Genomic DNA, 142139 nt, shown 5'->3' on the forward strand with positions numbered 1-142139 from the left:
TATTATTTTTCATTAATTTTTCATAAGAACCCTGATAGCCAGCGCTTTCTCAGTAAGTGTTGACTCCTAGCAGTTACGGTTAAATTATACATCAAGTTGGCGGTAATTCTTCACTCAACAACAGTTGTAAGCAAATTGACAGAAATCTACGGCCGCAACTTGAATACAAGTTAACAATCAAACTTGTAGTTAAATTTCTTTTCAACTTTACTACAATTTGAAGGAAATACTTGTACAGCAAGTTTTGACGTCTATTTGCAGAGTAAGTTATAGGTAACTAATAGGTAATCGCTCGCTTTGCCAACTCTTTCCGTCAAGTTTGCTTCAAATTGCGGACGTAGATTGACAGTAAGTTATAGGTAAGGTGGCTATCAGGGAAGTGATTGACAATTAACTTGCAAAAAAATTTGTTAAATAATGGTTTTCTAATCAACTTGAAGGTCCAAATAATAAATACAACTTGAAGCAACATTGCTTTTTCTATCAATTTTACAATTAAAGTTACCGAAATTTCGATATTAAAAAATCATTCCAACTAAACAATAACTTTTTTAGAAATTAAAAGTTAGTTAAAACTTAGATTCAAATTACGGCTATAGTTTAACGTTAAGTTGCTATGCAATTTCAATACATATTGTATTTAATTGGAGTGAACTTGACGTTAACTTTGACTAAACTTTCTATACTACAAGTAGTAAGTGTGGTTATCAGGGTGCATGCAGTCACTGCCCTTATCAACGCCCAGCTGACGGAAAATGTAGGATGAGAAAAGTTTCAAAAAATAGTTAAGAGATGGCAGATACAGTTCAGGAATAGCAGAAAATAAAATTGTAAGCACAAGTGAGACAAACCGAAAGACAACATGAATTTTAACTATAGTATACAACCTAGTTATAAGTTATATTTCTTTCTCTCTTCTACTCACATGAAATATTTCATATATAGATATACCTACCGTGAGAGTGAGTAGATCATCCAATGTAACTTATAACCAGGTTGTACTGTATTAACTTTAGAAAAAAAATGAGTAATGTTATAATAAGAATAGTATATTACATACCTAGGCCAGTAAAGTAAGAAAAATTTCAGATCACATGTAATTGTTGGCCGAGGCGAAGCCGAGGTTGACAAACATGTGGTCTGAGGCTTTTCTTTTTACTGGCCAAGATGTGTATACTATTTTTCTGCTCGACGTAGCCGGAATGTGGCAACTTCGTTTAGCGCAGCGGCCAGGAAGTTGCCACTTTCCAGCCGAAGAGCAGAAAATCAATTTTCATTATTAATAATCATTATTAGAAATAATCATTATTAACGACAAAATAACTTTAAAAAAATTATTGGAAGATATAGTCAACGCAATTCTCTTTTCATCACTGAATTAAATTTATTTCTTCTATTATTTTGATTTTGAATTTTTTTTTATAGTTATTTCATCATTATGATAAAAATTACATGGACCTGTAATTAAACTCAATGAATATAATAATTAATTTAGTTGATTTTTTTTATTATTTCTTATATTTCTTTTTGTAACGTAGATGTTTCAAGCATGAAGCCATTAATTGAGTGCTACGATAAATATCAATATGTATATATTTTCCTTTAAAACACGATTTTTTTACAACGTTCTTATCAACTACCTTACAGCCTACTACGTTTACATGATAATGTTTTAACCATAAAATGTTGAATTATTAAATGGAAAATAGAGTCATCCATAAAGAAGCTATAGAACTGAGAGGAAGATAGAAGTTAATTAAAATTGACTAAAAATTTACAAAAATAAGTTAACTTATTAGTCTTGTGTAATAACTGGAGAAAATATCTACCAAGTAAAATCACAGAACTAATGGAAGGTAGATTTCTTCATTAAGAAAAAAAAAAGTATGTGCGGTCATTATTTGACGAACTAATCACAGCATAAGTATAATAAGAAGACACAAGTTACAAAATCAAATCGATTTATATTAAAAAGAAAAACATGTTAGGCTTCCGTCAAAAACATGTTTTTAGGAATTAAAAAAAATTTAAGTAGCTCGGTTCAGAAAAAAGGAATTTTTTACGTGTTATCTAAATGGGAAAACAAAATCTCAATGAGCCTCTCGTAGAATTAAGAGATCGAACTGTTTTTCTGAGAGGATTTTTTTTAGTACTTAAGAGTTACTTGATAAGAATTAAGTATAGAAAAATTACTTTTTACAGCCACTGTAATATATTAATATAACTTTCTCAAATAGCTTAAAAAGATATTAACATATCTTCTAAAGCCATAAAACAACGAAAAAATTAGAGTTCCACGAAATTTACCTAAATAAATTCGAGTTGAATTAACGACGCGGTTTATAAAATAACTTTATTAAATTAAAAGTTGTTTCAAGCAAAATAACAATATCGTTAAAATTTAATAATTTAATTGCAATATGAATAATTTTTGTAAATAATCATCTTTAACTTTTCGTTGTTTTGTGATATATTTTAGTATAATCTGAATTATAATGATTTATGAAAGGTACTTTTATAGTTGATCCCATCTAATATATACAAATTCATAGTTATGTTATTGATGATAACATTAACGTAAACACTCATGATTTTCTGATCATAGTGACATGAAGAAATCAAATTTTTTCATTCAAAACAGTTTTGAAAATTTAACATTAAGAAATATTTTTGTTTTTATAGTTTACATTATTTAGGACTATTGCGATTTTTAAAATCACAATACTATAATTTTATTGCAATTTTTCATATAAATTAACACTATAATAACGATATATTTTCATTAGAGCTATTTCTTCACATTCTTTATATATATTTTATGTATTAGTTTTCAATTAAAAAAGAAAATGTTTATAAACAAGATATGTAACTCGATCATTTCTATCAATCATTTAATTTCTCGAAGCTTATATCATAAAATTTCTTAGTTTACTTATTACGAATGTCACTTTGAAAAAAAATTACATACTAGTCTGCGCAAAAATTTTACGCATTTGCAAAAATTTACATGGGTCATTCGATCAAAACAAAGTTGTTCAAAACTAAATTTCTATCATTTTTTTGCGACGTTTCTATTTTTTATCAAAGTAATTTTCGTTTTAAAATAAATAAATGAATATTCAAAATACATGAATTTTATTAAATCTTTGCAAAAGTATGACCGAACATTAAGAGGTTAAATGAAACTAAACATTTTCGTTTTTGCAAAAAATACCTCCGTAAAATTAAAAAACTGTGAATTACGCTTAATAAAATTTTTTTGGTAGAATGACCCATGTATATTTATATTAGAGTGTTGTGAAAAAACTAACTACTTTTTTTCAAGTCTGTAAAAGTATGTTAATTTATCATATTTTTAGAGTCCTCTCCGAAAATCAGTCGAATCCAAAAATTCTTTGGGATTGTTCAAGATTTTTTGAAAATTTCAAAATCATAAAAAATTAAATTCTCTTCACTTTCTAGTATGTCAACTTAAAAAAAAAATTTTTTTCGATGTTTAAAAAAATAAAAAAAAATCTTGAGTGACTCCCAAAAATTTTTCTATCGGACTAATTTTTGAAAACGGCCCTTGAAACATTAAAAAGTATCATATCTTCATGTATGATTCGAAAAAAATAGTGAATTTTTTGTCGCCACTTTATATATTCTCTTTTAATTCACTATTTTTCAATTATTTACTTCGTTTAAATGCGTTGAGTGCATGTTTAATAAGTACTTTTTATGACTATTATTATTTTAATCCTTAAAAATAATTATTATAATTATGGTACAGTTCTAATCATGCATCCTTGTGATCGTTCAATTCATAAATATCGAACATTTTAAAAAAATATTATTAACAAGTTGGTGCATAGCCAAGATTTTTCCTCTGAAGAAACAGTGATATTTCACGGAAAGTTGGACGACTATTTTCATCTCGTCTCCAGCATTCCAACATCAAATCATAAATATCTTTACTCGATGTTTTCGGTTTTGGTAAATATTCGAATAATACACGTACTTTTGGATCATTTTCATTTCTACCACTATTACAATTATCATCTTCGGTATGCAATTGTTCAAGATTTTCAACAACTTCTTCGTCTGTTAAATCTTCATACGGCACATGCCGACCAAGATTGAGAATTTCCCAAAGCGTTACCGCAAAGGCCCAAACGTCGCTTTTGGTTGTATATTTCCTCTGTAAATAATTCAAAATAAATTTATTTACTATGTAATAAATATTCTCATCCATTAATATTCATTTCATTTACCAGGAAAACACATTCCCAGGCCATCCAGCGTACTGGTAATAATGCACCATCACTAACTTGGTAATAATCACCAGCATATAATTCATTGTCTGTCCCAAAATCAGAAATTTTAATAAGATACGCCTTACCAACTAAACAATTCCTGTGAAAAAAAGTAACAATTATTATTATTGTTGTTATTATTCTTAATATTATAATAAACATTATTATTAAAAAATTATTTGAACCAACCTAGTGGCTAAATCACGATGAACAAAATTTAAATTTTCTAAATATCGCATTCCTGATGCGATTTGGGCAGCCATATAAATAAGACAATTAAAGCTAAGGGTTTTCACACCATGTGGCATTGAATGTGCATCTTCGACAGTTATATGAGTCTTTAAAAATTGACAAAGATCACCGTGTTCTAAGTATTCCATTACGACACAATAAGGTTCTTCGCGACAACATACTCCTAAAACTCGAGCTATGTTGACATCTTCTAATGCTGCTAAAATTCTTACATCACGTTGAAAGTCGAGTCTGAAAATAATTAAACGAATAAATTATTATATTTTAAATAAGTTATAAATGATGATTTTTTTTTAAAAAACAATCAAAAAATCAACTTATTAATTTTTTACTATATGCAAAACTGTAAATAGATCAATTTGCGATATTAAAAATTTTAGTTTGTACATTCAAGTTAAAAGTTTCGAAAATAGCAATTTCTACAGTTTTTCATAGAAAATTTTTACATTATTTCTTTTAACTCTTTATATTTTTTTTTTCCTGAAAGTTTATGAAAAATCATAAATTTTTCATTTTTAATCACAAAAAATTTTATAGTATTATATTAAATTTGGTCTTATTCGTAAAAATCATTTATGTAAATTTCTCAGATACTTATTAATTGTTAAATCTAAAAAAATATTCATTAATTTCCAATGCAAATGTCGTAACTAAATTTAAAAGTTCAATACTTTTTTTTTTTAATTTCAATAATCAATTTACTTTTTTATATTTTCATCATATTCACATTTATCAAAAATTGGGTTTCCTAATTTCTAGTCAAGCACATTTCAATAAATTTTTAAATTTCAAAAAATCTAAGCCAATATAAAAGCAAATTTTTTTTATAAAACTGTTATCATCAACATATATGTAAGAGCTGTTCTATAAATACATTGACTCATCACGATATCTCTAGAACTATGACACCTAAAGACTTGAAATTTTGTAGGAATATTACTTTTGCCATGTAGAGGTCAGCTAAGAACGGATTTTAAGAAATTCCTCCCTCAAAGGGGTTTGCGGGGGCGTTAACAATTAAAAATTCCCGTTTTTAAACTTTAGCTCCTATCGAATCCAAATTTGGTAGGAATTTTCTGTAAAAGATGTAGAAATAGTCTATGGACAAATTTTACGATAGTTCATCTCACAGGAGTTCGCGAAAGTGGGTGTTAGAGATAAAAATTTTTAATTTCCAAGCTATTACTCCTATAGACTCCAAATTCTCATTTCAAATTTTTTTCTTCGTGTTAATTATTATTCATTTTTGTAAAAAAGTCACACGAACGTTATAGTGATTGCACATTGAAAGTTACAATGAATATTAGCTAGAATAATCACATGGATAAAAGGTACAGGCCAATTCGATGAAATTTGGAATTTGTGCAAGTCAAAACAATACTTCAATTAAATTTCAAGCTTAGATCTAAAAATACAATTCTATAAAATTGTTTCAAACAATGTTTGTCGAAAATCCATAAAATTACAAAACTTACTAATTATGAATAGAATTTAATAATTAAAATTTTAACCCTAGACTAATAAAAAAAAATTAACTTGATTCAAGAGAAAAAAAAAACGTTAACAAATAAGATCATTTCAATCAACTTCATAGTGTTGAATCAAGTAAAAAAATTTTTAACTCAAAATTTACTCAAAACAAAAAAAATTCAAGAATTTTTCTGTTTGATTCAATATGATTTAATTCTTCAAAATGATTTTCTTGTTTTAAAATTTTTCTCCTTTAATTGAGTTAGTAATATTATCAGTGCACGCTTAATAATTATCACAATGTGAATTTTTTTACTAACTTTTCTTTTTCACTGGCATCAGGCAGTAAAAATTTCACAGCAACAAGTCTTTTGCCAAGTGTATTAGAATTAGTACCATACTCTGGAATTCCTTCAGCTTCAGCTACATAGACCTATCAAAATAAAAAAAAAAAAAAATGAAATAAAATAAACTTAATTTAATGCAAAAATAAACAAAAAAACAAAGTAGTTTTTATAATTATACCGATCCAAATGCTCCCTCAGCAAGTTTTGAAAGCATTCGTAGCCGGTGCCGTGGGAATAATGGTACTGTTGACTGTTCCAGTCGTTTTTTCAGCGCTGCAAGAACTTCTTGCTGTGTTGGTGACTAATAATTATTTAAAAAAAATAAATAAATAAATAAATAAAAATAAAAATAAAACAAATAATATTTAGCTTTATTGTCGAAAGTTAATTAATGAAAGTTAAAATTTATCGTAATAAGTAAAATTAAAAGTGTAACCTTTTTATCGTCAATACGACTGTTACGCGAGGATGTTTTAGAAAAAATACTGTCTTGATCGTCGCTGGCACTTACACTAGAAACAGAACTAGATGGAATTTCATGTGTTGAAAAGGTGCCCTCGGGATTGAGAAGAGGGACCGTTACGACCTCTGGAACTGAATAATTATACAATTAATTAACTTGATTGCTCATCATATCTGTTTGGGTCACAAACACTCAGTACTCTGTACTCGTACCGGCAGCGTAATTGATACCAGTACCCATATTGTTCAACATCATATCCTTCATTTCCATAATAATGGTGCTGTAGCTATAGTACGGAGCATATTTAAGAGCTTGATAAGGCTCTTGGTACTCATCTAATTTAACGAGGTCTAAAAGTCGATTGTCAAGTTCACGCGGTAATGTTGAAGTTGTGCCACCACCAGCGTATCGTCTACAAAATTCATTTTCATTACCTTGTATAAACACATTATTTTTAATGTAATTAAATATTACCCTTCGTCTTCTTCTAATGTGTAAGCCATTAATGCGGCTCCTTTTTCAACAGTCGCACACGTTGACCCAAGATGCGAGGGAACTTTTACTGCTACAGGACTTGCAAAACATTTACGCTGTCTATGCCGTGATACGATAAAAAATATCGCTACAGCTAGTAATAAAATTATTGCTGTAAGAACACCAATTACCACTGCCATATATGTAGGATCATCATGCTGGGCTGTTAATACTGGAAGTTCACTGTCTGATACTGCATTTTTATTGTTTATGAAAAACTCGTCTGGCAGTGATGATAAATCTGTTGTCACAAATTCTTCTAGTGTAAAATTACCGTGAGCTATATCTGAAAATTTATATGAAAATTTAATATCATTTTTTCCTATAAAATACTTTAAAGATTAATCGAGTAACTAAAAATTCTGGTATTTGGGTAAAAGTGGGGACCACGTTATTTTTGGCGATAGAATCAATATGATTCGATGTCTTTTTAACATTCACTTATTTTTTTTGCTTATCGAAAATAGGACAGTTTAAAAAAAAAATACTTTGCCTATTTTAATTAAATGAAAAAAAAATATAAAAATTCTAAGGATTGACAAATCAAAAAATTTTTTTATTAAAATTGTTCTACTTTCGACGCGCAACATAAAAAAATACGAAAATATAAAAAGTTAAAATATCTTCTGTTATCAATTTGCAAAAAAAATTGTCAATAACCACATTTTTATATTTTTTCATAAATAGAAAAAAAATTAACTTTAATCAAGAGAAAAATTCTTAAAACAAGAAAATAATTAAGAAGAATGTCATTGTCTTTAATGAAGAAGAAAAATTCTTGAATCAAGTAAAATTTATTTAAACTAAGAAAAATTTCTTAGTTTAAGAATTTTTTTACTCAAATCAAAATAATGAAGTTTGTGACAGGGAAAACTGAACTTCTCATGGTCGTTATCGACCACTTTATTGACGCCACGGTAATGAGGGTTTTCCCTTACCGTTCGATTTTGACAAGTAGTTCAGACTTGTCACCGGGCGTGCAAATCGAAAGTCCCCACTGCTGTCCCCAAAAAACGAAGCGGGGTTGACAATAGGAAAGTTCGAGAACTCGGAGTCAAGGGTTATAAAAGATCCGACAAAAGAAATATCAAGGCTTTTTGAGCCAGGCCCTGGAACAAGTAACGCTTTTTTGAGCCAGCCCTTGGAACAAGTAACACCTTTTGAGCCAGGCTTTTGAGCCAGTGACGCTTTGAGACAGTGAGGCTTTTGGCACAACAGTGAGTCAGTGGAGTGCTGTGTAATAAATTCTGTCATCGAGATTCAGGACCATCAAGAAGGAAGTCAATCTACGATCCGGAATTGGGAACCCATTACTTGGAGCCGGAAAGTTTATTGGAGACGAGAGAGAGAGACCAACCAGCCGCTGATTTCGCCCGTTTCCACCGGGACTTCACTTAACGTTTGGAGAGTTGTAAAAGTTAAGTCAGGTATTATTATTACAATTATTTCAGGCCAAGCTTGAATTTGAAAATTGAGAGGCCGAATTAACTGTAATAAAATTTGTCAATTAATGATCGCTATTGTCTCAGATGTCACTTTTAATTTAGTAGATTCTTTTATAAGTAAATTATTCATAAATGTCAATTAATTAGTTGTTACAAGCCTTTTAGTTATGGGAAATTATTTAGTTAAAATTATTTGATTAAGTTGAAATAGTAGAAGCATTTGTGTAATTTAGATAGTCAAGGTCACTTTGGAATATATGCAGTTTGAATATTTAATGAGGCTTGTTAAACTTGTAGAATTTGAAATTTGAAATTTTGTAAAATTAATTCTAGGCCGTTGGGCTGAATTTAATTAATTTAGTAAATCTAGTAAATTAGTTTATTGAGAAAATAGTTAATGACTTTAATTGAATAATTTTGATTGATAAAATTTGGTAATTAATTAAATTAGTGAATTTGGTAATTGGTATTAAAGAAATGTTAAGCGTAAAATTCAAGGAATTTAGATAATTAGTAATTCGAAGAAATTTGAGTAATTAGAGAAAGTGTGTATTAAGTTAGCGTCCGGTGGACGATTTTTGTATGGAATTTAATGAGTATTTAGAAACGTTGTATAGACGCCCGAGTCGGGGGTACAACGGATTAAGTTAGGAAACCGCTGCGTAGACGCCCGAGTCGGGGGCGCAGTCGGGAATAGGTTTTAACTGGTATTCCGTCAGGTTGACGAGATAAATTATGTTAATTGGTATTCCGTCAGGTTGACGAGGTAATTAGTTGGTATTTTATGGTATTCCGTCAGGTTGACGAGGAAATTAAGATATTGAGATATTCCGTCGGAGTGACGAGGTTGAATAAATTGGTTAATTAGTTATAGGAAAAATCGGCAAGGGCCAACGTAGGTGAGAGGTTCTCACAATTAAGTTAGTTTTAAGGAGACTGTTAAGTTTGTGGAGTTGGTTAATAAATCAGTTTAATTTTTATAAATAAATTTTCTCAGTCTTATTTACAGCCTTTCTCGGACTTCTCACGACCCTGTCCTTTCCTTCTCATGCTTCCCCGGTTTCTGGGACACCGTGTCTAAAATCCCAGTGGCGCCCTTTCTAAAGAGGAAAGGGGTAGCTAACTGGACCTGGGCTAACCCCCCCGGTTACAAGTTCTTCAAAATTATTTTCTTGATTCAAGTAACTTTTTTGTGTATTACTAAAAAAAGGGTTGAAATAAAAAATTAAACATTTTAAAACGTCAAGTTTTTAGCTACAAATCTTATAATGGAAATCAATGTTTTTATTTACATACTGCTCATAAAAATTAATTTTGTTTGAGAAAAGAAATTTTCAGCTAAGTGAAAGTCGTTTGAACTAAATATAATTTTTTGCTTGATCTAAGATAGTCAAACTCTTTAATATGATGTATTTGACTCAACATTTTTTATATTAAATCTAGTTAATTTTTCTATCAGTCCAGTTAAAGCTCGACGCTATTATTTTTTATAATAATACATACAGTTTTTTAAAATACACAAAAAATTAGGAAATTTTTTTGATTTTTTTCTTTTCTGAGAGTATTATTGTTCAGATCAGTAAAAAATCAGATAAAATTGTAAACTATTAAAAATATAAATTACGATTTAATTACGTCTACTTAAAACTTCTCACGACTAAAATTATTGAAAATTGAACATTATTAAATAATTCGAATTAATACTAAAAACAACATTTATATACTAGCGTGCAGTAGCCTGTCGGATCCGGCCCTTGCTTACCAAAGCATTGGACCGGGTTCGATTCCGGCGTACACCAATTAATATTTTCAATATTAAAGTGTATTATGCTGTTCAGTCATAAAAAATAATAAAACGAGTCCAACCACGAAAGTTTTTTCCCTACCGCAGTCGCTCATGACCTTAGTAGTAGTTTGTGCGACTTTAAACAAATAAAATAAAATAAAAAAAAAAAAACATTTATATCGTGAAATTCCATATGAATAAGTTCTATAATTATTCTCTTGTAACTGAAAATACTAAAGTAATTATCAATTTAACTGATATTTAATTTACAGTTATCAATATATATTTACCAGAATCAAATATAACTTCGCTAAGCATAATCCATTTTGATGAAAAGTGGAGACGTAATATTATGAATTTTCCAACACGGTGGTGAAGTTTAATTGTAATATTACGTGAAGTTTCAAATATTTTATCCTCCATGTATGTATAAACAATCGGTTCACCACTGAAATAAGTTCCTCCAATACTGAATAACACATCTACTTGCGAAAATACCTGAAAACAGTATTAATATAAATCAGAAGCTGAACTAACTTTCTGCGGAGACAAATTATTAATTTTAATGATTCCACCATTCAAAATATGTATAAAGCAATTTTAATTATAAAAAACTAAAATTACCGAAAATAATAAAAACTCACATGAAAAGAAAGTTAGTTAAAAAAAATACGCTTTTCTTCTTGAATTTCAAATAGAATAAATATGCGTACTTGGTACGAAAAATTAAAAATGCAAAACTATTGTGATAATTAAAGATGAAATTTTTCAATGCTACAAGTCAACTTTTAGAAAACATCTAAAGGTCATGAAAAAAATCTACGAATATTCTGATCCAATCTAAGTATTTCAAAATGAACATAATAATATGAAAAATAAAATAATTGTTTTCATACTTGTACATCTCTACTAAATTGATTATTACAGTAAAGATGAACCGCAGCAAATTCTCGTACAGTATCGAATTCAAATTTTATTTCGATAGGTTCATTAGCACGAGTATCGTTTCTCCAAGCGACCCATCCTTGACTACGAACAGAATCATAGTATCCCATTTTAAAATTATCCGGTCCAATTTTACTATCAACTAATTGTCCTAAACCACGACGTAATTCCCCATCCCAGTGGCCATCGTAACTTGCATCAAAGAACTCCCATTCATTTCCTCTCGTGTCGCCTTGGGGCATCGAGTAAGCCACTATACCATCTGTAATTATTAATTTAATAACCATTACCACTTCATTAAACTTAATAGCAATAAAATTTGCTCAGTTTTTTTTTTTTTTTCAACAGTAAGTATATAATTATGCAATTTAAAATATATAATTGAAGTACTAAATTCAAATTACCCGTCCAAAGACACCCGTATAACTCAACTCGCATACAAACAGTTCGCCGATGATTACTGTAGGGGAAAAATCTTATTTTACTTGCCCACAATGGTGGATCTAATTCATGCTTGTTCTCTAAATAAGTATTTGTGTTTCCTTTAAGGATCTGAAAAATAATAAAATTTTATTATTCTTCAAAATTTATCCAATAATAATCATTGAAATACATACACACTGACAAAAAACTTATCATGAATCAAAAGAAAATCTTTCCAAAAACTTATTTTAACAACAACCGATTGTTGCTTCAAGAATTTTTTGTCTTAAATCTCGTGATCGTATCTTAAAATACAAATATCTTTCATTAATAAAAATTTCCCCTTTATTCAAGAGTATATTAATTTTGATTGATATAATCGAATTTTTTATCTAAGAACACTTCTCGAAAATTAACAATAATTTTGTTTTCTTTTACGAACTTTATATTGGTTCAAGAACAAGTTTCTTCATTAAAAATAGCAAAAAAATTAAAAAAAAAAAACGAAATTTTTACTTCAAAATATTCTGAAACGTATAAAAGATTTTTTTTACACAGAAAGTACCCGAAATACGAGAATTTTTAGTTTAAACGATATTCTTGAAACAATTTGATAATATCTTGACTCAACGTTACCGCGTATCTTAATCTAAGAAAAAGAAACTGTTGGACAAAGTATGTATTTCTCTTGTTTGAAAACAGTAAAGTGCTTCGTTGAAGTAGAATTCTACTGAAGAATTTTCTGCTCATCCAAGAGTTTTAATTTATTGATTCAAGAGTTCATTTCTTGAATTAAGAAAACTGAATAACTTTAAACAAAAGTGCAATCTCGAATAAAAATTTTTCATGAGTTGTTTTTTTTTTTCAGTGTATTATACCGGTGATAAAACTCAATATATTTATACCTACTAAAAATATTATTTAAAATCATAAAAATATCTTCAATTATATAAAATTGAACAGAATTATAAAAAAAAATTTTTTTTTTAATTCTAAGTAGATTGAATGTTGGTACAAATAAATGACAAGAGATGAAATAAAATATTGAATGAATAATAAATGAAAGAAATAAGCTTTAAATAGATAAGTAGGTATTTAAAGAAAAGATTTATTGAAGCTTTTACCTCCTTTCCTTTGATGTCTCTGTACCGTACCCATTTACCGAGCCGCGGGCGCCAATATTCTAACAAATAACCCTCTGCGTACTCAACTCCCAATCCATTTCCAAAACGGCCTTGAGTATTTGTACCAGTGATCACATGTACAGAATGCAAATCGATTTCAAGCCATTCACGAGGCTCACTGGTAATTTCGTTTTTAGGACACCAGGCTCCTCCATGATTTTCGGTCCTCAGTCTGTTAATGCATACAGAAATTACAACATTTAATTATTCAATCTTTTTATTACTAGGTATGTTACTTGTAAAATAACTGATAAATAAATCTTATTTTTAATTAAAATATTGATTTTTAGACCTCGATTGACGTGGTCCCACATTTCCACTATCAAAACTAGAACTTGCAGTAATGTCTGCATCTGAGATTGCACCGGATTCCATTCCTAATGGATTTATACATTGTGCTAAAAGAAATTTTTAATATTTTTATTTTTTTTAAATTATTGAAATTTATTTAATAAATAATTAACTAATTTTTATTATTGTTAATTTTTTTTACATATTCATTTATAAATAAATTACTTCAAGTGTCAAAGTATATTCTCCCCCTCTTAATATTTATGAACTTGTTGGAAATTAATCAAGAAACATTTTTAATAAGGAGAATTTTACTTATACAACAAAATAAATCTAACATATGTATATGGTGTAGTATTATAATGATATAGATGACTAGTATAGTGGTAAGAACAAAAAATGAAATCACTCACAAAGATCTATACTGCGTGCTGTTGAGGCAATACAAAAAAGACACATGAAAAATCGCTGAATAATTAATGAGACAACGTCACAAAAGCGTGAGATTTTCATCGTAGTTCCGTTTTACGGGGTTCTCTCACTATTATAATCTTTCTTACTGACATAAAGTCTACCTTATTATCGTTTAATCTGAAACAAAATAATAATAATAATATTAAAATTATTTATGGAATATTTATTTTTCACCATAATTTCTATCCAATTAATGAAATGTAACTTTGAAAAAAATGCAAAATTTCAATCTGAAATATCATATCGCAATCTTGCTGGACTCATATATTAGTGCAATTAATATTTTTATTTTTATTTTGCATGCTCTTATCTTTTAAATCTTTTATTATTGAACTCTCTTTCTGTGATATATTAATTATATATTGTGATATATTCAAAATTTCACTAGTAATACTTACATCAATCCTATTATTATTATTGAAATGTATTTCATCTAAATATATAATTTCTTATAATAATATGTAAATGCAGAAATTGTAACTATTTTTTATTAGTTGTAACAAATTTTAAAAAGTATTAGTCGTGTAATTGAAATAATTTCTGTCGGACCTCCTAATGTAATAAATAAATAAATAAATTCTTAAAATGAAATTAGCAAACATCTGACAAATTTTTTGTTTTATTAAACTTTTAAATTAATTTTAAACTATTATTTTAAAAATTGCACTTTAAATTTTCGAAATTTCTGAAAATACATTTTTTTTTATTTTAATTTCTTTGTTGAGAAAATTCTAAAAATTTTTAAATATTAATTTTGGTTTAGTTTAAAATTCTAAAAAAAGTAAGAATAAAATATCTCTTATTGTATAACTATATTAAAAAACAAACCATAATGGCACCGTAAATTTAGAAAAAAAAAATGATACATTTATTCATCAAATTAATGCATTAATTTACAGTCTAGTTCATCAAAATAATTGAAGGGATTAGGCAAAAAGGGTGTGAGACAAAGAAAATTTCTCGCGTAAACACTAGTTTTTAGTTCAGTAAATTTTGCTCTTTCAGAAAGTTTACATTAAAAAAAAAAAAAAAAAAAAACTATTGACCTTTTTTTGTACTCTTTTAGTTCCAATCCCTTAAATTTTCTTTTACAGAAATTTTTTTTCCTTTTTCTAAAGCAATTAGTGTTTATTGACATCAAAATAAACAAAAGTATCATTAATTTTTTGTCTATTTTTTATAATATTAATTTTAATTGCAATTAAACGAATTCGAAATGATAAATATATGCTATCATAATATTTATCCGATATTGATTAATAAATTTTCCACAAATATTTGATTAATAATCATCAAAGAGTACACAGCAGTATTAATTAAATTAAGAACAATGATAAAAACAAAATGAGTAAAATAAAGAAAGGATGTAAAAAATAAAACTAATTAATATTCTATAAATAAAGTGAAAAAATAATCTTATTTAATGAGCTTACTTTTTTAATAAGCTTTCATTATTGAATTTGCATGCCCCAGTTTGCTCCATCTAACGATAGAAGAATCACAAGCACGCACTGTCAAATAAGAAATGATTGGCTATGTAGACTGTGATTGAATTTAAATAATGTCAGAACATTAATTATCTTAAATAATTATCGAAAAATCATTTTTAAAAATATTTAATAAATTATTAACGGTAGTATAATTCTATTTAACAGTCTATCAATTATAATTGACAATGTTAAAAAAATAATGACAATATATCATGTTGATAAATGAAAGATTTAATAAACTGTTATTCGCGATAATTTATACTGATTCTAATGGGACGGAGTGTAGAGTATACTGCGAGAAAATTAAATACGATCGATAAAATTGTTAGTGACAATGCATATCATTCGCAACTCCAAGACAAACTGAGGGTTGGTGAGGGTCGACCAACCCTCTGAGGGACACAAGTACCCGACGCCACCCTGACTTGTGGCGACATAGGGAACTCCGGTAAGCGCCAGATGTCGATCTTTTTCCCTCAGACGTACATACGTACCAATGTATCTATGGTCCTATGCCTTTCAACTTTCCCTTCACTTTTATTCTTTATTATCTTTTTTTACTAGTTTTTTTCTTTTTTTTCACCTCTTTGCTCCATTGATTTCATCGAACAAACATAGATTCTCTTTTATGTTTTTTATTTCTATTCAGTTTTATATCCTTTCATTCTATTACTAGTTGAGTGTATTCTATATTCTATATTATATCATCTATATGCTTTACTCATGCAGTTGTGTTTGAGTAAAAAAGCGATAGGGTGATTGTAGACGAAAATCTGCGACCTGAGTCCACGAATTATTTAAATTTTCATTAAACATTTCTAGTCAAACAAGTCTGATTTTATTAATAACTCCCGATATTCTTTCATTTTTATAATTATTTTCATGACACTGAAGTTAGCAGGCGTCTGAAAATTTTTGACTTTTTTTATTAATTAAATTACAACTAAAAAGATATTTCTAAAAAATTACACTTATAGTTTTTCAAGTTTTTTACAGGTGAAATTTTTTTTTTAATTATTTAATTAAAATTTTTTCAGTAAAAAATTTCTAAAAGTTTTGAAATGTCGGCTAACTTCATTTTCATTTATTTTCAGATGAAAAAAAAACCAAATCCTCTCAATAATTGATAAATTTTGTTTATCGCAAGAAGAAATGAATCGATCCAATTATAATTACACTGAGAGAAAAAATTTATTTTAAAAAAAATAAACAATGTTATAATAAGAAGTTAATTTGTTGTAAATTTCAAACAATTTTATTTCTTAGCTGAACAAATAAAAATTTTTCTCAAGTTGCCTATTCAAGACACCTAATTATACATAAATTTATAAAATGATATATAATAAAAAATGACCTTTTTTTATTACACAAAAGGATATTAAAAATAATTTATAAAATCAATAAACAATTAAATTGTTACTATAATTCAATAAAACTTACAAATTTAGGATTGGTATTACAAAATTATATATTTAAATTATTGTTATTATTATAATCATATGGTATTATATATAATCACTTATAATCAGATATAATGATATCTTCTCATATATAGCTGGATCCTACCGAAATTAAATTCTGGATCTATCTTACCGTTTGGATCCAATTACATATAATCAGATTTAATCATTTTCTCTCGTTTTGATTTCATACTTCCATTGTTTAAATAAAAATATTGCTTCAATGAGGATCTTGAAAACTTAAAAAGGAAATTTTATGAGAAAAGGGAATAAATAAAAAATAAATAAACTTTAAATTCTATATATTCCATTATTACATATTGTAGAAATAATTCAGCTATTTAAAAACATTTATTATTGGTATATAATAATTTCACTTTGTGTTTGTAATTTTTTTTGTAAACGTGTATTTGTGTAGGTGTGGAATTTCCATGTGCGTGTGGGGCACCATTAATTAATTACACTTGGTGGTTACTCAATATATAATTTATGATACAATTATATACAAAAAGGGAGTTGAGTTTTTTATTATCGCTTGGGTACTTTATAAATTACATTCATATGTACATAAAATAAATAAACTTGATTTTTTTTTTTTTTTTTGTTAAAAATTCATACATTACATAACTCGCGCAGTTACATAGAAATTTTCGCACTTTTTATATTTTTATATTTATATATTATATATACGTATATATACATACATATATATTTATATTTTTTTTCTCTTTTATTGAGAGTCGTTGATTTTTAATCTAAATCTAAAGTTGTATTAAAATTCAATTTGAGTTTTGAGATTTACAGGTGGGACGTTCCAATCCAGAAATACAAGGCAAATTCAAGAAAACGAAATTAAAAATTTTAATAATTTTCAAGGATTTGTCTTTTTTTTTTTTTTTTTTATTTTTGTGATATTCTACTCTACTCGTTATTATTAATTACACCTAAATGCTCCTATTTATTATCTTATAATGATTGTATATCGTTTAAAATAGTCCATTAATGCAAGATTTATTCTTTTAATATTTTTCTAAATTTATCATTCGATTATGTTTTTTTTTTTTTTTTTAATGAAAAGATCAAAAAAATTAATATTTTTTTGTCATTTTATCATAAGTTACTAGTAATCATAATTTTTATTATTATTTTTATTCGCGATTCTATTTATTATTTTTTAAAAGAATTAACATTTTTTTAAAATATATAAAACTTTTTTTTCGTTAGTATTTCTTCCTAATACAAAATTCGCAGTAACTAACGTCGACAATTAATTGATTATCATATCAGCTCATGTATGTTTTTTCTTTTATTCTTAATATTATTTTTTTATTAAAAAGATTCTAACAATAAATTGTATATATAGTATTGCTGAGTTCGATATCATATAGTAGTTTATAATAACGTCAGCGTAAAAATTCTCTTTCTAAATACATATTATAAATCTTTTCTACTTCAACGATAAAGATAAAAAGCAAAGCATTTATTTCTTCTTTTTTTTTTTTTTTAATTTTTTTATTTATAATAATTTTGTATTTTCCTGAAAAATTCACTTTTAAACGACATTAAGAATTTAATAACGTGATTATCTACAAGCCATGTTATGTTTAGATAACGCTTACCAGAAGCTTAAAAACTAAAAGCAACTAAAAATTTTCGTAATTGTTTAGTTTCACGGTGATTTGGTTTTTTTGGTATAAAATATTCACATTGTTAAAAATTTTTTATTAATTTTTTTACAGTAATTTGCAATAATAATTATGAAAGTTTGTGAAAAAAATTGGCAATATTAAAAATTTTTTTTTCAATTATTCTGTTTTTGATGAATTTCCAAAACAAAAAATATGTGATTGCTCATAAAAAATTATAAATATCATGTTTATGGAATGAAGTATTGTGGATCATAAAACTAAACAATTATCAAAAGTTTATCGAATAATTTAAATCATAATGTTTTGCTGATAGAATACTTAAATTTTTTTAATATGTTTAAATAAATAAAAATTGTATGCTTGTAAAAGGAGCAAATAATACTATTAAATTGTAAGAAAATTGAATTATTAAATAAAAAAAATTAATCAAAAAAATACAATTTCTTTTCTTAGCAAAAATTCTGAACAGGTACAAATCCCCACCAGATTCTCGTATCATATTCTATTTTTCACTCATTAATTATTTTTTTTTTTATTTAGTGTTATTTCGTACAAATAAAATATCGAGAAGTGTATTTCCATTACGACTTGTAAATTTTATATTAATTTTTAGCAATCTATATTTTATAAGATTACATAAAGTGTATTTGATCGTCCAGTACGCATCATAAAAATTGACATTTGCCGTTTTTGTTTATTGTGTATTTTACACTAAATTCTCGATATAAAACTCTACGAAAAAAGAAATCTAAAGAGACAAAAAATATTAATCGTTTATAGATTTCCAGTTGAATAAAATAGAGGCTTAAAAATTTTTTTTAAATAAAGTAATGCATTTGTTTCGTCAACGAATACATGCACAGTAATAGCTCACAAATGAAAGTTTCCATTTAACAACAATATTCATATTGTGACCCTTTTTTTTTTATCACGTACTTAAAAATCATAGTCCCACTTTTAGAGAGTAGTGGTAACTTCCGTCACTTGAACTGCTTTCATTCGTAAAGTTATACGCGACTGTAGAAAATTTTTCACTCATATATATTTATCGCTTATAATTTTTTTTTTTTTTCAACGACATAAACAATAAGTCAAAAATCAACCATAATCACTGCTCATTTTTTTTTTAATCGTTGTTATATAAAAGTATAGACGTCGTAATAATACGTAGTAATAAGCCAACAAAGCTTCGATGAATCGAGTATCTATAAATGGTAAACCTCATATTATATTAATTAATAAGAAAATTATCATTTCTTATTTTTTTCATGATTCGCAATGTGGTTATAACTTTAAATTTTAATTAATTTGTTAGCAATAATTTTATTTCCTTCATTTCTTGTCTCTTTTTTTTTTTTTTTTTTTTTATCTATATCACAATCGTCATCGGGTTTTTTTACATACATGATATTTTTATTGTTGGTTTATCCCTGTATTGTCAATTCTCATAAAAATTATGTTTATTATTTCTTCTTTGTTCACTTTTTATTTTAAATTATTTATTTTTAAATTTTATTCTTATTATTTTTTATTTACTCGTTGCGTTGAAGGCGATGTCGGTTTCTTTTTTAGAAATAGAGAAATAACATAAGAAATTTCACCTATTTTAATTACACTTAACGTCTACAATTGGTCATTAAGTTACAATAATTATAATTGGTTACAAATATGTTCTATATTTAAAATTGCTGTATAGAAAAAAATAAAGTAGAAGTAAAAAAAAAATATAATACAGTACATTATTATTCGTGTTTGTTTGAATGTTTTTTTTTTTTTTTTTTTAAATCTTGGAGTACAAAAATTCATACAAAGCCAAACACGTTTAGTCTGTTAATTTGTTGTTCTCAAATTTCGCAATTTATATAGCTTCAGTCTTATAGCGTGGCAGTCGATTTGTTAATTACTAATAGCAAAAAAAGAATTTAACAAATCGATCCTATATATAGTATGTACGTTTTTATGTTTATGTTAATATAATATTATATTGTATGTGTACAATATATTTAAATATTTATCCGACATTAACTGACACTATTTCCAACTCATAAAGAGATGAAGAGATGAATTTAATAATAAAAAAATTCACATCTACGAAAACACAAATATGAATATAATAAATATAAATACTGTATGAGTTCGTAAAAGTGATATTAAAAACCATCAGATTAAAAAAGTTGCATATCATATGCAGTACACAATGCGAGCATATTCTTACGCGTATCTATTGTGCGTGTGCTCCCGACGTTTGCTTCCTCTCCGTTCACGCTCAGAGATTAGTTGAGGGCTTGGAGAACTTGAATAGACTACGTTGTTAGATCCCCGACTTGGAGGGACGCTTATCGGTGGCGGTGGCGGTGGAAAAAAACTCTGCAAACATGCCTGGAATACCAATTTATTTAATTTACCACCGCTTGAAATCAACTTGAGATTTTCTATGTATATATAAATAAATGTATATATATACACTTGGTAATAAAGATACTTTTATTAAGATCACGACAAAAAAAAATGATGAAAAAAAAAAACAAATTTCTTCTCGAGATAACAAATTACGATAGTAATAAAAAAAATTTGTTTACCTTAGCGCTACCTCTCGACGATGTTTTCGAAAAGACACTTTCATGCTCGCTACTGGTACTAGGTACTGGTATTGGAACCGCATAATCATACGTGGGATCTACATAGTTAAAAAAGAAATTATTAGATAAGAATATCATTTGGTTTTGTTTATTATATAATTTAACAACTATGGATATGAAATTTGATATTAATAAAAAGTATATTAAAGTATATTACCTGAGCAATCAATATTATCATGCAAATCCTTATTGTCAATAACAACGGTACTATAACCATAATAAGTAGCTTGCGATGGTTCTCGATATTTATTTTCATGAAACGGTTCCTGGTATTCATCTAATCTAACATCACCGAGTAAACGATCATTTAAATCACGCGGTAATGTTGTTAATTTAGCACCAGCATAACGATCATCAAAATCTTCAACTCTGTAAGTTATTAATGACGAATCTTTTTCTCCAGTTGTGCCGTAAGCTGATTCTGGTGATAAATGTTGATGATTACCAGAAGGTATTGATTCTTTAGCATCAAGAGAACTGGCAAAGTTCTTCCTTTGCCGATGATGCGATACGATGAAAAATATTGCAACAGCTAATAAAAGTATTACAGCTGTCAGTACACCGATTATAACAGCCATGTACGTTGGATCGTCCTGTTTAGCCGTTGAGATAGGAATTTCCGCTTGCAGTGGAATATCTTTTGAGGTACTTTGGTTCTTTGTACGTGGTGACTCGGTCGAGGGGGGAGATTCTGGCGTAAAATTCCCATGGGCTATGTCTGTCAACAGTGATACGATAAAACATAAGTGGAATTGATTATTTATTTTACTTTTTTTTATTTTTTTTTTTTTTCTATTCTATTTATTTTATTTTCTTAGTTGGCTAAGCCGCTGTGTCGAACGTTATTTGGGTTATAACTCGGTAAATGAGATAAAAAAAAATAACTTAATGATAAAGAATGATATCAAATGAAATACACAATGTGACTCACCAGAATCAAAAGTGATCTCACTTATCATAAGCCACTTGGCCGCTAAAGTAAATCGTAATTTTATGAATCTACCAATACGATGGTGAAGTTTTATTGACACATTTCGTGGAGTTTCAAATATTTTATCTTCTATGTACGCATAAATTATTGGATCACTTATGTACCATTTTCCACCAATGCTGAATGATATATTTACTTCGGAAAAAACCTGAAATAAAAAAAAAATAATTAATTCATTTTTGTTTATTAATATGATTTTAAAATTAACAAAGAATTGTCAGTTTTTTTTTATTATTATGACTAAATTATAATAGAAAAATTTCACATTTAAAAATTTATAAGAATTACAAGAATAAATTTTTTTTAATACTATTTTTTTACAATCGATTTTTAATATATATAAAAAAAAAAAAAAAAAAAAAAATTGTCAGATGTCAGTTGATTTCAGTATCATTTATTGATTACTAGAAATTTGAATAGCGCGCTACGCGCGCGTCTAATTTTTACCAATAAGGAATCAGGTACCATTTTTTTGCGAGTTTCGACTATTGACTAACTTCACACTTTCATGTATTTTTATTGTAGGGATAATGGTGGTATTATATTTTTTTATTTATTTATTTATTAAATTAAGCGGCCCTAGAACAAGTGCTCTTTAAGGGTCATAAGTACAATTTACATAGAGTATATATAATATTAATAAATAAGCATTTATACTTATATCATACTATTATATCATACATATTATACCTACTTAAATACAAAAAAAAAACTAATAAATAAAAAAAAAAATTTCTCCTTAAAGTTCATCAAAACTATAATTAAAAAAAAAATGTCAATTTAGTAAATGTTTCGTTTCATGGTTCGTAATACTTTAACCAATTAAAGTGATACTTATAACTTTTTTTTGAACAATCACAAATTTATTTTTTTCTTAATTCATTAAAAATACAATAACTACAAAAAAAAAAAAAGGTAATTTTTCATTCAACAAATTTTTTGAGAAAATTATTAAAAAAATCAAGAATTTGACATTTTGAAAAATATCTTTTGAATTGTTTGGTTTTATAAAAAAAAATATATTTATTTCAGCTGGTATTTAATGTAGTAGTCTATTTCGTTAGTTCAACAATTTATTTAAGTTATAATATAAACTATACACTGATAAAAAAATTGACGACTCAAAAGCCAAACTCTTGAACCAAGAATTTTCTTGAGTCAAGAGAATAAATTCTTGAAACAATAAAATTTTCTTAGACCGAGAATAATTTGTTACCTCAAGAAAATCATTTTCTTCAAAATAGGATTCTTGGTTCAAGAGTTTGGCTCTTGAGTCCAGTCAATTTTTTTATCAGTGTGCTCTTTACAATATCCGAATGAAGTTAATAAAGTTTCACAATAATTAATCAAGCCCGTAGAATATAGTTATCAGTAAAGTGATATAATTAATTAAATTTGTATATAAATATAAACATCAGAATAGTACTCCGCGGTTACAATAATGCGATGATTAAGTAAAGAAAATAGGACGTGTCGTAAACCTATGGTGCATTTATCTCAAAGGCTGAAGAAAATCTGCCTCGTGCCCTTTGATTCTCAAAGGTGTTAGCTTTTGCTAACATTTCGCGTTGTTCTTAGGGCCCCGTGACGTCATGAGCCCCTTGAATGCCGGGAAAGAGATTTTATGACTCGAAAAATACGGTGGTGACGGAAAATTTTTCGAGAGTGGAAAAGTACTCCCACATTAACATATCGATTCTAATACGTTGTATCCCACAAAATTTGACAAATTGATTTTTTTTTTTTTTTTTTGAAAAATGGAATCATAACAATATTATGCAAGTCGTATTGAAATTTTAAAGTTCAAATAGTTTAATTACTATTTTTAAATAAATATTTTCGTCAGTCGAATTCCATTCAATCAATGTTAAAAATAAATCGTTTTTACCGCCTGCTGTAAAATTTTCTAAATGTGGGATATGACGTATTAGAATGGCAGTATCGATATATTTAATTTACTGATCAATAAATTACATTGGACAGTTTTGGTTTATTAATTTTAACATAGTGATGAGTTTGAAACGGTACTTTTGATCATTTTTATTTGTAAGTCATCAGACCAATAACTTGTTTAATTAGCATAAAAAAGTAATTAAGAAAAAAAAATATGTATAATACCAAAAATTGAATTTTTTATAATAATAAAATACGTTAGATATAATTTAATAATAATAAATAGACAAGTAGAAAAACAAATAATTAACATAAAACCTGTTTTTTGAATATAGATGATATTTTGTTATGTTATGAAGCAATAAAATGCTTCATTAATTACGGAATACTTTCTAATTTATAATTATTTTGAGCTCTCCCTTCAAAACAGATTTTATAATCTAAAGTGCTGAGAAGTGAAAATAAAATAAAATATAATTATTATATGTATATATAAATTTACCTGTACATCTTTAGTGAATTGATTATTGCAAAAGATATGAACAGCTGAAAATTCTCTGACACGATCAAATTCAAATTTAATATCAAGTGGGTGTCCAGCTCTTGTGTCATTTCTCCATCCGACCCATCCTTGGCTTCGATCATCACCGTAGTATCCCATTTTGAAGTCATCTGGTCCGGTACGACCGTCCGTAAGTTGTCCTAAGCCTCGTTGCAATTCATCATCCCAAAATCCATCATAGGTAGCATCGAAGAATTCCCAATTGCCCCGTTTATCGCCCTGTGGCATCGAATATGATACAATACCATCATTCCATGGACATCCATACAATTCGACGCGCATACAGACGGTACGATAATGATAACTGTACGGGAGGAATCGAATTTTCGTCGCCCAAATTGCTGGTTCGAGCTCGTGTTTCGATTCTAGATATGTATTTGTATTGCCTTTTATTACCTTGTTCATAACAAACAAAAAATAATTATTAATTATTGCCACTGTAATTTATGTATTTCAATATAATTAATTTTACTATCAAAAGATAAAAATGCCAATTATTAAGACTATTAAATTTTAAAATTCATTACAATTTACTCTTAGTTAAAATATATAGTGAAGTGAAAAATAAAAAATTCTGATGTTTTATACTGAAATTTATAAATTCATGTTTTTTCCTTACAATAATGTCTTTTAGTAAAAATAAAATCAGCATCAAAAGTGCAAGATAAATTCGATTTTTTAAAACTAATTAGACTTATAAGAATTTACTGGCATAAGGTAATATATTTTTATTAAAATTATAATTATCATAAATATTTACACTTCTTTGATAAAATTTCATACTATTATACTTAGGTAATTACGTATGAGATAAAAAAAATTAATAATTCTTTTTAGTTAACATTATTTTTTTATACTAGATTTTAAAAGTAAATTATTTACTAGACAAATGAAATGAAATGGAGAAAAAAATTTTTCTAGTCGATAGAAAATTATTAATAGTAGCCAAATCGAAAATGCAATTCACGAAAATAAATTAGACTTATCGTTGGGTCAAAATATGATAACAATAAGATATTTTTCTAATCAATAAGGTAAAAAAGTATCGATTATTAGCAGGAATCCAATTATTGACACTATTTTATTTTGAGATTTGTTTAATTATCTTTGGTATTATTAGCAATCAAATGCTTTTTTACAATTTTAATAATTTGAAGAATTAAAATAATTAAAATAATTTGAGAAAAATATTAAATATTCATTAATTTAAAAAAAAAGTTTACTTCAGTTTATTGAAATAACATTTCATAAGCGTAAAATTCCTCAACTATTCTAGTTAGACGTGCTCTTTAAAAAAACACTGATTTTTCATTTTTTTTTTCATCTATACAAATTTTTTGTTTTTTAATGAAGTATGAAAACTCAATAATATTGGATCTTTACCATGAATTTCATAAATTTATGGTTATTAATTTCAAAATAATGTCAAGAATTAATACATAAAATTCAAGCTTTATCATATTGGCAGCCTCTAACCGCGAACGTTTAAGGAGAGCTGTAACTTTTTGTTTTAAAAATATTAAAAATAATTTGAATAACGTAAAATAAATACACGTTCATTTTGTATTCTAGACTTATTCATTTCAACAAATTATTGAATTCGAGCAGCTATTGAGTTAAAAGCGCAATTAATTTCAACGGTTTAGAGTTTTTCGTATTTCAATTTATGGAAAATTCATCACTATAAACTTTAAAAAAATAACTATAAGTTTATACAGTCTATTAATAGTTATTATTTAGAAATATGATGGAATTTATTTGAATTATTGTCAAAAATCCATTATGATTGCCTGCAGGAAGTAGATAAGCGAAAAACATTATGCTGAAAAAAAATTGAATCGAGTAAAATTTACTTAAATTTACTTAAAGAAAAATTTCGAAGTTAAAAAATTTTTTTACTCAAATCAAGACAATAAAGTTCTTCGAAATTATTTTCTTGATTCAATTTAATTTTTTTTTCGGTGCAGTAGTTGACAGATTGATCTAGTAGACGATCGCAAATGCTTCAGTAGCTGATCAGTCAAGTATTATTATTTCTTTGATTCTATATTAATTTTTTAAGTTTAAACAGCATATTTTTCTGTATAAAATCGTCTTAATATCAAACTTAATAATTAACTAATGAAAATAATGGTATTGAAATTTTTAGAGATTTGACAAGTAGGCTTTTTTTTTAATAACAAAAGTTATAGTCAAAAAAAATTTTTTAAATGTGTACATATAGTTTTTTTAATCTTCTAATAGATTTACGTTTGTTCTTTTTTATATATTATCAAAAATAATGTATATTTATAAGTTCATGATTTATACTATGAACCTAAATTTAACTGAAAAATGTTCTCGTTGCCTAAGATATTAATTTTAACTAACGAGTAGTAACGTAAAATTGATGCTTTTAGTGTTTATGTACAAGAATTAATAATCGTTGATATGCAGTCATTTACTAGAACAATGGTGTTTTTATGGACTCAGTATCTGCCCGGTAGTTAAACTTGTATTTACATGTATATGTACGATTATTACACCTATTAAGTTATTATGCATCTTCACATGACTTACACAAAATGTTTTTAATTCAAATAAATCCACTAGATGTTATTTGATTGATTAAAAAAAGTAGTCACCTCCCCGGAGTGCTATTGTAATAAATGATTTACATAAAATCAAACAGTCGGTAATTTTCATGATTTATTTTTAGATTTATACTCACTGCAAAATTTTGAATGTAGCTATGATTTATGCATGTTATGAGCCCGGGTATAATTAAAACATATTTTGAGACTATAAAATCTTCGTTTAATAATAATATTATGACTTTTATATACAATTGGTTAACTACACTGAGGAAAACAATTTCTTTGAAAAAACAGCATTGTTGTAACAAGAAATTAATTGGTGAAAATTTTTAATAATTTTATTTCTTAGCTGTAGAAATCCAAATTCTTTTGACAGTAATTTTTTTTCAACGAAAAAATAACTGTGAAAAAAAAATTTTTTTTTTCGGTTGAGAAAAAAAATTGTTTGAAATTTTCAACAAATCAATTTCTTGTCATAACAATTCCCATTTTTTTCGAAAGAAATTTTTTCCGTCAGTGTACCAATGATCGGTCAGTTATTGATACATTTATGCTGATAAAAACCCAAAATTTTCAGTCAAAAGACTAATTAATACCGCGTTTAAAAAAAAAATTAATCTCATCTTAATTTATAACATATATGGGGCATTCCACGCCAAATCGACCATTTTGAAACCCGACCTCTTTCAATTTGGCTAAAATTTTTTTATCCTTTCCTACCTTATAAAATAAATTTTTCAAAATTTTTTTACCCAACAAAAAAAATGATGAGTTAAAAAAAAGACTTTTCATTTTTTAAATAGCTATAATTTTTTAAAAATTTGACTTATTCAGACATTTTTTTTTAATTTAAAAAAAAATCCAAAATTTTTCAATGACTGCCATTTTTGAATTTATTTTTCATTCTCTTAAATAAAACTTTCACATTTTCTGCAATTCCTCGAATTTATTCAGTTTTTTTTTTTTTCCTATTGAAAAAGAAATTTCTTTTATTTAGCTTACTTCTCATAACACCATGCCGCAAACTTTTAAGAGTATTCAGAGAACTTCTAAATTACAAAAAAAAATAGATAAATAAAAACAAAAATAAAAATTGGTAATTATCAAAAAAAATTTGAATTTTTTTTTTTTTTTTTTATAAATTTCATTAAAAAATAGATGAAAGTTTTGCAGTAATCGAGTTTTCATCAGATATCGACGTTTTAGGAAACTTCACAGGAAGCTTCCCTTACTAATTCCGCAATGTTGTCACTATGTCTGTATGGATGTATGTGTGTAAGTATGTGAACCGCTCATAACTTTCGAACGGTTCGACCGATTTCATCGCGCTTTGCGCCATTTAAAAGGATTCGGCCAAACTTAAATTTTGAATACAATTTGGACTGATTCGGGCCAGCAGCTTTCGAAAAATCTAAGAAAAAACTAAGAAAAAATTTCTTTCAAATGTGGTTTTTTTGGAATAACTTTTAAACGGCTTTACCGATCGATTCTAAAAACTAATCAGCTTTAACATCAAAAAACCACGTCATTCGCTGTCAATCCGGCTAAAATCAGTTCATTCATTCGAAAGTTATTGCAGTTTGAAAATCCAAAAAATATTGTTTTATCAAACTCTCATCAGACTTTTGAGCTCGAAGAACTCAAAAATGTCACAAGTGCAATTTTATGCACCTAGACATGGAATTAGCGGGACGTTGTAGAGATGGCCTTCAGGATCAACCGTTTTCCTAATTTTTTTTTCGATAACTGCATTCAAAAACAAAGAAAATTGAAAATTTTTTTTTGATTTCGCCCATTTTTTATCAAACTGTAGAGTTTTGAAAAAGATATTTGACCTAGTTCGTATCATATTATCAATTTTTTAATTAAAAAAAAATATGAACTATTTATAAGTATTTGTGTTGAGTAACCCTGCCATTAGCCTCTAGCTGTTGGGTCTTATACACAGAAAGAAAGAAAGTCTTGAGTCAAGCGTAAACTTTCTTAAATCAAGAAAATCTTAAGGAAGATTGAAAATTTCTTGAATGAAGTTAAAATTTCTTGAATGAAATTAAATTTTTTTAAGCCAAGAAAATTTTTTCTTGCTCCAAAATAACTTCGGTCTTCCTTACAATTTTCTTGGTTCAAGAAATTTTTTTTTCTGTGTAGAAAATCATAAAAAAAAAAGTTAAAAATTTGTAATTACAATCCTAACTGTCTCTTATAGTGTCAATAATTGGTAATTTTACGTTAGTTCATGTGTAAACTATTGATCGACAGGTATAAGTTAATAAAACTTACTTCTTCACCGCGAACATTTTTATATCGGACCCATTTGCCGAGCTTTGGTCTCCAATATTCAAGGATATATCCTTCTGCAAATTCTACTCCAACTCCATTTCCAAAGCGTCCCTGAGTTGCAGTAGCAGTAATAACGTGCATGGTATGCAAATCTATTTCTAGCCATTCATGCGGCTCTGTTGTGACCTGTTGTTTTGGACACCAAGCACCGCCATTTCGTTCTTGTTTCAATCTAAAATCATGAATAGAAAATTAAAACCTCTAAAAAAAAAAAAGAAATTGTCATAAATAGAATTGAATAACTAAACATCTCAGAGTTTTTTACTAGAATTATAAATGAGATAAGATAAAATATTACAGTATCTTTTCGGTGGGGCATTAGATATTACGGGTGTTTTTTTGTAATAATAGCAGGAAAAAAAAAGCATTACACGTTTCCACAACTTAACTTGCCATTTCTCAAGCTGTCTTAGTAATTTAATGAATCGTGTATCCCCCTATTTCTCAATGTTTCTTCCTCTCAGTCTTGTAACTCTCGCGGCTCTACCAAATAGAACGTGTTATGTCGTTTCACGCGGAGCATGCGTCACGATTCTACCAAGCCAGTATAATTGTATATGTAGTATATATAATATAATAGTTGGAGCGAGCATGTGCACAGCGGGTTCGAAATTCTGAGTACATCACCGGTTGATCCAGAGTATATATCTCTAGGTATAGCATAGGTACATATTAAAATTTATGATAATGGGCGTCAAATAGAAAATGAGTCAGAAAAGCAAATGTATCGCAGGTAGATTGAATACCAGTATAAAAATCAAATGTTAATTTCTGTCATGGAAACAGCTATAAAGGTAGTCTTACAACATTATCAATGCTTCTATATCTTGATCGTTACCAGATATATACATATATAAGTAGGCGTCAAGTGTATAGCGGTATTATACCTATTTACACAATGAAAATAAACTACTCGATGCAAGAAATATTTCTTCTTAAAGCTCATTACGAATAAAATAATTAAATGAATTTACAAAATGAAATAATTAAATGAATTTACAAAACATCAATTTTTTAATTATCATTTTGAAATAGAAATTTTAACAAGAAATTATTATTGATTTATGTGTCAAGATAAAGTTTTGGTTAAAATTAATTAGTTAATAACAATCAGGTGACCGTAAAACTATAAAATTAACGTTAATTTTTTTATTTAAAAAAAAAAAAAAAAATTATTTTACACTTATTTGAACGCATTTTATGAACGATTTTTGGTAAGCATTTGACTTTTTCCAACATTAAAAACTTCAATTCAAATTGAAATTTTTTTTAATCAATTTCCACAATTTCTAAGAAAAATTTTTATTTCAAATTGCCCTGTAGTTTTAAGTTATTCAATTAAAGATTTAAATTTTTAGAAGAAAACAAAATTATTGATAGTTTTTGAGAACTGTTCATTGATAAAAAAATTAACTTATTCAAAAAAAAAAATTCTTGAAAAAAAAATATCATTCTAAAAAGTTTAAGCATATTGAATTGAATGAAGTAGTTTTTGATCTAAGACATTATTCTTGACTCATGTAAATTTTTACTTGGTTTAACAATTTTTCTTCTTGATCTTTAATTTTCTTCGTGAATTTAGTTTTTTTATCAATGTTTTAGGATAAAGAATTTGATTGTATCGATTAAAAATAATGTACCCCTAAATTCTTCAAAAAATTCTTGAAGCACAACCACCAGTTTTTTGAAAAGATCTTTTTTTTTTCATCAAGATAGTTTAGTTTAATAGTTTTTCTATTAGTATAAGAGTAACTGCAATACGACATGAAGAAGTTAGTTTGAGAATATTTTCAAGAAAAGTAAAACTTCAAAGACGGCATAAGCCAACGAACTTAACCGGCTGCTCTGGCAGTTAAGTGTCAAGTGCCAAATCACATAGTAAATGTCAGTGCGACAGGTTTACCACTAGCTTAAGAAATAAATACGTAGCTTTTTAAAGAAGAGATGTATAGACTAGAGAAAGTTTTATCTTTCTTATTTTTATTATTATATATGCAATATGCACATGTATATATTAGTGTCTTTTACATATTAGACTTACCGTGCAAATTGTGGTCCGACGTTGCTACTGTCAAAGCTCGAACTTGCAGTGATGTCGGCGTCTGGAATGATTCCTGCTTCCATTCCCAAAGGGGCAATGCATTGTGCTGCAAGCAGAAAAAAGGAATTCGATATGCAAGCCATTACATATTCATTCGAAGTCTGTAGCTTAAGCACGACTACGACGAGAGCCCTCATTCTCCATCCATTTGCTCGGACTCTTCAGTCACAAAAGCGTGCTTTCTAACTTTTCACTCCTCCTATCGTATCTCGATATATACATATATATCAAGATACATAGATATACATAGCTTGCAAACGCGGATAAAAACGAAGAAATGCTTTCAGAAATGAAAAGTTTGAGGTGGAAAAATTTTTTGTTACATGAATAAAGTATTATTGAAATATCTATGAGAGTTCCTTTGTATAGCACACGGAAAAAAATAAATACTTCTTATGAAAAAAAAAATTCTGTTAGAGATATTCAGTTATTATATATGTATAGGGTATAGTAGGCGCACCAATAGATGAACAAATATTATTTTAACAACCGATTACAATAAGTTCTAAAGGGACAGTGAAAAAAATGTTATTATTATAAACATACAAGTTTATGATCGTGTTAAATTAATCTTTTTTTTCTTCTTTAGGTTTTTGTAATCTAAATAAAAAATTTTTTTATTAAAAAATTTCAATACTATCATTAAAAAAATAATATATTACTAACAATTTTTATTTCAACAAAAATGCTCACACTGCAAAAGTCCTATATTGTGTAAAAAATTCTCAGGATTCCGAAAAAATTTTATCTACTTCAATCGCATTTTTTAGAGTTTTCGGTCACTTTTTATGTATAATAAATAGTTTCCTTGGAAAGCTGATAATTTTTTTACATGAAAGGTATATTGCATACGTTTAAATAAATTATTTTCGTTCGCAAATATTACTTGAAAAATTGAATATCGGCGGAATAAAAAAAAAGTTACTCCAAAATGCTCCGTAAAAATAATTTTTTTTTTCCGATGAAATAGCTCATTTATAATGTATCTGTCATTATTCATTATTAATGGGAAGAAATTACATTGTAACGTATATGTAATATATATTGTATTCATATTTTATTAGACTAGAGTAAATGCATAAAATGCTTCAAGAAAATTACTTGACTCATGTCAGCCTTTTTTTGCTAGTATGTTTGATCGATTTGACACATCATTAAGTAATATATGACACATAATTAGTAACACTAAGAGAAGAATGTTTAAATTTAAAAAAAAAAGTTTTTTTCATGCATTTTAGAAGTTTCTGTGTCATCTAATATTTATTGATTAATTTTATTAAACTTAAACTGTTGTCAAACTTCAAATCTTAAACTGATCTTCATATTAAATGAAGATAAAACTTCTTTTTTTATAAATGTTACATAAGATTTATGTTACAAATTTCACATAAGATTTTAATCTTTTCTTGCTAATTCATCAATGACATTGAAATGAACTAACATCAGCTAATTTTTAAAATCTTTTTCTCAAATACATTATTTAAAAAAAAATGTTTTTTTAATTCTACATGTGAAATGTGACAAAAACTGTAAATGCAATTTTTTTTTAATTTTTCTTATTGCTAGTTCATCAAATTTACTTAATATGTTTATTTATTGATATTATGTTGGTATAATTAATTTTATTAATACTTATTTATATTTTATTCCATTATTTCATTATATAAAGATAGACAAGAATCTGGTTAACAGTCCATCTGTTGGGGCGTTTACCCTATTCACATACATTACACTATATTATTTTATATCTCGTTATACTTACATATGTCTATAGCTTCTCCACCGTTAAGATAGAGAATGAAAAGGTAAAAAAGATAAAACAGCCGCAGGTTATTCATTACGACAGACGTTTTAAATGCCGATTACTTTCACGAGGGCTACTCGAATCTCATAGTCACATGAGTTGATGATACTTGTTGTAGGTCTGAAACATAAAATAAAAAGAACAAAAAATTAATTACATTCACAATTCTGTTTCATAATTTATAACGTCTTAAATAAAATTTAATTCGACAATTATTATCACTTATTATTTCTTATCAGTGAAACCAATTCCATAATTTCAGTGTATAATTGGAAGTTATTGAAGTTAAAAAAAAAAAAAAAAAAAAAAGAAGAAAGTAGTTATGTACGTATAGTAGTTTAACTACCCTATGGCTCATTCTCTTTGTCAGGCACAGTGATTCGTGTCGACTGGGCTGAAAGCGACGGACAAAGAACGACATTCACGCTAGCAGCCATTATGCATCATTACCAAGATTACGATCAGACTCACGGAGAGTAGAATGAACGAAATTGAAAGAGAAGTCGACTGGTAAGGCTGCCGCAGATGTTGCCTGCTCTCTTTACTTTACTCCTTTACTTCTTCTTGTTGGAATAAACTCCAGGCTAATCGAGTACTTTATTTTCTTCGTTTGAGATGTCGTTTATGCGACCACTGACTTCTTCTCAAGTACACCGTCCATATAGATATAATATGTATATTCAAGAGAAATAAGGAAGAACAAGAATACTAGACGTTGTCAATTATTCTTAAAACCTACGCCTTTTTTTAAGGATAATCATAATTTCAAATTTTATTTTAATAACTGGATCAGATATCATCTTTATAATTATATTTAATTTAAGTGATTTTTTAATGTAAATAATAAAAGATAGAAAATTAGAAATTCAATTTTAATTAATTAATCAGATATTTTTATCACTTTTATCATGAAGAGGATAAGGAAAATTTTATCTCAGACATATATATGCACCATTGAAAATTCTTGACATGAATTTGTGTCTTCTGATAGTTTCATATGATCAGAAACGATAGTTAATTTATTATTTTGAATTTTCGGAGTAGTTTTAAAAAGATTTAAACTTCGCGCCAAAAATTTTATTTTATTTTGTATATTTATATGTAGTTAGAAGTTAAATTTTCATCAATGAAAATTAAGTTTATGAAAATAAAAATATTTATTTTCATCCAGCAGAAAATCAAATAATTTTCGTTTAAAAAAAAACCATCGATTCGCTTACACTGACAAAAAAACTATCATAAATTAAGAGAAAATCTTTCCAAAAACTTATTTTAACGACAACCGATTGTTACTTCAAGAATTGTTTGTCTTAAATCTCGTGATCGTAACTTAAAATACGAATATCTTTCATTAATCGAAATTTCCCCTTTATTCAAGAGTACATTAATTTTGATTGATATAATCGAATTTTTTATCAAAGAACACTTCTCGAAAATTAACAATAATTTTGTTTTCTTTTACGAACTTTATATTGGTTCAAGAACAAGTTTCTTCATTAAAAATAGCAAGAAAATTTAAAAAAAAAAAAAAAACGAAATTTTTACTTCGAAATATTCTGAAACGTATAAAAGATTTTTTTTACACAGGAAGTATCTAAAATACGAAAATTTTTAGTTTAAACGACATTCTTGAAACAATTCGATAATATCTTGACTCAACGTTACCGCGTATCTTAATCTAAGAAAAAAGAAACTATTGGACGAAGTACGTATTTATCTTGTTTAAAAACAGTAAAGTACTTCGTTGAAGTAGAATTTTACTAGAAAATTTTCTGGTCATCCATGAGTTCTAATTTATCGATTCAAGAGTTCATTTCTTAAATTAAAAAATTGAACAACTTAAAACAAGAGTGGGATATCGATTAAAAATTTTTCTTGAATTGAGCAGATTTTTTTTGCATGTTTCTAACATTCATTCACACTTATTCCATAAAAATTAAATTACCGGCAGATGAATTTTTTCGTGCTAATAGCAGTATAATTTTTAAATTAATATTCGTACCTAAAAATATATCCATGTATCTTGTAATTATTTAAATAATATTAATATGTATTTAGTTAATTTTAAAATTAAATGTATATTCCTTGGATCTTTTTTTTAATAAAGAAATAATGTCATCAAAATATCAAAAAATCAATTAGCCAAAGTTCCGTAAATTTCAATTTTAAATTCTTGTCAGTCACGTAGTTGCTAATTGTTATTAATTTAAGCAAAATTAAATAAAATAAAAAAAAATAAAAACGACAATAAATTATAAATTTTAATCAGGTATATAATTTCAAGCCTCAATAAACCATTTTAGGGAATAACTTAAGCCCGGGATTACAATTGCGAAAAGCCCACCTGGTGCTCTCGTCGCGTTTACGATTTCCACGATCGTTGTTTCCGTCGCGAGCTTTCAGCTCGGTCGATGAAAGCGCTATAGGTATACCAGCCTAAAGAAAGATGCCTATATATATACACAATAAAAGTGAGGGAGAGAGAGAAGAGAGAAAAGAGAGAAGAGAGAGAGAGTGAGAATAAAGCTAAGCATTGAGCAAATGAGTAAGAGAAACGGCAGTCAAGAGCAGGAACAGTAATGCTTCGTCGACAGGCACATCGCCACAGAAATGTAAATACCAGTTGGCCAATCAGACTGATTGCTCCCATTCGTGCTGGGATGCCCGTCATTCATGGTAGACGGTTGTGCCTTCGGGATTTCGCATGGCAAGCTATTGAATCGACCTATTGTTCCTCAATAGGTGGTATGTATCTTCAACCCACCCCTTCACTACTTCGAGACTTAATACTCTATGCTCATTTTACAGATTAAAACGACAGCCTACTGTACTGTACTTTTTTAGATGCATCGTCAACTTTTTTTTTGTTTTTCCCAAATGAACCATTTGGTCTGCAGCAAAAAATACCACAGTACTGAGAAAGTTAAGATTTATGAATTATGAATTGCTATATTTGCTGCTAGAAAATTTTTTACCATTATGTAAGGAGAATAGTTTTTTTATTTTTTATTTATTGTTTTTCTCAAAGTTTTTCTTCATGTTTATCTTAATTTAATTAATAAAAATTCTGAAATGTTAACTTTTAATTATAATGAATGATTATAAATTATGTAATATAAATAATAGTAATGAAAAAAAAATTACACAGAAAGAAAAATTTCTTGACTGGAGAACAAAATTCTTGGCTCAAGAAAATTTTCGGGTCCCTGAAGGAAGACCGAAGTTGTGTTGGCCAAAGTAAAAATTTTTCTTGAAATTCTATTCTTGGTGGAAGTAATTTTTTCTTAATTCAAAGTATCATAAATACTTGATAAAATAAATTTTTATATTCGATCAAGATTTTTAGATACTTTAGGAAAGCAGCGCTACCTACTTCAGCTGAGAAAAAAATTTTCTCATCTTGAAAAAATTTTTCTCTTGAATATTTGATACCCATTTTATATTATTTTAGCGTGCAATTATACATATTGAATGAAAAAAATGATTTAATATTATTTGTTCTTCCCATTTGACATGTTAATCAATAAAAATATTAATGAAAATTTACTTCTCTTGAGATGTTTCATTTTTTGGAGTAAAAGAAATTTTCTCAACACAAGAAAATTTGCTTCTATCAAGAATAAAATTTTTGGAGCACCCATACAGGAAAATACGACGGGGCCAGGTATGGGCCTCGCTTGGCGCAATGCTGTCAATCTCTGGCCCATTCTCGTAAACCCGCTTTGGCCCAGCTTTGGTAAAAGTCTGGGATGATAACAGGGTGCCAGGCTTGGTTGTTATCATTGGCCCAGGTATGATCGCCTAGGCTGGTCCATGCGTGGTAGCCAAATCTTGGCCATGCTTGCTAACCAAGGCTGTCCCAAGCTTGTCAGCCTATCTTGGCCCAGGCTAGGTAATCAAAACTGCGCCACGTTTGATTGTCACTACTGGCCCATGCCTAGTTACCAGAACTGGATAATAGTTAATTTTCAAGTCTGGTTTATGCCATTTGATAAAAAATGATAAAAAAAGAATTTTGTAAGTGTTATTTTTTTATTTTAATTTTGATGTAGAGCTAGCGCAAATTCAGACCGTGACCTCTTGATTTAAATCTAACTTTCGCTAATTATAGAAATAAAGTGAAAATCGCGTCCGTTCTAACCGAGATTCGAACCCGAGCCGTGCGCTTCCCAGACCGACGACTAACCTCTACACCATACGACCGGTGAGTTGATGCACATCTCATCATTCCTATAAGCTAAATCTATATGGTGACCAAGTGTGACGGTTTATTATTTATATAATTTATGTTATTTAATATTGTGTTTGGATGAAAATTAACTATTTTTTTACAAATGTTTATTAGTTATTAAAAAAATGCAAGCGTCACGTTCTTATATTACTTTAGATTTCGTACATCGTTCTGTATATTTTTAATATCTTATTATAAATTTTAATGTTTAAAATTATCAATATTAAAAATTCAACTGTAAATTTTATATTTTAATTTTCTAAAGACTATATCAATTTTGACGATACGCAAATGTTTTGGTTGAATAATGAATTTTCAATTTTAACGTTTGCTAACAAATATTCGTTGAGCAATAAATATTTACTGTTTAAAATTCTATTGTTTAATGATTAATTAACTTTGGATTTCCCATTGAATGGCCGTGGCTGGGGAATCTAATTCTGACTCAGGCTCGAGCAATCATTGGGCCGGCCAAGGCTAGGTTAGCAAGTCTTGGCCCAAGCTTGGGTCACCAATGAATGGCCAAGACTAGGTTAGCCAGTCTTGGCTCAAACTTGGATAATCATTGGCATGGCCGAGGCTGGGTGAGCCAGTCTTGGCCCAAGGTTTGGTGATCATTGGCATGGCCGAGGCTGGGTTAAGCATCCTGGCCCAGGCATGGGCCAATATAGGTACGCCAAAGCTAGGTTTCCCAGTACTGACCCAAGCCTGGCCCTTTTGTCAACTCTGGGGGTTTCCTGCATGGGCAAGAGGCTGAATTTTCTCAAAACAAGAAAATTTTCTTGACTTAAATAAATTTTTTTGGATCAAGATACGTATTTCTTAAAGCAAGGGAATTAATTTGTTGGAATAAGTGAAATTTCTTGGGTAAAAAAAAAAATTTGTTTTCACTCAAGAAAATAATTCGGAAGAAAAATATTTTCTCGGCTCAAGTGAACCTTTTTTTCTATAGAAAAACGGTTCACCCTAAAAGCCATCCCTTCATCGTTCCGCTAACTTCATACCTGAGCGCTATACATATCAGTTATTTTATTTTTGAGCTGTTCTAACTCAAAAATATAGTTTTTGTGTTATTTTGAGCTCTCCGAGCTCAAATAGATAGCTGTTCGATGATTTTGAGCTCAAAAGTCTGATAGAAGTTTTATAAAACATAATTTTTTTAATCTTCAAACCTCTCATGATAATTTTGATTCTTAAAGTCATACTTTGAGATGAAAATGATAAATTATTAATAATGAAAATATTTTAATTCTCTTACAACAATAAATGAAAAAATAATAGTGAATCGAATTCAGTGAATTTTCTGTCATATAATAAAAATAAATAGTATATTACACCCCTTGGGAAGGAAAATAAGAAAACCTCAGATCACTTGTTTGTTGACTTCGGCTTCGCCTCGGCCAACAATTACATATGATCTGAGAAATTTCTTACTTTACTTCCCTAGGTGTGTAATATACTATTAAAATATAAATTTAAGGATAAAATTAAAAAACAAAAAACACCATTCGATCACAGCCATTGGATAGGTAGATTTCATAAAAGAATATGAAGGGAAATGAAGATTAGTCAAGAAATATAACCATAGTAGAAATAAAATCAAGTATCTGGCCAGTAACTGGCTAGTTTAACTAGACTTAAGCTAGGAACTGGCTAGTATAATATTTAGTAACTGTCTAATTACTGGCCAGTTTTACTAGACATCAAATAAGACATGGCGACACTTGTTGGTCTTGAGATTATTTAAAATTAAATATGGATAAATTGTTATAATTTATTTATTATTATAATATTTTTTATTATTATAATTAAAAAATTATTATTTATAATATAGATAATAATATTTAATAAACGGAATAATTATAAAATTTATTTATTAATTTATTATATTGTATTTTTAAATATAAAATGAGAAACATGAATAACATAAAATAATAAAAATTGCAGTTATTTTTTTCAACTACCCTCCCAGTCTTTAGCATTACTTAAAATTACTCCCACAGCTTGTAATAGATCGAACGGATTACCACAATTGTTGGCTTTAAAAACTTCGTTTTAACTACTCTATAACTTTAAAATCTTTTATAATAGTTTTCTCACCACTTTTTCAGGAACCAGTTGTGACCAATGTGTACCATTCAGTTGTAGGTGGTGCAATTTCTAGTTTTTACCTAGTTTTGCTGACCAGTTACTGGATTTGATCGCTGGCCAGTTACTAGACATGATCGCTAGCCAGGTACTAGATTTAATCGAGTGAAACTTGAACATTTCTACTAGGGAAGGATTATTTTCAGAATACATTTATGTTTTTTTTAATTTTATAAGTCACGGAAATAATTGAAAAAATCATCGAAACTATATAGACAAATATTAACTTAAATTGAAGATAATTTTGTGAATTTTTACATAAATATGATTGATTACAGCTATTTTTCATGGTTGAAAACTTATTCTGATAAAATTAATACAATTCAAAATTTTTTGAAAATAAAAAAACTTCTTAATACTCACAACTCATAAACTAACTGACCGATTTTACTTATCTTCAAACTTAATCTCGGCATTCATTTATATAATAAGTCAACAAAATTTTGTAAAAATCGATTAGGAACTGTGGACGCAATCCTACTGACAAGACATTTTATACGGTACATACGTATAATATATAATATTATAAGCCGGTGCTATTTTTCAATATAATTCGACAAAACAAAACATATTACAACAAAATTTTTTTTCAAATTGCATTCCTGTGCAAAAAAACTTCTGATTCAAACTGAATTTAAAATTGAAATTCATATTTTGACACAAATATGAATTAGTTTTGAGATCAATTCAAATTTGAAATTGATTTGTAAATAGAAATAAGCACTGTTACGTTCTCGGAAATTTTAAATTTAATAAATGATTATTTTAATAAATTAATTATTATCCGAGGTATTTCGCAACGGTAATACCTCGAGATAAGAGATTTCTGGAACGTCAACGCAGCCCAGTAGACTAAACAGTCTACGTTTTGGGATTTGGACTGCGTTAATGTTTACATAGGGTAACCTGAGATGCAACGTTGGTAAAAATCATTATAAAAACTCATTGTAATAATTATAAAGAACATTCTGTCTCCAGACTTCTTCTGGAATAGTCAGTCCGAGGACTTAGCAGAGGAGCAATCTCTGCTGGTCCGAGGCTGAGCCTGCTAATTCCTTATTAATAAATATTTGTTAATTGTTAATCAATTATAATGGATATTTATTAAAACCTCAACCCAGGGTTGAGAGCGCTTATCAGCGTTCCACCCTGGTTCCTTTACCTAAAGCGCTAGCTAGCGTTCAGGCACGTTATCCATTACCTACCTGAAGGCAGGTAAATTAAAAGTAAATATTAAATAACTTTATAAATTAATTTTAAAAAGTACTTCGCGGAGGAATCAGTGACATGACCTACCTGGAGTCTATTGACATCCTAATGAGGTCAAAATCTGGACTTAAATTATTTAAAAATTAATTACCCCAAAATTTGGGAACGCAACAGCACTCCTGTAGAAATTTCGATTCTGCTTTAGAATTTTAATAAAGCCTTAAGAATATTTTATAGATAAAATTTATCCTAAATATTTTCAAAGCTTTATTAAGGTTCTAAAGCAGGATCGAAATTTAAACAGGCGTGCTAATTTCTATTTACAAATCAATTTCAAATTTGGATTGATCTCAAAACTAATCATATTTGTGTCAAAATATGAATTTCAATCTTAAATTTATTTTGAATCAGAATTTTCTTTGCACGGGTTATATATGTGCAACTTATAGGACCAACAATAACTCCATTTCAACAGAAAATTAGCTAAAAACTACACTTTTTTCTCACGGGCTGCTTAATATCTAATGTCTTAATTATCATCCGTGATTTAACAAGTAAGTTTTGACAATTAAAGTAACGAACCATGTACTTCAACTTGTTTTTAATTTAATCTAACAATTGAATTTTTACTGTCAAATATTTATCCTACTAAATTTTAATCATTTTTTTTTATTTTAATGGTCACCGTTTAATTATTTAAAGAAGTGAAATTTTTATAGTAATTTGTTTTATTTTTTTTTTCTTTTTAAATTTTCAAGCTCTATACTTATTTCAACTTGGATTCATATATTTATCCAACCTAATAGTATCCTATAGTTCACACTATAGACCTACAGACTAATAATTATTTTATGTTAACTAATCGATAAAAATAGTATAAAGATAAAGTTTCCTATTCCGGGGTTAACTGTTATTATCTATAACACACTTTTATTTGATTGAATGGTAAAGATCTTGTATAATATTGATATCACTTTGGATAAAAAGTTATTTTTTTTATCATATTTTGAGATTAAAGATCGTATTTTATCGTGAATTTTTTTCGACAAGCAAAGTTTATCTAAGTATTTTTAAGTTTCATTAAAGGTAACTTTTTCAATATTCCGATATCTGAGCAAAAACATATTGTTTTATTCGGAATTTATACTTTTGAAACAAATATCACTTTCACATACCAATAAAAAAATTAATTTGGATCAAGAAAAAAAAACTTGGACCAAGATTATCATTTTGAAATGTTTCATTGTTTTTAATCAGGTACAATTTGTCCAAGAGAAAAAAATTTATCAACTCAAAAATTATTCTAGTTAACTAAAAATAATATTTTGTTCTATAAAATTTTTTCTTCATATTAATATATATTTTTAACAATGAAATTAATTTACAAAACAGTTATTAATGTTTTCTCGTGAAAAATATGGAAGAGAAAAAAATAATGCGCCGAATTATCTGAATTATTTTTTTTAACTTCCCGCTAAGAAAATCAATGATTTTCGAAAAATCGGGAAGATGTTGTTGTTACCCCGTTTTGCAAAAATCGAGATTTCAACAGATCTCGACGTTTGGAAGCCCTAAGAAGCTTTCCTGACTATTTTTACGATGATGTCCGTCCGCCCGCCCGTCTGGGTGTGTGTGTGTGTGTGTGTGTGTGTGTGTGTGTGTGTGTGTGTGTGTGTGTGTGTGTGTGTGTGTGTGTGTGTGTGTGTGTGTGTGTGTGTGTGTGTGTGTGTGTGTGTGTGTGTGTGAACCTCTCGTAACTTTTGAACGACTTGACCGATTTCATCGCGGTTGGTGGCATTCGAAAGGGCTTTGCCGAACTAAGATTTCCTGTGAGTTGGAACCAATTCGGACCGGTAGATTTCGAGATAATGCAAAAAAAAAATTAAAAAAAGTTGTTTTTTTTTTAATTTTTTCAAATATCTCCGAATTGGCTGAACCGATTGGTCTCAAAAACTAATCAGCTCTTAACCATGAAAACCCCCATCAATCGCCACCAAAAACGTCAGAATCGGTTGATGCGTTCGTGAGATATCGTTGTCGAAAAAAATGTTTTTTTGTAATAACTTCGAAATTTTTCATTGGATCAATTTTTTGTTCTAAGTTTTTTATAGAGCTCAAAAAACTACATCGATTGCCGCCAACCGCATGAAAATCGGTTGATTCATTCGAAAATTATAACAGTTTGAAAATTCAAAAAATAGTGTTTTATTAAACTTCTATCAGACTTTTGAGCTCAGAGAGCTCAAAACTACATAAAAATTATATTTTTGAGCTCTTCGAGTTAAAAAACGTACTAAGCGCAATTTTGAACGCTTAATTACGTAAGTAGCGGGAAGTTGCAGGGATGGCCTTCAGGGCCAACCGTTTTCCTAATTTTTTTTTATATCGAACAGAGTATATATTCAACTTTCCCATTACCATTGTTATAAAAAACCTTTTTACTGGGTCATTTTCATATTTAATTTTCGTCATATTTAATACGAATTGAATCAATTTGTATTACAAAGCTGAAAATATTCTCCCATTTAACTTATAATGACAGAAAATATAATTCTTTTATAAATATAATTATAATTATTTTATGAACTTATCGTTCATCTAGAGCAAAAGGTAAGTTTTTGATAAGAATCCCTGATTTAATCATTAAATTTTCATACAAGGATGAATTTACCCAACATAAATTTTAATTGATCATCATTATTCTCTTGTATAGCTATTTCAAATTTCTCGCTGCTTTTCTTGCACATTTCTATAAAAAATTGAAATTATTTTCCTGCAAATTGATTTTTATTTTGTAAAACAAAATAATTTTTTTTTTTTCACAGGTATTGATTTCAATCGAAATATTTTGATTATTTATTTATTTTAGCTTGTGTCAGTAAAATGAAACGTTTCACTGATTGGACTATTTTTATGTTTAGAACTGGAGTTTTATAAATATCATGCAATTTACTTTAAGATTTCAGAAGTTATTTATTTATTTATTTACTACTCTGAATAAATAACATAATATCTCATATCATATCTTCTTGATGGTAATAGTAAACCATTTTTATTATCTCCTGAAAAATTTTCTAGATACTCCGACGTTTAAAAATGCTGATAAAAATATGTATGCAATGTAAAATATAATTCACAATTTAAAAAAAAATTGTCTAACGTCATTTTAATGTAGAATATTTATGGATTATTTTTTTGAATTAATCTAATGCAATTGCATGAAAACATAACTTATATGTTAAAAAAAAACAACTCAGAAAAGTGAGTCATCATAATTAGATTGATTATTTTATGATTTATATTTACTTTAATAATTTATAAATGTGGGTTGTCTTTCTTAAATGAGACGTTTGTATGTAAATAGCGTTAATAAATGTCACATTATTATCACTTTTTTTATAATTTATCGCACATTTAAAATTGAACTTCCGACTGATAAAGTTTACTCTGCATTGTGTATTATGTATTTTTTAAGATTACGAATCAAAAATATAATTTTAACAAATTTTTGTTTATCAATAGCTATAAACTGTTTCCGTCATTTTTTTTAAAACACTGATATCAGTCAGTTCCCTGTAGTTCATAAAATAAAACTAGAATTGTAGTTTAAAATTTTCTTTTGTCCACAGAAAAAAAAAAAAACTGTAACAGTTTGCAAATTGCGCTCGTTGCTCGCTGTAAATATCACAACATAGACTTTTAACTTTTTGCAGAATATACATCATCACTAGGAAGTGTAAATAATTGACGCTGGAATAAATAAAGTAAGCCGCATACTGTGAGATTTTTTTCTACTTAATGATAAGTTTAATTTGTTGAACTGCAATTGTTACTGTTTTTTTTTTTTTTCTTAGAACTGAAAACTAAAAGTGACTATGATATACATCAAATATTAATCCGAATTGATTACTTATCGATAAGTTTTAGTAAAGATAGCTTTTATCTATCATTAGTAAATATACTTTTACAAATATTCATATATATATATATATATATATATATATATATATATATATATATATATATATATATATATGACGATATTCTTTTTATCACTTTTTTTTTTTCGTGTGCAGTCAAGCAAAATTTACTACAAAGCTTCAATTTTTCAGAAATATTTTCTTAATTTTATAGCCTCCAAAATTATTAATATTAATCCTATATCTGACAATGTAAATTAAGATATTGAATTATAAATTAAAAGAAAGAATTTCTTTTGAAAAAACTAAACAATTTTGTTTGTTGAAATTTTTCAACGATCTTAATTCTTAGCTAAAAAAATAAAAATTTTTTTCTCAGTAACTTTTTGTTGCAACTGAGTTTAAATAAACTTTTCATTTTATTTGTCATGTTTTATATATTATCTGTAATATTAATTATCAAGTAAAACAATTTTCAGAATTCACGTCAAAGACAGAAATATCTTAATTAAAAAACATTTCACAAGCGGTAAAAGAAAAAAACTTGGCAACTAAATCTTTTTCGTTTGTAGGTAACAATCCAATTAATGTAGACGATTGAACACGAGACATTTAATTTCAGTAAACGAATAAATGAATTCTCCTCGAGTGGAAAAAAATGACTAAAAAATGGAACTTTTTTAGTAGTAATTAAAATAGAAGTTTTATTCATTTAAATTACAAAACTAAAAATCCATCATTCATTTTTTTCATACCACCGTCATTACTCAGTGAAATAGAAATTAATAATTTTTTTTATTTTGATGAATAAGCAGATATGTGTATACTGTTTTAAATGCCGTATACTTGAAAGGTAATATTTCATTGTAAAAAAAAATAGAATAGTCGTTTAATGTCGGGTAATATCGGAAATCGAACTTTGTTTTTTCACATCAAAGTAAATTAATGGGATATTGATTATTATGCACTCAGGATCTGGTAGTATGGTAAAAAAGTATCTGTTATTTTAAATTATTTTAATTGGATAAATTAAACAGAACTAAACGACAAACTGGGGTTTTAAAAATAAGCTAAAGTGTGTGTATATCGAAAATAAAACTAAAATTAATGATTAGATCGAGTATATTAAATAATGAGAGTATTAAAGAATAAGAATATAGGTAATGATAAATAAAGATAATATGAAATATTGTCTAAATTAAATGTTAAGAGTAAGTGGCCTTCATAAAGACTAGGGTAATAAATTTAAATAAATTAGTCTCACACTTCCGGTGTTTCGTTTAAACTCTTTATAGAATTATATAGCACCAGGGTGTTCCCCAATTGAATATATACTCCCTTCTTCTCATTCTCAGCGTCTAGTTGTTCCATGAATACACGTGCGAGCATTGATTTATTGACGGTCATTAAGCACTGACACTCGTATATGCTCAACCAATTAACATTGGCGAAAAGACTACTATACTGGCAAGTAGAGAATCTCTCTGTGCGTACACACTTATGCAGGTGCATTTATTTTCAGTATTTCTTAAATTTTCTCATGTACCATCTGTTCATACTCGTTTCTCGGCTTCTGCGATACGTCGTCTGCAAAGAGGGAAACGAGTATATTTATTTTACTTCTTTTCCTCCACTTCCCGGCCTAACAAACTAAACCAGATAGAGTATAAGGTTTATATTTAGATTACTCCTCGTCACTCTTCTCTCATCTCTATCCTTATCCGCCTACCGCATCTAAGTACCCACCCTTGCCACTAATTTACTGAAAAAAAAAAAATAACAATGTTATTATAAACATAAATATTGAAAGAAATTACTGAGAAAAGTAAAAGAGCAAAATTTACCAAATAGTTTAGCGATAATACTTTTGAATTTTCAAATTTTATAAATAAAACAGAAGATTAAAAAAATAAAGATTAATAAATGGCTGGTTGGTTTTAAACATAAGCCATGCCATATAATAATATATGCCAGTGGATGTTAAAAAGAGCGAAATGTTACAGCAAAGCCGCATCTTTTTCATTGTAACGACGCCCTGCTTTTCATTGGCATCTCACTCGCACCTACTAACTTACTACGTTACATTTACTCTCTTATATGCCGCGCAACGCCGTTGCTCATCCCTTTTCCTCTATCGATCGTAACACCATACCACCCTAGAAAATACTGTCCCTCTATGTTATGTTGTATATATATTGTGTATCACACTGAAGAACAAAAACAAAAGTTTAAAAATTCATTATTCACGTCAACGACGCGTTCCTTTTTTTCAATTACATATTTTAAACTTTTATCATTATCTGTATCCGTATCTATATCTCCACCTATGTACTCTGTAATCATGATGCATAATGTATATTTTATTATTATACTTTACTTGTTTCTATTCTTTTAATGCAAATAATATGGCTATAAAGTGAATTTTATAAATAGGTCATACAATGAGATTTATACAACAACAGAGTGTTGCAGTATTAGATATATACAGTGGAAGTTGTAGGTACAAAATAACAAAGGTAATATTGATTTAACTAGTAAGTATTTCATGCGTGGACGAATGTAAAATATCATGACTACTGGTAGGCAGACGATAAAATCCTATTAACTCTTTATACAGTCATAGAGGAGTGAATATTAATTTAATAATACGAATAAAAATTTTTGGCGATGTGATACTGTCGAACGAGTGATATAAGGTAGGTCTTGATAGTCTTGATATGAGTGCTCTTCAATTCACTAACCGATGATCCGATCCCCTAGTTGATGTTGTATATGGTATATATCTGCATAATCCAATATCGTTTGTTAACCCAAACGTCGTTTGGACTACCCAGAGCCCTTGTATTTTTATTACGTCTACGGGGAAATCTAGCCCTCAGTTTCGTGTGCATATACCATCTGGTAGCCAAAGCCAACATGTCTCGCTCTAGCTCGTAAATCGACTTCAAGCACAAACAAGGAGGATTTCAGTACGCCCCCAAACTCTCATATACTCTTTCGAGTCACATAGATCGATTTTTTTTATATTTTTTTACTCTCTTTTCTCATACTCTATATTTCTCTTGCTCGTTCTCTTGCTTTCCATTAACACCGGAATTTACTGAGTTAGAACAACTATTAGAGGGTGAAATTCTCTGAAATTTTATTTTTCTGTGGCATATGCCAAGTCAAAGACTTCTTAAGAACGCTTATCTAAAAAGATAAATAAAAGCAAAATTAGTTTCATTAAAAGGTGAATGAATTTAATTCTCACTTACAGTGTCCATGTTTTATGGTGTTTTTTTTTTTTTTGCCAAGTGTAAATTAAAAAAAAACGGATATGATGGGTGTTAGTTAAAGAATTGGCAAATATTCACGTACATCCGTGTCAATGATTCAGTACATCATCTTAAACCGGATGTGAAGACACCGCCGACGTTTATCGGACACGTAAACTCTTCTTCCCATTCTCCTCTTGCTCCTTCATATGTGGTGGTTTCCACTTGATTCACTTTGTTTCTCATTGCTTGTTATTATTCATTAATATATATGTGTACATACATCTTCTCTCTATATCGACCCTTATTTCATCAATATACGTACGCACGTCCTCTTGGCACGTGAGTCGCATTTATTCTTGCACTTCTCGTGTATAAAGCGAAAGCCAATTTATCGGGGCTCTATATGAACATTAATCACAAAAGCGACACTAGTTTAGACCCATATTCTCACCCTCCGACCAACGGGGTATATGCTATAGTCTATCTCTATGAAAATGAAAGTACAATGATTGATTGCCAAGTAATTTACTCCTGCAATTATTGCATCGTATAACTTTAGCATTTAAAAATACATTTTGCTACCATCAACTCTTTTGCAAACATCATTAATTTTCTTCAGTTAACTTGTGATATCCACTTTAAAAGTTTTTTCTTGTTTCTCCATTAATAACTTCTAATTATTAGGTAGGATATTGAAATATTTGACTGAACTGTAACTTGACCTCTGATACATGAAAATTTTTTTGTTCATTTTTTGGAGAAAAATTAATCTTCTTCTAGTCATCAAAGATATTTCAGTAAATTTCTTCTAACATTATCATAATACATTAATAACAATAATGTTTATTTACCCCTTGGCTATTTCGTATAGAATTTTATAAATTTCATGGCCTCAATTCTATAATTAAGTAATATATTATATTAAAATTCATTTGTCTAATTTTAATACTGATTCTGTACATGATTTTTTTTTAATTTTTCTAAAACATTTCAATCTCTTGTCATTTCCTATATTTTCTGAATTTTTCCATCAACTTGATATTGATTGATATTTTAATGCAGCAATACAATAGTTTATAACATTTTCAATAAAAATACAATTAAATTTCTTAATTTTCTTGTTCATGACTAAAGAAATTTTAAACAAAGAAATTTATCTAAACTCGAGAAAAATTTTCCTTGGTTAAAAATATTTTCTCTTGAATCAAATTAATTTTCCCATCAATTTATAAATATTAATTAAATTTATTTATGCGTGAAGATAAATACCATAAATTATAATATAACAAATTGATTTTAACCCTTAATGTATACAAAGAAGTATATATATACACGGGTATATAATCTCCAATAATACAAAAGCGCATGCGTCCACGCTGGCGCACTCTTCTATTTATTTTATCGATATTTAATTTTTTTTTAATTAATACACATTATTTACATTTATGATGACCATTTAATGACCACAAATTTAATCATCCTCGATATAAATTATATAATTCACGTAACTTAATGAAAGTACCACTAATGAATAGACATGTTTCACGGGTTTGTATCTTTATTCGTATCATGTGTAATAAATCTAAATGAAAAATGAATGCAAATAATTGAATGAAATATGTTACATATATAATATATGTATACAGCAGATGACCTAATAGAGAGAATCTGAAACAACCCCGAGAGTGTTCTTTAGACTGAAGTCATCAACCTAGAAGAGGCACACGCGATATCGACCTGTTAGCAAGGCAGCCAGTATCAAGTCGATATGAGAAGCAAGGCTGGCGGCATTGCCTCTACACTTCTATTGGACTCTCACTATAAACTTTCAGATCTAAAAAAAAAAAAAAGGCTATAAGAAATAAGAAAAAGAATCAAAGAACAAGTATAAAGAGCAAGAAGAAAAAGTAGACGATGAAGAAGAGGAAGAAGATAAAGAAATCAAGTGAGACTCTTTAACTAGAGTCTTAAGGGTACGATGATATATTTTATTCATCACCTGACAGATATTCTTATACAACTAAGTATAAGTTTAATAATTTCAATTGTCTTCTTCACTTACTATTCTTTTATATTGAGTTATAGACCGTAACTGGCGTACGCATTTACATTTTTAACGAATGCCATACGCAGAATTCTTTCGTCTGCGTTTCCGCTTGATTCCCATCGGAGAATAAGAAATATAACGAAAGAAGAAAGAAAAAAAAAAAGAAAAAATTTGCTTCGTTAATTAACTGTTTAATTTATTCATATCAAAGTCAATATTTTATCAATAAAAAAAATCACGCTGGGTTAAATGTTCTGAAATAAGAAAAATAAAAAATAAAAAGTCATAAATTTAATATATATGATTTTTAAATTGAGGCTTAAATTCCAACGAGTTAATTATCTAGTGTATATATTTTATAATATTTATTATATTATCTATTTTACCTTTTTGTAACAGGATAATATCCAAAAAGCCAGGTCAGTAAAAAAATAAAGCTTAGCATGAACTTATCGGATAAATAAACACAAAATCTTCAGTAATCCATTCATGGTTTAGTCGGTAGTAAGATTTAAATTTAAAAATAAAAAATAATAAAAGAATCTATTTATTATTAATAATTCACGATATGAAATTTTAATCACAAAGAATCACAGTGCACTCTGGCAAAATTCACATTGTTATGATTATAAACGACCTTGAAAATACACGAGAAACAGTTCGTGAAGTGCCCATGGCATTGGTCAACTATTCTTCGCGGTAATACTAGCAATAATTATTATTACGTATGTACATCGAATAATAATTCAATAATAAACAATAACTTGTAAAACTCCATACATTTATTGTGATAATTTAATTAAAATTGTTGGTTTCGTGACCGCGGCGCGGCACTAACTGACAGAAGACAGAAGTGTCTATCTATCTGTACAAGCAGGAGCAACTACGGCGATACGGAGAGAGACGGCTGCTATAAAACCCATGGGGAAGGGTCACGGTAGTTCGATCGGGCTTCGGACTGGATAGAGCTTCTCTCACTAAACCGCTAACCTTCAGTGCCACCTAGTATATAATTTTGTAAGTCATTGTGCAGTCGGTATACACTGGAAACTGAGAAGAACTGAAGACTGGAGACTGGAACTGGCTGGATGGGTGGATAAAAGTAAAGAATAACGTCAAGCTGGAGGTTTTGTTGCTTAGTGTATTCACAAACAATGGACCAACGAATGGGAGACGGAAAAACACCCCAGGTCGTGTTTTATACAATCGTATGCTGTAAAACGATAAAAGTACAAAGAAGAAATCTTAAATTATATTTTTCAATTCAATTCCTGAAACTTGTAATTTAACTGTTGACTACTACGCTGAATTTACTTTGGATTTTGATTAGAACTTGTATTTTTTTACCTTTGATCTATTCAATAATTATTAAAAGGCACGTATTTCGGCTTTTGGCCACAACACCCTATAATAATATGTACATAAAATTATATTATAAGTTAACTTGTATAAATTTACATTATTATTGTTTATTTTAGATTATTCAGCTCGCATTCACCAGTATTTATTATGTTATTGTGGCCACCCGACTTGGTTGTTCGGATCATAATACGGATCTTAATGGGATTTTCTAGAGTAATGGTTTGAAAATAGAGACCGGCCTATTTTTGGTCGAAAAATTCGAATAAAATTTTCGGGTGATACTGAAATTTAAAAAAATTTAATCATTTAAAAAAAAAAAATATCTCAAAGATTTTGGAAAAACATTCCTCAAGGTGAAATTGTAAAACAGTACAAATTGAAATTTTTTGGTGCTAATTATTTTTTTACATAAAAAACCAAAAAATAGTAAAATTTCTGTTGATTTCAATAACATTATTTTCTAATGTTTTTTTTTTTAAAGATTAATTTTATGGCGCATTTAAGATAAGAATCATAATAATAATCAAAAAGGATTTTTTAATTAATTAAAAAACTTTTAATATTGAAAATTATTGATAAAATTTATCCAAATAATTGCAGAATAAAAAATTTTGCATCATGGCGTCAAAAAAATTTGTGTTAAATTTTTAACACTTTTTCATATTGATTCAAGAGAATTAACATAAAAAGTGTAAAATTTTTTTAATTTTTTGCTGTGTGTAGTGATTTCAACAATTTGGAAAAAAATTTATCAACTTTTCGAATTTCAATGACAAAAAAAAAAAATTTAATTCTATTAATTTATTTTTGCAAAAAATTTAATCATTGACGCCCCTAATTTCCAAATTAGCTTTTTTTTTATCGAAAAGTAAAAATTAACGAATTGTGAAAGTTTTTAACGCGTAAAACAAGGACAGATTTTTTTGAAACTACTTAAAATTAGCATTAAAAAGGTAAATAAGTTTAAAGCCGACAGGAGCAGATGTTGCATGGTCTACAGATAATATATTTATTAATAATACTTTAAATAAAGGTTTATCTAGAGAAAGAGCGGTATGAGAGGAAGGAGAGGAAGGCAGTATCATACACTGTGACATGAAGCGTAGCATCGACGGTGGATGGTGGGTCGCAATGAATGAACGATGTTAGATAATTATAAGAGCACGATGACAACAAGGATATATTATAGAGAAGAGAAAAGGAAAGGTTCTGGTTCACCATAGCATATGAATGCGAGGTCGGATGGTTGAAGGTTCAAGCACATGTGAAGGGGTATATAGTATATGGTATATGGAGTACAGAACAAAGTATAACAGCGAGTCCCCTCACCCTTAAACAATAATGTTGGGACTCCGTTTGGGAGTGTGCAACAACCAACTTGAGGGGTCGCGAAATATGTTGTAGAAACGAGACGGTGAACGTATGTGGTCGGCCGTTGACGCGGGATTTTATTGATTTTCCTTTTGCCTTTTGGGGATGACGCGACTTGACGCGAAAGCTATGATGTTAATTATCGCACGGAAATTTAGACGCAGGTGGGGTTAGTAGCCATGATGACGCCAAATTTAAGGAGCGCCGATATACCCTTACTAGCTTTCTCTGTTGAATATTTCTTTATTTAGTTACAGATGGATAACTTTGATATTACTCGGTTTTAATGTTTTCGGGGTCGAATTCTATTGTGTGATATATATATTATACACTATGAATGCCATGATATCGAAACTAATGTTATTACCGCTCCTGCCACTGGTATAACTAGAATATAGGACTAAAGTCCTGACGACCATTGTCGACATTGGCTTTTCAATATATTGAGTCAACGGCTCTATGGGATTCAACATCGCTTTTTCAAATTCCTTTGTGTTGTACCATTGTCATAAATATATTCTTTTATTCCTTTTTTTGTCCTGACATGATCCGATTATAACTTTTTTTTTTTTTATTTTTTTCTGCTTCGTAAGTGAAATGCTTCTGAGATCATTTTGTTAGTTTTTTTTATAAAGCCAACGACTTTGATGCTTTAATGCTGCGATTATGCACTGTCACTTTTTCTTTAAATATAGTTTACTTTTTTTTTTTTTTTTAAATAAACGTTCAAAGTTGATTTATCTAGAGACCTTTTAAAAAGTTTTTAGAAAAATATAAAAAATCTTAAGACAATATTAAGTTTAATTCTACAATATAAAATTTAATTTGGCTAAGTAGTACGGTGCCATTTGATCAATTTCTAAAACATAAATCACAGTTGTTGATAAAGTTTTAAGATAAAAACTTGTATTTTTTTAATCCATATTTTTAACATAAAAAATAAATAACGGAGTAGAAGTGATAGCTCATGAATAAAAAATTATAAAAAAAAATAACAAAGGTATTAAGTAAAAGTTTATGAAATTGGTACAAAGTTAAATTTAATATGTATTAAATTTTTTATTACAAGAATTTCAGCTCTTGAAATATTTTTCTTTAGCTTATCTTGTTTGTTTAATTTTTAAATGAATTTTTTATTCACCTAGCTACCTTGCATAAAAAAGGGCTTTGCTTTTGCTCAAGTATATTCAATCGATGCGCGTGCCCAAATCGAGTTTCTTGTTTACATACTAAAATAAAATCATACAAAATGCAAATTTTTAGTGAGAGGAGATTTCATCTAAAAGCGCATTTTTTATCGATTACGGTTACTTAAAAAAATATTGATGGTGAATTTTAAATTATTTTGCAATTGTTACGTTAGTTATTTTTAAGCATACTCGTCAATTAATATAAAAAAAAATAATAATTAAAGCTTATTGATTTCATTATATTCAAGTTCTTTTTCCAGAAGAAAGCTTAATAAAACTTTATTATTGTTTTGACAGCACGCCAGTCTATAAATAGCAGCTATTCAATTATTTAAGTTCTGTTGTAACTTGGACAAAAATCAAATAATTCATTCGAAATTTTGCATAACTGTAGCTGATTTAAAATGAATTTCGAATATTGTAAATTTATAAATTTATTACTTCTTGATATATCGCATTACGAATGTCACAAGGGCGTATAATAGATTACACCCTTACGGCTCCCGGGAACTATAAAGTCACACAAAAATAAATTTACGCTGAGAATCGACGTAATTATGATTTATAAAAGCTTTTAAATAAGAAAGAAAAATTATGTTTTTATCTATAATTTTTAAATTCTTAAAACAATTATCAATTTTCAATAATAAAGTTTTTATCGGACAATAACTCACTGGTTCTAAACTTTAAGTTGTAACTCTAGAATTACAGATTTATACTGTAATTTTTATTATAAACTTGTTTAAACTTTATTAAAAGTTTCACTGTGATATTCAGTCAAGAACATTCAAGTGTAGTTTTAGTATCGGTATTTACCGAATATAAAACAATACCAATACGATTTAGTCATCAATGAAAACTTATTTATGTACTATCGACGTTGTAAACTTCTATTGCATTTTAATGATTAAGCGCTTCAATTTATTAATGTTTAGGATATTAAAGTAAAAAATTTTATTGATAACTTTATTTTCTAAGTTTCTCAAATCATCTAGCGAATTGATGTCAAATAAAAAAAAATCTAAATTCAATCTAATTCTTTCGAATGCAATAAAATAAATTCGATTTAGTTATAATCTGTCAATTAATTTTGAAGATATTGAAGATATTATTTATATCAAGAAATGTTACGGAATTCAAATCTATTTTTTAATTATTTACATTTTTATTATGCTAAATTTTTTTTCTCAATTTCTTTATCTTCAATTTAACTTTTAATAAGTAAAAAGATTAATTTACATTTTGTATCAATTTGATATTTCACTTCATCAACTAAAATTTGATTATTAAGTAATAAATTAATATTCAAACGCAAAAATAAAATCTTTCACGCACATTTCTCAATTTAATAATTATTTTAACTAAAACTTACAAATAAAAGTTTTGTATACAGTTCAAAAACACATAAAAAAACTAAGGATTAATTTAAATTAATTAAAAAAACAAATTTAACTTTTCAAATGTTTATTTTCCAAAACTCCCAGAATCATCTGAAAACATTACAAGAAAAAAAAAATAATCAGAAATAATCATAATATATTTCACTAAAAAATTCAATTAATTAACCATAATGTCAATAACCAGAACTTTAAAAGCCAAAAAACAAGTTTTAATTTAATGTCATTCATAAATATTACCAAAACTGATATATAAAAAATTAGGAGTCATTGATTTAATAAAATAATTTCGATTAAAAATATCGGAAAAACACCTTGTCATATAATTATTGACACAGAGATTAAACAATTATTGTGATTTTTTATTGAGGTTTACTCCTCAATGGCAAAAATTGCTGATAGCATAATTGAATAGTTCCTTAGTCTCATAGCATTTTTAATATAAAAAATAAATTTAAAGTTTCAAGATCAAGACCAATGTTACCAAGATAAATTATTATTTAAAAATTCACGATTTTTTTTCATAGTAATCATCAGTAAAGTTTTATCCAATATCAAAAATGCTAATGAAGTGTATAAAAGTCACTGATTCAATAAATGCCCATCAGGTGGATGAGATGCCAACTTCGACCACGAACCCGTAAGTTGATACTTTCTACTATTGTCGAAGAAATAGTGCAAGAACTTTAGAAGCAGTATCATACTAATAAGTGCTGATCGTGTAGTTTTCAGTTTTTATTTTTGATACGCAATTTTAGAGACAAATAATATAACCAAAAACTTAAAATTTTAATCCAATCTTCTGTTATTGATAAATTTATTTATCTCGCATTTCAGTATTGTTCAATGTATTAAAGCGATCTCAAAAGTTTATCAATAGCGAGTAAAATTGTCAGCTTGCACACTTTCTATACATTGTATAAAATATTTTCATTATGAAAGTAAATTAGTTACAAGTAATTAACTGCAATGACTTAGGCCACAGTACTAATTAAGGATGACTATTTTTGTAAGGTAAAAAATCACAGTAAGAACTTCAATTATAAAAAGCTAATATAATTTTCTTTTTCGATTACCCTTTAAAATTGAATTTTACTATTAATTATTAAGATTACTTATAAATAAATATCAAATTTAAAAAAAAAGTAAATAAACTAAAAAAATTAGGAATATTAGTATAAAAATTTTAATCTGATCATGAGGAAAATTATTTTTTGAATATTTTAATCAAATAATGGAGGGAAAAAAAAAAACATCAAATTTAATCAAGAAAAAAATTCTTGAATCAAATAAAATTTATTCATACCAAGAAAAATTTCTTAGTTTAAGAATTTTTCTAGTCAAATTGAAAAGATGAATTTCTTCAAAATTATTTATTTGATTCAAGTAAATTTTTTTTTTTTCAGTATATAAAGAATTAAATTAGATGGAACTTAATTATATCGTCAAAAATACATAACCAGCAATTTAAATTTTAATTTAAAGAAAAAAATTGCAAATTTCTATAGTATCGACTCATTTTTCAAAAAGTAAACATCATTAATTAGTATGAATTTTTGAAATTTTCAAGTTCGTCAATATAAATTTTCATATAAACTTTACTTTCACAAATGAAAATACTTAACTTAATAATAGAAAGCCAACCGTGGGTCCAATACTTACAAAATAATCAGTATTTAGTTCATTCTTCTGGAACTTCGAGTTCTCCTGCATTAATATCATCGATAAGATCGTGAGGTGGTCTTCCTTCCACAGTACATCCTACAGATTGGCAAGTTCCTAAAATTTCTTTGATGGTCCCACTCAAGTTACGGGACATAGAACGTGGCTTCATTGTGCGAGCAATTGCGATGATATCATCAAGAGATAAATTTCCGCTGTGCTTGATGTTCTTTTGCTTCTTTCTGTCTCGTGGTGGCTCTTTGAGGGCCTTGATGACTAGCGAGGCAGCAGATGGTACAACAGAGATAGTTGCTTGACGATTTTGGATTGTCAATTGAACGGTAATTTTCAATCCCTTCCAGTCACTGGTCGCTTTGGCAATATCGTCACCAACTTTTTTGGGAGACTAGAAAATTAATTGAACCAATAAATATTTTTAAATACAAAAATTACTTTAAATGATCATTAGATAATAAGTAACTATTCACACCGATTAAATAAGTATCAAGGAAAATCTCAACTTTTTAGATGTACCATATGATCAATGTACAATTGTGGTCATTAATTTAAGTATGTTTTTAAGTTTACTGGAAAATAGTCATTTGTAAACTCGAACGTTGATAAACTATAAATTTAAAAATTAGTTGATAATGTCATTTATAAAATTAGTCACAAATAAAAAATGATATTAATGAAATTAGCGAAATGGAAATTTCACCAAATATAAATTCATTCATTTATAAAGGAGCGAAAAACAAAAATCTGAGGCTACGTAAATTTAGCAAATTCTTACTGCAGAAACTTATAAAATTAGCAGATTGTAAAATTAGCCGTTTTTAAACTTCTTCTAACTTTTGCATGACTCTGTCGAATCTGCTCTTGTTTTCAGAAAAACTAAATTTATGTAAGTCCTTTTAGATGCCTCAAATCGTTTTTTGATCCGTCGATTCGTTAAAGAATTACAAGGGATTTAGAAACGGCTAATTTTAAATTTCACAAAGTTTACAATCGGCTAACTTAACAAGTTTTAGCAGTAAGAATTGGTTAAATTCACGTAGCTACAGATTTTTGGTTTTCGCTATTTTTTAAATGACTGAGTTTGTATGTATTGAGTGAAATTTCAATTTCACAATTTTCATTAATATCATTTTTTATTAGCGACTAATTTTACAAATGAAATTTTCCAGTAATATTAAAAACATACTTAAATTAATGACCACGGTTGTAAATGATTTATGACAAATATAAATAAAATTTATTATCAATGTATATTTACCAAACCAAGTGGACCAATTTTGGGAGCAAGTGAAGATGTGGCACCAACTTCTCCTCCGACACATCTCAAGAATACTGAAATAGTTTTAAAAAAATAACATTGAAATTAAAAGACAATATTTTTTGATTTCTAAGTTTATGAATTGTAAGCTAGAGCTAGAAAATTATCTTTGAAAAATTGTATTTATAATTTTTAAAGCTTTTAAAGATATAATTTTATAAATAATTTTCTCTTGGTGATTTTTTTTGTTAATAAATTTTTAAACATTATCAGACGTTTCTCAATATTAATATCGTTTAATAAGCAGCATGGTATAACCTTAACCTCAAAGAAAAATATTTAATATTAATTAAAAAAAATTAATGTTATAAAAATACCTTTCTTAACTTCAGTAGGATCAAATTTGGGTGGCATTTTGGCTGTTTATTTAATAATTATATTAATTATTAAAGTGGTGTATCTAGATTTCGTTGAACGAAATTAAATAGCACCTCACGCACTTAACACCAAACGAGAAAGGAATTATGAAACAGATGTCACACAGCAGCGCTATTGTGCCGGGAAATTAAAAAAATAGTCAGTTTCACGACCAAGTTTGAATTTTTTTTCTTTCAAATTACAAAATTCTCAAGACCGACAATGTTGATATAAAATAAATTGTTTTTATAAAAGTTACTTACAGTTTTTAATTACTTTTTATTTTGTGAAAAAGAATTGTTAAGTGATGCTTTTAATTTTAACAATTTAACTAGGGAAAAAAAACTGTTCCCAGAAATGAAAGGTGCAAAATTCCCTAGAGTTGATCACAGTTTACGCCGGTCATACGTACGTGGCACTAGAGGTAGAATAAAAGGCAAATTTTGTTATTATCAACGTTGACAGATACGTGTAAAATAAAAATTGAATTTAAAAATATCAAAATGACATTATTATTTAATTTAGTATTGTTATTATGTAGCATTTGCAGTGTACATTCTTATACTGTAACTGTAGATGCACATGCAGAAGAATGTTTTTTTGAAAAAATACCAAAAGATGCCAAGATGGGTTAGTCATTTTTTATCAATATTTATTTTACATTTACAGTTAAAATGATTATTAAATTCATCAATTTTCTTATTTGCAGGAGTAACGTTTGAAGTTGCAGAAGGTGGATTTTTAGATATTGATGTAAAAATTGTTGGACCAGATGGAAATGTTATCCACGAAGGTGAACAAGAAGGAAGTGGAAAATACACATTTGCTGCTAACGTTGAAGGACGTTATACTTACTGTTTTAGCAATAAAAAAAGTACAATGACACCTAAAGACGTTATGTTTAACATTGATATTCATCAACCTGCCAAAAACAAGGATGAAAACCTGCCGACTGACGAAGAAACTGTCAATCATCGTAAATTAGATGATATGATTACTGATTTGGGCAATAGTTTACGTGATGTTAAGAATGAGCAAGAGTACATGCTGGTATGTATTAGTATTAGTTTTAATAATTATAATTGTTTATATAAAATCAATGAAATCACAATTATAATATTTTATATTATCATTGCAGGTACGTGATCGTAACCATAGAGCTATAAACGAAAGTACCAATTTCCGTGTGGTATTATGGTCAATTTTCGAAGCATCTGTATTAGCTGCTATGACTGTCGGTCAAATATTTTATCTTAAACGGTTCTTTGAAGTGAGAAGGGTTGTGTAATGAATTGAAAAAATTTTTGTATAAAAACCAAATAACTATTATTATATAATAGCACGATAAAATTACAAATTTCTAATTAAATGATTTATAAATTTGTGAATATTTAAAGTTCAGAACTTAATAATTTACCCGCCATTGATCACTTGTTAATTGTAATTTTTTTCTAACTAAATAATTAAAATTTATTATTAAAGAAATATACATATATTATATTTATTTACTTCGCATAATTATAATTTCAAATAATTAATCAATTCTCATCTTGAAGATTTTATTTTGTAGATCATTTCACTTATTGTTTATCGTATTATCAGTCTTTTATGTTTTATAAATTTTCCAGTCTTTTTTGTTTTATAAATTTTTCAAATCTTTTTCTCCATAAATCATCTGTATATTTTGGTTCATGCTAGAAGAAAATAATTGTTATTTTTTGTTATTGATAGAAAAGAGTAAATATAAAAAAAAATAAGTACCTGTAAAAAATATACACCACGTTGCGTCAGTACAACTAATTCTTTAACGCCATCACCAGTTAAATCTAAATAACAGATCGAATAGACCGGTGAATCAAACTTTCTTTTATCTATCAAGGACCATGTGTCATTATTACACATAAATATTAATATTTCATGGCTATAAGTTCCTAACAGTATTTCATTTTTGCCATCCATATTAATGTCAGCAACGCAAGATGATAAAATACAATCTGTGTTATCACCTGTTTGTAAAATAATTTCTTTTTTCATACCATGGGATAAAATATCTCTAAAAAAATGTAAAATTATGTACCTTTTAAAATTTTCATAAAAAATTAATTTTTTTTAAATTATAAACTTACGTGAAAACTATTGATGGAACTAGTGCGTTAACAATAAGAATATTTAAATTGGGTTTGGTATTTACATCTCTTTTCTTGTTGAGATCTAAAAATCAATGATAAATTTTTAAAAAATGCAATTTTATCCAATTTAAATAAAAATTTACCTTTATTACAAAATGGGTCGGACAAATTATTATCTTGTGAAAAAATTTGTATTCTTGACACAGGTCGATCGTAACGAAGCATCCATTCTTTTAATTTCTTTTTATTTTCTACATCAACTAACGATACTTTAACTAAACCACATTCACAGGATACTGCAGTCAATCTCCTAAAAATAAAAATTAATGTAATGTGAATTTGCTATGTAAAAAAAATTCTAATTCAATAATAAGTACAACAGTAGAAGATCAATAATTCAATTTCAAACCTTTTATTATTATCATAGTAGTAAACATTAATCCACAAAGCAATAGTTTGTAAATTAATCAACTCAGGAAAATATTTGTCCAATGGAAATTCCGTGTATCCGTGATTTAACTTATCTTCACGAATCATGTGTAATTGATTATCACTACCAGAAATAAGCCAAACAACCTGTTGAATTGATAAACAATTAAACAAATTTAATAAAATGAAAAAGGATTTTGGCCAAAAAAAAAAAAAATGAAAATTATTACAAACCTCTTCACCGATTTCATCATCATGTATAGTCGTATGAAACAACAAGTATGGAGTATATGTTAACTCAACAGTAAGACAATTCTGAGCGATTGTTTCAATTGACGTTTCATTATTTTCTCCATCTCCAGTGCTTTCAGAATAAATATTTAGATATCTTTCAACGCTGCCCTCGTTGGTTGGCTTTATAATTGTTATTCCTATGACAAATTCTTCATCAGAGTGATGTTTGTTGTATGCATCGACAGAAATTATTTCAGCACCACCTAAAAATTTAGAAAAATGTAAATATTTATGGAACGTTGCAATACGCAATATATTTTTTTTTTTAGATTAAAAATTACTCTTTGTTATTACTCGGTATGTAAGTGAATAATAATTCTTTAACATGCGGTCGAAGAATCTTATTATTAGTCGGTTGATATCCACAAGAAAATATTTTCCTTTTCAATGAAGCAACTAATATTTTATTAGTGCCATAAGGTGAGCACAATTTTGACATTGAGTAAACATTACCCTGGGAAGTTAATGGAAACCAATGAATGTTTATTAAAGCTCCCAACTTTTTATCGATACTCTGTAAAATTAAAAATAATTATTATTCTCAATGCTTCTATGTACATTAAGATATTTTCATTTTTTAAAATAATTTATTCATAAGTGATTTTTATACTATTGAAATTAGCGAAAATCTCATTATTTTTTGGATTTATTAAAAAAATAAATTTTTATTGAAAAATATTTTTTAATCATTCCATTTTTAGATAGGTATTTTAATTTCTAATAAAGTAATAATTAAAAAGTTTTTTAAATTTAATTAATTTGTAAAAAAAAATCTTAAAATTTGTCAATATTTTTATGACACTGAAGTTGACAGATATAAAAATTTTTTTAGATATTTATAGCAATTAAATTATTATGAAAAAAATTAAATTAAAAAGTTTCACATGTAAAAATTAATAAAAATTACAAGTGAAAATTTTTAGAAGCATTTTTTTATTGTAATTGACTTATTAAAAAAATTTTTTAAATTAACAGCTGACCGCTAACTTTAGGATTATATATTTTTATCATGTTTTTATTATTTTTGCAAAAATATGAATTTTACTTACTTGAATTTGTTCAGTCATACTGCAAAGATAAAATTAATTAGACTATTATTTGTTTACATTGAACTAATAACAGAAAAAAATTAATTTACATTTTATTATTTATAAAAAAAGTGTTGAAAATTAAATTTATTTTTTTTAAGAGCAGGTAAATACAGTGAAAGCTCTTAAAAGTTACCCAGGTTGTCTTTTTTGCTCTTGTTAGCGTTTTATGAGAAATTGAGAGAATTACGGTAACTTTCAAGAGCTTTCACTGTGTAAAAATAAAAAAAAAATTGTGATGAGATGGCGCTACTGCCGAATCAGTATTTTTTTTTTACAAACAGACTGTTATTATTACTATCATTGCTTGTAAACAAAAGTACCGGTGGAGCATAATATTGGAGAAAAATTTGCGAATTAAATCAAATAGCAATATCCATCAATATATTTATCAATTTTGGCAATAAAAAGATTAGAAAAACAACAATAAAATGTCTGGTCCAATGATTTTATGTCAATTATGGATGGGTGGTGTAAGTACAAAAAATTATAATAATTTATTATCCTGATAGTTAAATTTGCTATGTTATTTATTTATTTATTTATTTATTTATATACATTATACGCCAATCGGCATTATACATTAATGTTTTAAGGTGAAAAGAGAAAAAAATTGGAAATATAAATTTAGGTTAAAGATCAGGAGTAGAGACATTTTGTTATTACAATAGGCAATTAAGTCTGGAGATAAACTGTTGTAAAGTTCCATTGAAGAAGTCTACATCTGAATGAAGCTTGTTGACCATATTTGCGATTCTATTACGAGGACCATCAATAATATAATTTTTATTAGAACAAGATGTCTTTAATAAGCGGTTGTGTCTTAGGTTCTGTTTGCTGTTATTGATGAACTCAAAGCAGCTAGATACATCAGGGGCAGCAAGATACATCATGTTATGAACAATACTTTATAATGATTTTTTATCTAGTTAAATAATGTACTTGTTTACAAATTGAAAATTTAATTGGATAAAAATTAAATGTATAGGTCAAAGATGTTGAGAATATTTTCTTGTTATTTTATGTGTGAAAAATGTTCATTTAAAATTTTAAATAATTAACTTGTATAAATATTCTAGTTGGAACCGTATATGACTGAAAGTTTTATTATGAACGCTTTCCACAAAATGGGTGAACAACCACAGACAGTTAAAGTGATGAGAAACAGATACACTGGTGAACCAGCAGGCTATTGTTTTGTTCATTTCCCAACCGACGAAATGGCACTTGATGCGATGCACAAATTAAACGGTAAAATAATTCCAGGATCTAACCCGGTAAGTTGATATTTTGTAATTTTAATAATTGCTTTTTAACGACTTTAAACGATTGCCAAGATTGACGGATTAGGAATAACAAAACTTTGGCTTAATGATTTTTTGATATTTATGATCACACTATACATCGTTTAGAAACTTTGCAAATATATTTTAACAAATAGTAGTACTATAACTGAAACAATTACAAATAATTTAATATATAAATGTGACGAAACAAATTTATGAACCCAACAAACTATTCAAAACTGCTCCAAAAATTTGATATCTTTGAAAAATATATAAAACCGTGAAAAGACACAACGTGACCCAAATGCCAAAAGAGCGTATAAAAAATTTTTTGTCGCCATTCAACTTAGAACTACTCAAAACGTAAAGATTTGTCAAAAAAAAAATTTTCAACGTACTAATGCCAAAAAGGCATATCTCAAAACATGCCCTCTTTTGGTTTTAGAAAAAGTTTAGCCTAAAGCCAAAGGGGTGTATAAAAAAACTTTCAATTTTGCTTGGAAATATAAAATTTAACTCTAAAAAATAAATCCAGATCACTTAATATTGTTCAATTTCGCGCCTCTGACTCAGCAAACATGTTAGATATCCCATTTTTTTTTCTGTTTCAATTAAAGTTATAAACAGAATTTGTATTAAAATTGTACTTAATAAGGTAAAAGACCCAGTTTTTGACACTGGCCTAGTTGTTTGACACTTGCAATTTTATTCTAATTAAAAAAATCAAATGTTCTCAAAAAGCCAATTTTCTTAAAATTTATAATGCAAAAATTACATTTATTAATTTATTAGAGTTGATTTGTTTTTTTTTTTAATTAAAGTAAAATTGCAAGTGTCGATAACTAGGTCAGTATCAATAACTGGGTCTTTAACCTTAATAACCTTTAAAAATACCTATTTGTAATTTAATAATCAATTTATATTTTCAATTCTGCAGCAAAATTAGTAACATATAAATCACAATTCAAAGCAATCGGCAAAAAAAATTATCCGCCCTTTTGGCTTTAGGCCACTAAATTTTCAATGTCCTAAAGCTTAAATGACGTATGAGTTAAAGCATACGCCCTTTTGGCTTTGGAAATTTATTTTTTTATTTTTAGAATTAGAAAGTGTTAATAAAGCGATTAGTAAAAAAAAAAAATTGATACGCCCTTTCGGCACTACAAAGCCAAAAAGGCGTATAAATTGATATACGCCCTTTTGGCATTTGGGCTGCGACAAATTCTTATCAAGAATTTTTTGATGATACCAAATTTTCAATAATACTAAATTTAATTAAAAACACTCATTCTATCACATAAATACGCTAGAGGCAAAATCTAATTTTTTCTCACGAGTAACGATTATTTTTAATAACATTAAATTTTGAATTCTATTATTTATTTCAGACTGTTAGATTTCGACTAAATCATGCAAGTACTACAGGAAAACCTGCTGCCGATCGTGAATTCAGTATTTGGGTTGGTGATTTATCAACGGATGTTGATGATTATTCATTGTATCGAGCATTTGCAGCTAAATACAATTCTATACGTACTGCTAAAGTTATTTTAGACAGTTCAGGATTCAGTAAAGGCTATGGATTTGTAAGATTTGCTAATGAGGAGGAACAAAAAAATAGTTTAGTTGCGATGAATGGATACAGAGGATTAGGAACAAAATCTTTGAAAATATGCAACGCTGTCCCTAGGCCATGGAACAAACTTCCAGGGTAAAGTATTAACTGATTGTATTTTTATGGGGTTAATTGATCGAAAAAGCTCTAGAATAATTGAGAAGAATATTTTTTTTAATTATTTTTCTCATTTTTTATAGATCAACTCCTCCCCAGTCATCATCGGAATATTCATCCACAAATATTGGTTCAGATGGATATAACTACTATGATTCCTCATCGTATTGGAATAGCTACAGTGCATGGCAACAGGGTTACTATGAAAGTGAACCAACTGCTGATGTCTATGGTGCATATGTTTCTGAACAGAAACCTGAAGAAGATGAACTTGAACTTATTGGTAAGTTTATTAAATAAAATAATTTCATACGAAAATAAAATACAGACTACTTATGTAGTAATATTCAATCATAATCATGGTATAAATTATTGTTTTTTTAGAGCACTCACTCCCGGTAGACTGCGATAAACTCAATCGTGAGATCATCGAGCAAGATTACAACATGTGGGATGCATTAGAAAGTTCTAAATGGATTCCTTGTGATACACTTGAACTTTGTTATTGAAAAACTGACTTTAGTAATTTGGTAAATTATAATTTTCTCTTATTGAAACAGTTGAAGTCGCACTTTATTGTCATAACTGACAATTAATTAATTCTATTCAATTATTCTGAAAATAGTTGACTTTGTATTGATAATAGAAATTTAATTTTAATAAGAGAATTTAATTATCTAAACTTATTATTAAAGTATTGCCTAAGAAATTTTTTAATCAATATCCATTTTATACCTATACATATATTTTAACTAAATTAAAAAATTTTTTAATTCAGAGAAGAAATATAAATAGTTTTAAAATACCAAAGTGAAATTCCTTGAATAAATTTTCAATTTTATTGACTTTAAATAGAAAATTTGATTTTATTTTGTTAATTTTTTGCTATTTTTTTTAACTAATAAGCGTTTAAATTAATAAAAATTGAGTTTACTAATATAAAATGTAATATTAACAGAATTAGTTATAAAGAAAATAACTAGTGTTTATTAATAATCATAATTTACAAAGTAAAATTAATTTTCATGAATTTCCCATGGTTTTTCGGGCCTCTCACGATCCCAAGGATTAGGATGAAAATAGCGTAGTGGTTCAGATAGTGAAATACCCTCGTTAACCAATTGTTGCAATGCTAAGTTTGTTTTTTCACAATCCGGTAAATCGGGATCTGGATGAACGAATAATATTCCACTCTCTAAACATCTTTGGGCCAATACACGGCCAAGGTTTATGTAAGCCGCGCTATCTTGACATCTGAAACATAACAAAAAAGGTATGAGAATCAATTTAGTAGATAATAATTAATTAAAAAATATTATTATTACTTAACAACTTTTTTTTTTTATATTCATAAAATAATTTTTTATTTCGTACCTGTATAATCGTTTCTTTATTGGCCATTCTTTAGTTGATGCACTCAAAACAACTCCATTTTCAAAATGCTCTACTTCAAAAGTTACATATTTTATTGAACGTATAAGAGTCAACCTAGATTTTAAATGTAAAAAAGAAAATTGACAATAAAAAGTAAAAAATTTTTCTATTATACCTTCAATAATTAAGTAACTTACTTGTGCCAATAAGATGGAATATTTCTTTCTAAATGATAACCATGTGGTCGGTGTGCAATACGTAAATATTCCAAATTTCTAGGATTTCTATTATAAACATTTTGACAATTATCAACAAGTGCTGCATTTGATTGTATTTTTCTTATGTTTATTTTTGAAAAATTAAACAATTGTAAACGATTAATTACATTCATTGTTATAAATTATTTTTAGCCAGATTTTTTCTTAAAAAAAAACGTATCACTTCAAAAAATTTATTGGTTTTATAATAACTTATAATTTTTAAAAATATAAACAATTAATAAGTATTAAAATTATCTATAATAACAGTTTAACTCCAATTTTAGGGGTTAGAATTACAACTTGCGTGAAAACAAGATTTAGACAAAATTATTTATGCGCATGCGCTTCTAGCAGTATGAAATACACAGAGACATGAGGAATTACACCGTCATAGTTATTTGTTTTAAATTATCAAATTTTAAATTTAATGAATTATTAAAAAATTTATAGTAATTAACGTTTAATGTAAAAATTTATCAACTATTATTACCTGAAATATCATATAATTAGAAAAGAAAAAATAGTTTCAATTCAAACTTAGGCTTATATTCAATATAAAAAGTTTATTTCATTTTTTTCGAAAAATTATTAGAAAAAACAAAATTATTTTGTAAATTTTTAGCAATTGACTTGTTTTTTTGCGATACTGAAATCAGCAGACTTTTGAAAATTTTTTTGAATTTTTATAATAAATCAATTTTAATAAAAAAAATATTTTCGAAAATTTGGACTTCTTTTTTTTAATTTTTACATGTATCATATTTTTGCTCAATTTTTTTTTTTTTTTTTTTTTTTTTTTTTTTATATAATAATTTGTTATATAAATCTTAAAACTTATTAAATGTCTGTTGATTTCAGTATGTTTTTTAGATTAAATTTAAAAAGTAAATGAATCTAAATTTACAGCTTTCAATAGTAATGATGAATTCTCTCTGAAAAGTAAAATTAATTGGTTAGAATACTGAGTACATAGCAATAAAATAATTTTTATATGTTTTATTTACAAATAAACAATTATAAAATCAATAATTTTATCGATACATGTATCAGTTGAGTCAACAGTCATTCGTTGATTTCTGTCGTTAAGGAATGCATCAAATATTGTAAAATACTTAAAATCAAGCAGTTGGATCTTTTTTCATCAAAGCCAAATCAGCGTTCATCATATCTTGAACAAGCTCCTGTAATAAAAATATGTTTAGTCAGTTAAAAAAAAACATTATTAATAAAATAAATTTTGATCCATTTCAAAACTTACTTTGAAAGAAACGGAAGGTTCCCATCCTAACTTCATTTTGGCTTTTGAAGCATCACCAAGGAGTATTCCCTTTATAAAAAAAAAAAAAAGCATTTTTTTTTTCAATTTATCAAGAAACAATAAATTATTAAAAGTTTAGAAAATCGAAAAGTGCACGTCTCAACGCTCATTCATCACAAAAAAAAATTAAAATAACATAAAACTGAAATGATCGGAAGCGTCCATGTGTGGCCGAAGATTGGATTATTTTTTATATATATGTATATATAGATATACAAAAAAGACTGTTTAATGAACTTATTCATTTTGTAATTAAATTACATTGAATTAGACGGTAATTTTAAATACAATATTACTCCGAATCATACTGAAGAGAATGAAAAAGAAAAAGACTCAAAAAGTGAAGTTTTTTGGGTGTTATCGTGACCACATACATCATCCGTAAATACAGACAACCCGACGTCCACCGAAATATTGTTTCAAAACGATTTTTTTTGCCCTCCAGACGAAAAGTGGCAACTTTCAGCTCGCTGCGCTAAACGAAGTTGCCGCTTTTCGCCCAGAGGACAAAAACAGTAGATTTCACCCCTAGGGAGGGAAAGTAAGAAATGTCTCAGATCACATGTTATAGTCAACCGAGGCGAAGCCGAGTATCTAGAAAAAAATATAGTGTTTTTTAAAATATCTACTGTCATAAAAAAGTGTTATTGTTTATGTTTGTCAACTTATTTAATACTCAAAGTGCAAAAAAGTTCGGATAAAAGCAATTTAAGCATAAATAATTGCTTGACCTTGAGAGAGGAAGAGTAAAGCACTACTCACGCTTCGCGTAGAGACGTGCAATAATCACAAAAAATTAATCAAGATACTTACCACTTCCGTTGGACGGAAATATCGAGGATTTACTCGAACTAATACTTTTCCACTATTTTTATCACGACCTACTTCGTCAACTCCTGTACCTTCCCAAATAATGTTTATATTGACATGTTGGAAGGCTAGTTCAACAAATTCTCGTACACTATGACTTTCACCGGTTGCTATCACATAATCCTCTGGATTTTCTTGCTGTAGCATCATCCACATCGCCTAAATTTATCATCCCAACATTTAATCTTTATCAATATTTGAATTATAAAAATTAATTTTATTTTTTTCACTTACTTTAACATAATCTTTGGCATGACCCCAATCCCTCTTTGCGTTTAAATTTCCCAACTCTAATACATCTTGTGCTCCTAAATAAATCTTCGCAATAGTTCTGGTAATTTTTCTAGTCACAAAATTTTCGCCTCTTCTGGGACTTTCATGATTAAATAAAATACCATTGCATGCATATAAACCATAGGCTTCTCGGTAATTTATAACAATCCAGTAACTATATATTTTGGCACAAGCTGTCAATTAAAATTCATAATTAGCAAATGTACAGTGCATTTATCATTTAGGAAATTAGTTAAAAATTTTAAATAGAAAAAAAGTACTATTAAATAATTATCGTACCATACGGTGAACGTGGATAAAAAGGTGTCGATTCATTTTGTGGTGCTGATGTATCTCTACCACCATAAAGCTCGGATGTTGATGCTTGATAAAATTTAACTTTTTTTTCAAGTCCACATGTTCTTATTGCGTCTAATAGTCTAACGGTACCAATAGCATCAACTTCACCGGTATATTCACTCAGTTCAAAGCTCACCTACATGAAAGAAAAAAAATATATTTTTTATTAATAGGTAATAATAATAAAAACAAATTTCAATTAATTGATTATAAGTTTGTTTGACACAAAACCTTAACGTGACTTTGAGCAGCAAGATTATAAATTTCGGTTGGCTGAACAGCAGCAATAACTTTTATTAAACTGCTCGAATCAGTCATATCACCCCAATGTAGTTTCATTTTTTCTTGTTTATGACTTTTAGGATCAGCATAAAGATGTTGGATTCTAGTAGTATTAAACGAACTAGCTCTTCTTATAATACCATGTACTTCATATCCTTTTTCTAGTAAAAACTCTGCTAGGTAAGAACCATCCTATAATTATTTCATTAAACAGATCAATCAATTATAAAATAATAAGTTATTTTAATTTATTTACAATATTGACTTACTTGACCTGTTATCCCCGTTATCAATGCAATTCGCTTTTCGCCGGTTGCCATTCTGTTGAAAACTATAATTATAGTATAAAAGGGGGAGTAGTTTCAATAACTTCTATTTCAATGTGTTTCCAAGTCTTCCAGAGTAATATGAAAAATGTTAACGTGGCTAAATGACTGTTGATTGGTAATCCTACAAGGACATAAATGTTTTATTAAAAAATGCTGATTAATCTTTATCAGTACTACTGATTTATTTATTTACTGTTTTACTATCAAGTTACAAAACAAATTAAATTAGCTTTATACTTTATTAAATTTATTTTTCAATAAATGATCTTTATAAAAATTCAATTTCTAAAAAATACAATTTATAAAATATAATTTATATTCATAGGATTTTAAATTTCAATGACAGTAGACATTTATAAATTTATTATTTTTCAAAATATTGTAGCATATATTTACAAAGAACAATTAGATTTTTAATTAATTAAAACATTACACTATTTATACAGGTAGATTTACTCAAATGTAATTTAGACAGATATGACACCTCGTATAATGTAAACAATGAGTGAATTAAAAAATAACTCCACCATATGCTGATGACGTAGTAGAAAATCTAGCGGGAAATTTCAAACGAAAGTTTAAGAAGTTATTTTATGCACTAATGATAGAATATCATTAGTATTCCTTATTATTTTTTGGATCATTAATTTTGTTCAAGTTCAATTAATTGAAAAATAACTAAAAAGTTATTTTTAAAAAAATATTTTCTGAATATTTTTAAACAACGATATTTCTTGAGTGAATTGATTAATTCTCCACAAAACCCTTCGATGCCTTTGCACTAGTTCATACGAGATAACCAGTGACGTTTTTAGCTTGACGACAACGTTATGAAAAAACAATAATTTAGACGATATTGATTGAAATTTAAAATTAACAGGTCAAGCCAATAAAAGCTTGTTAAAATAGAGAAATTTAATAGTTTTAGTATAGAGCTGAAAAGACTATGCAGACAAATGGCTTTACCGCTATTATGTTTTTGGGAGTTAAAATGTTGCAAATGATAATTTTTAATAATCTTAATTAACCGGTTTTCTTTTCTCTTTAAATAATTCAACAAAATAATTATTTTAAATAGTGAAACCTCTTTGGAACCAATACTTTAGTTTTGACTATAAAATAAGCTTCTCTGCACAGAAAAAAAAAATTTACTTGAATCAAGTAAATAATTTTGAAGAATTTCATCTTCTTGGTTTAAGTAGAAAAATTCTTAAACTAAGAAATTTTTCTTGGTTTAAGTAAATTTTACTTAATTCAAGAAATTTTTATCTTTATTCAAGACACTGAAACTCTTCAAAATTATTTTCTTGGTTCAAGAATTTTTCTGTTAATTCAAGTTAATTTTTTTTCAGTATGTAGACCTTCTCTTTTATGATATTCTTTTTGTTACTCTAATACTCTTCTGTCACGAAATAGAAATTTCAATTTTGTCCAGTGATATTGATTTTATAGTTCGAAAATCCATTTTTTTTAGATCCAATGAAATCAAATCTTATTTATTTGTAGATCTAATTCTAATTCAACTCTTTTACACTAAGAAAAAAAATTTCTTTTGAAAAAAATGGATATTGTAGTGATAAGAAATTAATTTGGTGAAAATTTAAAACAATTTTATTCCCGTAACAAAGGTTAATTAATTTTATAACTCGACGACGGAGACGTTGACCAAAATAGAGCCTTGTCCAGGTCGCTCCAAAATGAATTATATCGATAATAGAGGACTTAGGAGGTGCACTCAGCCTTCTGAGCAATACCGTAGTTGGAACTTAGACTGTACTGGGTTAGTGCACGTTTGGTCGCCAGTTATTTTTTCCTATAAAGGGAAATAATAAACCCCTTTATGTTCAGGGCCAATCCGCAGGCATCCGTGGGGGAAGAAAAAATAGAATAGTATTAGGAGAGAGAAAGAGAAAAGGTGATATATGTTAGAATTAAGAAATTGCATCTGACGATTATTTTATTGAGATAAACCCAAAATCCTTCGTTGGGTTATCTCAAACAAGTATGATTATAAATTTAAAAAACCACTGACAAACTCGAAGACCCGTGGCTTTCGGCACAGGTACTTTATTGTGATGTCCTTTACTTGTTACGGGATCGACTCGAATTCAAATATTAAAAATTTGATATGCTATAAATAAAATAGGTACTTAAAGGCAGGAGACGATGCGGTGCTCGGAAAATACTCAGGCTCAACTTGTGAGTTAGTTACCAACTTATCAGTGATATCAGAGACTCGAACATCGACACTCGACTTACATCAATGCGGATTCCCACGTGTCTCCCGATTTTCCTCGCTATGAAAACGTCTGAGGCCTACGTAGTGTCCGATTACGAGAGTCTCTGAAGCCATTTGTTAAAATTATTAGCCCCTTTGTTCGCGATTGATAGTACAGGGCATCACCCATGCGAATAAGGGCTACGATCTATTATCGATTTTCAATATTATGCTTTGGTATTTCTTTCGTTACCTATCCCGATATCCAATCGTTGGACCTTGAAATTTAATGCTGAAACAAACTTGCAATGTCATTAGATACAATATGGCAAAGACTTATGGTGATATATACATGCAATAATAATATAAAATTATAAACAGTTCGATATAAACCTCCGGAATAGCTCTAAAGTTAATACTTAAGTGCTAATTACAATAATATACGATTCTTAAATGTAAATAATAATAAATTCCATATAATGAATAAATTAACACAAAATAATAAAAATGAGAGACACATCCAGTATGGATTTGTTGACAAATCTAGGCGCAGGGAGGGACGCAAACGGGGAATAAAAATCCCTGTGACCCCTGATTAAGAACTCTAATTTGAAATGATTTAAAATGATTCGAAATGATTCAAAAGTATCGGATTTAAATACTATATAGATATACAATTAACATGGAGGTAATCATTTCAAATCATCTTTCAGAATCAGGAACGTTTCTTAACAGAAGAAATCAAAAGTTTTCTCATAGTAACTCTTTTTTTTTTGGAAAAAAACAGTTTCAAAAAGACAACTTGCGAATTTTCATCCAAAACTTTTGTTTTCCAAATCTAGAAAGCTTTTTTTCAACAAAAAAGTTATTGTGAGAAAAATTTTGATTTCTTCTGTTGTATGGCTATTTTCTTTTCAAAAACAAATTTTTTCGTTCAGTATACATTAGACTAATTAAGATTAAAAAATTTCTTACTTGAGGATAAGATTTTATACAAAATAATATTTTTCATAAAAATTTTCAAATCAATCGTGACAAATGGATTCAAGAAAGTAAAATTGAAGTTTGTTTAGATAAACCTTTAGAATATTTATAATCTTCCGTAATATGTCTATGACCTTTTGTAGGAATGTTATCCAAAGGTAAATCAAGGAAAGTTAATTTTTGCATCATCTAAAAATTACTATTTTTCTAAAAACTTTAACCGGTCGATTTATCTAAACAAATTTTCCTACGTAATTTAAATCTCTGTGATATAAATACTCTTCAAGCGGCACAAAAATTTTTTTGGTGATGTTTTGTTTAATTTAAATTGACAGTTATAAATTTCTAACTTCTTGTTGAATAAAATCTCCCAAAAAGTCAACATTGTGTGAAGCTTGGGTCATTGCTGTCAGAGATAATCCAACGAAAAAATATGTATCAAAGATATTAACCGGTCGCATTAAAATAGTTAATCAATACAAATAATAAAGAAGTAATATTTAAATTTATATTCATCAATGACATTTATAATATATTGATAAGAAGTTTACGTAATAGATTACCATTAATAAAATTTATTTTTGCAGCACTACCTGTTTGCAAAATTTTTTTCTGTTATCTTTCTTGTTTGCTTTTTTTTTCTCTTTATTTATATCATCGGACAAGAAAAGATTCACCTCCAGATGGCAGTTGTTGTTTTTGGAATTCGGAGAGTATACCTATCCGAAGAGGATCGAAAGGACCTAGAACACCTGAAAGGAGTAGAATGGGGATCAGAATGCCCTTCCACTCTCCCATAATTCAATTCGTCAGTGTCAGTGCACCGTGCAACGGAACAGAATGTATACGAAAATACAGACATAAGAGAGTAAGTACATAAAATGTACATACATACAGTACAGTAACGGCAACGATCACACTGGGTCACCATTATTTCAGATTATTTCAACCGGCGCACATCACTGATTCGCTCGTGATTCTTTATTGTACATAGTGTATTATTTTTATTTGTGTCCATGTTTTAAAGTGATATACAAAAAATGTAACGATAATTTTTTAAATTTAACTTGTTGCAGATAATTACTTGCTGATATATTTTTAAGATGATAATTATTAATGATAATGATCTACAACAAATCAGTACTCTTTATGCAAGTGCAGTGGGAAATGATTGAAAGCATTCAAGTGTATCTAATGTTCCTACGAAGATTATATTACGAGATATAAGGATACACATACATATAAGAGTACTCATACACCGAGTGTTATTTGATATTAAGTATCATTTTCATGTTATAAAATAATTAATCTCGATAAAAAATAATTTTTTATTATTTGACGATGATTACGTGTGTGATAATTGTGAAAAGATTTTATTTTTTGACCTATTCATTTATTTTCCCGGCTGAACAGAAGGCGCGAACAGCGCACGAGTAGTGTCACAACAAGTCAATAAGTACAAAACAAATATAAAAAGGAATTATTTAAAAAATTCAATAAGAAAAAGTTATTTATAGATGTCTGTAACCAGTAATCTTATTTTTTGCGAATTTTAATAGCTCGATAATAATAATAATAATAATAATAATAATAATAATAATAATAATAACAATATGTATGTATTTATATAAAAAGTGTGCGATAAGAGTGTCATGATAATGTAAATAATTATTTATAAATTGTAAAATTAAATTGTGTTACTTCGGGTATTGATAGAATTTTGTAAAATATTATTTTATACTAGTGATCTACAATGGTGCTGAAAACAATGTATGGAATTGAATGAAAAAGTAGAAGATCCTGTGAGAAATTGATTTAATAATAGCACTGAAAAATTCTCACGGTAATTAACGATGACAGATCTATTGATTGGAATTGCAAATGCAACACCCAACGGGGGTGTTGTTTTTCGAAATAAAAATCCAGGAATATGTCGTAAATCAGAAATGCGACATTCAAGAAGTGAAGATATTTTAGGAGTTGCTGGGCCAGGTGCTCCAACTCGAACTCCAAGTCCTTATTTTCATGAGCAATCTTGTGCTTCAGAAGACGATCTAGTTGCATCTAGTGCGTTAAGAGATGCTTCTTCATCATCTGACCTGCTTCAAGATGCAATGTTTTCTTATGGAAGAAGATCTGCTGCATCACCACCACCGACATTTGGTGCGGATCGAGTTGATCCTGAAGATTCTATCCGAGATATTGTTACGGAAAATGACTTGTACAGGTGGGCATTTAATTATTTCATCATGATTATGACTAAGTTAATTTTTTTCTTAACGCTGAAGTAACTTTTATAAATAGTCTTTATTTTTATCCTTGAACGTCATAGTATTATTTTGCATTTCAGATTTGTACTTTTCAAAAGACACTATGACAAATATATTGCGTTGGCTGAAAAATATGAAGAATCCCGAGGAGTTGTTTATTATCTTGAAGAACGCTACCACGAAGTTAAGGTATGGAAGTAATTTTATTTACTCTTAACACTCATATAATATAAAGTAAAAAATAAATTCTTGGGTACGGATTAAGCTATGGTATTAAATAGTATTTGACCTTTCAGAGTAACAAAATGTATTATCTATAATAATTTAAGTTTAAACCTCTCTAAACCTGAGGTATTTACCTCGTACCTATACCTAATTGTAGGTATATAGCTACAGAATAGTCTGAAATGTGAATCGCTTTCTTCCTGCTATTTATGTAGTATTTTATACATTTACCCACACATTTATAATGGCCGGAACAATATATTACTTTGCCCTGGCGTGACTGACTTCCTCTCCCTCTCTACAATTTCTTCACATCCACAAATATATACATTTTTATTTATTTATAGTGCAGTTATATTAAATTTAACACTGTGATAATTGTCATGCTATTATCCGGCGCTAATGACTATGTACTATGAGATACTTATAATTATTAATTGACTAAGATATACATATATAATTAAGTATATATATTTATATATAAAAGAGAATTATTATAAGAGACTCAGGTAGAAGGAAACTACGGCTTTCGCATTTGCCGTTCACCGGACCGTGAGAGCGGGTGACCTCACCACTAACAACAGCGAATCCGAGTAGTTGTTGGGGCCGCGCCGTTAAAACAGTACTATACCAGGTCTCTCAATACTTAAACTTTAATGTCGCCCACGACTATATTATGCATCGTTATTAATTTATTTTCCGTCTAGGAAGAGAACTCGGAAAACTATAATTGACTCTAGTTAATTCTTTTTTGTTTGATAAATTATTATCTCGTCTGGATAGAACCTTAGGATAACTTGTATTGAATGAGTTGAGCTTATGCGTGAGAATATGGTTTACAACCCACTCCCTAAAACACGTTGCGGTTCGTTGAAGTTCTTTCAGGAAGTCTTGGGCATAAAAAAAATTGAAAAAAAAAAATATTCAACCTCTAATATAATTTCTCTATTAATTTATTATAAAAAGTTTAATATGTATTATTATTGTATGCACATACTGAACACATTTATATTTTTTATATTTACTATTTAATTAATTATTATTTTTTTTTGTTATTATCTTTATTAGGCTGAAAAAGATAGATTGGAAAAAGCATGTCAAGATTTAGAAAAACGATTGGAAAACCACGAGTCACAGATGCGAGAAAAAGAAGAAGAATTGTTCTTACATTTGGAACGAAGTTTACGATTAGATGATGAGATTGAAAGACTCAAAGCTGAACGTGATTCTTGTATTGCGGCGCGGGAACGCTTAGAACGTGAACAAACTACTGCATTAAGGCAGTTACAGTTGGAAGTAACGCAGAACGAAGCAACGAGAAGAAACCTCGAACAAGCGAGGCAAGACATCGTCAGACAAGCAACAGTCATTCGGGCTGAACGCGATGCTTTAGAACGAGAGGTAAGAATCGTTTATAACTTTCATCTGTCTCTCTTGTTCCTCAACTTAGAGAAAGAATTGTCATGAATTTATGTGAAATGTTTGAAAGTTTAGAATGTTAGTAGAACAAAAAGTTTAAAATATACTTTCTTATTGTAGATATCATTAACTAGTCTGTTAATATACGTATAATAATGTTATTAAATTTAATAATAATAATTTTTTCAGAATATTGTGTTAAAAGAAAAATTACGTGTAGAGCAAGTAGAATTGGGTGAAGAAAGACGTAAAAGAGAAGAAGGAATTGCTATTCTAAATCAGGAAGCAGTGACACTTAGACACGCTGCTAGACATTTAAGGGCCGCTGCTTTACATGCTACTGCTTGCAAACGAAGAAGAAGATGCTCCGTATGTCTTTATGCCAAGCGTACCTTTTCTGAAGTTGATGATTATCGTAATGAGTAAGTTATTTAAAAAAAAAAAAAAAAAAAATTTTTTTATAAAAAAACAATTTGGTATTTTTTGATTATTTATTATAGTAAATTTATTATTTATTACAGTAAGAAATTGTTCAAGTGTCTTCAAACGCCTCTTCAAGACTTAAGAACATGGTTTCGTCCGGGTCAATTGTCATCTTCATCATCATCCCATCCTACTGAGCTGAGGACTAGTTCACGGGCTATCAGCTACATAGATTCATCTAGCAGCTCTGAGGATGAGGAGTTTGGTGACACACCTCTAGCTGAGATTTCACTGTCTTCCACCAACTCAGGTGTACCACCAGCTTCTCGGGCATTCTCCTCAGACTCTGGGTATGTTATCAATGCGGTGACCCCACCTGTAAAATCATTAATCACCCCGACGAGCACGCCAATAGAAGGTGATTTTTCTTCGTGCAGTTTTTCATCAGAAGTTGGCGACCGCAGATCACGCAGATCATATGAAGTTGATGGTGCCAGCCGTAAAATCAGTGAATCATCTACCAGTGAACCTGATGCATTGATGGGTCAAAGGTCTGGCCCTACTTTCACTCGCTCCAAATGGACTTCATCATTCCGTAAACTTCTTGGACGCAAATCCAAAGCTAAGATGATCAAAGACCACTCAACACCATAAATTAATTAATCAAGAAAGGAATATGGTTATTTATATATTTTTATTATATATATTTTTTTTTCATTTTTTATTTAATTATAACCTTCGTGTAACACATTTTATTACTAGTAATCCTATAGACTTAATTAACAATTCTTATAAAAATCCCACCTATTATTTCAAGGTCTTTGAGCTCAAGTTTTACTGCCAAAGCGTGGGACTTTTTAAACTATGAGATCGTTAAAAAACGAAAAGATAATAAGAAAATTTAAATTATTAAATGGTTATAGCTTATTTCATTATTTTGCCGCGAACTTTTACTAGTAATATATGATATTACGTTTGTTAAATAATTATCGAAATTCAGTATTTCGAAATATTTAAAGACTGTTTATTATAGCTAGAGTAATAATTGTACTTAACACAAATTTGATATCGTTCAAACTTTACAATATTATATATTTAGAAAAATTAAAAATTACATATTATCTCAGTAGAACAATTAAATAGCTACGTGCTAAATGTGCTGGTTGTAGATACAATGCTTTATTAATTTAAATTTAAAGATCAATCTATTCTTTAGTTTAATTTTCATAAATTTTTAAGTTAATTCGCAGTTTCTTGAACGAAATAAAACCATTTTTTATTAAATTTTTACGTAAAAACTATAATTAATTAATTTTTCAATTGTATATTTATAAACTATTAGAAAATGTGCCGCTAATAATTTATATTTATTTATAATTAGTTATAATTGTAAAAAAAATCAATTTCAAACAAATCAATTTAAGAAAAATAAGTCATTTATTCCACATTACAGGGTGCCAAAAAGTAATTAGCACAAATAATAATAATTATAATAATAATGATGATGATAAAATTAATAACAATTAACTATTTTTAGCAATATTTAAAATAATAATTTACAAACATCCGTCAAAGCATTTGGAATTGTTATGTCAAATTTAGTCAAACATAATACTGAAGTTAGCGGTCAGCTGTCAATTTTGAAAAATTTTTCAACAAATTAATTACAATGAAAAAATGCTTTTAAAAATTTTCACTTGTAATTTTTATCAATTTTCACATGTGAAACTTTTTAATAATTTAATTGTTATAAAATTCTAAAAAAATTTTTAATATCTGTCAACTTCAGTGTTATCAAACATTATACTCATCTCTGTCATCCTCAATCATATAAGAGGATCATCCCAGAGCGATTTTTTTCAAAGTATATTGACACTCATTTTTTTTTTTATTTAGTTATTATATCAAAAGGAAATTGATGAGTCGATATCATTTTAATGAAATATAATTATTATTATAAATAATGTTGTACTACTATAATAAAATTATTAAGTGTTATTATCAAAAACTGTTATTATAAGAATAATTAAAACAATAAAAACAAAACAGTTACCTGTTTCTGACATTCAACAAAATAATATAACATTAAAATTTTACTTATTTCATTTACATATTTAAGAATACCTATCCTTATTTGTGTGTCTCTACCTGTCATACTTTTGAAAATACATATTTTTTTTTAGTAATTCCCATAGCAGCAATAGATGGCAGCAAAAGTTCTGTTAGAAGGTGAAATTGAATGGCGCTGGCATCTGGAATTCTGATTCTAAATTCTATGTATATTCTATACTCATATCAATTCTACTATTAATATATCCCCAGCAGAGCAAGTAAAGTTACTTGCTTGCTCTTATTCTTTTCGATTATACTTATTAGTATTTAATTTCACAACTTCTGGAATAGTTAACATCAATAAGAGTTCGTAATTCACACAAACATAGTATAAGTTGAAGTTAGCTAGTCGTTGCGGTCAACTTCATTTACTCGTAATATTTTTTTTTTTGCTTTTGAGTAGCATCTCTTGGATAAAGCTCTCCCCACAGCCGCAATAGTGGATGAGTGGTGAGTCTGCTGTCTCTTGCTTTTTATTTCACGCAATTCTTACACACACAAAAAATAAATATACACATATATACCTGAATAAGAATATATAAAATCTTAATCTCTTTCTCTTGCTCTGTCTCGTAATCAATGAGACAATCAGAACAGTGAGTGTTGTATTGCTTCTTCTCCAAGTAAAACTATATCATCATGTGAATCATTACTGCCTCTTTGTGTATGAGCATGTTGTAAATAGAAAGCCAAGTACAGATTGACTATCGTGAGTGTATATCACGCGTGTGAATTCGCGGATGCCTCGCCCGAAGGATTAATCCAACTTGAAATGTGAGTAATAATCCCTTCAATATAAATGTTATTTTTCCTAATACGTAATAGATACTGCTATTGTTTTTTAATTAAACAATAATCATATTTATGTGTTTAACAGTTTTCAAAATAAATTTGAATGTTACAGTTTATTTTATTATTTAATTTTTAGGTATTTGTTTAAAAGACTTTTAAAAGAAAAATTTTTCCACTGGAGAAGAGCAATATCATCATTACGTACGACTGCTATTTTATTTGATACAGTTTACGTTACGCTTGTCAATTTATATCAAGTCCCGGTTGAATTCTTTGAGGTGACAGTCATAATTTAGACACGATTGTAATGACAATGAACGTAGAGAACATGTTAAGATGTTGAGGTTCATTAAGAGTCTAATGTCATTGTATCCAGACAATCGCTGTCTACTTCGATCGAATTAATAACTACCTTATATTATTTTTTTTTCCATCATCTTTCCTACTTTATCTTTACTACATACCACACTTAAACGAGGCCGTCGGTCAACAAACTTATTGCAATAAACTCACACATCACCATGGTAATCCTGAATAAAAATAGAAAAACGTAATTTTTTTTATTCTATTTTCAATATTATCATTTTTTTAAATATTTTATTTTTGTTTTTTCCTTCTATGTCTCAGATGATTGTATGTTGACGTACAAATACCGTTTGCGTGTATTATTTCGTCATGATCTAACTACCGCAATAAAACGCTCAGTTATTTTTTCTTTAGAAAAAAAAAAAATTCTTTGTTGCAATTGTAATTTGCGTAGTGTTGTAACCATTATATTTTTGTAAAAGAATTAGTCATTCTAATGTGAGTGTGATGTTGGTGATAAAATGTTAACTTAGATTATTCGTATTTTTATATCAGACGTCTTATATATTTAACATTAAACATAAACTTGACAAGATCCCAATGAATCACCCACTTTAAGTATAATTATAAACATATACATATACACAAGCCTACTCAAAGCAATCGCAACTCTATACATGTGTTGATTGAATGATCGGATTTATATAGTTGCAGGTTTTTCATATCACTTGGAACGTGACCAGTTGGGTTGATCGGCGTCAGCCCATTCGATATTCCATATTTGTCAGTGGTTCAGTGAGTCTTGATAGTTAATATACACAAACAATTAGAAGAAGAAAAATATTGGAGATAGAAAAGCGAAGGTTGACTATCAATGTTGTTAAATGTCTTTATCCTTTTATCATCATCATCATCTTGAGAATTTGCGTAATTAAAAATTAATTGCATCGCAAATAGATTGAAGATAAGTTTGCATAGAAGCCTTTCAAGAAGTTTTGTCCCTCGTGGTCTTTAGTGACGTCTTAATTCTTGTACCGAGAAGCACGTTGTGGGGTCAATGGAGCCAATCAGTCGAATGATAGTTCCGCGTTGCCAAGCCAATTAATGTCATACAGATTCTATCTTCCACATTATTGGATTCTTTAAATATTTAATTTACTTTCAATAATATTTTTTTATTATTTTTTATCCTCTGACATATACTATTGAGATTGAGTTTTAATTTATGTCTACGTTGTAATTTGGGTTGAGAGATTGCTGCATCTCGGTCGCCCACTTAGACTTTTGTATTTATAGAACAGCACGTTTCTGTCAATGTATTCCTGCGTTTATCTTTGTACTCTAAAAGATGACTCCAATGGCTACTTTCCAACATTTAAACTTCTCAACTAACACAGATTTATTTTCTTTTCTTTCTTTTTTTTTTTTATTTATTTTTTTTTTTTTTTTTTAACGCAATTGTATAAGTATACATCGAATTATTTACCCGTTGACAATTATAGATATTATATAAATAATTTTAGATAAAAATACAAAGATGTTGAGATTTTATACTTAAGATGAAATTAAAAATAGTGAAAATAAAATCTTGATTCATTGCACACGTTCACGTGCTTTCGAGATTGTTAGGCAGTTCTTAAGACTGATCTACTAAATAACTGGGGCGCGTATTAAACTCTAAAGTAACATAAAATGATGATATTTATCTTTTTCATTTAAAAGAATAAACCTAAGTGGAGTTATTATGTTGATTTAAATATACAGTGATATTTTACAGGAAAGACTTACGTTGAAAAATTAAATTAAGTGGCCAGGCTGCCGATCGTCTAAAGGACAATATAAGAGATCAAAATGATGCAGGATCACGGTCATCAGTCAAGCAGAAAGACACTGGTAGCGTCGCCAGAAGTCGCAATGGCTAGCGAGGTCTTTGATCTCTTCTGTAACGCCACAACACTAAAATCCATCCTTGGACATTTTCGCCATCTTTGTGATCTTCTTAATATGCGGCCTAATTCCTTTCCACAATTTTATCCTAAGTTTAAATCTAAATTGAGATCATGGAAGGCTCAAGCGTTATGGAAAAAATTCGATCAACGAGCTAATCACAAGTGCTATAACAGAGGAAAAGCTTGTCCTAATTCTAGAGTAAGTGCATAACTAGACTAAGTGTATATGTATATTTTTTTTGTATTACAGAAATATTAATACTTATTTATTTTTTTTCAATAGGTTCTAATTATTGGTGGTGGTCCATGTGGCTTAAGAGCAGCAATAGAAGCTCAATTATTAGGAGCTAAAGTTGTAGTAGTAGAAAAAAGAGATCGTATGTCTCGAAACAATGTTCTTCATCTTTGGCCTTTTGTAATTCAAGATTTACGTGCACTAGGAGCTAAAAAATTTTTTGGTAAATTTTGTGCTGGATCAATAGATCACATAAGTATACGTCAATTACAATGCATCCTTTTGAAAGTATCTTTAATTTTGGGCGTTGAATTCCACGAAGGAGTAAGTTTTGATGCTTTAATCCAACCACCTGAAAGTCAAGATGAAGGGAAAATAGGCTGGAGAGCTAAAACTACACCTAGTGATCATCCAGTATCTCAATATGAATTTGATGTGCTTGTTGGTGCTGATGGAAAGAGAAATACATTAGAAGGTTTTAAAAGAAAAGAATTTCGTGGGAAACTCGCGATAGCAATTACTGCTAATTTTATCAATAAACGAACTGAAGCAGAGGCACGTGTTGAAGAAATAAGTGGTGTTGCTTTTATTTTTAATCAAAAATTTTTTAAGGAATTGTATCAAGAAACAGGAATTGATCTTGAGAATATTGTTTATTATAAAGACGATACACATTATTTTGTAATGACTGCAAAAAAACACAGTCTTATTGATAAAGGAGTTATTCTTCAAGATCATGCAGATACTGCAAAATTATTAGCTAAAGAAAATGTCGACCGAGATGCATTAATGCTTTATGCTCGTGAAGCAGCTGATTTTTCAACTCAGTATCAAATGATGGATATGGAGTTTGCTGTCAATCATTACGGACAACCAGATGTGGCAATGTTTGACTTTACCTCAATGTATGCGGCTGAAAATGCTAGTCGAGTTCTAGAAAGACACGGACACAGACTATTAATGACGTTAGTGGGTGATAGTTTATTGGAGCCTTTTTGGCCAACAGGTTCAGGTTGTGCAAGAGGTTTTTTAAGTTCTATGGATGCTGGTTGGGCTATCAAAGGATGGGGTGCATCTTCGTCTCCATTAGAAGTTCTTGCAGAACGTGAATCAATTTATAGACTGCTTGGCCAAACAACTCCCGAAAATCTTAATCGTGATTATGCAGCATACACATTAGATCCGCACACCAGATATCCTAATCTCAACGTCAGGTCTGTTTCAACTATTCAAGTACGAGGACTTCTTGACACTGATGATCCAGACAATATTAAACCACTACTCGTCCAATCTTCTGTTGATGTGCCGAAAAAACGAAGGCGCAAAGATACACAAATACATCCTGATACGCTGTTACACTGGTTGCAGAAACAAGTAGCTTTATACGACACTGTTAAAATAACGGATATGACATCCTCATTTAAAGATGGTATGGCAATATGTGCTATTGTTCACCGATATCGCCCGGATTTGATAGATTTTAATTCTCTCAAGTCTGATGACGTTGAAAAAAATAATCAATTGGCTTATGATGTACTTGAAAAAGAACTAGGTATTTCACCGGTAAGGAAACCAATTTGCATGTGATATATATATATATATATATATATATATATATATATATATATATATATATATATATATATATATATATATATTTTTTTATCGTCCGATTTTACGTCCCCACCATTATCGTTTAATAAAGCTACTAACGATCTCTTGTTGAATAATATAGATAATGACAGGTGAAGAAATGGCTCAGTGCGATGTCCCTGATAAACTAGTTATGTTTTCCTATCTTACACAAATTTATGAGGCATTCCGCGGTGAAATTCCTCATATAAAGCATCCAAAACTCGTAAGTATTAACATGTGCGTAACTACTCTGAACACTTGTGATAAACGACATGGTACATTTTTATTCACTCTAAGGAGCCAGATACAGATGATAATCCACTGTATAATAAACAATTGGGACAAACACTTGGGACAAAATTACAAATCAACCGTTTACCGAAACACGAAACACTAATAAGACCAAGACACTCACGTTTTTCACGCCACAACAATGAAAATGTCCAAACAATTGTGGATAAAAAAGGTGAAGGAAGTCTTGGAAGAAGATCTCGAAAACGACGCAGTAATGAAAAAATGGGAGCTACAGTCGTAAGTATATTGATGTTTTTTTTTTTTTTTTTTAATTAAATAAGTATCATAAAACGTTAATAATAAAATTGATTAATTCTATTAAGCTGGTGTGGCAGGAGAAGATTGTCATTTCAATTATGCAAAAAATATTTTTCAGCCTTGTGATTGTCCTCATTATTTGGGTTATAATGTGATTCTAAACATATTTTTTTTAAATTTACCTTCAATAATATTATTTTATGATTTTTAATTTACACAGTTGATTGTAATCTTTATCCTTTATAATTTAATAATTATTTATTTACAATTAAACGCAGAATTTATAAAACAAAAACAGTTGATTACTTTTTGTGTAATGTTAAAATTTGTAATAAAAAGGAGGAGCGACAAAAGAGACTAGAAGAAATTGTGAACAATCGGAATGAACGAATGAGAAGAAGACAATTTTTAAGAAAAATGGCAACCCAGCAGTTTTATAAGAGCTTACAGATGTTACAAGCTAACGCGAAACGCGATAAAGAAGAACCCTTTGAAGATTACTCGATATTTTTATATCGGCAAACAGCACCCGACTTCAAGGATCGGGTCAAAGAGTTAGAGCAGAAAATACTTTACCCAGTAAGATTTGTTTAGGAGTTAGGTGTGGAAATGTGTCAATAAGGCTTTATTAATCTATTTCACACAGTTATAAGAAAGGCATCTTATATTTTTTATAAAACAATACAATATCTAACGATTGTGTGTCCCGTTTTTTTTTTTCTAATTTTTAAAAAATTTTTGATTTTATTCGATTGCTGATAAATATTAATACGAGTTGATTAATCTAATGACTAATGCGACTGTTTGTAACAGCTGAGTATGATTTAATCACATCAGTAAACCGTAAAATTATTATTATTATTATTATTATTATTATTATTTTTTTTTTTTTTTTTTTTTTTTAATTCATAGGATAGAGAGCCAAAAATGCTTTTACAGCACAAAGGCGGCATGGATGATGACTTCTCTGGGAGAATAAAAGATATAGAAGATAAGCTTCGAGGAACTACATCTTCAGAGAAAAAACCTCGGGATCTTTTACGTGCTATTGGTAATATTAAATATAAATATTGGTAATATTTATATTTAGTTTATAAATATTATATTTTTCTTGATATCATTTTTTTCAATTTGAATTTCCTTAGGTAAAATTGAAAAAACCGATTGGAATGTAAAAGAAATAGAAAAAAAAATTGAAGAAAATAAACTTGGTAAAGGAATTCGACAAGATAAAGTAGAACGAGTACCAAAATGGAGTCGTGAACAATTTCTTGCTCGTCAAATAAAAATGGAAAAGAAAGGCCGTGATCCAAATGATCCAGAACATAAATATACTGAAATTGATAATACATTAAAATGTATCGATCGAAAAATTAAAGAGGGAAATATTTTGGGGCACAACAAAGTATCTGCAATGGCCGAGCAATTTGCTAATAAAAATCAAGACTCTGAACCAAAAGTTCAAAGATCGGTAAGTAGTGTTATTTAAGAAACAAAATAAATACGTTAACATATACTGTTATTATTATTTTGCTTGTATATTATTTTAGAACTCTAAAGCCGCAATTATTTTACCAACACAAGGAGGTTCAGAAATGTGCCATTTTTGTGATAAAAGAGTATATCTTATGGAAAGATTGACTGCGGAAGGCAAATTTTTTCACCGGGGTTGTTTCCGTTGTGAATATTGTTCAACTTCTCTGCGTATTGGAAATCATACGTTCGACAGAGATAAAAATGGTGGTCGGTTTTATTGTACTCAACATTTTGGATTACCAGGTACAATAAAAACAAGAATAGAAAAGAAAAAACTTCCTTTACTCAATAAAGAAAATATACCAGCAACGTCAGAAAAGAAAAAATTAACAGAAAAGGTATATAAAAATTTTTAATATTTATGAAAAAAAAATAATATAATTCCACGATTCATTTTTTAGATGCATACATTAAAACCACCACTGGATGGAGTAGCTAGCTTGGATCTTCTCGACCGTGGTCAAACACCTGAAAGAATAGAATTTGAAAATTTGGCAGAAATGTCAGATGCTGAAGAAGCTCATAGTCAAATGGATGAAGATGAGTGGACGGATAGAAATTTTGGTGCTTCTGCGGCAGAAATGGGATCTAGTGATGATATTTCAGATATGAGGTAGGTGTAGCTATTTATACATATATATTGGCAAATATTTTATACGCCTTAACAAAGTTACTCAACTGAAAAATTTATTTAGATAAAAACAACTCTTCAATGTCCAAAATTAATTTAATTTGAGGCCTTTAACTAAAAATGACTGTAACAAATATTTTTTTCATCATTAATTAATTAATTAATTAATTCAGTGCTCCCTTCCTAATATGTAACGGGTTATATTTTTTTTTCTCTTGTTAGTAGCTAATAGAAAATAGTAGCTAATTGTTTTATTTTTTCATTATTAGTGACTCTGATGAAGAAAACGAAATCTACGAAGAAGCTATTGATCAACCGCTAACAACCGAAGGTACAATTGAACTCGCGAAAAATTGGACATTGAGGTACTCTCATCCGCACACAATAACTGGAAACTCTGATACTGGTAGTAATGAGTACGAGGACTCTAGTGATGAATACACAAGCGAAGGTAAGTACATTTATGGAAAAAAAAAAAATAGAAAAGAGAAAAAAAACGAAAAAAAAAAAAAAAAGTCTGAAAGCAGTAGTGTTAGCGTAAATTATGTAAATATATTCAGACAAATCCGTAATCCTGATGTAGACGACTTCAGACCTTGTTAAAATTTGCGTCTAGACGAAGAAACTGGCACAGCAACCGAAGACGAAGAAGACGCGCGTGCGAGAGAGCTGAGAAAGCAGGAGGTGTGGCTGAAGATGCCGCCGCGGGAGTCCGACACGGAGACTGGCTCGGAAACAGAGGTGAAAAAATCATCAAAGGACACTTTATCTCCATTATCCGAAAATTCAACCGCGGCCAGTGACAAACTTTTCGTAGAAGCAATAATGGGTAACAAAGTAGATTTAGATAATAAAGAGCCCAGTGAAACAACTATAGAAAAGGTATTAGATTGTAATCCGTCCGAAGAACATGAAGGTATAGGAATTAATTCACTAATATTCGATGAAACGAGTCAATTGGTTCCTGTAACGTTGTGTACGGATAAAAATACCAGCATTGCTGATAATGCTCGTAGTAGTAGTGTTAGTAGTCGTAGTAAATATTGTAGCAATGGTAGAGGTAGTGCTTTAAGTTTAAAAATCCAAATCCGTGATGATAAATCTGATGATTCTAATTTATATATCGATAAATGTAAGTGGAAATACAGCCTAAATGACCTTACTTTCAATCGTAAGGATAATATAAATGATAAAAAAGAATCTTCTAAAGTTTCGGTAATTATCGGTGACAATTATACTGTTGGAGAGACTAAAAGCAATCTACCTGATTTAGTTGCTTCTTCACCGGGTCTTGCCGAAAAACAATTTGCTTCAGTTACCGATCAATCATTTGATGATAGTTTTACTGATGCCAATGATGATTTTCTTGAAGCGCGAAATGAACTTGTAACTTGTGAACAGTTGACTGATTTACGTGACAACAAAATGACTGATATCAATAAAAAATACAATTATTCAACAGACAATATGACAGATAATTTAAAAAAAAATACTCCTGAAAAACAAACGACATTGGACTCTTTCAATATTTTAAAACAAGAAATCAAATTAAGAAGAGATAAGAAAAATATCAATTTAACTCCATTAAGACCTTTATCTCGAGAAACGGCGCGTTCGAAAATGAATCAGTACTTTGATGCTATGAAAGATGAACAATTAAATAATCAAACAACAAAAAACTTTCAAATTGAACCAACTGTTGAAATTGATATAAAATCACACGTGTCAAGCAAAATTAATTCAAAAGATTTAGAGAAATATTTTAAAAGTAATTCTGACGAAAACAAAATAAAAAATGAAGCTTTAAATTCTAGTTTATCTAACTCTATTAATAATATTGATGGTGTAGATCCTTTAACAAATCAATCTATCTTGTCTGACGTAATTTCAGTTTCTCCTGTCGTATTGTCTGATGAAATCTCTGAGTCAAATATACAATTAAATAATTTAGCTAAAACAGGAAAAATAAATGATGAAAAATTGTCCGGTGAGCTTATTAAAAAAGTATCTGTAACTGCAAAAGAAATTAAATTTCCAAAAAAAATAATTTTAACTGACGATGAAAATGCAACAAATCAAACACCCAAAATACCAGAACGTAAACGTATTTCTAGGGAATTAAAAAGTAAATTAGTTGATGATAAGGGTCTCTCAAAAATAAACGATGAAAAAAATAATGTAACTTCAAAATTAACTTTAGTTCGTAAAAATGATTCTGGTGGATCTGGCAAAACAGAAATTTCTTCCTTAAAATTGAATAAAGCCAACAAAAAACAATCGTTTAATGAACATGAAATGAGTAATAACAAAAAAGATAAATGTATTATATCGTGATAATTATTAATTTTGAATTCAGTTTATGAAGATAAGGAAGCTGAATATTACTTATGAATTTTTCTGTAATAGTCTAATGTGCATGTATATTTTTATCAAAATGATCATTTTCTTATAACGATTACTTGTGAGATATTGTTTAATAAAGAATAATAATATTATATAATTATAAAAGTATTAAATTATGGCTAGTGGTAAATATAATTTCAAACCTATAGGAACAAATGACAAGATATACAAAGGTAACCATCGAAAAACTTTATTTGTATGAGAATGGTGTGTTTTTTTTTCCTTTTTTGTGCTAATTAACAGAATTAACCATAAACGAAAATTTATAAAATATGTTTATGAGTAATTAATTGTTATGCGCCTTCCAAAGTGCTTAAAAATTTATTTACTAAACTTTTTTTTTTAATTTGTCTAAATTTTTTTGTAACTTACCACAGCCGTAAAAATCTAATCTATTGGTTGCATTTAATTTTAAACTAAAAAGAATTTTTTTTTTTTTTTTTTTTTTTTTCTTAAAAATTTATCTAAATAATTAATATCTCACTGTTTATCGTTATCAGAATTTGATTCAACTGTTAATTTTTTCAACCGCTTTATAATTAATTTTAACTCCATAATTAGTCAACATTAACATAAATTTTTGTTTGAATAAACTTATTCATTTTTTGTTTTCAAAATAACAACAAATTTTTTTTTTTACTAATATATAAATTATATATTTTCACAGGTCGCATCAGATGAAGATTCAAGTGAAAATCGTAGAGAAAATTCAGCAACTGAAATTTCGACCGATTCAGAATTCGAGCACGACGGTACTACTCCAACGCAAAATGAACTTCCTGAGATAACTATTAATGATTGTTTTGTACGTAAAACACGTGGTCAGTATATAGAACCAAAGAAAGTACAAGTAAAAAGTAAAATAATATCTCCAGTAAATGGAAAAGTAAAGCCAGATGAAAAAAATGATACTGGTTCTACAAATAAAACAAGTATTATTAAAACAAATAATTCTTTACGGCCAGTTAATATAAATGCAGTGCCTTTAGTAAACCCCCGTAAAGGTGATTACTTATTAAATCGTACTCACTCAACTGAAGGAATTGCCTCTAAATTGTCACTAGAATTGAAGAAAAGATATCTATTAGGTGGAACAGTATTAGGCGGTACTGTTATGAAATCTGGATCAACGTCAAATGTTGATACCAAGTTACGAAACTTTACCGATACAATTTCACAACATCAAAAATTGTTAAATCCTGCTCCTGAGCCTAGTCCTACTATGCAAGCATTTTTACAAGGCACTAATAAATTAAGATCTACTTCTAATATTCCATTATCTCCTATTTCATCAACTGAATTGTTAACCAGATCTCCATTAAAAACTGTTAAGCTACCAGAAATAGATAAATCTAAAGACCGTCAAAATTATACGAGAATTCCTTTGCCAGATTTGATAAAAGAAACAAATGTTATGAAAGCTAAAATAGATCCGAATACAACTTGTACTGAATCGTCAAAGCAAGTTGATATTATTGAAAACGATGTTAAAGAAGAAAAAGGAGTAAATGAATTTAAAATGGCAGAAAAAGTTAGTGAATTAGTTGAAGAAGTTCATAAAGAAAAGATTTATGAAAATCAAGAAATTGAGAGTAACAAAGAATCAAAAATTAATCTACCTGAGATATCTGCGGATGTTATACAAGTGAACTGGAATAAAATATCAATAAACAAAAAAGATAATAGTACTGATGATTCTGAAATGGATAGTGATTCTCTTTCATCAAATTCTAAAATGAATCTCAATGTTGATAATAATAAAGAACAAAAAGATGAAGAAACTCATAGAAATTTTTCTTCTTGCTCACAAATTCGCGATACACCTGAAAATGTATTAATTGATGATAAAGAAGATAATTATAAAAATGAAGATACAGGAATGACATTTGAACCTGATTCTATTGAATGTGTTATGAATGTTAGAGATGAAATAAATGAAGAAAGAGTAAATAGTGTTGAACCATCGAGATCGATAAATGTATGGTCACGTTCATCAAATAATGATAATAAAAATTCAGTATATGATATAGAAACCGTCAATAATAATTTTAAACAAGTAGATTTGAAAGAAATTTACTCAAGTATAAGTAATTGCAGTAGTCCAACGTCTTTGGCTTCAATTATTTCAAATAAACAAGATGATTCTATTGATAACGACTTAACAACTGCAGCATTAACTGAAACTGAATTTTCAGAATGGGCGCGAGATGGTGAAGGATTTGTTATTGCTGATTTAAAGGATGCTGAATTCGATGTTAGTTCTCGAGGTAAACTTTCAACAAATAATTTGCAAGGCAGTGTAAGAATTGCGAAAGAAGAAGAAGATTTAACAGACATTGAATCATCTGAAGGTATTTTTAGTTGTCCTGATCGCACAGAAATGCCAACAAATGATACATCAAAATTATTGGCTGATGGAGAAAATATTGATTACATGGATACTGACAATGAATCCTTATTAGATAGTTTACGAGATGCTACAAATATACCACTAATAAAAAATCGTGGTTATGTTGAATTTGTAAATGTAACTGGTATTTCTTCTTCAAATTCTAAAAACTTTTCTTCACCGTTTGCCGATGCTCCAATTGCTAAAGCAGAAGCTGAACCTGAACTTTGTTCTGATGAAGAAAAATACGACGGTAATGTTATTAAAATGAATTTGGTAACTGTTGATGACGTGAGAAATCGTTTAAGTAATTGTACGATTAATACAGAACAAATAAATAATGATATTGAAATAATGAAAAAAGAACCGCTAATAGTTGAAGCTGTTAATCGTGATGTCCTACAGTCTATGGATGAAGATAGTTTGTTGGTTGTTGAACCTGCAGAAGATACAACAACCAGTGAGCTCACAACAATATTAGCCAGCCCTGAATATCCTGTGCCGCAAAGTCAAACACAATCAAAAGTTAGTAATGAAAGTTATAAATTAGAAGAAAATAATCCAGATTATCTTGAATACGTAAAACGCTTACAATCTAGAATTGCAGAATTTAGTAATGCTAAAGACTCAATTGATGTTAGAAAATCAAAACGTAAAAATTCTAAAAATGTACTTCAAGAGTGTTCAACAGAAATAATTGCTGAAGAAGTTAAAAGCCCATGGGCTACATCAAATCTATGTTATAATTCACCAGCGACATCGCGAAAGCTTGAAGAAATAACTCGAGAACGTTCTAAACAAAAAAATCTTATTCAGGATTTATTGATGGATAAAATAGAAGCTCACAAACAAAAATCAGCTGAAAAAAAAGCTAAAAGAGCTGCTAGAAATACATCATTCAATTCAGGTATGCAATTATATTCACCAAAACCACCCATCAGTGAATCTGATAAATCATTAAGCAATATGTCTGTTACTCCGTCTAAAACAAGTACTCCAACACATACAACATTTGCTGAAGCCAAAAAATCTCTTGAAATTCCATCAACTAACGAAAAAAGGTTTGATAGTAAAATTTATCAAGAAATTTCTGATGACGATGCTAATAAAAAAAAATCGATAACAAATAATTATTCTGATGAAAGTAACAAGGACAAAATTATTAGTCAAGTTAATAATGAAAACTTCAAAACGCCGATAGCGCCACCCAGAACAAAGCATGAAGAAGCAAGAAGAACTGCTGAAAAAGCTAAACAAGAAGCCCGAGAAAGAGCAAGATTGAAAAGTGATGAAGATTTGGGTCTAAGTCCTGAAGATAGAATAAAACAATTACGATTAAAAATAACACGAAGACAATTGTCAATGGAGGATAGACGAAAATGTGAAAACGAAGATGTTTCTAATTTGAAAACTAGAGCTTACAGTTTTACTTTTCAAAAATCAGAATCTTCATTACAACCAAGTAAAAGTACAGATAATATGAAAGTATTGACCAAAAAAATAGATTTTCCAGCTACTAATGCTAAGTCAATGAGTGAACTAGCTTACAATAAAGATCCTGACGAAAAATTGTCATTGGACACTGTTGTTAAGCGCAGTAAAAAGAAAACTAAAGATCCAGAAAGAAGAAGAAGCATAATTCAAGCCGTGTCAGACTTTTTTAAAAAAAAAGAAACAGCTTCATCACCAACAAGTCCAAAAGACAAGGGTTTAGGATTCTCTAGATTAACAACTAAATTGAAAGAAAGAGGGAAGGTAAGAAAAAAATTTAATCAAGTATTTATTTATAATTGATACTAATAATATTCCTGAAACATGTTTTATCGAATTTTTAACATGTTTCAGTTAAAATGGTACTCAGAAGGGTCCGATGTAAGCAATCAAAAATTAATCATTTTTATACCGAAATTTTAGTTTTTTTTTCATTGTTGTGGAATTTCAACTGTTTAAATTTTTTGTTTATTTATTTGTAATATTATAATTTTTATTTTACAGTAGTTAATTGTTTTAAATTTTTTATGTTTGTATTGTTTTGATGTGTGTAAAATGTAAAAAAAAATTTTGTGTCAGTTTAATCAGTAAAATTATAAATTTAATAATTTTTTAGATCGATAAATTGGATCGTAAATTTGATGAAAGACCCAAAAGTGTTTGCGAATCAATTTTAATTGAAAACTTCATGGTATCTGTGCCACCTGTACCACCACCTCCAATTAATTATCCAGATGTTACAGTACATGTTTCGTATGTTTTTTTTTTTTTTTTTTTTTTTTTTTTTTTTTTTTTTTTAAAGATCAAAATGTGACTAAAAAAATAACACCTATTAATTATTTTGGTTAACAGATGATAGCTTATCTGAGGAAGATTCAAAAATGACACATTCACAATTACAAAAAACTGCAAACTTGGACGGATCGTGTAATAGTATATCACGTAAATTAAAAAACACTAAAAAATTAGTCCGTCAAGCTCAGTTGAAGAGATTAAGAATGGCACAAGAAATTCAACGTAAACTCGAAGAAACAGAAGTGAAGCAGCGTGATTTAGAAAGCAGAGGGGTTAGTGTTGAAAAAGCACTTCGGGGTGAAGGAGATTCTTCTGGTCGCGAAGAAACTGATTTATTAGGTGAATGGTTTGATTTAATGCGAGAACGTACTGAACTACGTCGTTACGAGAAAGAACTTTTGGTTCGAGCTGAAGAAGTCCAATTAGAGGATCGTCATGATAGATTGCAACAAGAATTACGAGAAAGATTAGCTGACGATGGTTTGTATAATTACTTTTTATTGTTTTATTTATTGATTTTTTTTCTAATGTTCAACTTAAAATTATAATAATAATTTATATTTTAGATGATAAAAAGACATCCGCTGACGTAAAGAAGGAAGGAGAAATATTAACAGAAATGCTAGAAATTGCAGCAAAACGAGATTCATTGGTAGCGTTACTCGAGGAGGAACGACAAAGGTGGCGTAGACTCTCGTGTCCAACATTCATTGCACATTGTTGTACAAGCATTTCTTCGAATTCTAAACAATCCATTAACACTCATAAAACTATTTCAACTCTCTATTTACCAATAATCATTTTAATAACCATCATAATTTTTGTAATTTTTTTCTATACAGTAGAAATTTTTTTACCCCACTATTTCTAATTAATTTAAAAAATTTTTTTACACTAATCTAATGTGATTGCTTGTTGGTCATGGTTTTATCGTGCATGGTTTTATCATATTTTTACAAGATTGCATTTTGTTATTCTTTATTTGTTAAAAAAGAAATGTTTTATCAGTGCATGCAGTGTTTGCTAAAAATCATAACAAATACTGAACACAAAAACATTGTGTTGTTTGTCATTGATTTAAAATTTTTTTATTCGACTGAATTTTTAAGTGCAATATTTTATTGTTGATATGTGATTAGAAGTATTGATTTTTTTTAAGTAATGACAAATTATACATCAAATATCGGAGCATTTTCGTTTTTCAATTGTTTTGATGCATGTTCTTGTTGTTTTTGTTACACAAAAAAATTTTATTTAAGAAGATAATTCGTTTATAAGACTTTTGATTGTAATTATTATGAACAAATTGAGGGAATGGTGATAGCAAATTTGTATAAACAATAGTATTAATACCAATATTAAAACAATTAAATTGTTTGTATTTTTGTTTAATGAAATTTTTATGCTTGAAGAATGGTTATTTTATGGATTTTGTAAATTATTAATTATTAAATTTTTTTTATTTAGAAAATGAAATTTTATAAATAAATTTAGTATCAAATATTTCTGATAATAATTAATGTTTGATTATATATTTATTTAATTGTATTAAACAAATTTTTTTCAGATATAAAAATGAAGAGAAAGATCTCGAGGCTCAAATGCTAGCTAAAGGCTTAACTTTAACACCAATTGAGAAGGATGATTCGAAATATTTAATTTAGAAGATTGATTGTGATGTTTTTAAATACGAATTTAATGGTTAATAATTATATTTTTAAATTATATATAAAGTAATTATGTGAAATCTCGAATCGTTAATAAGAAAATTGTAAACGTGGAGAATGACATTAATTTTTTCTTTTTTTTAATTATAAAATGTAAGTAAATCGTCGGAATTTCTTATTCAAATTCAATATTTAAGTACGTAAATGGATAATATTTTTTAATAACTTATAATATAAATAAATTAATAACTAAATATTATTCGTTTATTTACTAATAAATAATTATTATATTTTTAATTGAAACACGGAAAAAAAAATCAGATAATTGTTAACAGAGAAAATTATAATCACTAACGTATTCACAATTGAATTTTGAAAACTGTAGTAAAATAGTCTTTACAATGCAAAAATTAACACAATTTATCACAGTTTTATAATTAAAATGCATGGCTTTAGAAATCATTGCCATTACAACCAGGAAAAAATGTGCCTAAACCTGGAATTGAACTTGCAAAAAAAAAAATGAGCTTTATCTATTTCAAGAAAATGTATTAGAATACAACTGGAATTAATTTTATGTAACTATTAAAAAAAAAAAGAATCGTTATTTAATTTAACGCTCATGTAAGGCCAAAGTTTTCTCGAAATTTCATAATATTAATAATAATTGACGATAATTTTAAAAAAGCGTTAAAATTACCGAAAAAAATGTATTGTTATCTTTCATGAATTTATAAATTTAGTTTGTATAGTTATGTAAATACATGAAATTGATTGTTCTTAATAACAATAATTATTAATTTGATCTTCGTGAAGATCATAATTTTTAAATCCATATGTAAGTATGTATTAAAAATTCTTAAAATATAAAAGTTTTTTACTTAATAAATAAAACTGAAATTTATTGATAAAACCTATTTTTTCAACTTTCCGTTTTGAAAATTAATAATTTTCAGAAGTAGGAAGTCATTGATTAAAAATATCAGAATTAAACTCAACATCGTACAAGTTTAATGTAAATTGTTTAATTTTATTTTATTTTATTCATTTGAACACCAATCCGTATTATACAACAATTAATATATTTCTTAAATTATAATATATAAATTATAAATTTTTTAATTTTGAAATTTTGGCTCGAAAATTACACAAGAATAAATTTATTTGGCGACGCATAAAAAAATTTTTTTAAATTAATAAATGAACAGCGTTATTAATAGTATTGCAAGAAAGTTTGGAAAATTAAAAAATGCATTTCTCTGAAAAAACTGCAAATAAATTTCTTGTAATTACGAATAACAATTCTTAAATGTTTACTTTTTATTAAAAAGTCTGAAAAAGTGTTACTAAAAGGATAAAACTTTTAATTTAGCATAAAAAGTCAATGTAATTCCAAGATTTTGGTCTCTTTAAGAAGAGTTATTCCGAGTCAACAAAACTTTATGCAGCTGCAAAAACACCCCGTAGAAAAAAATTTCCTGGTCTAACATAAGTACGTTTTGAATGCTTAAACAGAGTTTATCTATCATATAAGTCAAATTCAAAGATCTAACTTAATTAACTAATAATTATAATTCTATTGAAGTTATGGAAAATTTTTCCGGTATTATATTTTCTCGTAAACATCAAGAAAGGATGATTATAGCTGATAAATTGTCGTTTACAAACGTGGTTTGTAAGATTTTCAAGTCTTAAAAATAGTAGATTTCACCCCTCAGCTTCGCGTCGGTCGACTATAAAATGTGATCTGAGACATTTCTAACTTTCTTTTTAATAAATAAGAAGTACTCTGTTTAAGATGTTCAGAAGAGTCAAGTTTGAGGTAATAACTTCCTTGAAAATGATATATGTTGAACATTTGTATAGAATTTATTATTTTACATCTCAACAGTTCATCCTCATTTAAATTAATCGAAGGAAAATGAAAATACTTCTGATCACCAGTTTACATGAATCTAACAAATTTTGTTGAAGTATTTCACTCAAGATTGAGACGCTATAAAATAATAACCAAGAACGCCACTCAGTAACTTTCCAAGATTTCTTCTCTATCAATATTTGTGGAGTTCGATGAATTTCGTTTGTTGAATGGATATTCGTTAAACAAGCATTTATTAATTTTTTTTTTTGGCCTCCTGATATGTAATCTGCTCCATTTGTTCCGAAGCTGACCGAGTCACGTCCAATAATAATCCATGGCATATAACCGTGAGGATATATCACACCAAATTCAATCAAAATTGGGCAGTGATAACAGAACACTAGATCCTTTTATGTCGTAAGTGAAATATTTTTGCTTTTGGGAGTTTTTAAATATCTTTACTATGCTCTTCGACGTCTTTTAGGTCATGGTCTCGTTCTAGCGGTATTTTTGAAGATAATGGATACTTCATACTGTCAGAGCTAAACATCCCACGCTGGTCACAAGAACTGCAACCATAGAAGTAGTCATTAAATTGCAATTGATTTTTCAAAACAAGCCGTGCTACAGAATCAACTGGAAAAGAGAACATTTTTAAAAAGTACGTTGCAATCTTACCGTCATCGCTAAGAACTTTCAAATGACACTGAAGTTAGTAGACATTAAAAATTATTTTAAAATTTGATAATAATGCAATTATTAAAAAAAAAATTAATTAAAAAGTTTCACATGTGAAAATTAATAAAAATTACAAGTGAAAATTATGACATTAAAGTTAGCTGTCACTAGACAATTTTTTAATTTTTTTAACAAATATATTTGCTCGAAAAAATTATTTTAAAAAAATTTCATTTGTAGTTTTTTAAAATTTCTAAATGTCAATTTTTTTTGCCATAATTTATTTGTTACAAAAATTCTTAAAATTATCAATTATCAGCTATGTACGTTAATTTTCATGAATAATTTTAATAATTCTCTATATACAGGAACAATGGACACTTGGATGATGTTTGCCAGAACTGTAAGCAACAACCTGGAGCAACTGATATGACAATTTTTTATATTGCGCGGTACCGGATGATAGGGAGGAGATAGACCGATAGAAGCGCCATGAGGTGGTCATTATTGATAAATAAAACGCCCGACCCTGACGCACAGCGCAGCACTTTACTAATGAGATTAAATCCAGTGTCGTGGTGTTTTGAGAGTAAAAGATTTCACTATCTGTCAATAATTTAGGACAAATAATGTTACTATATTGTCGATAAGGATATTTTATTTAAAATAAGTGGTGTTATTAATTTAATCTTGAATTAAAAATATTATAATTTATTGATTGATAATATGGAAGCTGACCCAAGTTTAGGTAGAGCTTTGACAGGTAACTGCATAACAAATATAAACACATAGGCGTTTTGTATTTCTCAACAATATTTACTATTAGCATATTTATACATTAATGTCACACACCAACACGAATAACACACCCATATTAGGTTTCTTTTCATTGTCACGTAACTATTTTTTATTTAAAATTATAGATTTATTTTTATTTTAGGAAATGAAGAAGATCCATATCCAAGTTTATCTGATTACCATGACTATGAGCCAAATTTAGAGTTTGATGATACAGAACTTCAAACGACTACTACTAATGGTTATAAATATTTTTATTATTTTTTAAAATTTTAATAAATAATTAACTAACTTCTATTATGGAATTTATTAACTATGTATAATTTAGTATCACAACTTTTGGAAGAAAAACTCGATCTTAGTACCGCTGGATCGGGGATTGTGGATTACTTAGAAAGTCCTGTAAGTGATGGAACCATAGAAGAAAATTTTGAAGAAGCATTAGTTGACGCACCAGTAATTAAAAATGGTAAAGTACTTTTATAGCTTTTAAAAATCATTTTAATATCATGTTTTTCTCTTAAATTTAATCTTAACAGCTGAAGACCTCGCAGCCCTCGATGCTGAACTTGCTGATGAAGAAGATTACAATGACATTGCACGTCTTGGTATTGTTGAAGTGGTTGGTGATGATAGTGCTGGACGTAAAGTTATCGTTGTATCAGCTTGTAAACTTCCTGCTGTAGGAAAAGAAGTCTTTAATCATGCCAAACTACTCCGGTGTGTAGATATATTATAATTTTTAGTGCTATATTTTTAAATTTTATTGGGAATAATTAAATAAATTTCTTTAAATAATTTTAGATATCTAACACATACTTTGGATACCTTTGTAGAACAAGATTATAGTTTAGTATATTTTCACTATGGCCTTACATCGAAAAATAAGCCACCATTAACATGGTTATGGCAAGCTTATAAGGCATTTGACAGAAAATATAAAAAAAATTTAAAAGCGTTATATTTAGTACATCCTACAAATTTTATTCGAATAGTTTGGCAAATTTTTAAACCAGCTATTAGGTAACGAAAATTTCAATTCAATTGATTATTGACAATAATAGACGTTTTAACAGTTTTATAAACATTTTACAGTGCAAAATTTGGTCGAAAAATGATGTATGTAAATTATTTGGATGAATTGGCGCAGCATATTAATCTTGACCAGTTGATCATTCCTCAACAAGTTATAGAGTAAGTTTTCCATATAAATTAATTAATAATTATTAGAATTGTGTATTTTACAATGACTTTGTTTTTCAGTCACGATGAACAATTAATGTCTAAAATAAGAAAGCATTTACCAACAAGTCCTCCCCCAAGTTCAGTCGCAACGCCAATTGCTACAACACAATTTGGAGCAAGCCTTCAATTTATTAAAGAAAATAATGGAGGAGATCCAATTCCACCCATTGTAAAACAATGCGTTGAATTTCTTGATACTCCGGATGGTCAGTTTTTATATTTCAGAATTCAGTTCCTTGTATTTAAATTATTTATTATATTTTGTTCTAATTTTTAATGTTGTATCCATAATATTGTTAGCATTGGAAACTGAAGGGATATTCAGAAGATCAGCAAATGTAGCAGTAGTTAAAGAACTTCAAAGTCGATGTAATCATGGGCTTGCAGTTGATTTTCAAGGAGATCCTCATATTGCGGCCGTCCTTTTAAAAACATTTCTTCGTGAGTTAGATGAACCTCTTATGACTTACGAGCTTTATGACGAGATTTCACAATTCCAAAGTATGATAATCTATTAATCAATACAAATATGTTTATTAAATGCCAAAATGATATAGAATACAGTAATAAATAAATATTGTAATATTAAAGCTTTATCAAAGGATGAAAGACCACGAAAAGTGAAAATTTTAGTTTTGGAAAAGTTACCAGAAGATAATTATCAATTGCTTAAATACATAGTACAATTTTTATCTAGGGTAAGTATTTCAACTAAAGAAATCAATTAAGAAATAATTATATTATAGTTTTGATACATTTTTTCTGCTTTTTACAGGTAATGGATAGATGCGACTTAAATAAAATGACATCAAGTAATTTAGCAGTAGTTTTTGGGCCAAACTTAGTTCGAGCTCCACCCTCGGTAGGCATGTCACTTTCAGCAATAGGACCAATAAATCAATTTGTAGACTTTTTATTTGCTTATCAAGATAAAATATTTATTATTTAAGAATTATTAATTTTTAATTTCTCTGGCCTATAGGTACTCGATTAGACAAAATTTTGATGCAATGCAATAGACTGATAAAATTGATTTGTTTCACAAAAAAAATTGCATCATATTTATTTAGAGTCAGTATTGATGGCTAAAAATTAAAAAGCCTGTTAAACTATTATTAGAGAAAAACAAAATTTTAATACTACAATGTTTTTAATTAAAAACATTTTTATATATATTATCAAACCATTATTGTTTTTTATTGTTTTCAAATTAAAAAACATAGACTTTTTTTAGAAAGTAAAAAATAAAACTATTAACCTAGTCACAAGAAAATGCACAATTTTTATCATGAAAGTATATTTGAAGTTAACAAACAATTCTGTATATCAATTTCGAATTTTTCAATATTTATACTGAATTCTCGATTGTATACCAAAGATAATTAACTAAAAAACGTTATAGTGTTAATATTATATTAATTAAAAGAAAAAAAGATTGACGCGATGGTGAAAAAGAAAATAGGGCCAATTTTCTTTTATAATAACATTATTGATAAAAACAGATGCCTTAATAAGCATGAGATCATTATCATTATGAATAGTTGATAATTTTTGTAAAAACATATTGTTTTCTATTAATTCATTGAAAACATTTTTTTTTTTTCAATACTAAAATTTGTACCTTACATTCCATTTATATATACTACCGGCCATTAAAAATATATTAATAATCCGATTAAATATTATAAAATTTTAAAAAAGCATTATACATACATTCAATGATAAATATAAAATTGCAGGTTGCATGAACTAAGTATGGGGCATAACGATGATGATGAAAACCGTAAAATAATTATATTGTAAATATAAATGATTTAATTAAGTGTAAAAAATATATTTAGATTAGTTGAAACAATTAGATTTTTAATAATATAGAATTAGATTGATTATAAATTTTCTTTATACATAATTATGTGTTCAACAGGATAGATTGTGAATGCAACGTAAAAAAAAAATGTATATCTAAAAAAGTTTTTTAAAATAATTTTTCAATTAATAATTTTATTTTATTAAATAAAAATTTTGAATCAATCACAAATGTATAACATAATCCAGATATAAATATGTATCGATAACCGAATTTAATTCTAAAAACATTAAATCCTCATTGAAATAAAGCGTCAGAAAATCATAATAAAAGCTTTTATTCATTGTTTAATATATTGTATATATTTTTTTTTGTATTTATATATTTACATAGGTAAGTATCTTAAATTATTTCATTTTAATCGAGGTCAATAATTATCATTGTATTTCATGATTTATATAATTATAGCGTCTCAGTATATTATACGTTTTAATGAAATCATAGGCGGTATAGTTTATAAGCTTGAAACTTATTTTGTTTTTATTTTTGGCTCAATGCAGTAATCTGTGATTAGCATTTATTTCATTTGTTGCCAAAAATTATGGTTTACATTTTAAAATTTTAATTATAATTTTTATTTATATAATTATGATTTCAACTTGATATCAGATTTATAGTAGGTATTTCATTTGTTTATTTATATTTTCATAGTAAAATATTAATATTTGATAAATCATTTCTTACATATGAGTACATTTAAAAATGAATTCAATGACATAGTCATTAATATAGTTTAGAAAATGACTAATATATACATTAAAATTTTTTTTTATTGTAAAAAAAAAAAACAAAATTATTAATGATGTGTCGAGCCTCCACAACAAGATGATCTGGTAGACTGAGTTTGTTCTACATCATCTTCAACAACAACAACATTTCTTCTATTACTGTTGACTCGACTTAGACTAGATTTTTTTTGTTCAATTTCATCTGCATGGGCCATCATTCTCTTCGTTAAATCCAAAAACATTTCTTCAATATTTCTATTCTGCTTCGCAGAAGTATGAAAATGCACTGCGCCAACTTGTTTTGCATATCTGTACAAAATATCAAGTAAATCTTATAATAATTGATAATAATAATCAATGATGAAATTTGTTGTATCTTGAATAATTGATACTAAAATTAAAATGTCATGAAAAAATAATATCTTACTCTTCAGCTTCTTCGATAGAAACATTACGATCTTTCTCAAGATCTACTTTATTACCAGCGATTGCTAGACATACATCGTCTCCGAGCATTTTTTTTAGTTCTTTAACCCAACTCTTCACCTATAAAAAATACATTAATAAACTTGATATCTTTTAGTGTTCTGATAACAAAAAAAAATTCTTATCAATAATGTGTAATCTTACTTTTTGAAATGTGTCTTCGTCAGTAATATCATACACTAATATGGCTCCATTTGACATTCTATAATATATTGGTCCTAGAGCATGGAATTTTTCTTGGCCGGCAGTATCCCATATTGCGAGGTTTACTCTTTTAGAGTTAATATTTAATTTTTTATTAAGAAATGACGCCTGAAAAATAAAAAATATAAATTATTGAAAGATAATAAAACAATGACAATAAATTATAAAAATAATATCTTGCCTGAACAGTTGTTAAATGTTTGTCATTAAATTTATCTTCAACGTATCTGAGAGCTACAGAAGTTTTACCTACACAACCTTCACCAAGTAGAACAACTTTAAAATTATAGCCACTGCCCGAATTCAATATCGAGCTTGCCATGATGGCAAAAAACCGGTTTAATTAATAAACAAATTTAATGTCGTTAATAAATAATTAAAATCAAAAATTGACCTTTTCGATATTATAAAATTACCAAACATGCCAAAAAAATGAATTAATTATTTAAAATGTAACACTAAACTGCTTAATAAAACTAATGTCAAAGTTATATTAGATCAGCTGTTTTAAGTTATAGTCAATCAGCAATAGCGAAATAAACTGACAGAAACTTCCATACTAATATTATCATTATTTACTATTTTTCATTAAAAATAAATACCAAGTACATTAAACTTTCCGAAAAGTTATCTTCTATCTTTTTCTTTCCAATTGTGATCGTGGCAAAAACTGAAACATAACTAGAGTAACTTTGTTGAGAGTTTACCAAGTGTCCGATTTAACAATCGCTGACAGATGTCGCATTGTAAAGTTAAAATATCGGAGTAAATAAACAAACTTGTTTATACGAATGGAAATTAATTATTAAAGTATAAATATAAATATATAATTAAATTTATAACATTCGTATATTTTTTTATTTTTTAAAAAGATGCAATTCCTTTTAAATCATGAAGAAATTAATAATGACAATAAATGAAAAACAATATTTTTGAATAAATATTATTAAATATTTATAATTTTCCAATTCTGGTTTTACGTCAACTGTCACTTTGGCTGACATCAACAGCGTCACGTGACTAAATAATGTGTAGCATACAAAAAAAAAATAACAAACCGGAAGTGACTTAAAAATTAAAAATGTTAAATAAATAATAACAGGTAAGTATAAAAAATAAAATAAAATGAACGATAATTATGACTAATGATTGAATATTTTTATTTGTGTTAGGAATAATATTTATAATAATTATTGGCGGTTTTTGTAAAATAGTTTCTGATTTGACCTTGTGGTATCTGAGATGACTCTGCGTGATAATGATGCGCTAGAAACTCTGAAATTTGGCCGTCACCTGTATTGTAAAGGTAAGTGATACTCCGCTTGGATTTATATTATTAATCTAGTAAAATTATGTATTTATATTATAGAATTATTATTAATATAGTACTAATTGATTGTTTATCATTTGAGTGCATTGTCATGAACAATAAATAAAGTATATTCTTATAAAATCGTGTGAGATGTCAGCGTCGTCCGGTGTGTGTTTAACTCGTGCATACGCCAGACTGTTAAGTGTATCATATTAAATTACAATATTTAATAATTATGCAAAGTTTCGAGTTTCTAAAAGTACGTTTTTAAATTCATTTTTTTTTAATATTACTATCAATAAATCGAAAGTGGATGCTACTGTCAGATAAAATATTAAAAGTGTGGCTTTACAAGTCAAACGCGCGCCGCTGTCTGACTTTAGTACTCATTTTAATCGGCTTTCCGTTGACAGATTTACTATCATAATAATTAAAAAAAAAATTGTATTTTTAAATAATCAACAGTCATTATTATTTACTCAGTTGTATAACAACTGATACTATTACTTTCCAATAATTGGTGCCATTTAGCAAGTTACATTTATATAGTTGTTTGTTTGCGTGCTGTATTATCTGTCATGGCGTTCCCATGGCGGTTGATTGTCGGTAGCACTTTTTGCAAATTGTCCAAAATATCTTTATTTATCAAGTGAGATTTAACAATATTATCCGAAATATCTTTCGTTGATGTTGGGTTGGTATTTAAATTATCAGATTGTTTGTGTCCATTGTATATATTTGTTTAAAAGATGTTTAAAGTATGACATAATTTATAGGGCATAGAAGGGGAGTCGGGGACGAGGAAGGGACGAATGCCGCAATGGCGGCGTCCTGTGCTGTGCCACGCGCCATGTCGGACTTGTCGTTGCGCACGTCGGTTTTATGTACAGCCCTTTCGCGCCTCATGCTGAATTTGTCCTCTAAAATCACCGACACTCGTTGCTTCTGTTCTACTGGTCTACTTTCTTATTTTGAATCCCGTCATCTAATCTGGTTTCTTAACGTCTTCTCACCTAAAAGTCATATTAATTTTTATTTTTATCGTAAATATTTCATACTGTCCCACTATTTATAAATTTTCGATTCAATTGTTACTTTAAATATATCCACACCAAAAATGTTATCTTCCCCCATATGCAACGTCATGTACCCAAACCTAATCTCTCATTCCCTTCCCCTATAATTTCCTTGTCCTCTTTTTCGATAAGTAAACGTGCTAGCATTAATTTATCCGTGTTTTTTTTTTTTCTTACCAATTAGTAGTTTTTTTTTTTTTTTTTAATTTTTTTTTTAATAATCAAAACGCTGATTGAATTTTTCTAGAGTACGACGACTTCTGTACTCATTCGAATGTTTGTTTCTTGATGCAGTTCTTTATATTTACTTTAGTACATTGACAGATATAAACTACGCATATGCGAGCTTATTTATTTGTATGTACTTATAAGTTATTTTTGTTCATCTGAAAATAAGAAAAAGACAAGTGGATTATGTGTACATAACGCGACACGTTCATTAGTCAACACACATTCACACGCAAATATAGAAAACACGAATAATAACAATTTACAGACTGTTAAAATATAAAATGCGTATTTAGCGTATGATGATAAAAAATTTTAAATAAATTTAACGTTAATACTGCTTGATTGCATTCGAATGTGAAAATAATAAAATAAAATAAATTTACATTTAACAACTTGAAAAATAAAAAAAAAATGAATATACACTGTCAGCATTCATCAATCTTTAACATTTTGTGCGCAAATTAATCATCGGGATTTCATTTTCGATACAAAACGAATTATTTTTAGCTGAAAAAAAAATGCATTCATTTTATTGTTTTTCAGTCACTTTCATGTCATCTCGAAAGTTCACTTTTCGGCAAATATATACATGTGTACCCGGGAGGCGGAGAAAAAGTAAAAGAAAAGTTGTATTGCTGGGTAACTAGGTCAGGGACAAACAATTAATTGCTATATCAGACAAATGTCATTACTTAGTTTTTTTTTACATAATTGTTTATAAATAAAATACCAAAAACTTTTTCTTTTCACCATTATTTAAGTTACGTAGTAAATCATTAATTTCATGTCGTATGAAAAATGAAATCGAAAAAGAAAAAAAAGTAAAATTGAGTAACTGAGCGCGATTCACTTTCTTTAGTAGACAGTGATCGACTATTGACTCTGTACCTACTGGTATTATCATTCTTTGACAAACTATTACGTGCAACAACTGTTCATGGTTAATAGTGTCAAGGACAAAGCATGCGAATTCTCCATCGATATATTTCTAGGCATATAGTAGTTTTTATTTATTTATTTTAAACTTTATTTATTTAATTTTAATGTAACTTTTAATAATTATTGCTTATTTTTATTTTTCAGTCATCCTGGGTTGATTAAACAAATAATGATGTTTAATTTTCATAAACCAAAAGTTTATCGCTCACCCACGGGATGCTGCATTTGCAAAGCCAAATCAAGCAGGTTTGTTATTAATTTTTTCTTTTTAAATTGAAAGGTTCAAATTTTTTAACACAAACTTAATAATATTAATATTCATTTTTGTTACAGTTCTCGGTTTACAGACAGTAAAAAGTACGAATCCGAATTTACGAAGTGTTTCCTACTAAAAGAACCTCGCACCGGTGAAATTTGTAACGCATGCGTTCTTTTGGTTAAACGTTATAAAAAGCTACCTCCTGGTTCACAAAAAAATTGGGTTTATGTAAGTTGATTTTATTCCAAATTTTAAGTCATTGAGTGTTATTAAAATTGATAAAATCAAGATAACAGATAATTGAAACTATACCTTGTGTTACTTACTAAACAAAATAATCATTTTCAGATAGTCGATAGTCGTGGAGGACCTGGTGTTAAGTCGTCAACGAAATATAAATCCAAGAAAAAGAAGAAACCTAAAGATATTCCTGATAAAATTGTTAAAAAGAAACATGTTTATGTTAAATCTGAAGATAGAGAGCGTAGCCCTGTGATAAATGACGATGTAAATGGTAAGTAATCTTTATTTTGGCTTCTTTTATACTTTTTATAAAAAAACGTTTATGTTTAAAATTATTTTCATATTGAAACTTATTTTTAGATGAATTTTTGAATGGCAATGGAAGCAAAGAATCTAGTAGATCTGGAAGTCCCGAAGAATGTGATGACATCGAAATGACTGAAAGTACACCAACTGAAAAGCATCGTATCGACAGTAATGAAGAATTAGCTTATAGTTTCATCGATTTGGACTATTTTAGAAGGTAATTAAAATTATTAAGTTAAAGAGATTAAACTTTGGTTTATAGTTTTTGTTACATTAAATATGATACATAAAATTCAATATAATTAATATATTTTTTTTTTGTTTTTCACAGGACTACAATTTGTTGCGGAGTCATATTCAGAGGTCAATATGATGAAATTATCGTAGTCCCAGAACTGATTAAACGTTGTTCACCCTGCATTATGCGACAACAACAACGTAGACAAATAGAAAAAAATATTGCAGCTAATAGCCCATTCCATAGCTCGGCATCAACAAGCCCAGCTTACAGTGCATCCTCGTCGAGTCCTGCTCACAGTCCTGACTCCACTACAGATGCTGCTGGAACCAAATCTACAGGTAAAGTGTTCAGTGATAATTCATGGGATTCTGGATATGATGAGTCTTCCAACCAAGGAGTTGGTGAGAATAAAGTTGTCCAAAATAATTTAAATAATAGCACAAGTGTGACTGACTCAACTAATAACAATTCAATCCAAGCAGTTCAATTAAAATCTACGCCGCCAACAGAAACTGTCAGATTAGTTCAAGTACCAATTAAAGTGATAAAACCAGCTGAAAAATTCGGAAACAAATCAACTCTTTTATCATCTAAAAGTCTGACTAGTACAAACAGCCATCCTCATACGATAATAGGTAATCCTCTTGATGATTTCGCTACTCATGCTGTAGCGAGACAATCTGTCATTAATTAGTATCGTATTTATCCTAGACTTGATTAATTTATTTTAACTTTTTTTTTTTTATGAGATAGTTAATTGTAATTGAATGAAGTAACGATGTTACTACATTTAAATTATTAAAAAAAATGATACTATACCCTGGCAATCGTATGGTATTTATACATAATTATTAACTAAGAAAACTATTCCATGAAGATGATGGGTCATCTAGCAAAAATTTAATTTACTTGTCAAGGGGAAAAAAAAAAAATTGAAAAAAAAAAACGAAGTAGAAAAATTGTAGCTATAAATTTTATTTATTGTGAATAACTTATTTTCAAATTTATTTAATGTATCGCGGTGAAAATATAATATTTGGAGTTTTTTTTAGAGAAAAAATTGTAAATTGTAAAAAAAATTGATCAATCATATTCCCTATTTGATGATATGCATCAAAATACTGTGATAGTTATGGTATATTGATATTATATATTTTAAAAATATTCGTATAACTGTGAAATTATTATTAACAATGTAATAGTTTTCAAATTTAATTGATTTATGATGCCCATCTTATCGATTTTAATCAAACAAGTCTTCTCGATAATTTATTGATAATCATGAGAATAAATAATACAATTTTACACGTAATGTTCTAAGATGCCAATTAACTTTATTAACATTTAAATTATTTAAAGTAGTCGAATCGTTTAAAATCGAAATTAAAATATTTCCTTGTGAACATATAAATATACAAAAGCTATTGCATTTTGGATTAATCGCAATCTCCATGACGTTAAGAGTTAATTTACTGAAATTAAAAATAGGCGTGCTCGGATATTAAAACTAAAAAAGAGATATGATGACCCAATAATTTTATAGCAATAAATGTAAAAAAAAAACTTTTTATTTTTATGAAATTTACCAAGATTTAATGAAAAACTTGTTTTTCTTTTTTCTAGCACTTATGTTGTATTAAAAGTTAAAAAAATTTTATCCAGAACGATCTTTAATCAAGAAAATTTTTGAGTAAATCAATGTTAAAGTGCAAAAATTAACGATGCTTATAACTTGAACCATTTCAAAAATAAGGATGCTAACAAACATTAAATGGCTGATGATTAAAAATTTTCTGCACGACTCATAATACGAAACATTAGAGAGTGCTTTCTTTGCAGAAAGAAATTTTTTTTTCGTTTTTTTTTCCTTTTACTATAAAAAGTCAATTGTATATTAAAACGACGTACAAAGATTAGTTTTATTTGTAATGTGCAATATATGTCTTTGTGTCTCGATAATTTAAAGGGGGAAAAAAATAATAAAACAGATATTTTGAGAGATTATCAAGAAGTAAACTTGAATATTTATCGATGCATTTTTTAGGTACATGTTGATGGCTTAATTTTATTTAATTTAAATAATTTAATACTTGGACATTGATTCAGATTTTACCATTTCAAAATTATACAAAAAGTAAATGAATGAAACAATTCGCAGTAAATTTAAAGAATTGAGTCATCAATTTAATAATAATAATAATAATAATAATAATAATAATAATAATAATAATAATAATGATAATAGGAATAATAATATATGCTCAAAGACAATCATAAAATATATTTGTAAAATATTTCTTGAGATAGTGTCATTTTAAAATCTAACATTGACTAGATGAATTTTTTTAAGACGTTTTTTATTTTGCTTTTAAAAAAGTTAATTAATTATAGTTATATAATCACATGATCTCTAAAAAAAAAAATAAGTCCAGAGTCAACAGTTTATTTAACAGTACAACAAATGGGTGTTATCATTGGGTTTTTAGCATCATTTAATAGATGTTGTAAGACTGCTCTATTATTTTAAGCCGAGTACGTATTTAAAGATAAAAATATTTAATATAATTTTTTAATTGCAATAAAATAATTAAAGTTTTTATTTCTTGCAATTAACTTTAATACTAATAGGCTATTTACAATAATATTTTTAATTTACAAAGTATCTGTTGGTCGATAAAATGCCTGTACTGCCAGATTGTAAAGTAAACACACTAACATTTACTTATATGAATCATTTAAAAGTTTTATCCAACAAAGATTTTTTTATGGTCAATTATTTCCATACATAGTCAATTTTTTTATTTACTTACCAATCTTTTGGTCAATTTATACATAAGTATTTGTCAAATATTTTCTTCAATTACAATAATATAAAATTTTATACATTGAAACATGTTTTCGCTAGTTTATACACTGTATTTTTTTTTTTTATTTAAATGACTTACTCCATGTTTTATTATTTTTAATTGAACGCATTAATTTGTGAATATCGCAAATAATCTGACAGTTTCTGTAAAAGAATACCAAGTAATTTATAACTATTTTAATAAATACGACGAAATGACAGATTATAAATGAATTTTTGATATAAATTAATATTAACGATTAATACTATACAATAATCATCTTAAATAATAATTTTATTTTATAAGTTAACACAAATATAATAATAGACACAAGGCAAAAATTTATAAGAATTGTAATAATAATCATGATTATTTTCTATATATTAAGAATTTTTACATCAAAAAGTAAAATTAATTGTTGATTTCAATTAATTTTTCAGAAATAATTATTGTCTTTATATATTAATATTTAATTATGATGTGAGACTGATCGATGTTAAACAGATAACAATTTATTTACATAAAAATATATTGTAGTATAGATCAGGATTATTTTATTACCATATGTATGTATACACATACGTAAGGATTTTTTTCCACTTGTTTAGTGTGAATATGTAGCAATTTCAAATATTTTTTTTATACATTCTGTATTGAGAATTAAAAAAAAAAGAAAACAAAAAAAAAGTACATTAATTGATCATACACTATTAACTTATACCATATTTTAATTTTAATCAAACTTCTTCATTGATTGTGTATATGTAAATATGTACATCAGTTTATTAAAAAAAAAAAAAAAAAAAAAAAAAAAAGTAAATATAACCTGATCGAGACTGCCATACATTACCTTCTTACATTTATACATTTGTACAGAAATATCGATATAAGAATTTATGGGTTAAAAATAACCCAATTTTCCCACCATCCCTTAAGAGAATATTTTATTTTCTCTTATTGAATATTTATTTATGTTACAAGTTTATTTAGTATCAGTCACACAACACAAAATTGATTTTAAGAATTGTATATGCATTTTTTTTTATCACGGTGCATTTCATCATTGTAATGTACATCATTATTTGATATTTATAAAAAAAGTAATAATAATAATCGTGTAATGTTTATGGCAAAACAACTTAATGTTTTAACTTGTTTAAATAAAACCATTTTTACTATTTTACACTTTTATTTTTTTTATTTTTCAATATAGTTCAGCATTAGTTATAAATATATTTATTTACCTGTATTGGCGCTATTTAGCCATAATTACTTTATAATAATTGTCAATTATTGATAAATCGACAATTAGTTAATTTTTTTCAAGTCAAAAGTTAGTTGTTTTGCCATTAATATACTGGAGATTTTGATTTATTTGTAATTAAAAAGTAAAACTATGTAAGAGCAAAGTAATTACTGTAATTTAAAAAAAATTATATATTTTTAATCATTGACCGAAATTGTAAGATCTAAAAACCTCATAATGTTTCATTACTATTATTATTTTATTAATTACAACTATTTTTATTATTAATATTACAATTAATTTTAGTTTTTAAAATACAAATAGAAGAAATATTTTACTGTGTAAAAAAAGCCAGAGAGATAATTCAAGCATAATAATTTCTCTCCTCATTATTTTTTATTGTAATAAAAAAAAATTTTAATTATACAATTAATGCACAGTAACAGTAATAAGTATTATGTATAACTCCATTTATTAAAAATTATTTAAAATGAAAATAGCATAATTTTTTTTATTTCCACTCCAAAAATTAGTAATATGTTTTTAGATAATTGTTATTTTTAAATTTATAAATACAAGTAGAGACATCTATAATTTTATACAATTCATTTATTTTAAGGTTAACAATATTTACTTATCTAGTATCTAGTTTCAACAGCTCAAGAATCAAATTAATTGCATTTTATGACGTAAATATTATGATTTCTTAGCATGATCTTTTATGTTATAAGTCGTTCTTAAAATTCATTATAAAATGAATGTTAAAAATATTACTAACTTGCGATTGATAACATTCGATGTAACTAATACATTACTGAATACATCAGTAAAAAATCACTATGATGAAATAAGCTTAAAACACGACGTTTCACTAAATCCCGATAAATTAGAACAGAGTTTCAAAAAATATTTCAAACATTGGTGTCATGAGCATCCTAATTTTGGAAAAGGTACTGGAATTGGTTGGGAAAGTTGGTGGAAAAATATTATTTGGAATGTTTTTAAAGATCAAAATTTAAAAATTTCTGATGAAAAAATTAACAAGGTAATAATTATGAGTCGTGAAATAATAATTTATTTATTTATTAACATTTTTTTTTTAATTTTAGATTTCAACAGATTTAATAAAATATTATAGCACAAAAAAGTGCTGGAAGTTATATCCTGGAGCGTTGGATATCCTCAAGTATTTAAATGATCGAAAAATAATTGTGGGGGTGATTTCAAATTTCGATCAACGTTTGGAGTCTATTTTAATAAGCACTCAAATACGAGAATATTTTTCATTCATTCTTACATCTTACGATTTTGGCAAAGAAAAGCCGGATATTTCAATCTTCAATGAAGCTTTGAAAATTTCCAAAAAATTTTATGGTCATAAAATATCCCCTGAAGAATCTCTACATATCGGTGATAATATAAAAATTGATTACAACGGGGCTAAAAATGCTGGGTGGAATGCATATTTAATTAATCATCATCATGAAGCAAATTCGATTTTGTCAACGCTGGAATATCAAAGCTTTAACGATCTCTTTGAATTAAAAAATCATTTTAAAATTATCTTCGATCAAACTTGAATGATAATTATAATTTAAATCAAAATTTTCTCATTATTAAAAATAAAAAAATCTATAAGAGTGTAAGTATCTAGTATATCAAAAAAATATATAATTTAATTAAAAAATTTTAAATATGCATACAAAATTTTTGTTAACTTATTAAATACGGTGCTATAAAATGCAACAGTAATGTCTTTATAGAAGAAAAAAAAATCATGGATTGACTGAAAGATAATAGTCTACTGTCAGAATGAGTGGGTAGAATATCTACAAACATTTCCGTAAGATATTTTGTATCCGTTTTCTTATCATAATTATAATTTAAAAAAGTAATTGCAGTAAACTATTTGTGCTCAGAAATTTTTTATGGCTCAGAAATATACGAAAATAGAAATAAGAAACGTCCAGAGTTACAACTTAGAGCACCTACACTTCTGGTGAATAGCGGGTTGATTTTACTGCAAAGGGCTATACTAAATAAAATCTGTGTAGAGTGGTACAGTAGATTTATACCAACTAAACTCCTCTAAGCACAGAGAAATAAAACGAATGTATGAGTAAGAAGGAGATAAGAGAAAGTGAGATGAACGAGAGCTCTCAGGCCTCTCGCTTTAAGTTCATTCTTTAGGTTTGTGCTCACAATCCCTCGGTTATACGCGCTACGCCTTCAGTTTCTGTCAGAAGTAACACCAAGTTTTTAAATAGTTTATGCATACATATGTGTTTAAATTTAGTTTAAAATATCTATTTTGTTTTTTTATCTTCAAGTTATATACCTCAGTGATGTTTTAATTACTTAATCATCTTTCAAGCATATTTTAAAGTTACATTGTCTTATACAGTTTACTTACTTTCTAAGAATCTAAGATTTTTATTCTCAATGTAAGCATTTTTTAACCAATGGAATTTTTACAACATAAGTATTGAATTTACAAAAAGTGATTATCAACTCATTTTTTTAAACGTTTTTTTAAAATAATAATATTTAGTGAAAATTAATCTTGATTGTGGGGAAGTAACTTATACCGTTAAAATGTTAGTTGTTTATATATACATTATTATATATAGAGTTTATACTCACATATATGCAAAAGTTTATACTTACATATGCATAAAATTTAGCGTTTACTTAAAAAATTCACTTTTTTGTAACTTTAATAATTTTTGATCTTTCTAAAAATTAAAATCAAAACTTAATTTTAAAAAACTTGAATTTAATTTAATAAAAAAAAACTTTTTTTTTCTTTTTTAGATATATTTACGTTTACAGATAAACCAAAATCATTTTAATGGATTATAAACGATAAAAAGACTATCAGTTACTTGGAATTAAAACATATAGGGAAGAAAAGCAAAAGCGTAGGAGTATAAGTTCAGTAGTTTAGAATCAGTGAGACATTATATCCGCTACTGAGTAGTTGGATAAAATTGTTTTTTTTTTTTTTTTTTTAACTTAATATAAAATAATATTATTTTATATTTAAATGAAAAATTTATAATAATATTCATAGAAGAATGAAGTTTCCTTCGTTATGGACAAGTTTTATAACTGTTATTTGCATATTTGTTGGAATTCTCGGCGATCCAGGTCCTGCTGAAGATTTTTATCACCGGACTCCATCTAACCGCGATGAAATAAAGTGTTACGATGATTTTGGAAAAGCTCAGGTAATTTAAAAATTATTAATTAATTAAACTTTATGAAAATAAGTATTATAAATATTATATTGCTATTAAATAATTTCACTTAAATTTTTTGTTGATAATTTTTGTGTAATACTTCGAATACTTATCGTCAGTTTTTGAATCAATCTTTTCTTCCTCTTCTTCTTTTATTAATTCATTTCTATATGATAAATGAGGGGTTATCGTTTGCTTCGTGAATCGCTTAAACTCTCTCTAAGATAAGCGGAAGTGAATGATAAAAAATTGATAATATTATACATTCATATAATAAGCTTTCATAAGGCAAGTTATCCAATTTTTAATTCTGCAATTCCCTCTTTAAAAAAAAAATCTTCATTAACTAAAATGATAGTTATCAGTATATTTGAATGACTAATGTTATAAATTTATCTCGAACTGTTTATCGTAATTTTCAGTAATAAAAAATTGTGTAATTTTATTTTTATTGATATTGAATATAAAAAAATTATTAAATAAAATTAATTTCAGAGATGTATCCCACCTTTTGAAAATGCGGCTTTTAATATTTTAATGGAAGCAACAAACACGTGTGGTCAAGAAAGTAGACCTACAGAGTTTTGTAAGCAAACAGGAGTACATAAAAAGTCCTGTGCAATTTGTCGATGGGGTGACCATCCAGCAGCTTATCTTACTGATCATGATAATAATGATAATGCTACGTGGTGGCAATCAGAAACTATGTTTGAAGGAATCGAATATCCTAATCAAGTTAATTTGACTTTAAAACTTGGTATGTTATCAAATTTTTTTTTTTTTTTTTTTTTTTTTTTTTAATGAAGCTTATGTATGATACTATTTTAATTTTTATGAACGTAAAATGAGTAGAATTTTAATCTATTACAGCTAGTTTTAGATTAAAAAAAACGTCGTACCTACGGGGACCTTTCATTCTAGAGGTCTTTGATTTCATCCATCTGCCGACCATATGTTTTTTTTTTCTCTCTTAAAACAATCTTATGTAAAATAGATTGTAATGCAGCAATAGCGTAGAATTTATTTTTTTTTCTAACTGCTGTAATTTTTTAGGTAAAACTTTTGACATCATATACGTTCGGGTATTATTTGAATCACCAAGACCGGAGAGTTGGGGAATCTATAGAAGAAAAAATGATAAATCAGATTGGGAACCATATCAATTTTACTCAGCAACTTGTAGAGATACTTACGGACTTCCTGATGTCAAAGAAACTATTCGGGGAGAAGATACTCGAGTTCTATGTAATTCTGAATATTCAGATATCTCTCCATTAACCAAAGGAACTGTTGCTTTTTCAACTTTGGAAGGAAGACCCTCAGCTTATCAGTTTGATACCAATGCAGCACTTCAAGTATATATTAATAATACATTTTTTATTTAAATAATCATCTGCAAAAATTAAATAGATTTTTTTTTCTTTAGGAATGGGTACAAGCAACTGACCTCAGGATAACACTTGACCGTTTAAATACTTTTGGAGATGAAGTGTTTGGTGATGAGCAAGTACTTAAATCTTATTATTATGCAATCACTGATATTGCTGTAGGCGCTCGTTGTGCTTGTAATGGCCATGCGGGAGAATGTATTAATTCTAGTAGTGCTGATGGATTAACGAGTCGCAGAATTTGTCGGTATGATCAATAAATTTTTATTATTTTAAATTATAAATCAGTTTTAAAGTATTATTTTTTATAAACACGTTAATTAACAATTAAAACTATTATCACAATAGATGCGAACACAATACAGCAGGTCCAGATTGTAACGAGTGCCTACCATTTTATAATGACGCTCCTTGGGGTCGTGCAACACTGAATGACGCTCACGAATGTAAAGGTAAGTTAAAAGTTATATGATGGTTACTTTGTTCAAAGGATGAGTTTAAAGAAAGCATGAGTGTGTATCCAAGATTGTCGGGGCACTTTTTACGACGCTCCTTATAAAGTATATTGAGTACCAGCTTTTCCATATAAGTCAACAACGATAATTCCATAGCAAACGACGTATATCATTTATTGTGAGAATACAATTTTCAGTTTACTCTTCGATTTATAGATAGTTAATCCTTAATTTTTAAATAATCTACATAAAATTGTACAAAATAAAAATGCGGTTCTCATTTTTTATAATTGCATTATTCAATTTTGTTTTGATAAATCCTAATTTGGCTTATTGGAGCCGAATGTCTGCTCGTTATTTTAAACCTACCCGTGAGTTTTAAATAAAAATCCATAGCGAAGTTTAATTGATTTTTTAATTTAGTAATTTTTTTTTTTTTTTAATATGTGAAATAAAAAAAATACTAATATTGATAATATATTTTTTCAGCTTGCAATTGTAATGGATATTCAGACAAATGTTATTTTGACAAGGATCTTTACGCACAAACTGGTCATGGAGGACATTGTATTGAATGTAAAGCTAACCGTGATGGACCTAATTGTGAAAAATGTAAAGAAAATTATTATCAACGTGCTGAAGACGGTTATTGCGTAGCTTGTAACTGTAATGATATAGGTAATTACTTTTTTTTTTTATATTAAACTACTTATGTGATTTAAGTGGCATGTAATAAAAAAAAACTTCAAACAGGGTCAAGAAGTCTTCAATGTAACAGCGAGGGTAAATGTCAATGTAAACCAGGAATTACTGGTGATAAATGTGACCGCTGTTCTCCAAACTTTTATAATTTTGATTCGATTGGATGTACTTCTTGCGATTGCAGTGAAAAAGGATCATTGGGTAATGAACCAAGTTGTGATTCTGTTTCTGGTGCTTGTTCTTGTAAGGAAAACGTTGAGGGTAAACGTTGTAGAGAGTAAGTATTATATTGTGTCAATATTAAGTAAATCATATTTTTAAAAAATTAATTATATCATTAATTAATCTCAGGTGTCGTCCAGGATTTTTCAACTTGGCTTTAGAGAATGAATTTGGTTGTACTCCTTGTTTCTGTTACGGACATTCATCAATTTGTCGACCAGCTAATGGTTATTCAAAAGTTGTTATTGAAAGTATGTTCGTACGAGGTAATGAACGATGGTCGGCAAACGTTGTCGGTAATAATATATCTTTGCATTATGACGCTGTTACGCAGACGATATCAGTAGCGGCTCCAGATCGTGACAATGTTTATTTTGTTGTGCCTGATAGATTTTTAGGAGATCAACGAGCCTCTTACAACCAATATTTATACTTTAATTTGAGAATTGGCGAAACAGATCCTACACCAACAGCTCGCGATATTATATTAGAAGGAGGCAATGGTGAACAAATAACTCAACCAATATTTGGTCAAAATAATCGTTTACCTACTGTCACTCCTCAAGTTTATAAATTCAAACTTCATGAACACGCTAATTACGGCTGGCAACCACGTCTGTCAGCTCGTGCTTTTATGTCAATTTTATCAAATCTTACATCAATAAAAATTCGTGGAACTTATACTCATCAAGGTCGAGGATTTTTAGATGATGTTGGTCTTGAAACGGCACAACGAGGAGTAGCGGGTGAACCTGCTGATTGGGTTGAACATTGTCAGTGCCCACATGGTTATGTAGGACAATTTTGTGAGTCTTGTGCTCCTGGATTCCATCATGATCCACCTAGTGGTGGCCCATTTGCTCATTGTGTTCCCTGTAATTGCAATGGGCATGCTGATATTTGTGAAGCAGAAACTGGACAATGTATATGTCAGCATAATACCGCAGGAAGCAATTGTGAGTTATGTGCTCGAGGATTTTACGGATATCCATTGAAAGGAACACCAGATGATTGTGAAGCATGTCCATGTCCTGACAATGGACCATGTATTCTTTTGGGTAATAATCCCGATCCTATTTGTTCAGAATGTCCAATAGGTCGTACAGGTGCTAGATGTGAAACTTGCTCTGATGGTTATTTCGGTAATCCTGATAAAGGAATATCATGTCGTCTTTGCGAATGTAATAACAATATTGATCTAAATGCTGTAAGAAATTGTAATCAAGAAACAGGAGAGTGTCTGAAATGTGTAAATAATACTGCTGGTTTTCATTGTGAAGATTGTCTTCCTGGATACTGGGGTGACGCATTATCGGATAGAAAGGAAGATAGTTGTAAGCTATGTCAATGTTATCCACCTGGAACATTAGAAACAGAGGTTGGAGGTATCGAGCCCTGTAATCAGCTAACAGGTTATTGTTTATGCAAGCCGCATGTTACAGGAAAAAATTGTGATAAATGCGAAGATGGATATTATGATATTTTAAGTGGAGAAGGATGTACTGCATGTAATTGTGATCCTGAAGGATCATATAATCGAACATGTGACGCTCTTACTGGACAATGTCAATGTAGACCTGGAATAACTGGAAAACGTTGTGATGCTTGTCAGCCCTATCAGTATGGATTTGGTCGTGAAGGCTGTAAACTCTGTGATTGTGATCATATTGGATCACAAGATTTACAGTGTGATGCTTACGGACAGTGTCCATGTTTAACAAATGTTGAGGGAAGACGTTGCGATCGTTGTAAAGAAAATAAATATAATAGACAGTATGGATGTATTGATTGTCCACCGTGTTATAATCTTATTCAGGATGCTGTCAATTTACATCGAAGCCGTTTAGCGGACCTTGAAAATACTTTAAAAAAAATTAATAGCAGCCCAACTGTCATAAAAGATTCAGATTTTGAAAAAGAATTAAATAATGTTGAAAATCGAGTAAGACAACTTTTACAAATGGCTAAAACTGGATCTGGAAGTGAAAATAAAACATTAGTTGAACAACTTGATGATTTACGTGATCAATTAAATCAGATAGAAAAAATTTCGCAGAGTGTTGATGTTACGGCTCAAGATGCTAAACGTAAAACTAATGAAGGTCTTACGAGTATTGAAGAAGCTGAAAGTGTATTAGATAAAATTCATGAACAGCTAACCGAAGCTGAAGATTATTTAGCAACTGATGGAGCTACGGCTTTATCTGATGCTAAAAAACGTGCTGAACAAGTTGGTCAGCAAAATCAACAAATGACTGAAATAGCACAAGAAGCTCGTATTTTAGCTGACTTAAATATTAAAGAAGCTAAAAAAATACATTTGTTATCTGAACAAGCTAAAAATACATCATTGGAAGCTTATAATTTAGCTAAAAAAACGATAACTAAATATTCAAATATAAGTGAAGAAATTCGAGAATTAGAAAACAAATTAGAATTACTCACAGATCGATTTAATGAAGTCAAAAATTTAACTTCCACTGCTATTGCTAAATCTATAGCAGTTGAAAATGAAGCACTTCATTTATTAATTCTTGATCTTACTGTCCCGTCTATAGATATAAAAAAATTACAAAATCAAGTCACGAGTGTTAATAATGATGGATCAAGTATCAAAGAACGTGCACAATTATTATTAGAAGAAAATGAACAAATACTGAAAGATTTAGATGAAAAAATAAGAGATAGTGAGATATTGTTAGAAAAAGCACAGGATCAACAAGCTGCTACAGCGGAATTATTGTCAGATGTTGATAAAGCTGATGAAAAAGCTAAAGATGCATTGAAAAGAGGTAATGAAACGTTGGTTGAAGCTAAAGAAACACTAAAAAAACTTGGTGAGTTTGATGCTGAAGTTCAACGTGAGAAAATGAAAGCCCAAGAAGCTTTGAAAAATATCAATGAAATCACTACTATGGTCAATGAAGCTATTGAAAAAGCTGATGAAACTCAAATTATCTTAAACGGCGCTGAAAATAATGCAGCTGGTGCTTGGAATATTACAGCAGAAGCTCAAAGAAATGCTGATGATGCCGGTGAAAATGCCCAAGGCATAAGAATAGAAGCCAATAGAACAAAATCAGAAGCTTGGCGTTTAAGCAATGAAGCTGATAAACTTCATACTCGGGTAGAAATAACTGATTCAATTGCCAAAAAATATGAAATACGTGTTGGTAATGATGTTAATCTTACTAATGATGTTAATCATCAAGTTGGACAAGCACGAAACCGAGTGGTTCTTGCGACTCAAAAAGTTGACAAAGCTCTAACAGAAGTTTCTGAAATAATTAATGAATTGGAAAATCTTCCGGAAATAGATGATGCTGATTTAGATCGTCTTGAAGAACGTTTGATTGCCGCGGAAAAAGAAATTAGAGCTACTAATTTAGATGAAAGAATTCGTGCATTAACAGATGCTAAAAATTTACAAACCCAGTGGGTTAAAAATTACGAAGATGAAGTTAATCGTTTACGCATTGAAGTTGAAAATATTGATGATATTCGAAAAGCATTACCAACTTCTTGCTACAAACGGGTTCGTCTTGAACCATAATTACATAAAAGTGCCCTATTGTGCCATTAATTACTTAATTTTATTTAATAACATGACTTGATGTTAAAAAAATAAAGATGAGTAACAATCGATAACAAATTGAGCTTAATATAACTATTTTTAATCACGAAATTTTTTTAAAAAATTGTTGAAAGTTAAATAATTAAAAAAAAAAAAATAATAGTTTTAGTAGAAGAAAAAAATTTTTAAATGCAGAAAAAAAAGAAAAATTTCTTCGTGTTTCAGAAATATGCTATAAAAGCGATGCCAAAGACTTTTATAATAATGGAAGCACTTTGAATGTTACTAATAATCTCATACACAAACACATTATTTACTCCCAATAAAACGTATAAAAATAATTCACCTATTTTATAAATAGTATATGCATATAATAATTGATTTCAATGATCATTATGCCTTCTTGTAGATACATTAGATACATTCTATCGTCAGTAATACTTTTTTCATTTTTTCATACTTTCAAATAATATACCGTGCTATATTTTATAAGTTTTTTTTTATGAAATAGAATAGTAAAATCCATTTTTTATAAATTTAGTTAAGAAAATTATAAATCTATGTATAATGAAAAAGTATATTAAATATATGATTAAAAAAAAATCTATTTGTATTTTTTACAATATTACCATCATAGGATGAAATTTAAAGGTAAAATAGCTAAAATCTTAATTTCAGCTAAAGATTGAAGCGAGATAGGTTCAAATGAATTAATTAGAGATGTTTATTCTGAATATATGATTTAAAACCGATAATCATAATTATTATTTAGTTATATTCACTTGATTATAAATAAAATAATCAGTAACACCAAAATAGCAGTCAATACTCCAATAGCGACCCATTGTCTCCGATCTAAAACAAACGGAAAGTAATGTCGCATACGTATTATTTTTTATATTCTAATTAATTTTATTTTATTATTTTATCATTATGAATATATATCCAAAAATTTCTGTATTCTTCTTATATTTTTTATCTAATGGTTAACTAATTAAACATGTACGCTAATATGATCTGATGTTTCAGTTTTATATGAAGTACATAAATAGTAATACGAATAACCTTTATTTTACTGCAGTAAAATATTTTTTTTCCTTAAATTAACTAAAATTTTTCTATTAAATAATTTTATTCTGCTACTACTTTACGCCAATAAACGTAATTATTCAATAAATAAATATTATATTTTTAATTTCTTCAAATTCTCATTCTCAAGTTGATTACACATTTATATTTATCACACAGTAAACATAAAATTTTTATACGAATCATGTATATATTTAATACTTAATTCCATCTATATAATAAATTTACTGTTTAGTTGGAGGACAGTGAGATCTTTTTGGTTATTAATTATTATCTACAAACCACAAATTTCTTATCAATTACCACCAATAACAATAAATTTTATATTTATATTATTTTCCTATATGTAATCACTATTATTATTTATTCATTTTATTTTCCGTCTAAATGTAATTTACATTAGTTTATTAAAAGAATTTTATACTGATTTCTATGCGTACTCACATATTGTGGGGCAAAGTAAAAAAATTATTTTATTTATTATAATTTAATTGATTTTGAAATTAATTTCATCATTTTTAAATAATTTAAAGTTTATATGCTTTTCCCTGATACTTACACAATAAGAGAAACCCATGAAGTCCAGTATAATTTTCTTTCAATTTTAGCTATTATCATGAATAACAAGAGTTTTCCAACAACCTTTAACTTTGTTTTTCAATTAACTAAATGAATAATTTCATAGACACTCTAATAAAATCATCGTAATTATACAGTTTAATTAAATATATTTGGTTTTTACTATTTCTTGTGTTAATATATACTGTATATAGATAAATATATTTTACTAAAATCAAACTTGCTATATATTGTATTTCTGTAACATTTTGGCAATAATTTATTTTTGGCATTGTAGTTGGATGAAAAATAAGTGTACTCTATTGCGTTGATACATTTTTTTTTCATTTGATTTTATGATTATATGATAAAATATGTTGAAACGATTAATTATAATTCAATCTAAACAAGGGTTCACAAAATGTGATTAATTAAACGATCAAGAATAACTTGAAAATAGAAACTAATTATTGATTTTTTATTTAAACTGACTCTTTAAGTTTAACATGTCAAATTAGAAGAAAAAGTAATTTAACTGGCGGACTATTATTATCAACGACAATTATTTCTGATTGCATTAACTGTAATTAGAATGTTTTGTAAATTATTGAAATCATTTGCTAAAAATGATATTAATTAATAAGATTATTAAATCAGAACTGAAAATAAAATTATCTCAATAAAAAACCGATCAATTTACTTCTATTCGGCTGCACATAGAAAACAATTCGTTATTGTAGTAGAAAACGTGGATAAGGATGTTGTTTTAGTAGGATAAGCTGAGACAGGAGATATTGATGCAGTTGTAGGAGCAGGAATGTAATTACTATAGTTACCATTACTCATGTGAAGAACCTTGGCCATTTTTTTCATTGTAGCATCCAATTTTGAGTCTGTCACTTCCATTTCATTACCAAAATCATCTAGCATACTACAATTATTAAATCAAATTTATTAACCGAAAATACATTAAATCACGAGTTTTTTTTACGATACTGAAGTTAACAGACATCTGATAATTAAAAAAAATTTTACAGTTAAAAAAAAATTTCATCATGAGGATTAAGTTTTAAAAACTATGAATGCAATTTTTTAAAAATATCTTACTAGTACTAAATTATTTCTTAAAAATAAAGCTAAGAGAATTTCAAGTACCGGTTGACTTCTGTATCATAATTTTTTTAAGATATAATAAATACAATACTTACACAGCTTGTTCATCTAATTCAGAATTAATTTGTCTTGATACAGTTTTCAAAGTTCCAATACTTTCACCTATTAAATCCAATTGATCATCTTGTTGTCTAATCATTTGTCCTTGCTGCTGTAGAGTATCTTCCAGGAATTGTCGACTAGGACTATCAAGTTCATTTTCTAATTTACTATATTTTGTCGTTTCATGATTAACTGGAGCGCGAGCTGGACTGTTGTCCAGCAGCGGCTAAAAAAATAAATTGTTATTTATAATTTAAATATCAATTAGTCAATAACTAAGTTATAATTATAATTAATAAGCATTAAAAATTAAATTGTAACCCAAAAATTAAATGATACTGAAATGACATTAAAGTTAGCTGTCACTTGACAATTTTTTAATTTTCTTCAACACAAAAAATTTGTTCTAAAAAATTTCCATTTTTAATTTATTAAAATTTCTACAAGTCCATTTTTTTAATAATTTTTTTTTGCTATAATTTACTTGTTAAAGAAAATTAAAACAACTATGAAGTGACAGCTAAATTTAATGTCATGATACTGAAAAGTCATCTGACAATCTTTAGAGTTTTTTTAACAAATAAATTATTATTAAAAAAATGTTTTTTTTTTTTTTCTACAAGTGAAAATAAATTGAAAAAAAAAACACCGATGAAATATTTTTAAAATATTTTCTTAGCATTTATTTATTTGTCAAATAAAACTCAAAAACAAATAATGTATACTGATATCAGTCTCATAAAATTTATAATAAATAATAACTGTACAACCATTATTATAATTCACAAAAAAAATATTTGTCTGTATGAAACTCGAATTTTTTGATAACTTAATTAAAAATTTATAACACTTGTGTAGAGTTTGTTATTGAACTTTAATTGGTTATAAGTCATGATACGTATAGGTCTGTATATGCCTATTAAACATCAACAACTGACAAAACATACATAGATAAGTATGTGTTGTCAAGTTGAAGCTATTGTCATAGGTGGCGCAAATTTATGTTGACATTCATCTTCCCGTACAATAATTATTCCACGTACCAACGTCTATGAGTACAAATAATAATTTATATTTATGTAAATAATTAAGATTACTCACCTGTCTCGCAGTTCTGTCACGATCTCTTCCACGACTGAGATTCATTTTATCTTTCATGATCTACATTTATTTAAAATGAAAAACATAACTTTATTGAAATACGCATATTATTTTTGTAAAAAATATACAACATGTCATAATAAACATTTACCTTGACCTCGTCTCGTGTATGATCAATGAAAGCTCTTCGAAAATTTAGTTCCTTGTTATCAATTTTAAACTTATTTGGATTCTTTTCCACAATACGTGATAGTTAATTGTCAAGGAAAAATTAACCGCTTATTCATTAATTACTAACTATGAGAAGAAAACAAATTAAAAATTTTATTTTTTAAATTAATTATAAAAGTAAGTAATCCTTTTTTTGTTTTGATTCTTAAATCAATAAAGTGAGATTAAAGTTAGCTGTCACTTCAGAATTGTTTTAATTTTTTTAACAAATAAGTTATAGCATAAAAAATTATTAAAAAAATGGACTTCTAGAAATTTTAATAAATTAAAAATGCAATTTTTTAAAAATAATTTTTTTGTCAAAGAAAATTAAAAAATTATCAAGTGACAGCTAACTTTAATGTCATATCAATAAAATGATTATAATACTGAATCGAACAGACATTTGAAAACTTGTAGAATTTTTTTGACTAATTAAAGTATTTTTAAAACTACTCAAGTAGAAATATTTGGATGCTATAAATATGCAATTTAAGAAAAAAATATTTTCTAGTAAAAAAAGAAAAAAAAATCGTCTAGTCAGTTGATTTCAGTTTATAAATGTTTAAGCAAAAAAATTATTTTCAATTTTTTCAAAAAAATAAGATTATTGTAAAGTATCTATTTCTAACTATTGCCAGAAGCACAAGTAATTTTATTTCAGAAAGGATATCAATTGTGTCTTCCAAATCTTCAAGATCCCATTCAATAGATCTCAAAGCGTTTCTTAACTCTGTGGTCGTCCACTCCAATTCTTCTTTAGAAACCGGAAGTCCTCCAGGGCCTACTCCATTTGGCGTTACGACGGTGACATTTGACTGAGAGTCGGTCCAGCGACCATACAAACCACGAGTTTTGTTTAAAGCTTTACATACCTCGCTGAAGTTGGTAAAAATTATTAATTTGATGATTAATATTGCTGAACTTTATTAAACTGTTTTCAATTTTTCATGACAAATATAAATTCATTATAGTTTCATTCAAAATCAGAATGTTTTTACTTTCTTTTAGAGGCGTGCAACAAGGAAATACAAATCTATTAACAATTGATAGGAAATTTTTGCTACGTATGTGTATGTACAGAATTGATAATTTTCCATCTGATTGATTTCTGATAATTTTTCGATTTTTTTAACAAATAAATTGTTATAAAAAAAAAGCTTACGTGGAGAAATAAAAAAAAAAAAGATGACTGTAATTTTTTTAATTTTTTTCAGTGCCAATTTATTTATTAAATAAAACCAAAAAAATATCAGATCTCTGATAGTTTCAGTATTATTATAGTAAATGATTGAGCTTGGTATATCATCACATCAAATTGATAAAATAGCTGAGATAATAAGATAGATAATGATGTACAATTATTTTTCATAGTTCGTGAAGAAAAAAATATTGTCACAACAAAACCCGGTCATTTCTTTTCGCAAAGAGTGTGTGTATTTGACCGATCACATTGTTAAGAATGACAGAAAGGTTTAAAATGATAACTTATGCATATGGCTCAGGATGACTACTGATGAGGCTGTATTATCAATCTGCAAGCTGCTTTATAATGGAAAAAAAAAAAAAAAATAGAGAGTGAGTTACAAAAAAAAATGTATAAAAATGGTAATTATTAAAAAATTGTTGCAAATAAATAAAATTTTTTTTTAATGTTTCTAGACGATTGTATGAGTATGAGGAATAATTTGGTGTGCAAAATTTATTGAAAAATTATTTGAAGCACTTACTCTTTGACGACAAAGAATGGGTCTTCAAGCGTCATTCCTCACGAGAATTTAAAAAACCGGCCTGCTTTGCCGTCTTACGTCTCTAACAGAGATCTTACGTATTTGTAATTTATCAATCATCGGTAGATTTCAACAAATTTTATAAAAAAAAAAGATTTTTTTCTTTTAGATATTAACAATGAACAGTATTTATCAAGGATTGATTCAGATGCAACTCAATAGTTGTTTAATTTGAATAAAATAACAAAAATTTAACAATTACATGAATTATAACAAGCGTTTTGCATTTGTACAAACGAAAAAATTTTTTTTCGATTTCAAGTAATAAATATGACGTCTGTACGACGTCCGCGACTGCAGATGGCTATTTTATTCGATTTTGACGTTTGCGCAAAAGCACTTCACTTAGGAAAGCACACCAACATCTATTGATTCTACCGTCATAAGACCGACGTAGAAAAGAGTGAGATACATTGTGAAATAAACTGAAATAAAGGAATTAAAAAAAATCGCATGAAAACTGAATTCAAATTGTCCTACAGCGCTGTTGAAGCTAAAAAAATGATGACTTTAATTTAAAAACCTGATAACTGAGATTTAAAATATGAATATGTACAGTGGAAGCTTTCAAAAGTTTCCTAGGTTGTCTTTTTTGCTCTTGTTAGCGTTTTATGAGAAATTGAGACAGAAATACGGTAACTTTTAAGAGCTGTATTTTTGTTCACTGTACTCTTGTTTTAATTTTTAAAATTTACAGACTTAAAATTGAGGACTATTTTTCATCCGGCTGATGAAAAAAATTCGGCTGATTAAAATCAACTTGTAAGGGATAGTGGAGGTGTGAAATCGGATTTGCTCATTTTCTAATTTAATTGAATCATGATCAAGTACCATGCAATTGAGTATCAAAAAAATTTCATTTATTATGAGTATATGTTTACCTTAGCGTTAATATAACTCTTTAAAAATTAATTTATCTATTAGAAAATATGTTAAATTTAAACACAAGTTTTTTCATTCGGGAAATACAATAGTTGAAATAAACTACGAAAATGTTTTTAAAAAACTGTATTTGTTGTGTTTTAAAACAGTTTTTCCGTATTTTACAGTTTATTTGTTTATATTATACTCACTATGTAGATTGTTACGATAGCTCTCAGTGAACACTTGTTTTAGGGTCGCTTAATTTAATAAACAAATAAAATTTCTTCATGTAGAGTATTGAAATTTTTTTTTACAATAGTTTAATTACTAAAAAAATTTTCGAAAATTGTCAGAAGTCTGTTAATTTCAGTATTGTAACGATAAATTTTATTGAAGACTGATATCTAATGGACATCAGTATGTATTCTTCTGTAAACATTTTGTACTTAAGTTTTAAGAAATGTCATTAACTTAGCAGATAGTTGATAATTTCAAGAATTTTTGTAACAAACAAATTATGGCAAAAAAAAATTGACATTTAGAAATTTTAAAAAATTACAAATGCAATTTTTAAAAAAAATTTTTTGGAACAAATTTATTTGTTAAAAAAAATTGAAAAATTGTCAAGTGACCGCTAACTTTAATGCCATATTTTAAGATTGTCAGAAAGATAGTTTTTAAATGTTTGAATTGCGCGCTTTTTTGGTTTTTACAGTGTAGTGACACGAGTGTAGAGTTTTTGAACTTGTTTTTGACATTGAAGCGATCACTTTCTATAGTAAGTTCCCGATGTATGTATGTACGGTGAATGGCCATTTGTAACTTGTGTCCCATTTAATCTGTACTATAATAACTTATACACAATTTCACATAAAACTTTTATTTCTCGTTGTTCCTACTTCATTTTGGCTTTCTCTACAACTCCAGTTCGACCATCATTCCGTTTTACTCTTGGGGACTGGACTTTGAGGCTAAGCGACGCTTTATAATCAATAATCTTTTTCGGGTAATTTATTAATTATTATAACTCATTTTACAAAAATATATATTATTATTTTATTAATTCTAATTGTCAAAGTGAAAATAATTGATAGCTTTTGTAACACCGGCATTATTTAGAGTGGAAATAATTCTAAGCTCTGTGTAAAAATTGTTATTATTATTATTATTATTATTATTTTTTTTTTTATAACAATAGTTTGATTGTTTTCAGATTTAGGACAAAAATGTCTTACAATCGTGGAGTTAAACGTAATTCCTCAGGGAATCGTAATTTTAATCGTAACACTGGAGGAGTCGGCATGGGGGTTGGCAGTACTCAGAGCTGTGGATTAAATCCTTGGGAGAGTGGTGTAATGCCTGGTCGCGGGATTTTACCTACGCCGAGTAACAACAATCTCTCGTTAAATTCACCGCAAGCTCAACTAGTCATTGCAAGTAATCTTCTTAGTAATCTTCTGAGGACTCAACAAGATACTCAGCCTCAAGTAAATTTTTTACCCAAACTTATGATATTATGATCACCAATTTATTTTACTATTGATGAGTTCATTTTAGCTTTTTGGCTGAATAACTAAAATGTTAATTTATTTTTTATTAATTCAAGTAATTTTTTTACCTCGAACAGGTTCCATCACTCCTGAGTTTAGGAACAGGTTTAAATGGACCTAATTCGAACTTCCGCGGCGCACAGAGCTTTTCAAACAATCGTTATAATGATAGACAAGGACGAGGAAATTTGAAAAGTCAACGTTCACAGCCATACAGCAATAAGGTATGAGGTTTTTTTTTTCCTTTTTTAGTTTATATTAATTTACAGTTACATTAAAGAAACTTCATTGAATTCCAATTCATACATCTAACCAATTATCATCAAAACATTGGTCGATTATTCCAGTAGAGTAATTTTTATTTTTTTAAATACTTATTAGAATGTTATAACATTCTCTAACACATTTCTCTATTGAATGAGCAATATTCTCATTATAAAGATCTTTTTTTTCAAAGTACTTTATTATTAAGGGAGATCTAATCCCATTCATTTCTTCATACCACACAAAATCGTTGCGATTATTTTTTTATATATATAAATATAAATATATTTGTAAAATCTAATTAATATTTTACAAAGAAGCTTTTAAAATTATTGAATGATTTTAACTGGATAAAAGAATTAAAATCTTTAACCATAATAAAAAAGGAAAAAAATTATTTTTCCGTAATTTGACGTTTATATTAACGTCGATCTCAAAAGTTTTATCAACAAAAAATCTAAATGTGTATTCTTTTGGGAACTGTTGTCCAAATGTTATCATGGACACTTCCCCCTTGAATCCGTTAAAAGAAAAAATTTTATTAATTATAAATGATAAACTTCTGATGTTTTAATTTCGGTGGTTGTTTCAACCACAACTTTAATTCGAATGACAAAAAAAAATTGTCACCTTTCTGATGGCTTGACTTTTTGGTCATTATGGCCCTATCATTTAAATAGATGGGTAATCGTGCTCGCGACGCTGTCGCTAATCGACGTGGCCCATCATCCGCACAACATTCTCGTGCGCAGTCCAATCAACGTATCAATGGAAACCAAAATCAACATCGCAACGATAAATCTAAAGCTAATTCTGATTCGAAAAAAAATCAGACTGTCAAAAAGGAACAGCAGGATCCTAAGAGTGTTGATAATGAGAAAGCAGATACCCAGCCTAGTGCGAAAAGGTAAGAGTTCGCCATCGTTTCAACGGGCGATTTACGTTTCATTCATATTTTTATTCATTATTATTAAACCAATAAACAGCTGATAATTTTTGTATCGCAATTGATTATATTGGTTATCTATTCTAATTGGTTATCTATCTAATATATTCATCTATTGGTGATATAACAACGCTATTTCTTCACGTATCTCACCCGATCTTTTATGATCTACGGATTCATTTATTTATTTATTATAATTATTATTATTATTGGTGTTATTATTATTGTTGTTATTATTATTCATATTTTTAATTATAACTCATTAAAAATTTAAAGCCTACTGAAAAAAATTTTTTTTTTAAATTGTCAGTTACTCAGCTTACGATTGATGTTAAAAATTATTTTTCATTAGTGAGGAAGATGAGACTGCCAAGATTATAAAAGAAGAGGAAGAAGATGGCGAGAAAGAACAAACTGAAACAACTTCAACTGAAGTTACTGAAAATGATGACAAGTCGAAAGATGAATCGACTAAAAAATCAGAAAACGCTGCTAAAGGTTCACCATCAAAGAAGACGGAAGAATCAGCACCGACAGGAAAAAAATCAGAAGCTAGACATGCTGAAAGCCGATATGCATCAGTGCCAATCAGCCAAATGTTTTGTCATGTCTGCAATAAACATATGTGGGATGGATTTGTAAGTAAAAGAATTAATACAACAATTACTTAACTGTATTTATCAATAAATTTATATTACAGTCTTTTGAAAATCATCTTCGAGGTCGAGCTCATCAACTTATGATGGAAAAACTTGATGAATCATACAAACTGAGAGTTGATTTTATGAGACATGAATTAAAAGTTTCCGAAGAACAGCGAGAATTAAGTTTACATAATTCAAAACGTCGTGGAAAGAAGGTAAATAAATAAAAAATAAAATGCACAATAGGATAAAGGCTCCAAATATTGATTAGTTTAGATAAAATGAATATAAACACATTACTTATTGAAAGTTTATGCTAAAGTTGAAGCCACACTAATATTAGGTACATTGTACAATTTACAATACCAATTATTGATGATTAATCTTAGATATTCAATTGTTTTGATAAATATTTATTGATTATGAAGTATTTAATTTTAGATAAATTGATTACAAATATGGTGATCACCAAACACGGCAAGATTACGTTCTATTGACTAATTTTCACAATTTTTTGACATTTTTACACAACCTTTTTTTTTTTGTTATAACAACTGCATATGTTTATGTGCAGGCGCAAATTTTTATTCAACTTAATAAATTACGTACTGAGTATAAAATTAAATAACTAGATTTTTTTAAAATCAAGTTGTTAAGTTGTCTGGTCAATATTTGATTCTATTACTCTTTTTGTTTTATTTTTAAACGGGTTCAGAATAACAACACGATTTTTTTCCTCATTTTTTCAGGTTCCTGTAGACTTAAGTGTTCGAGAGTACTGCACTATGTGTGATTTAAATTTCTATGGTACTCTTTCAACTCATAGAAAAAGCGAAAAACATCAACAATTGAAGATATTTTTACATCCTCGTTGTGTTGCTTGTGCTAAAGAGTTTCCATCACGCATAGAGTATGATGAACATTGTTTGACACCAGGTCACATGGCCAATGCTGTTCAAGTTGAAGAACAGAAAAAAACAAAAAAAAATAAACTGGCTAAAGGCGAGTCAGAAGTTCGTACAGGAGATGATGAAGATAAAGATTCTGGATCTGATCCAAAAGCCAACGATAATGATGATGAACTTCCAGAGAATACTGAATATATTACAGATATTAAAGAAGATGTTGATTTGACAAAATATAAAATTCCTTCTTACAAACATTGCCGTCAGAATCAATTAGAGATGGGAGCTTCAATGGTTAAAAAAGTTGAAGGTTTTCATTGTGAAAAATGTAGGCGGTTTATGCTAACTGAAGAAGACATGAAGTCTCATTTGCGTACAGTGACTCATTACCGAAACTTTGTTGCTGAAATAAAAGCTTTAACTACTCCGGCAACTGCTGAATCTAATGACGAAAAACCTGTGATTCAGGATGACGAAAACAAAGGTGACGAGTGTGAAAGAGAAAGTAAGCGACTAAAGTTAGACAATACTGAATCAGAGACTAAAGATGAGCCGATGGAGGATAAAAATAGTTCAAAAGTTTCTCCTGAAAAAATAAAAGAAAAACAAGAACACAAAGAGAAAATAGAGAGTGGTAATGAGAAGTATGATCCTATGGAAGCTGATGTAGAATCAGAAGAAGAAAGTATTAAACCCCAAACTGATGAAAAAAAAATAGAAGAAGAAAAAAAACCAGTAGAGAAGAAAACACAAGAAGAGCAAAAGGAAGAAGAAAAGGAAAAGAATGAGGAAGAAAAAGAAAAAGAAACAGGAAAAGAAAAAGAAAAAGAGAAAGAAAAAGAAAATACAAATGAAAATGACAAATCCATGGAAGCGTGGGACGATGGCGATAATGAAGCTGAATTTGGATTCGGAAATTTACTTGGGGACGATAATGAAAATTCAGAAGAGCAACCTACAGTTCAGCAAAATGTGCCTGAACAAAAGACGCAATCTACACCGCAGGTGCAGCCAGTGAATAAACAATTATCGGCAACTCTCGCTGAAAGTCCTGCAAAACTAAATAGTTCTATAGATAAAGGATCATCACCAAGAGGTCGAAACTACCGTGGAAGAGGTCATCAACGTGCGCGACGATCACGTCGTTAATTTTTTTTCAATTTTTTCTATGACTATCGATAAATTAAAACTAAAAAAAACAATGTTTTTTATTTAAATAATAATCAGCTGTTCAATTTTATTATGTATTGATAATTAATACTTATAAATTTTTTCACATAATATAATTGAGCGTATAAAAAAATTAAATCATGTATCGGAAATACCTTTTGAATTAACTAGCCTTTAATACAAAAAATTGTGTTTTTGTGTCATTCCAAGAAATAATAAAAATAAATACTCTTATTATTTTATTCTTATTTCTACAATGTTTTTATGTCTAAATGTATTATATCATCTATTTATAACAAAGTGATAACATTTACAGGTGAACATAAATTTTTATAGAAACATTCAATTACTTTGCAGTAAAAATTTTAATTTGTCTTATTTACAGAATAAAATTTGTTCGATTTTCAATAAAAACTACGTATACAAAGATATTTTTTCATTGAAATAATTATTATCAAGAAGAATAGAAGCAATCATCTGAATGAGATTTAGAACAATGTGTTCGACGTTCAATAAATGCTGCCATTCTTGCTGAAGGAATTGTCGCACCTTTTGTTATCTAAAGCCACAAAGTATAATTATTAATTTATAATTGTTATTGTTAATGACAAGTTATATTATAGTAATACATACTTTAAACCATGGAGATGTTAAACAAGTCTCAGCGACTCCTCTGTCTTCTCCTTTCAATGACAAAAGTTTCAAAAGAAGATCCTTGGCGTCATTTGATATCGATTCAAAATATTCATCAGGGAAGCAGAAATCACATTTTAATATATTTGCCGTTGTTTCTTCTACAGATTCGTCTAAGAAAGGTGAAAGGCCACTAAAAATTAAATACACATACATTAAACTATTTTTTCAATAGAAGTTTTTTTTTTTTTTTTTTAATTAATTAAAATGAATTATTAACCTTAAAAGTACATAAATAAAAACACCAGTAGCCCATAAGTCGGTATAAAATCCCGTAGGTTTTCCAAGAACTAATTCCGGTGCTGCGAATTCTAAATCCCCTGGTGGTACTACTTCTTCGACTGGGCCACGCACAGATTCACCAAGATCAATAAGCTTGACGATTCCAATATCTTGGTCAACAAGCACATTTTCAGGTTTAACATCTAAATGATATTTATTGCGCTGATGAAGCCACGACAAGGCTGACACCAATTGATGAGCATATTTACTTGCCATTGCTTCCGTATATTCAGTCTTCTTACTCAAATATGTAAACAATGTAGGACCACGAACTCTAAATACAAAAAAAGAAAATAATTAAAAAAATTTTAATATCTATACTCAAAAAAGTAAATAAATAAATAATAAAATGATAATTACAATTCTAATACAATGGTATCTAATCCTGGCTGAGGTGCATTTTCAAAGAGTGCAAAAGCACGAATGATATTGCCATGGTGCGTAGAAGCAAGTAAGTCGTACTCAGCCCTAGTTAGTAATCTTGATTGTTTGTGTCTGGAAGTTTGTTTAAGAGCCACTTCTTGACCAGTTCCTCTATCTCTTGCACGTCTTACAACGGCATACCGACCCTTGCCAAGTTCATCTAGCTCCAAATATCTTCCGATAAATTGTTCAACTTCCCAACTTATACTTTCATCTACTGGCAAGGTAATAACTGTTGATGGTGAAGTACCATTTTTACCACATTTATCTACAACTCTAAAGCTGTAGGAAGCACCAGGTGAAAGCTCTAGTATAACTGGGGGACTTTTAACATTTTCAACAATTGGCATCCAAATTGTTGAAGGTATTGTTCTACATTCTAGAGTTCCTTGTTGAATATCACGTTTTTCCCAATCTATTTTAACCTTTGTTGGACTCATAATTTGAGCCCATGTAGCTCCATTCCCACCTAAAATAATATTTACGTTAAACAGTTTAATTTTTGATTTATATGATAAACTAGCTGACCCGACAGATGTTGTCCGATCCAAATTTCACACAATTTGTATGTGACTGTTTCATTAAAAAGTAAAATGTTTTTGAAATTGTGTCAATGAAGTAAAAATTTTTTAATTTTAAGTAAACAGTTTTAACAATGAAATGCTGTTCGTTGGTAAGCGCATAATAATGGGACTAATTTTTTTTTTTTTTATTAATATTTTCGTGTGAGAATACAAATTGTTTTTATGAAAAAAAAAAAAAAAAAAAAAAAACTTGTCCAGAAAATAAAAAATTTTAGGAAAAACTTAGTTTCCTTATTTACCGAATTTTTCTATGAATTAATGATAACCCTGTTTAAAAATATCGATTGAAAAGAATTAAAAATGATGAAATTCGAATTTTTTTTAATAATCTCAATTCATTTGTTTGTATATATTGATATACAGTTTGCATGGGCTGACCGCTTCTTAATTCTTTTATATCAGTATTTTTAACCAGGGAATGACTAAGGATTTGAAAAATGGATATCCATAATTTATTTTCTGTTTTGGGTCGTCATTTATGATAAAAAATGTCGTGAAAGGAAAAAATAAAGATTTCGATAGTACTGAAATTAGCCGTCAGCTGTCAAGTTTAAAAAATTTTAATAACAAATCAATTGCTTTAATAAAATGCTTCTAAAAATTTTCACTTCTAATTTTGATTAATTTTTAGATGTGGAATTCTTTAATTAAATTTTTTTTTATAATAATTGCATTATTATAAAATTTTAAAATAATTTTTAATGTCTGCCAACTTCAGTGTCATAGATTTCGATAGCTTTTTTGCCTTTAGAAGTTGGAAAAAATGTTGGCTTTCATGTTTTTGGATAGAATTTTTGTTTTATCTTTTTTTGATGTTTTTGATACATTTTTTTCTAAAAAAAAAAACATAAAAAAATGAACAATTAAAAAAAAATTTTTTAATTTAATAACATGGTCTAGCATGGGTTGACCCCACTTGTAAATAATTACCCCAAGTTTTTCCACAGATTAAAAATTTTTTTGGTTATAAAAACATAATATGACAATAAAGTTAGCTGTCACTTGACAATTTTTTAATTTTCTTCAACAAAAAAAATTAATTAAAAAAAATTGCATTTTTAATTTATTAAAATTTCTATTAAAAGTCAATTTTTTAAATAATTTATTTGTTAAAAAAAATTAAAAAAATTGCGAAGTGACAGCTAAATTTAATGTCATAAACACAATTAGAACTGTTGCGAACATATTAAAAAAAAATCAGTCTAATCGGTCCTGCTATTGTCAAGTTATGTGGTTACCAACAAACAGAATTTTTTTTTTTTTATTATATAGATTTACCTGTAACACTGAGATAAATTTTAGCAGAACACGATCCCACTTCTGATTGGATATTACATTGATAAAATCCAGCATCATCAATACGACAGCGAGCAATTTCTAAGTAAATAAGACTGGCACTTAAATGAACTTGAAACCGATCATTTGGAACAATATTGGTGTTGTTTTCTTCCTTCTTCCAAGTAACTTGGATACCCTCAGAGTTGATAACCTCGACGGACAGTCTGGCGATGTCACCAACAGAAACTTTAACTGGTGATGAAATACTCCCTGGAGTAATCTTCGGTGGAAATACTTTCCGTTCATTAATACTACGCTGGGGACTAACATGTTTTTCATTATCAAGTTTACGTGGACGGAACGACCAAGAACGACTAAAGGATGAGTTCGGAATGAGGCTTGCTGGTATCCACAGTTCTTCTTTTACGTCCAACGGTGATACAACAACTCCTGGACCGTCTAGATGCGAGATAACCACCTCATCACCGGCATGAAGCTTACCCCAATCTGCTACAAGTCTTACGCGCGATCCTGGCGTAACCTGAGTGAGGTGTTTTATTTATTAAAAAAAAATAAAAATAATAATAATAATAATAAGATAAAATAAAAAATTTAAGAGAAGAAAGAACAAAAAGAAGACATGCCACAATGCTTCATGCTCACCGCAATTTATATCTTGACCACCACCACCACCACCATCATATATTATCATTATCACCAAAAATTAGTTATACGTGTATCCGTTTTTTAATAAATCTTTATTCTTGTTTAATTTTATGCAACTATAATTCACTTTAAACATTTTTTTTTTTTTTTTTTTTTTTTACTATACACATGTAGTTTCTTTATACTTTTTAAGGGGTTTTTAAAATTTTTTATTTTCTATTGTTATTATTATTATTATTATTTTATAAGTGATGTTCAGTGTGTTTTTTGGTTTTTAGTAACAGAAGTATGTCATTGCAATGACAAAAGGTAATGCAGTAGAGAGCAGATAGCAACAGACATCAAGAGGAAGAAGCAGAAGAATCCCTAGGCTGTAAGAAATATTATTAGTATTTTTATTAATGAGATAAAAATAGTGAGTTTTCCTTTAATAAATTCCACCATTAGAAAGAACGTGCACCATTATTTAAATATCGAAGCTCACCGGAATGGAATTTGTGCGAACTGGTGAACGTGCCCGAGTAATGGTATTCCTAAATCCCTCGAGGAAATTCAATTTACTTTTGGTTGGTGATGGAGTTCGTGGTGAATTTTCAAGACCACCTGTATGTGATCGATGAATACCTTGGGATTTTCTATGGTCACTACTTCGCTCTTTATTGCTTGCACCAGGTACTGTCAACATTGGTGGTACTGATACTGCGGCACGAGTTACTGGTTCCGGGGTCATCGAACGGCTGTATTTCAATTAACAAGTCAGCTATTTTATCTTCAAATTATTATGTTATTTCTAACAGTTATTAAAAATACCTAATAATAATAATAATAATAATAATAGATAGATAGATAAGACTATATAGTACCAAATCTAATCTACACGATTTACACATATTATTATTACAATTATACAATGGAATATTATATAAGATACCTGGTATAGTCCATCGATAGGAAAATCTGATAATTGACTAGGTTGTGACAAAAGGTAGGTATTAATTAGTGAATTATTGATACTATTATAATCTTAACATTAATAAAGCGAGCAGTTAGTTTAGTGCTGAGAGTAAAATTATTAATTTTAAAAGGAAAGTAAAAGGATACACGATGCACATTAAAATTTCATTATATATTAATTATTTTTCAATTTATCATTTATTCTAAATAAAGTTTGTTACGTTCATGAGTTGATTATAATTTGATTTTTTTTTCTGTCATTCAATTAAGTAATATTTACATACACCTTCGATTCTCATTTTAAAAACCTTAAGTGTTATAAACGTTTTAAAAATTACTATAAATATATCATACAATTTTTCATTGTTATACTATAATAGATAGCATCACGCTCACGCCAAAAAAAAAAAAAAAAAAACAAGCGCCTTTAATTTCACAATTATGGATATTACTTAAATACATTGCACATTGGAACGGTTTAGTAATTAGTAGGCTCTGAGAGCAAATCGGTGTGATAAAGTGAGTTAGTTACATAGAGAACGTGTTAATAAATAAATAACAACAATAAATTAAAATATATTAATAAAAGGTTCCTTTTAAAAGGTGATTAAATACAAGTTAAATTAGAGTTTTACAGAACCAGGAAAAAATTTCTACCCATTGTTAAACTACTTTGTCGCTTATATCCTTATATAAAATATACAAAAATATGTGGGAACAAATATTCACAGGTCAAAGTGTGACAAATATTAGGTGTATTCATAAATATGTTAATTTTTTTTTTTTTTTTTGGTTTTCATGTTTTTAAGTGGTAATAATAACGCTTACAGTGGATCTTTGGTAAGTTCCTTTTGATAGGCAATTGGCGATTGAATCGCCTTAAGAAAGTCACGCTGGGTTTGGAGAATTGATGTGATTTTATCTACCCACTCCTGTTTCCGAGGCCCATTATCATCTGGTACACTACATACAAAACCAAGTCCAGGTTTTCTCGGATCCGTTGAACGAATCGTGAATTTTTCGGGGTCCTCTGTTGAGTTTTCTAGACTCATTTTATTTACCTATTTAAAAAGTTATTTTCTCAATTTATTATAGACATTTTAAACAATATCATTAAAATAAATGTCAACGTTAAATTAACTAACCTGAATGTGAGCTTTGTATACATAGGCAGGGTTTGTAAACTGAGTTTTCTTGCCAAGCGCTTCACTAAAAATAATATTTTGCTCAAATAGAAAAACTTGCCATTCACGACCTCGTGCTGGCAAACTTGATAACTCCGCAACTAATAAAGGCCCATGCAATAAAAGCTTGCCTTGTGCTGTTATTTTACCCTAATAGTATAAGGATAAAATTAATTTAGCTTAATTATAAATCATCATTAATCTATCATCATAACTATTAATATAAAAATTTACAATCTTACATCAAAACCTTGTAATCTCCCAACATCCATCATGTCATTAGCGGCTTTAGGAATGATTCGCATTACGTGCACTGCTGCACGAAGTCCTTCAATCTCTGATATTCTTTGAGTTTTTTCAGTCAACCGCAAAGCTTCTCTAAGTAACAACTGATACTTAGTAATTCTTTGAACGGGTTTTATAAGTAAATCACAAAGTTGTAAACGATGTCCAAGCTTTTGTCTCAATTCCTAATTAATAAAAAAATATATTTCAAACATTGGATATAATTGAATTTAGTTGGAGAAATTATTAATAATTAATAATAAATCAGATTGAATGAAGTAATTTAAATAATTCAATATATTTACTTCGAAATATGTGTCTATGTGCTCAGAAACAATGTACTCCGAGACCGGTTTGTTTTGACAATAGACAACA

The 142139-nt window shown here is 28.0% G+C and overlaps 17 protein-coding genes and 1 long non-coding RNA gene across 39 annotated transcripts in view; 10 read left to right on the top strand and 8 right to left on the bottom strand.

Moving 5' to 3' along the window:
- Positions 1–1567: 1567 nt before the first annotated feature.
- Positions 1568–51182, bottom strand: LOC141537889 (discoidin domain-containing receptor 2-like). The gene is made up of 23 exons (XM_074259096.1): positions 50616–51182; positions 33373–33534; positions 31551–31656; positions 29450–29681; positions 24534–24989; positions 22079–22286; positions 21305–21865; positions 21088–21185; positions 20723–20887; positions 13849–13903; positions 13437–13542; positions 13085–13316; positions 11942–12089; positions 11489–11799; positions 10883–11090; positions 7302–7647; positions 7040–7239; positions 6801–6958; positions 6543–6665; positions 6338–6450; positions 4485–4778; positions 4254–4395; positions 1568–4180 (listed from the first exon to the last, which is right to left on the bottom strand). The coding sequence occupies exons 2-23, from the start codon at positions 33446–33448 to the stop codon at positions 3836–3838; spliced, it is 4683 nt and encodes a 1560-aa protein (XP_074115197.1). The 5' UTR covers positions 33449–33534; positions 50616–51182; the 3' UTR covers positions 1568–3835.
- Positions 51183–55599: 4417 nt separating this feature from the next.
- On the bottom strand, positions 55600–59024 carry Rpl12 (ribosomal protein L12). The gene is made up of 4 exons (XM_074259287.1): positions 58865–59024; positions 58488–58561; positions 57212–57617; positions 55600–55642 (listed from the first exon to the last, which is right to left on the bottom strand). Exons 1-3 carry the CDS (start codon positions 58899–58901, stop codon positions 57231–57233), a joined length of 498 nt encoding a protein of 165 aa, XP_074115388.1. The 5' UTR covers positions 58902–59024; the 3' UTR covers positions 55600–55642; positions 57212–57230.
- Positions 59025–59319: 295 nt separating this feature from the next.
- On the top strand, positions 59320–60408 carry LOC141538027 (transmembrane emp24 domain-containing protein 2). Its single transcript, XM_074259286.1, has 3 exons — positions 59320–59534; positions 59614–59954; positions 60043–60408. Exons 1-3 carry the CDS (start codon positions 59408–59410, stop codon positions 60190–60192), a joined length of 618 nt encoding a protein of 205 aa, XP_074115387.1. The 5' UTR covers positions 59320–59407; the 3' UTR covers positions 60193–60408.
- A 52-nt stretch (positions 60409–60460) lies between these two features.
- LOC141538026 (KICSTOR complex protein kaptin) lies at positions 60461–63038 on the bottom strand. Of its 5 annotated transcripts, none has more exons than XM_074259284.1 (9): positions 62895–63021; positions 62806–62824; positions 62051–62270; positions 61697–61959; positions 61443–61609; positions 61177–61343; positions 61031–61115; positions 60666–60957; positions 60461–60598 (listed from the first exon to the last, which is right to left on the bottom strand). In XM_074259284.1, the coding sequence occupies exons 2-9, from the start codon at positions 62821–62823 to the stop codon at positions 60518–60520; spliced, it is 1293 nt and encodes a 430-aa protein (XP_074115385.1). In that variant the 5' UTR covers position 62824; positions 62895–63021; the 3' UTR covers positions 60461–60517. The 5 variants fall into 5 exon arrangements, with proteins under 5 accessions (XP_074115385.1, XP_074115382.1, XP_074115384.1 ...); XM_074259281.1 differs by having other exon boundaries at positions 62806–62868; positions 62981–62996; XM_074259283.1 differs by having other exon boundaries at positions 62806–62868; positions 62959–62974.
- Positions 63039–63134: 96 nt separating this feature from the next.
- Positions 63135–66573, top strand: Secp43 (tRNA Selenocysteine associated protein). The gene is made up of 5 exons (XM_074259158.1): positions 63135–63317; positions 63924–64121; positions 65519–65841; positions 65946–66145; positions 66247–66573. The coding sequence occupies exons 1-5, from the start codon at positions 63276–63278 to the stop codon at positions 66369–66371; spliced, it is 888 nt and encodes a 295-aa protein (XP_074115259.1). The 5' UTR covers positions 63135–63275; the 3' UTR covers positions 66372–66573.
- A 253-nt stretch (positions 66574–66826) lies between these two features.
- Positions 66827–67785, bottom strand: Mrpl18 (mitochondrial ribosomal protein L18). The gene is made up of 3 exons (XM_074259159.1): positions 67434–67785; positions 67237–67350; positions 66827–67116 (listed from the first exon to the last, which is right to left on the bottom strand). Exons 1-3 carry the CDS (start codon positions 67625–67627, stop codon positions 66879–66881), a joined length of 546 nt encoding a protein of 181 aa, XP_074115260.1. The 5' UTR covers positions 67628–67785; the 3' UTR covers positions 66827–66878.
- Positions 67786–68477: 692 nt separating this feature from the next.
- On the bottom strand, positions 68478–71457 carry Gmd (GDP-mannose 4,6 dehydratase). The gene is made up of 8 exons (XM_074259602.1): positions 71362–71457; positions 70869–71049; positions 70549–70791; positions 70258–70453; positions 69919–70151; positions 69628–69843; positions 68755–68823; positions 68478–68677 (listed from the first exon to the last, which is right to left on the bottom strand). Exons 2-8 carry the CDS (start codon positions 70917–70919, stop codon positions 68615–68617), a joined length of 1071 nt encoding a protein of 356 aa, XP_074115703.1. The 5' UTR covers positions 70920–71049; positions 71362–71457; the 3' UTR covers positions 68478–68614.
- A 3642-nt stretch (positions 71458–75099) lies between these two features.
- Positions 75100–80545, top strand: LOC141538222 (uncharacterized). Of its 2 annotated transcripts, none has more exons than XM_074259600.1 (6): positions 75100–75116; positions 75207–76357; positions 76481–76589; positions 77694–78026; positions 78234–78466; positions 78566–80545. In XM_074259600.1, exons 2-6 carry the CDS (start codon positions 75984–75986, stop codon positions 79119–79121), a joined length of 1605 nt encoding a protein of 534 aa, XP_074115701.1. In that variant the 5' UTR covers positions 75100–75116; positions 75207–75983; the 3' UTR covers positions 79122–80545. The 2 variants fall into 2 exon arrangements, with proteins under 2 accessions (XP_074115701.1, XP_074115702.1); XM_074259601.1 differs by lacking the exon at positions 75100–75116 and having other exon boundaries at positions 75757–76357; positions 78566–78817; positions 78905–80545.
- Positions 80546–80682: 137 nt separating this feature from the next.
- Mical (Molecule interacting with CasL) lies at positions 80683–97839 on the top strand. Of its 5 annotated transcripts, none has more exons than XM_074259595.1 (19): positions 80683–81353; positions 82386–82540; positions 83455–83825; positions 83910–85424; positions 85597–85719; positions 85794–86027; positions 86388–86627; positions 86961–87099; positions 87194–87519; positions 87599–87922; positions 87986–88197; positions 88485–88666; positions 88832–88956; positions 91286–94762; positions 94853–94879; positions 95115–95252; positions 95350–95773; positions 95860–95974; positions 96861–97839. In XM_074259595.1, the coding sequence occupies exons 3-19, from the start codon at positions 83529–83531 to the stop codon at positions 96955–96957; spliced, it is 7995 nt and encodes a 2664-aa protein (XP_074115696.1). In that variant the 5' UTR covers positions 80683–81353; positions 82386–82540; positions 83455–83528; the 3' UTR covers positions 96958–97839. The 5 variants fall into 5 exon arrangements, with proteins under 5 accessions (XP_074115696.1, XP_074115695.1, XP_074115698.1 ...); XM_074259594.1 differs by lacking the exon at positions 82386–82540 and having other exon boundaries at positions 80683–81029; positions 81172–81353; XM_074259597.1 differs by lacking the exons at positions 82386–82540; positions 94853–94879 and having other exon boundaries at positions 96861–97838.
- A 1547-nt stretch (positions 97840–99386) lies between these two features.
- Positions 99387–103659, top strand: Rhogap68f (Rho GTPase activating protein at 68F). 3 transcript variants are annotated; one of them, XM_074259436.1, is made up of 12 exons: positions 99387–99532; positions 99868–100262; positions 100440–100538; positions 100626–100766; positions 100837–101017; positions 101102–101320; positions 101393–101491; positions 101561–101748; positions 101843–102043; positions 102134–102240; positions 102318–102404; positions 102525–103144. In XM_074259436.1, the coding sequence occupies exons 2-12, from the start codon at positions 100226–100228 to the stop codon at positions 102534–102536; spliced, it is 1371 nt and encodes a 456-aa protein (XP_074115537.1). In that variant the 5' UTR covers positions 99387–99532; positions 99868–100225; the 3' UTR covers positions 102537–103144. The 3 variants fall into 3 exon arrangements, with proteins under 3 accessions (XP_074115537.1, XP_074115538.1, XP_074115536.1); XM_074259437.1 differs by lacking the exon at positions 102525–103144 and adding an exon at positions 103282–103659 and having other exon boundaries at positions 99388–99532; XM_074259435.1 differs by lacking the exon at positions 99387–99532 and having other exon boundaries at positions 102318–103144.
- Positions 103660–103704: 45 nt separating this feature from the next.
- Positions 103705–105503, bottom strand: Rab21 (RAS oncogene family member Rab21). Its single transcript, XM_074259438.1, has 4 exons — positions 105009–105503; positions 104768–104935; positions 104565–104683; positions 103705–104446 (listed from the first exon to the last, which is right to left on the bottom strand). The coding sequence occupies exons 1-4, from the start codon at positions 105147–105149 to the stop codon at positions 104206–104208; spliced, it is 669 nt and encodes a 222-aa protein (XP_074115539.1). The 5' UTR covers positions 105150–105503; the 3' UTR covers positions 103705–104205.
- Positions 105504–106094: 591 nt separating this feature from the next.
- LOC141537993 (SIN3-HDAC complex-associated factor) lies at positions 106095–113095 on the top strand. Of its 7 annotated transcripts, none has more exons than XM_074259234.1 (7): positions 106182–106398; positions 108530–108631; positions 108719–108872; positions 108993–109158; positions 109248–109410; positions 109525–109835; positions 109917–113095. In XM_074259234.1, the coding sequence occupies exons 2-7, from the start codon at positions 108555–108557 to the stop codon at positions 110126–110128; spliced, it is 1083 nt and encodes a 360-aa protein (XP_074115335.1). In that variant the 5' UTR covers positions 106182–106398; positions 108530–108554; the 3' UTR covers positions 110129–113095. The 7 variants fall into 7 exon arrangements, with proteins under 7 accessions (XP_074115330.1, XP_074115335.1, XP_074115336.1 ...); XM_074259235.1 differs by having other exon boundaries at positions 106184–106398; positions 109525–109772; XM_074259233.1 differs by having other exon boundaries at positions 106185–106398; positions 109525–110069; positions 111058–113095.
- Positions 113096–114136: 1041 nt separating this feature from the next.
- LOC141537995 (rhythmically expressed gene 2 protein) lies at positions 114137–116479 on the top strand. Of its 2 annotated transcripts, none has more exons than XM_074259240.1 (3): positions 114137–114571; positions 114636–115168; positions 116341–116479. In XM_074259240.1, the coding sequence occupies exons 1-2, from the start codon at positions 114281–114283 to the stop codon at positions 115104–115106; spliced, it is 762 nt and encodes a 253-aa protein (XP_074115341.1). In that variant the 5' UTR covers positions 114137–114280; the 3' UTR covers positions 115107–115168; positions 116341–116479. The 2 variants fall into 2 exon arrangements, with proteins under 2 accessions (XP_074115341.1, XP_074115340.1); XM_074259239.1 differs by having other exon boundaries at positions 114636–115970; positions 116341–116473.
- Positions 116480–116603: 124 nt separating this feature from the next.
- On the top strand, positions 116604–123685 carry Lanb2 (laminin subunit gamma-1). Its single transcript, XM_074259225.1, has 8 exons — positions 116604–116756; positions 117264–117525; positions 117822–118123; positions 118195–118403; positions 118505–118608; positions 119101–119289; positions 119365–119590; positions 119665–123685. The coding sequence occupies exons 1-8, from the start codon at positions 116604–116606 to the stop codon at positions 123086–123088; spliced, it is 4869 nt and encodes a 1622-aa protein (XP_074115326.1). The 3' UTR covers positions 123089–123685.
- Positions 118025–130218, bottom strand: LOC141537994 (syntaxin-6-like). 3 transcript variants are annotated; one of them, XM_074259238.1, is made up of 7 exons: positions 129013–130218; positions 127956–128161; positions 127224–127318; positions 127073–127132; positions 125965–126197; positions 125593–125687; positions 118025–118161 (listed from the first exon to the last, which is right to left on the bottom strand). In XM_074259238.1, the coding sequence occupies exons 1-7, from the start codon at positions 129045–129047 to the stop codon at positions 118088–118090; spliced, it is 798 nt and encodes a 265-aa protein (XP_074115339.1). In that variant the 5' UTR covers positions 129048–130218; the 3' UTR covers positions 118025–118087. The 3 variants fall into 3 exon arrangements, with proteins under 3 accessions (XP_074115339.1, XP_074115338.1, XP_074115337.1); XM_074259237.1 differs by lacking the exon at positions 118025–118161 and adding an exon at positions 123810–123964 and having other exon boundaries at positions 129013–130207; XM_074259236.1 differs by lacking the exon at positions 118025–118161 and having other exon boundaries at positions 124369–125687; positions 129013–130215.
- Positions 127225–128644, top strand: LOC141537996 (uncharacterized). Its single transcript, XR_012480988.1, has 4 exons — positions 127225–127420; positions 127927–128170; positions 128294–128355; positions 128500–128644. It is a non-coding gene; the product is annotated as an uncharacterized LOC141537996 (long non-coding RNA).
- A 545-nt stretch (positions 130219–130763) lies between the features above and the next one.
- Pep (Protein on ecdysone puffs) lies at positions 130764–135663 on the top strand. 2 transcript variants are annotated; one of them, XM_074259227.1, is made up of 7 exons: positions 130764–130942; positions 131150–131369; positions 131564–131710; positions 132431–132657; positions 133049–133334; positions 133397–133555; positions 134090–135663. In XM_074259227.1, the coding sequence occupies exons 2-7, from the start codon at positions 131163–131165 to the stop codon at positions 135392–135394; spliced, it is 2331 nt and encodes a 776-aa protein (XP_074115328.1). In that variant the 5' UTR covers positions 130764–130942; positions 131150–131162; the 3' UTR covers positions 135395–135663. The 2 variants fall into 2 exon arrangements, with proteins under 2 accessions (XP_074115328.1, XP_074115327.1); XM_074259226.1 differs by having other exon boundaries at positions 130766–130942; positions 131150–131423.
- A 98-nt stretch (positions 135664–135761) lies between these two features.
- The window catches only part of Trio (trio Rho guanine nucleotide exchange factor), a 27919-nt gene continuing 21541 nt past the window's right edge, over positions 135762–142139 (bottom strand). The window contains 10 exon segments of the mRNA XM_074259224.1: positions 135762–135974; positions 136049–136241; positions 136329–136664; positions 136751–137282; positions 138676–139216; positions 139826–140078; positions 141124–141356; positions 141441–141629; positions 141722–141949; positions 142070–142139. The exon segment at positions 142070–142139 is cut by the window's right edge and continues 90 nt beyond it. Of these exon segments, the coding sequence (XP_074115325.1) occupies positions 135870–135974; positions 136049–136241; positions 136329–136664; positions 136751–137282; positions 138676–139216; positions 139826–140078; positions 141124–141356; positions 141441–141629; positions 141722–141949; positions 142070–142139 (2680 nt within the window). The 3' untranslated portion in view covers positions 135762–135869.

This window comes from Cotesia typhae, unplaced genomic scaffold (assembly GCF_013202065.1).
Source record: "Cotesia typhae breed Kobodo isofemale line unplaced genomic scaffold, CoteBio_Ctyphae contig_20, whole genome shotgun sequence".
NCBI classification, from domain to species: Eukaryota; Metazoa; Arthropoda; class Insecta; order Hymenoptera; family Braconidae; genus Cotesia; species Cotesia typhae.

Coding starts and splice junctions, on each gene's coding strand:
- Gmd (XM_074259602.1), bottom strand. CDS start 70,919: ATGGCAACCGGCGAAAAGCGAATTGCATTGATAACGGGGATAACAGGT. Junction 70,454..70,548: donor CTGCTCAAAGTCACGTTAAG/GTTTTGTGTCAA, acceptor TCTTTCATGTAG/GTGAGCTTTGAACTGAGTGA. Junction 69,844..69,918: donor ATGCCAAAGATTATGTTAAA/GTAAGTGAAAAA, acceptor TGATAAATTTAG/GCGATGTGGATGATGCTACA.
- Rhogap68f (XM_074259435.1), top strand. CDS start 100,226: ATGGAAGCTGACCCAAGTTTAGGTAGAGCTTTGACAG. Junction 101,018..101,101: donor AATCATGCCAAACTACTCCG/GTGTGTAGATAT, acceptor AAATAATTTTAG/ATATCTAACACATACTTTGG. Junction 101,321..101,392: donor ATTTTTAAACCAGCTATTAG/GTAACGAAAATT, acceptor AACATTTTACAG/TGCAAAATTTGGTCGAAAAA.
- Lanb2 (XM_074259225.1), top strand. CDS start 116,604: ATGAAGTTTCCTTCGTTATGGACAAGTTTTATAACTGTTATTTGCATA. Junction 116,757..117,263: donor ATGATTTTGGAAAAGCTCAG/GTAATTTAAAAA, acceptor AATTAATTTCAG/AGATGTATCCCACCTTTTGA. Junction 119,290..119,364: donor TTGTAACTGTAATGATATAG/GTAATTACTTTT, acceptor AACTTCAAACAG/GGTCAAGAAGTCTTCAATGT.
- LOC141537993 (XM_074259229.1), top strand. CDS start 108,555: ATGATGTTTAATTTTCATAAACCAAAAGTTTATCGCTCACCCACGGGA. Junction 108,632..108,718: donor TGCAAAGCCAAATCAAGCAG/GTTTGTTATTAA, acceptor TTTTTGTTACAG/TTCTCGGTTTACAGACAGTA. Junction 109,159..109,247: donor GATAAATGACGATGTAAATG/GTAAGTAATCTT, acceptor ACTTATTTTTAG/ATGAATTTTTGAATGGCAAT.
- Rpl12 (XM_074259287.1), bottom strand. CDS start 58,901: ATGCCACCCAAATTTGATCCTACTGAAGTTAAGAAAG. Junction 58,562..58,864: donor TCCTACTGAAGTTAAGAAAG/GTATTTTTATAA, acceptor AAACTATTTCAG/TATTCTTGAGATGTGTCGGA. Junction 57,618..58,487: donor AAATTGGTCCACTTGGTTTG/GTAAATATACAT, acceptor TTAATTTTCTAG/TCTCCCAAAAAAGTTGGTGA.
- LOC141537994 (XM_074259236.1), bottom strand. CDS start 129,047: ATGACGCTTGAAGACCCATTCTTTGTCGTCAAAGA. Junction 127,319..127,955: donor AGATTTGGAAGACACAATTG/ATATCCTTTCTG, acceptor ATTAACTATCAC/GTATTGTGGAAAAGAATCCA. Junction 125,688..125,964: donor GAATTAGATGAACAAGCTGT/GTAAGTATTGTA, acceptor TAATAATTGTAG/TATGCTAGATGATTTTGGTA.
- LOC141538222 (XM_074259600.1), top strand. CDS start 75,984: ATGACAGATCTATTGATTGGAATTGCAAATGCAACACCCAACGGGGGT. Junction 76,590..77,693: donor AACGCTACCACGAAGTTAAG/GTATGGAAGTAA, acceptor TATCTTTATTAG/GCTGAAAAAGATAGATTGGA. Junction 78,027..78,233: donor GCGATGCTTTAGAACGAGAG/GTAAGAATCGTT, acceptor TAATTTTTTCAG/AATATTGTGTTAAAAGAAAA.
- Secp43 (XM_074259158.1), top strand. CDS start 63,276: ATGTCTGGTCCAATGATTTTATGTCAATTATGGATGGGTGGT. Junction 63,318..63,923: donor GTCAATTATGGATGGGTGGT/GTAAGTACAAAA, acceptor TAAATATTCTAG/TTGGAACCGTATATGACTGA. Junction 64,122..65,518: donor TAATTCCAGGATCTAACCCG/GTAAGTTGATAT, acceptor TATTTATTTCAG/ACTGTTAGATTTCGACTAAA.
- LOC141538026 (XM_074259280.1), bottom strand. Junction 61,960..62,050: donor ATTATTCACTTACATACCGA/GTAATAACAAAG, acceptor CTAAATTTTTAG/GTGGTGCTGAAATAATTTCT. Junction 61,610..61,696: donor ATGATGAAATCGGTGAAGAG/GTTTGTAATAAT, acceptor TCAATTCAACAG/GTTGTTTGGCTTATTTCTGG.
- Pep (XM_074259226.1), top strand. CDS start 131,163: ATGTCTTACAATCGTGGAGTTAAACGTAATTCCTCAGGGAATCGTAAT. Junction 131,424..131,563: donor AACAAGATACTCAGCCTCAA/GTAAATTTTTTA, acceptor TACCTCGAACAG/GTTCCATCACTCCTGAGTTT. Junction 133,335..133,396: donor AACATATGTGGGATGGATTT/GTAAGTAAAAGA, acceptor TTTATATTACAG/TCTTTTGAAAATCATCTTCG.
- LOC141537889 (XM_074259096.1), bottom strand. CDS start 33,448: ATGAATAACCTGCGGCTGTTTTATCTTTTTTACCTTTTCATTCTCTAT. Junction 22,287..24,533: donor AATTCACTAAAGATGTACAG/GTAAATTTATAT, acceptor TTTTTATTTCAG/GTTTTTTCCGAAGTAAATAT. Junction 13,904..20,722: donor ACACGCACAATAGATACGCG/TAAGAATATGCT, acceptor TTAATTATTCAG/CGATTTTTCATGTGTCTTTT.
- Mical (XM_074259595.1), top strand. CDS start 83,529: ATGATGCAGGATCACGGTCATCAGTCAAGCAGAAAGACACTGGTAGCG. Junction 94,880..95,114: donor GGTACTCAGAAGGGTCCGAT/GTAAGCAATCAA, acceptor ATAATTTTTTAG/ATCGATAAATTGGATCGTAA. Junction 95,253..95,349: donor ATGTTACAGTACATGTTTCG/TATGTTTTTTTT, acceptor TTTTGGTTAACA/GATGATAGCTTATCTGAGGA.
- Rab21 (XM_074259438.1), bottom strand. CDS start 105,149: ATGGCAAGCTCGATATTGAATTCGGGCAGTGGCTATAATTTTAAAGTT. Junction 104,936..105,008: donor AACATTTAACAACTGTTCAG/GCAAGATATTAT, acceptor TTTATTTTTCAG/GCGTCATTTCTTAATAAAAA. Junction 104,447..104,564: donor TCTATCGAAGAAGCTGAAGA/GTAAGATATTAT, acceptor TATTTTGTACAG/ATATGCAAAACAAGTTGGCG.
- Mrpl18 (XM_074259159.1), bottom strand. CDS start 67,627: ATGAATGTAATTAATCGTTTACAATTGTTTAATTTTTCAAAAATAAAC. Junction 67,351..67,433: donor ATTCCATCTTATTGGCACAA/GTAAGTTACTTA, acceptor TTTAAAATCTAG/GTTGACTCTTATACGTTCAA. Junction 67,117..67,236: donor ATAAAGAAACGATTATACAG/GTACGAAATAAA, acceptor GTTATGTTTCAG/ATGTCAAGATAGCGCGGCTT.
- LOC141538027 (XM_074259286.1), top strand. CDS start 59,408: ATGACATTATTATTTAATTTAGTATTGTTATTATGTAGCATTTGCAGT. Junction 59,535..59,613: donor ACCAAAAGATGCCAAGATGG/GTTAGTCATTTT, acceptor TCTTATTTGCAG/GAGTAACGTTTGAAGTTGCA. Junction 59,955..60,042: donor ATGAGCAAGAGTACATGCTG/GTATGTATTAGT, acceptor TTATCATTGCAG/GTACGTGATCGTAACCATAG.
- LOC141537995 (XM_074259240.1), top strand. CDS start 114,281: ATGAATGTTAAAAATATTACTAACTTGCGATTGATAACATTCGATGTA. Junction 114,572..114,635: donor CTGATGAAAAAATTAACAAG/GTAATAATTATG, acceptor TTTTAATTTTAG/ATTTCAACAGATTTAATAAA.